The sequence below is a fragment of the Peromyscus eremicus genome, chromosome 14 (genome assembly GCF_949786415.1).
Source record: "Peromyscus eremicus chromosome 14, PerEre_H2_v1, whole genome shotgun sequence".
Lineage (NCBI taxonomy): Eukaryota > Metazoa > Chordata > Mammalia > Rodentia > Cricetidae > Peromyscus > Peromyscus eremicus.
The window spans coordinates 63,259,770-63,403,526 of NC_081430.1; the positions used below are offsets into that span (position 1 = coordinate 63,259,770).

Here is a 143,757-nt window from a genome sequence, read left to right on the forward strand (position 1 = left end):
TGGACACCAGAGTTTGTGGAAACAACAAGGTCTCTCTACACCAGCACAAAGGGGAGCACTGAGCCCCTAATCTGGACTGAGACGAAACAAAAAGCATTTGAGGCTTTAAAAACATCTCTGACTTCTGCTCCAGCCCTAGAACTTCCAAATCTTTTAGAACCTTTTCATATGTTTGTCCATGAAACAAAATACAAAAGGGGTATTAACCCAAACTTTGGAGTCATGGCAATGCCCTGTGACATATCTGTCCAAACAATTGGTTCCTGGGGCCACAGGGTGGCCCACCTATCTAAGAGCTGTGGTGGCCACTGCTAGTTTAGTGAGAGAGAGCAAGCAAGTTAACTCTGGGTCAAGATCTTATACTCACAGCACCCCACAATGTGCTTGAGGCCCTCCCCTGAGGAGCACCAGAACTCTGGCTACCTAATGATTGTGTGACCTAGCCCCAGCCTCTTCTCCTGGCTCACCCTGTTTGAGAAACCCACCTCCATCAATCCTGCTACTCTTCTGCCCGATGATGCAGGTTTTCACCCATGACTGTCAAAAGATGAAGATGAAACCAGGTAGGTGGGAGGTGCAGTGGTGCCTTTAACCAAAACAATCTGGGCCCAAGGCAGGTACCTCAGACCAGAAAGCAGAACTGATTGATCTGACCCAGGCTCTCAGATGTGGAAAAGGAAAGTCCACCACCATTTACACAGACCATCAGTCAGTATGCTTTCACTACCTGGCATATCCATGGTATGATCTATAGAGAAAGAGGGCTTCTCGATGCTGGGGAAAAGGACATTAATAAATCGTGGCCCAGGTTCTGCTGACTCACCATGGGAGACCTTGCCTTGGAGGAGGTAGGAATGGGAGGTGGGTTGGTGGGGGAGGCTGGGGGGTGGGAGGAGGGAAGAGAGGGGGATCTGTGGTTGGTATGTAAAAATGAATAGAAAATTTCTTAATAATAAAAAAATCATAGCTGAAGGTACTTTAAAAGAATAAAACATCACCTTGATCCCACCCCACCTAAAAAAAATTTGGCCGGGCGGTGGTGGCCACGCCTTTAATCCCAGCACTCGGGAGGCAGAGGCAGGTGGATCTTTGTGAGTTGGAGGCCAGCCTGGTCTACAGAGTGAGATGCAGGAAAAGGCACAAAGCTACACAGAGAAACCCTGTCTCCAAAAAAAAAAAAAAATTTGGCCCTCCTAGAGAGTGTTTGGCTTCCCCTGCAAATTGCTGTCTTCCACTGCTAGGCTGCTGACCTGACTGCCCACAGAAAATGGCCTATTCATATTCTAATGATGTGCCATGCCCTAGTACTACCTGAGACTCTATGGTAAGGAGAAACGCACAGTTGAAACCCACTGGTTGATGGAGGATACCAGAGGAAAGATCATTCTCCCAGAAAGAGCTAGCAGAACTCTGGTAACCAACTTTCACCAGGATGCTCATCTGGGGTCCACATAACTTTCTGAGTTGCTCAGACCAAGGCATATTATACCTAGAATAGACAGCCTAGCACGGGATATCTCAGCCAAATGCCAGGTTTGTGCTCAAGTGAATCCAAAACAAGAGAGCCCTTACCAAATGAGAGACCAACACACCAGCAAACTCTGGGAAAACTGACTTCGCCCAGATCTGGCCTGGTGCGGGAGGACGAAAGTAGTTGCTAGTTTTTATAGATACCTTTCCCTGGTGGGCAGAAGGGTTCCCGTCCAGACGGGAACTGCTCAGATAGTTGCTAAAAAGCTCCTCCAGGAACTGGTCCCCCGATTTGGCTTCCTCCCTAGCAATGCAGTCTGACAATGGCCTGGCTTTCACAGCCAAAACCTCTCAATTAAAAGCTAAAGCTTTAGATATAGATTGCAAACTTCATTGTGCATATAAACTTCAGAGTTCTGACCAGGTAAAAAGAATAAACACGGTATCAAAAGAAACTCTAACAATACCCTGACCACAGCCCAGCAAAAGATGGATGGGTTTCCTTTGCTTTGCTTCAGCCTACTGCACCTCACATAGGGAGGGATTTGCTCATACGAGATTAAGTTTGAAAGACCTCCCGACTGCTTCCCAGGCTCAGAGACCAGCAGTTGTCAGAACTCCCTAACCATTCCTTTCTCAAGACAGGACAGGCCCTCCAGTTCCCCATACAGGCTCTTCACTATCTGAGAGAGCCAGCTGACCTCTGAGTCCACCACCAGTTTTCCCTTGTTTGAGTCCAGTGACATTGTCTGGGTCAAATGAGTAGCCACAGAGGCACTGGAACTAACCTGGAAAGGACCCTGTAAGGCGGTTCTCTTCACTCCTAAGGCAGTGGTGGTAGCTGGCATTACATCATGGATCCACCACATTCAGGTCAAGAAAGTGAAAGCCACAGATATTGCTACCAAATGGACGGTCTCCGGACTATGGAGCCATTGAAGTTAAGGTTTTATTGGGCTCCAGGCACTTCTACTCCCCGCCCTTCTATCTCCTCCCGAGTCTTGTGTTTTGCACTATGGGTGTGAATACAAGGTCCAACCCCCACCGCCCTCAGATCTGGATTGGATTCAATTTGACTCATTCACATGGGGAATGTGACAGGCCGCAGACCATGGCACAGCTGACTCCATGATGAAAGTATCATTCAGGCAGTAGAACTCAGCACGTAGACAGTACTACCTGCCAAAACTAAAACAAAAACAAATCCATTGAAGTCCACAGATCTCGGAAATTCTCTAAATGTACTGACCTTGCAATTTGGCTTCTGTACTTCTGCATCTGACTATCGGTTCTTGTTCACTGAAGTATGTCAACCCAGGCATAGTTTTTGTTTAAAAGCTCACTCAGAGAAAGGCTTGGGGCTATACTGGGATCCTGAACACCCAGTGTAGTCACTGGGGTGGGCTAATAAAGGCTTTCTATTGGCTTACACCCATGTCAGAGCAGTCTTCTCTGGTGGATAACCCACAACATAAGTAGATAATATGATTATTTTTTATTTTTTTGAGAAAGGATCTCATTTATCTCAGGCAGGTCTTGAACTGTGTAGCCAATATTGATCTCACTTTCTGTTCCTCCTGCTTCCATCCCTACAGTATTGCGATTACAGGTGTGTTGCATCTGTTTATGCAGTGCTAATAGTTGAACCCAGGGCACTGTATAAGTTTGGAAAGCACTCTGCCAACTGAGCTACATCAAGAGCCCTGTTCTCAGTTTTGTTTTGTTTTGTTTTGAATACATGGCAAACCAAGGAAGACAGAATTGTTATTCACCTGTCTGTGTCACTAGCTTTGAATATTCAGAACTCACTGCTAAACTCATCATCCATTTCTTAACAGAAGTGTACCAGTCAGGAATTTGAAAGTGGGTGAGGAAGGGGAGAAAGGCAGTGGGAACTGGGATTTCTTTTGGACAGGAGTCAAACCTGAATGGGAATGAGCAGGATGCTCAGAACAGTGATGGCAAATCTGAATGTGCGAGTCTGGCCTCAGGTGGGCTGCTCAAACTTTGTAGACGAAACTGCGAGAGTGGAAAAGTGGAGTATCCAAATTCAAGGGACTGTAGGGATCGAGGAATTGTGGAGAGAGAGGTGGCCAGAAATTAAGGGGCCCCTGTATAATGAAGCAGGTGAGAGGTACAGACAATGGCTTGCTGTGGGGGGTCAACCCCGTCTCTGGCTCTGCTTACTATCTCAGATTTCCTAACTAACCAGTTCCCTCTCCTCACTATCATTTTATACCGCTGAGACTACACTTTGGCTATATCAAGTTAAATACAAATTATTTTGGCCTTCTCAGTCAATAGACATCTGGTCCTATGCTGGGTAGGCAGGCTGCCTCTGGGTAACACCTAAGTCCTTTAAGTTCAATCCAAGCAACAGAAACTCACTCTGGACATTTTGAGCAAGAAAAAAAATGCAGGAAATATTTCTGAAAAGATTTTCCAGGAACTGATAACAGTGACCTCATTTGGAGCACAGCTGGATTGGGAAGGGGGATTGGCTGAGGGAGAGAGGGCTCTGCAGGGTGGGGAGAGGGTAGACTGGAGTCAAGTAGTATGTGGGTTGGAGGACTGGCTTTGGTTTCCAGGTGCAGGAAACCACGGAGGACAGGGCATGAACAGATGCAGGCTTAGGACCAGTCTTCTGCCAGGCTGTGGAGTGCTGCCCAGTCCCGGCCATGAGCCTGAGCACCATTTGCTGCTGTTGAATCCCGGGAAAGTGCAGGCTTGGGCTCCCATCTCCCTCAGCGGGCTCCTCCCCACGTCCTTATCTGTGTCATGCTGTAAAAAGCTCCTGAGATGGCCAACTCGCAAGAAAACACACATTACTTCTTTCCATTTCTGAAGCCTCTCCCTGGGGGTGCCCTGACATCCCACCCCTTCTTCCTCCTTGGTCGGCAGCCTCCCGTTTTACTGTCTCTTCCTCCTCTCCACAGTCCTCCCTCTGCCTCTTTGGCTCCTCTCCCCTCCTCCAGCCTCCCCGATTTCTCCCCAGCGCCCCCTTCTCTCTCTCCTGGTACTACTCTCCTTCCTTCCTCTCCCCCTGTTTTCCGGCGCTGTTCCTCGTCTCCCCTTCTTCCTGTCTCTCTCTCTCTCTCCTCCGTCTGCTCCACGATCTTTCACCGGCAAGCGGGCCAGAAACGCAGAAGTAACGTCAGCACTCCCACGGAGGGCGGTGGCGGCTGCGCTGGCGGCGCCGGCGGCGGGGCCAGCACAGCCCTGCGCGTGCGCGTGCGCGTGCGGTGGGCGCGCCCAAGAGGCCGGGCGGGCGGCCGCGAGCCTGGTCCGGGAGGCGGTGCTTGGCCGGTGGGGGGCGGGGCTGACGCGCGTGGGCGTGGCCGGGCAACGTCAGTTCTCGTGAGAGCGGCGACTGGTGACGGGGTGGAGGGCGGGAGCGTCGGGACGGTGCGCGGGTGTGTTTGAATCTGGTCCGAGCGCGGGAAACCATGGGTCCCTGGTGAGGTGAGCGCTGCGCCGTGTCCCGGGTGGGCTACGAGGAGGACCGGGCGGCGGGCGGCCGCGGCGGGGCGACGCAGCCCGGCCGGGTCCCTTGTCCGCGGCCGTCACCCGTCCCGGGCGCCTGTGGAGTGAGAGAGGGGCCCCGGGAGGGCAGAGCAGGACCCGGGCGGGCTGCGGAGGACCCTAGACCAAGACGGGGGCCACCAGGGAGGAGCTCAGCCTTGAACCCCGGCTGACGCGGGAGGACCCCGGAAGAGGGCCTGGGCACGACTAGAGGGGACTCCAGAACTGGTCCCGGGCTCACCCGGGAGGACCTCAGACCAGGACCTGGACTTGGCATGACGTAGGGAGGGCCCCGAACCTTCACCTCAGACTGATCTAGGGAGACTCTTGGCCCTGAACTAATAGTGAAAGAGACAAGTCGAGAAATGGAGTAGCGTTTTGTGAGTCTAGCGGCTGTAGACGTTGCTTGGCACGACTGAGTTGCCAAAGGCATGCGCTGAAGTAAATAAGAACAGTAACCAGAATTAGGAGAGTGTTGATACGGGTCCTCTTGCCTTTCCTTTCCATTTCATTCATCAGAAAAAAGTTATGGTTCACAATTCGGCCATTTGAACTGGGGGTAAAGTGGCTGTATTTAAGATTTGCTTATGTGAGGAATTGTCAAATTGAGGTTATTTTCTACTTTTAGTCAGTTTAGAATGTATGTTTACTGTGATTCACTGTCTCCATAATTACTGCCAGTAATTTTCCATATTCCTGTATTTGTAAAGATATAGGAGGTTTTTAAGTTTTAAGGTGAGAGGCCGTGTTGCAAATATGCTGTCGCTTGCTGTCACTATCGTTAAGTTTATGTGTTTTGAGTAGGCCATCCTAGCACCAGGTGTAATGGTAAAATAGGATTTCCTGGGAGATCTCAGGCAGGAAGGAGAATGAGCAAGGTCCCTTGAGCTCTTGTTATCCTGCAGGGGTGGAGAGGAGGATGCTGAGGGGAGGCACAAATACACCCTCTAACAAGCTCCCAGGTGACCTCAGGGCTGCTGTTGTGATTTTCATTCCACATAACAGTCTCTCACTTGAAAAACAAGAGAGGATTTGTTGGGTGGGATCTTGTTGGAGGAACGGCACTTTAGAAGAGGAGCCTGAAGAATTCAGCTGTGAGGATCAGCTTGAACCAGTTGCATAAGTCAGTTCTTGCCAGCATTAAAAGAGAAAGTAAGATTCCTGAGGCAGTTCCTTAGCTGGTAGTTTCATTCATGGTTGTTAGTAAATATTTTTTTCAGATTATTACAATTTTGTGCCAGAATGTTAGAGACTGTCTTCCATAGTGGTATAAAAATGTGTCACTCTTCTTGAATGCTCATATCAAATTAAATCTTATGGGATAATTTGTGCATTTAAGTTCTGGTCTGATTGTATTTCCCACCAGGGTTGTAAAACAGGCTCCTTTAGAACAGTTTTATCTGTCATGGAAAAACGAGAGACATTTGTCCAAGCGGTTTCTAAGGAACTCGTTGAAGATTTTCTGCAGTTTGTTCAACTTGACGTAAGTTGTGTGATTTACTTTTACTATAGTTTTGACTCTGGATATAAATAATATTCTAAAATCATGTCCCCAAGTGAAATACAGTTCTCTCAGTGAGTTCTTAGGGGATGAATTTTTTTTTTTAAAAAAGATAAGTAAATTCTTTAGAATTAAATGGACCCACTTTGGGGCTGAGGTAAAAAGTAGAAGATAAACAGGAGTGAGCCAAAGAGCTCATTGAACTGAAGGGATCCCTAAGGATTGGAGAAGGCAGACTGTGTTTTAACCTGAAGAGGGCTGGCAGGGCCACGGTGCAACGATAGATGCAAGGAGGGAAAGGCAGCAAAGATGGGAAGCTGCGTCACCTTTCTGTTGCCGGCATAAACACCATGACCAGAAGTAACGTATAAAAGAGCTTATTTTTGGCATATGCTTCCAGAGGGGTAAGAGTCCATCATGGTGGGGAGGTGTGCCAGCAGCAGGAAGCTGAGCACTCACATCCTCAACTGCAAGCTTGTGCCGAGGAAACTAGAGGTGAGGTCAGAGTATATATGGAATGTCGAAGCCTGACCCTAGTGATATATTTCCTCCTTCAAGGCTCTGTCACTTGAACCTCCCCAACAATGCCACCGACTGGGAACCAAATGTTCAGATACCCGAGCCTATAGGGAGGTTCAAAGTTTATCCAGTAGGCGGAGAGTAGCCAGCATGTAGACAGGAGAGGAACCAGAGGAAGGGAAACCAGGACAGAAGACAATAAGAAGAGGGAAGAAAGATTTGTCTCTGGGAACACATGTCTGCCTGCATGTGCAGAGCAGCTTGAGGGACCAAGCCAGGTACTGGAGAGTGTAATGCTGCTTAACATTGGTACTAGATTTGCTGTGGAAGTTGGAAGCCTTCAACTGCAGAGATACTACCATCATTTGGTTGGATATAATGGTGAGCGACCAGCCTAGGTGTGGGAGAAAGATGACTGTCTGTAGGGTATGTCCAGGGTGATGGCCATGAGACAGATTGACAGCATATCTGAAGGTCAGAGAACTCTGGGTGCCATGAGCTATATAGGTGGGAGCTCTCTTCTGGGAGTGTATGGTGTAGGGTGTAGGAGCAGTGGGGGGACCAGAGTGCAGCCGTGCACTAGTACTGTGATAGCTGGGCCTTTGTGCTGGGAGCCTTGAGCCAGCCTAACCTATCCTGATTAAGGTTATGCAGTGAGCCGGCAGCGGTGGCACACTCCTTTAATCCCAGCACTCAGGAGGCACAGCCAGGCGGATCTCTGTGAGTTCGACCCAGTCTGGTCTACAGAGCGAGATCCAGGACAGGCACCAAAACTACACAGAGAAACCTGTTTCAAAAAACCAACCAACCAATCAAACAAACAAACAAAAATAAATTCATATGGTTGTTTTAGAATTGTGCCTTACTTGGTTTCATCAAATTGAGTGTTACGAAATGCCAATTTCTGTAATGGCAGTTTTCAGTAGTTTAACCTGATAGGAGCTAAGGAAAAGATGTATATCAGTTTGAGGCCTCTTGGTTGGGTCTCGCCATCTGAGTGAATCACTGTGTTCTGACATGTGCATTACTAACAACCACTACCTTGCAATATTGATGATAAAAACTAGAATGTTTGTACACTAGCAATTACAGCACCCAGAACACTGAGGCCGAAGAACCATGAATTGAGGCTTGTTGGGCTACGTAATGGGTTCAAGGTCAGGCTGGGCTACAAAGAAAGACTGTCTCAAATAACCCACAGAGCTTATTGGGGAAATAGGACTGGAGGCACACTACTAACATATTTTGCCTGTGACACATTAAAGATAGGAATCTAATAAACATAGTAACACAGGTTAAGTCACTAGGAAACACAAATGCTAAAGGAAGTATGATGCTTTCCTTTGAGAAAGATTGGGAGTTTATAGTTAGAAGTATGGCCAGCTTGCACAGGGCCTGCCATTCTTGTGTGGGAAAGGAAAAACCAAGAGAGCAGAAACGAGAAGGAAAAGACAAGCTAGCTTCAGACAGGTGGAGCATTAGTGCTTAGAGTGCAGTGTAGTGGTGATCCATGGAGGGGTGCAGCTAATGATTGTATTTTTAAGAAAGTATCTTTGTTTTAGAAAAGTGCACCCCTATAGAGTCACGTGCCTATAACTGCCTTGAATTGTTCCAAAGCAAAGAATGATTCTAGGATAAAGAATACAGCAATTGGTAACCACTAGTACATTTGGAATTTTTGTGTATGGTTGTACTTGTGTGTATGTCCATTTTACATGGGGTACACATGTGGAGACCAGTCGGCGGTCTCGGCTACGTAGGTCTCAGGTGTCCCATTAGTCTGGAACTTGGCCGTGTAAGCTCTTGTAGGTAGCCCTAGAACTTCCAGAGGTCCTCTTCTGTTGTCACTCACCTCAGAAATCAGGAAGTACAGAGTCAGGCTGCCGTGCCCAGCTTTTTAGGTGAGTTCATGGGATCCAAACTCTGGTCTTCACAGGCACTTAACCAACTGCGCCGTCTCCCCAGCACTTTCTTGAAACTTTTATTTAAACTTGCAATGATTCTGGTATTTTTCACATGAGTTTTTAGTTTTTCTCCCTACGTTTCCCTGTCCCCCTGCTCCCCCTCCATGTGCTTCCACCCTCAGCATCTTCCTTTCTGCTTGCATGTCACATGTGTACTCCTGTGGTGCTTTCTCTTGCCCCCAGCACCACTTTCTGCCCTTTCACGGTCTTTTATGTAGTTTCACAGCCTGCACCTACTTTCACACCCACTTATATACAGAATATATAGAAGTTAGAATCTGCGTATGAGAGAGAACAGGCAATTTGTGATGAGTCTGGGTCACCTTTGTTAATGCAGTACTCTGTAGATGTATCACTTTTCCTTCACACTTCATTTGTCTGTACAACTGAATACAATTCTATTGTATATAACTTGGTTAAGATCCTTAAGACATGACACTTTAACCATTACTTTCAGTATATATTTATGTTTCAACAGTTGTCACGGTAACGCCCTTTATAGTCATTTTCCTGACCCAGGATCCAGCTCGGTGTCAGACTCTCCCTGTAGCTGTCACATCTCTTAAGTGCTCTTTCATCCGGGATTCTAGGCAGAATCTTTGCCTTCCTATGCTTGCCACAGCACTGAAGGTTTGAAGGAGTTGGTGGGTCTTTTTTATTCTCTTCATATTAGCCAATCCCATCAGATCTAGTGTCTCCTCTTTGGCAGGAGCTGCTTAGCAGTGTCGGCCTCTCAGGACAGCCCTGCTATATGGGGGTCAGTGGGTGGGTGAGTAAGTGTGTGTTCACAGTCTGTAGGAGAAGCTTCCTGCTTTCCCTTTGTAACTGTAGATGACCTGCTTCTCAGCACACTTCTGTTTGTTTCAGTATCTGTGGATACTTCTTACCAGAGTCTCTTACTATGGTGGCCATAAAATTGTCATTTGTAAACTCTATATTTCTTCAATATTTATTCATTGGTGCTCTGTAGCATGTCTGTGCTATTAATGAATAAATGATTTATAATTTATTAACTTATGTATAGTCTCATTGATGCTAATTTTATTCTGTAGACTATAATCTATTATTGTTACTGTACTTGTACTTGGATTGTCCCAGAGCAGCTGCTGGAAAGGCCTCTTACTGGGTTTTGTACCTTTTGACAATGCCTGTTCTTACTGTGTCAGAGAGATATGTGCAGTCTGCCCAAGTGAGAAGAGAGTCTAGCAAGCCGGAAGTCGTGGGGGACTCACTGGCTCAGCAGAGACTGCAGTCTAGGGCTGAGGAGCAGGCGGGCGATGTGGACAGTTTGGAGCACAGAGAACTGGAAGGAAGGGAGTCGGAGCCTCTGGTTGCTGCTCCTGTTCCGTTGTTTGCCTCCAGCATCTTCTGTACCTGATGACAGGCCTGGGGAGGGTGTGGACTTTTTTATTGATTTTTAGGGACTTTAAGTGGGTGAAGTTTTAAACTTTAAAGATCAGGTTCTAAGGAAGAAGAGGTAGAGGCAAGATTTGATGCTTTCTGCTTGGTAATTCTCTTCTTTTTCCCTGTTAGAAAAGGATTTGAAAACTAACCAAATGCTTAAACATGTAACTAATTTAGTACTTAAAGTTTTCTATTAATACCATTATGAAAAGAATACAACTAATTTTTCATATTTTGTGTTTTCTAAAATTCTTTTTGCAGAAAGATTCTTCTGATCCTTTCAGCTTAAGTGAGTTACTCGATGAATTATCAAGGAAACAGAAAGAAGAATTATGGCAAAGGCTGAAGGACTTACTGACAGAAACGTTGTTAGAAAGCCCTGTGGATGGGTGGCAGACAATGGAAGACCAGGGTGAAGATGGAATGGAATCAGAGCACAGTCCAAAGATGGTATTTGACTTTCAGAAATAAAAACTTCCTCTTTATTGTGCTAAGAAAAGATCGTTTATTTGAACTTTCTTCTTGAAAGAGTCTCATTTTCAGTCCTGGCCAGCCTGAAACTCACATGTGTACCCAGCTGGCCTTGAACTCAGAGCTCACCTGCTTCAGCTCCTCAGTGCTGGAATTAAAGGCATGCGTTCATCATGCCTGGCTTGAATAATTGAACTTTTAGGTTAAGAAAATGTGCAGTGTGTCAATTCCTTTCACTGTAATTTTACCTGCTGGCCAGCCCTGCTATTGCTGTTCGGCTACTCAGTGTTAGGTTCTTTTAGGTTATTTGACTTTAATTTTAGTCTGCTTTTTACAATAAGCTAGAGGTGGCTTCATTTCAGAAATTTAGTAGCTGTTTTTTTTTTTTTTTTTTTAAGTTGAGTGTTAAGTTCCTTATTTTATCTCACTTATGTTTTAATTTTTTTTAACAGAAAAAGAGCATAGAAATAACACATGCAATTACATCTGTAATTCTTGCTTCTATATCTGTAATAAATGAACATGAGAACTACGGGGCCCTCCTGGAGTGTGCTGTTATATTAAATGGTAAGTGGCATGTTCAGTAGTGGGCACTAACATGACACCTTTGAAGAAGAAGTGACCTATTTTCACGAGCAGTGTGGCAATCTGAAACAAAACTTTAAAGGCATGTCTCCGCACTCAAGTTCTCTTCTGTCAGGGCCCCCTGAGGAATTGAGTTCGCTCGGCTGACGTGGGTTCTGAGTTGCTGACTACTGCTACTTAAAGGTTCTTCAGGACAATGCCTGGACTCACAGGACTGATGATAACACGTGCTGTTGAAGGGCATGTCTGACTGCAGATTTCTCAGTTTGTGCCATGGCCACAGAGCCCAGGAATCTGTCGTTGAATTTTTTCTTAGAGGGTGACTGTTATCTCTGGAGTCATTGTTGATTCTCATAGTCAGTTTGTGTTAACTTTTAACTGCCTATAAAGCTGTGATTATTAAACGGGTACACTAGTCTGACTTAATGAAAAACCTGGTTATAAAATATTTACACAAAGTTATTTTATAAACATAACAGCAGTTTTAAGGATTTCAAAGAACTGTCTTTGGAGTGCTTTGTTCACTTGGGTATAGTTTCCTGGAACAGATTTTCTTATCAAATTCTCAGTCTTAGTGTCATTTGGGTATCTTTATGTTTTTAGGATGCTGCTTTAGTCTGATTTCTTGAAATTAGCGTATTTTTTCATTTTTAATATTTTATATTTTAGTTCAGTGTAGTTTTGCTTTGTTTTTTCCCCGAGACAGAATTTCTCTATGCAACGGCCCTGGCTGTCCTGGAACTGGCTTTGTAGACCAGGCTGGCCTCAAACTCAACAGAGCTTGGTCTGCCTCTGCCTCCTGAGTGCTGGGATTAAAGGCTTGGGCCACCAATGCCTGGCTTTTAGTATGTTTTCAATCAAAATAGAATTACATCATTTTCCTCTCTCCAGCCCTCTCAGCTACCCTCCCTCCAACCTTCTTTCCATGTTACCATCCCAAGTTGATAGTATCTTTTTCTTTGATTATTATCTTGTTACCCCAGTCAGTTAAAGTTAGTTTTCAAGTGCTTTGTGAATTTTACTACCAGCTTACTTATAGCCTCCAGGTGCCTGGTTAGATGAATACTATTGTTGTTGCTGCCAAACTTCCAGTTACTTTAGGAGCTTTATATTTGTGTAATGATATTCAGGCATCTGTGGGTAATTATGAGTACATTATTAACAGTTTAATTACTGAGCCTTTCTGTTTCTAAAAGCGATATTTTCTCTACTGATTGTTATTTGCTTTGACTGTTTTCCACCTTTGCACCTAAACCTGAGGCCAGCACATTGAGATTGTGGTGGGTTGGTGGTCAGGACCTGTCCTGTGGTGGTGGAGTTATAGTGATATCAGGATGTATTAGTGTCTTGAGCTCGTAGACCTCCACCTGCCTCTGCCTCCCAAGTGCTGGGATTAAAGGTGTGTGCCACCACTGCCCAGCTTTTTGTACCTTTTTTTAAAATAATACTTGTTAAGTCTTTTTTTTTAAAATAAGTATTGGAATTCCATAAATGATGTTTATTTGGCAAATTAAACTAATATTTGTCTAGCAAGGCCTTGGACCAGGTCATAACACTGCACTATTGAGTCTGAATCAGTAATAATTTGCTTAATAACAGAAAATCTTTGTGCTGTGTTTTAGGTATTTTGTATGCACTACCTGAATCTGAACAAAAACTCCAGAACTCTATTCAGGATCTGTGTGTCAAATGGTGGGAAAAGGGCCTGCCTGCCAAGGAGGACATGGGAAAGACTGCATTTGTCATGCTGCTAAGGAGAAGTCTGGAGACCAAAACAGTATGTTTGCTTCCTTTAGGAAATGCTTAGTGAGGGTTGGATTAGCTAGGAAGGGGTGGATCTATAGCTTCCCAGTTTAGAGATGTTTCTTACAAAGATGTATAGAGGTCAAGAGTGATACACAATCCATGGTGAGATTTAAAGTTGGGCCTTTTCTTGCGTGTTTTCCCCAGGGGTGTGGCTGCTGTCCTCTTTGTCACATGATGGTGAAAGGGTGGTTACTCCAGCTCTGTCATGATACTGTTCTGCAATGGAAAGAAAGCAGGGGTGCAGGAAGGACCAGAGTTTCTCGGACTGAGCTGTGCAGCACGTTTTCCTGAGTTGTGGAGTGGAGGGTGGGGGTGGCCCTCTGAGAGGTAGACATATCTAAGAGCAGGCTGGGCAGGTAGTCAGGAGTGTCCTGGATAAAAGGTAGACATTAGGATTGAGGATTGTTGTGGGAATTATTTCACATTATTGTGAAGTCCTAGTTGTGGCTGGGCCAAAGAAGAACAGTTTACAAATTTGAGGCCAGCCTGGGGTAGGTGAGGCCCTATGAAAAAAAACAAACAACAGTCCAAAATGTTCTGTAGAACTACACAAAATATTTACACATCCTAAAATTTTTTTCAGTTGTCACTCTCTCCTACTTTTTTATGATCCTATAATCTTCATTATTTATGATATAAAATATGTACTTAGCTTAAAATATCACTTTACTGTTGATAAAAGAAGAAATGACTGGAAACAAGTCCTCCACTGTCCTCTCCTGTGTGGTTCTCAGGTCGCAGATGTGTGTCGGTTGTGGCGCATCCATCAGGCTTTATACTGCTTTGCTTATGATTTGGAGGAAAACAGAGACATTAAAGATATGCTGCTCGAGTGCTTCATAAATGTTAATTATATCAAGAAGGAGGAGGTAAGTGAGCAGTGTTTTTTCTTTTTTCTTTTTGGCTTGTTGATGGGCTATTAATGGATTATTTTCTCAAGTTCACGGGGTTGCTGTTTGTGTTGGGCTGTTTTGTGGAAAAGCCAGCATAGCCATTAAGAGCTATGTATGAAGCTGGGCATGGTGGTACACACCTTTAATCCCAGCACTTGGGAGACAGAGGCAGGCAGAGCTCTGAGAGATCGAGGCCAGCCTGGTCTATAGAGTGAGTTCAAGGACAGGCACAACCAGGGCTGTTACACAGAGAGAAACCCTGTCTTGAAAGCCACTCCGCACCAAAAAAAAAAAAAAAAAAAAAAAAAAAAAATTGAGCTGGGGACTTAAACCACATCAATTGGACTGGATGGCCCCGATGGATCACATGCTTCCTCTCCCTGGCTTATTTCTATCATTAAATTGGATGGGAATAGGTGGGTTGTAGAGTACTGGAGGAGCCACAATTGCATTTTAAATTAAGAGTGAGTGTTTCATACATATGTATAGTATATATATATACCTGTGCTGGGCGGTGGTGGCGCACACCTTTAATCCCAGCACTCGGGAGGCAGAGGCAGGTGGATCTCTGTGAGTTCGAGGCCAACCTGGGCTACAGAGTGAGTTCCAGGAAAGGCGCAAAGCTACACAGAGAAACCCTGTCTCGAAAAACTAATAATATGTACCTTTCATGGTGAAAAAGTGGTTACTTGTTGGAGACTGCCATGGGGCCAGACTTTCTACATAAACATATACACATATGTAAGTGTGAGAAAGCATATCCCTATGGTTGAGATCTACTCTCTTTCCTACTTCTACAGGTTATTTTTTTGTAGGAGAAGTTGTCTTAGAGTTTCTGTTGCTGTGATAAAATACCACATCCAAAAGCAACTTGAGGAGGAAAGGGTTTATTTCATCTTAAAACTCTCGAGTCACAGAACATCACTGAAGGAAGTCAGGGCAGAAGCTCAAAGCAGGAATCTAGAGGCAGGAACTAAAGCAGAGACCAGGGTGGAACACTGCTTACTGGATTGCTTCCCATGGTTTGCTCAGCCTGCATTCATTTTTGTTGTTGTTTTGTTTTTTATTTTTTGAGACAGGATTTCTAAACTATTATGTAGTCCTGGCTGTCTAGGCATTATGCATAGGTTATTGTTATTTTAATATTATTGCTTGAAATGTCTTCTTTCTTTTTTAAGTGACAGGATCTCACTAGATGGCCCTGGCTAGCCTGGAACCCTCTGTGTAGATCAACCTAGCCTCGAACTCACAGAGATCCTCCTGCTTCTGCCTCCTAAGTGCTGGAATTAAACTCATGTACCACCAAGCCCTTCTCAGCCTGCTTGCTTGCTTTCTTTTGTTTCGGTTTTTCAAGACAGGGTTTCTCTGAGAGCCCTGGCTGTCCTGGCACTCACTCTGTAGACCAGGCTGGCCTCGAACTCACGGAGATCTGCCAGCCTCTGCCTTTTCAGCCTGCTTTCTTAAACCATCCAGGACCATGTGTCTCTGAGTAGTACGACCCACAGTGGCCTGGTTCCTTGCACATCATTCATTAAGAAAATGCCCCCTGGCTTGCCTACAGGCCAGCCTTATGGAGGTATTTTTTTAACTGAGGTTCCTTCCTCTCAGATGACTCTAGCTTGTGTCAAGTTGACCAAACAGTACCCAGAATGCAGGTGGGGAGGGTGTGTGTATATTGTGAATTGAAGCCAGAGCCTTATGCACGCTAGGTAAGTGTTCTACTACTGAGCCTTCCCCTGGCTACATAATCGTGTGTAATTGGCATATACACAAAAACTGCCATCACACAGTCGTCTCTATTTCTTTTTCCACCATTTAGGAAATCTAATGAGGGGCTTCTGGCCTGTTGTTGTGCTGCCCATCGTGGGCCAATCCCATGAGTGAACTGAGCAAGTTCACTGCAAATGGCCAGTTCCAGTTGAGATGTGCTTTAAGTGTAAAGTGCACATGGACTAGAGAACTTAACATGAAAAAAAAGGAATGTGTATTAACGATTTTTTATATTTATTATACTCATTGTAAATGATATTTTATAAATACTTCTATGCATGAAATATTTTTAGAGCTGGGGCTGTAGCTAAGTGGTAGAGATCTTACTTAGCATACATGAGGTCCTAGATTCAATTTAAAAAAAAATGTAAATAAACATAATCTTATATTAACATGGTTTCTGGAGAATAGTTCTGTTATGTAAGGTCACTATGTAGTGGTTATTGAGTGTGGACTGTGTGCCCTTGCTAGGGTGCAAGGTGACCATGAATACAGTGCATTTGGGTTGCATGTGTCCTAAAGGACCAGTCTGTAGCCATTTCTCCTGAAGCAGTAGAGAAGGCTTCCAAAGAGCATTCCTCAGCGTCTGAGCCCTGAGTAGAAAGTCTGGTCCCATGGCAGTCTCAAGTCCCCAGCCTGTAGGGCATATGTGATTGGCACCAGTTTCTTTGGCTCCACCAGAACACTCTGTTTCTGACCCTGACTGTGGAGGGCAGGTGCTCTTTGAGACTTGCGGGAAGCACGTGGTGTGGCTTGAGGGAAGTGGCAGCAGCACAGTCACTGGTACAGGGCGTGTGTGGAGAGGGCTCGTTCCTAGGGTGGTTGTTACGGTAACATCATTATTGGGAAGATGACAGGCATAAGGGTTGCACCTTCATCTCCAGGATTGTGGGGAAGTTGGTGAGAATAAAGTTTAAGATGGGGTCAAACAAAGATTTCAGGCATTCTTTGGTTTTGCATTTTCTACTACCCATGATAGCCAGACTGAAAGGTTTATGGACCCATTCGAAGGTCTGTATGGCTGTCCAAGCTCTTTGAAGACAGACGCTCAGTGCAGCTGCTGTTCTACCCAAGGGAGGCATGTCTGTGGCCCACGGGTCTCTGCTGTTAGGAAGCCACTTGTAGCACTTTCCAGTTCAACCCCTGTGCAAACATGCCACGTGATAGTGACACAGGCCTCTTTTTTTATGACTAGCTAAACACTTAAATATTTGTTATTAGATGAGTTTCATTTAGTTGCACCTTTATTTATTTATTTGAGATGATGTCTGTGTTGCCAGGCTGTCCTTGATCTTGTCATACTCTGTCTCAGCCTCCCACGTGCCCAGCTTATTCTCATTTTTTTTCATTTACAGGGAAGAAGATTTCTTAGTTTTCTCTTCAGTTGGAATATAGACTTTATTAAAATGATCCATGAGACCATTAAAAATCAGTTGTCTGGATTACAAAAGTAAGTACTACATGTTTTACTCTGACTTTGAAAGGTTCTCTTGGCTTATTTTAAAAGTTTCGTGTGCGTGTGCGTGTGCGTGTGCGTGTGTGTGTGTGTGTGCATGCATGTGTGTGTGTTGTGACTTCTTATTGCCTCAGCTTCCTTGTTGCAGCTGTGCACCACCACCCTGTTTATATTAAAATATTAGGTAGTTGTTTTCCTCTAATAAGTCATTTTTCCAGTAGTGATATTGAAATTGATATTTTAACTTGTAGTTTTTAGTTCTTCTCTTTCCTTCCCTCAAGATGGTGTGTTTGCTGCCCAGGTTGGTCTCCAGTCTCTGGAGTAGCTGGAGCAGAAAGCAGTGGTGGTTCTTTTGTCAGGTGTTTGACAGTTAGAGCTTTGTCTCATTCACAACCAAGTCCATGTCATTAGTATTCAGGGGACATTTGAGTATAGAGTGCACCATCTAATTGAGTATAGGCTGAGCTGTGTGGTTGTGAGGAGCTGTGTAAGTAGGAAAAGCCAGAGGTATGACGTTCCTCTTCTGCATTTTAAAAAAGGCATTTCTTACATCTGAGGTAGGATACAGTTTCTAAATTCCTTAGTGTCAGGTAGCTGTATAAGCACTGAGTTGGGATTTGATTCTAATCTGAGTGCCGATCTCTTGCTGTATTCTAGATTGCTTTCTCATAATTCCTTTTTTGTAAAATACTTTTGCTGAACTAATTTCTAAACTTAGGTGATTCTAAAGCTGAATCCTATTGCAACTTTTCCTGTATGTATAGAATTAGTGTTTTTAACGATTTATTTGGGTATGGGTGTGACTGTGCCATACCACACATGTGGAGGTGAGAGTTACTTTTCTCTTCCTACCACTTGGCTTCTATGTATTGACAGGTCACTGGGTTTGGCAGCAAGTGCCGTTACCTGTAGCTTGAGTTTTCTCTCCGGGTCCTGCCAAACCCCTGCAGTCCGACAGCCCACTTATAAAATAAATACACAGACGCTCATATTGCTTTCAAACTGTATGGCCGTAGCAGGCTTCTTGCTAACTGTTCTTATATCTTAAATTAACCCATTTCTATTAATCTATAAGTTGCCACGTGGCTCGTGGCTTACCTGTACCTTACATCTCACTTGTCATGGCGGCGGCTGGCAGGTCTCTCCTTCCCTGCCTTCCTGTTCCCTCAATTCTCCTCTCTGTTAGTCCCGCCTATACTTCCTGCCTGGCTACTGGCCAGTGTTTTATTTGTTAACCAATCAGAGCAACACAGTTGCCATACAGAACATCCCACAGCACTGAACATCCCACAGCAGTTACCAGCTAAGCTCTCTCCCCAGCCCACATCTGAAGTGTTTGACTTTAGAGTTAGTTCTGAGCCTGTGTTGTCACTGCGTCCCAGGAAGTGGTAGTGTTCGTACTGAGGCCTTGACTGAGGAGTCTTCTTCAGCCTCCTTTCCCCAATCATGTCATCCTCCTCTTTCCATCTCAGGCAGGTAACATTGCAGATGATTTGTGAACCATGTCCTATGTCAGTTTCCTCTTCCTAGGGCAGGAGAGTGACTGAAGGGTGGTATATGGTAAAGGTATAATGTTTAAATATGTATTAACATCTTTTTTTTTTTTTTTTAGGTCTTTGATGGTGCACATTGCAGAAATTTATTTCAGAGCTTGGAAAAAGGCTTCAGGGAAAGTGTTGGAGGTATTTTCATTTTATTTATTATCTGTTGTAGTTTAGTTACTTAAGTATCCAAGGGTGGGCTATTTAAAACTTGTGCCTAGTCTATCTGAAAATAAAGCTGATTAGTGATGCTGATAGAAATGACAGGCTGACTCTTGTTGTTGCCCACATGTTGAGGCATCGCTCCAGCTATCACCTTACTGGGATGTGTAGTTTCAGTGAAGTCCAAGGGCTTGTGTTCCGTATTCTGTTATGTCTGGGTCTAGACTGTCCAGTTACCACTGGTTATTGGGCTGTTGGAGTGTTGCTAGTCAAAGGGAGATGTGTTGCAAGTCGGGTGTACTGGGCTAAATAAAATGTCCTATTAAAATAATTTGACCTGTTTCTTTTTTCTGTGTTTGTTCTGGCTACTTGAAAGTGTAAAGCTGCATTTGTGTTTGGACTGTGTTTCTGTGGATGAGGCTGTTGAGGACCCTCAGGTGCCTCTTTCTGTTATGTTAAGAAGTTGGTGCCATTTGCTTTGATTATAGTTAGCCCATTGTAGCTGTACTGTCTGTGGTAGGAAGATGTAGCTTTGCCATTCTCAGCCTCAATCGTCTGTCACCCCATTGTCTGTTTTCTCATTCTATGTTCCTGACTCTTCTCTGTGGAGAGCTGGCAGCGACGGTGGAGGTGGGAAGGCTTCCACAGGGCAGTGGAGTGCACTTGCTGATGATCATGCAGTTTCTGTCCACACTGCCTTTCTGCCTGCTTACACTTTATAGCTAATATTTGCCACTTTCTTCTACATCTAGAGATCAAAAGTTACTACATTCTCCTGCAGACACTTTATAAACTAGTTTAAAAGTGTGTAGTCTTTATGGCAGGAGGGCAGAACCAGGGTATCATTCTGCATTATTTTAGTTCGCTTATTTTTTGTTTTTAAATCTTTATAACTCATTTTGTTATTTTAATTATGTATCTCTGCGAGGGTCTATGCATGGGTTTATGCACATTGAGTTTCAGGTCTGTGGAGGCCAGAGGCATTGAATCCCCTGGAGCTAGAGTTACAGAAGTTGTGAGCCACCTGACACATGTCTGAGAATCGAACTTGAGTCCTCTGGAAAAGCAGTTCTTAGTCTCAGCTACTGAGCCATTGCTCCAGTTCTTCCCACTTCCTTTTGTTTTTTGAGTTTGGGCTGGTCTTGAATTCATGGTCCTCCTCCCTTGGCCTTCTAAATGCTGGAATTACAGGTTTGTTTCTTCATTTTAATTCATATAGAAAGATAGGTACATATATACATACGTGTGTGCATGTGCATATATATATATATATTTGGTTTCTCTGTGTAGCTCCAGCTGTTTTGGAACTTACTCCGTAGACCAGGCTGACCTTGAACTCCCAGATATCCACCTTCCTCAGGCTTTCTGAGTGCTGAGATTAAAGGTGTGTGCCACTACTGCTGGCCATTTTTATTTTTAATTTTTTTTGTATATATTCTTTTTTTTAACATTATTTATGTTTTGTACTTGTGTATGCATGAGTGTGGGTGCATGTGTGCTGTGGCATGTGTGGAGGTCTGAGGACAGTTTTCAGGAGTCAGTTCTGCCACCATGTGGGTCTTAGATATTAGACTCAGATTGTCTGGCCTGGAAGCAAGTGCCTTTTATCAGGATCTGGAAAGGTACTCTCATGGCTTTGCTTGTTGCTTTCCTCTCTATGTTTGTGCCATTGATGTGTCGGAGGTGCCTGTAGAAGGGAATGCCATATTCTGATTGTTCCAGTCTGTCTTTATGGCACATGTAACTTGTAGGACAGGTGGCATAGCTCCTGTCTCATTATTTGTCAGATAGCATGTTATCCCACGTTCAGAGATGTATCACTGACGTCAGGGAAGGTCAAGATGTCCTTCTCTAAAGCCACCGAGTCCCTGGCCCTGGAGTGCAGGGCAACACATAGTCTACTGGGCCTGGTTTTCTGTTGTCTTACCCTGCCTCTCTTTAGCATTGTGGGTTGTCAAGGAGCTTCTCATACACTTTTCCCCCAGCACTTGTCCCAAAATCTCATTTTGGTCTCTGGAGTTCTGAGCTCCATGGTAGAGGCAGCTCCACTGCATTTCTGGAGAGGTTCTTGAAACAGGTTCAAGCTGGTGATGTTCATCCAGGTCAGTGTGACTGTTTTGAGGTCTCTCTCTGTCTATGTATACTCCTTTTTCCCAGCCTCTACTTCATCTGCTGAGAGCTGGCTTCTGATGATCGTGGAGCTTACCTTGCTACATTGCTCAAACTCACCATCAGATAAAATAGAAGCAAACTAAGTGTGTTCTTTGAATTGAAACTGAAGGAACAGTGAGAGGTGTGGACATATAGTAACAGCTCTGACAGAACAGCCTAGGCTTTCTCTCCTAAAGGAGGGGATCCCATTCTTGCGTGCCAGTGCACACTGCCTGTGGGATGTCTGCTTGTCATTGCTCTTATTATTTCAGACCATTGAAAACGACTGCATCCAGGACTTCATGTTCCATGGCATCCACCTTCCAAGGAGGTCTCCAGTGCATTCCAAAGTACGAGAGGTGAGTGAGGCACCTCTAATCCACCAACTGTGAGCAAATTTGTTGAGATTCTATTTCAGCTTTATAGGTCCATGTATAGGTAGTTGGTGAAAAGAAATTACTTGAAATACACTGTAATAGTAGTAAAGTAACCCCTGTACCTAGTACTCTGTAGTTTCTACTACAGACTCATTTCATAACTATAACTCCCACCATGTACTGGATTTAGACCACAAGTTGATATTGAGCTGCATCCCTGAGTTCTGGGCTGCTTCCACACCCGGGCACTCTCCATGCTGCCTTTTCAACTGTGAATTCTGTTTGAAGCTTGTCTAATGGAGTTAATGTTCTGCTGGGAGGTCTTGGGAATGAGGATGGTAGTAGGAATTACAGATTTAACCCAGGCCTTTGGCTCCTTCATCCAGTGAGGTCTCTCCTGAGCTGGGCCATGTTCATCCTAAGCCAAGAGGTTCCTGAGTTGGATACATCAGATCACCTACAGGGCATTGGAGCAACACTGGGCTTTGCCTTTTAAGTTTCTGATTCAGTGGTACAACCAGTCTAGGCCCAATCCAAAGTGGTGCTTCTTGGCTGGCCGAGGATTCTGTAGGACTTGAGGGCCTTGTCTCTGCCCTAAACAATTTTGGAGGCAGGCAAGAAGACTTATCTCCATAGGTAGTTCTATCTACTATAATGTTAGAACTTTTCTCTGAAGAAAAACCTCATTCTAAAGAGTTGGGAGTGCTTGAACTTGATTGGTTTTGTCGACCTAGAGATGAACTCAGGACCTGTCTATGCTAGGCAAGTGCTCTTCCACTGAGCTACATACCAAGCCAGGGAATGCTTGAACTTGGAGCAGATATTGGGTTCTTCCCTTTAGTGAATCTTAGCACAGATTGTGATATGGAACCTGCCCATAGTGACCAGGAGGTTTGTCAGGGGACAGCTTTGGGACCAGGGTGACATTGGTGAGAAGGGTTGAGGTTCATCTTAAAATAATTTTATTATTGTTATTTTGTTTTGTTTTGTTTTTGAAACAGGGTTTCTCTGTATAGTCCTGGCTGTCCCTTTGTAGACCAGGATACCCTCAAACTCACAGAGATCCACCTGCCTCTGCCTCCCAAAGTACTGGTATTAAAGGCTTCCTTCCTTCCTTGAAAAAACAACAAAATAGTATAGTGTATTAAAAAAAAAAAAAAAAAAAAAAAGGCTGACCACTTCAACTGCCTTTTCACTATACTTATCAAATTAAAAAGATTTAAAAGGCCAACTGGTCAACCTCCATCTAAATCTAAAGGAAAAAAACAAACAACAAAAACCCACATAGCTAACTGGTTGACCTCGTCCCTTCAAGATTAAAAAAAAAAAGCGACCATACAGTATTGTTGTATGTATTTAAAAAAGACAAACAACAGCAACAAAAAGTATAGTATATTAAAAAAAAAAAAAGGGCCAACCACTTGATTGCCTTTTCACTACATTTATTAAATTAATAAAATTTAAATTTAAAAAGCCGACTGGTCAACCTCCATCTAAGTCTAAAGATTGGCGGGGGGGCACACAGCCAATTGGTTGACCTGCATTTATTTATATATATTTTGTTTGTTTTGGCTAAATTTAAAAATTCATAATTTCACCCCACCAGTCAAAGGAGTTTCTCAGAATTCTGATATTTGGTATCTTGGCAGTTTGTTTCTGCTACCAGCTCTGTGATGAAGAAAGAAAGGGTACACTATCATTAAGCCAGCTGGGCCTGTGTGCTTTAAGAGTAACTTTATGGCAAGTGAGTTGTGTTTCTCTTCTAAACTGCTTAAAGTCTTTCTGTGAAGTGAGAATACCATCCATATCAAAACATGATAGCATTGTACTCAAAAAGAAAACTCCACTAACAATGAGACTCATAAAAACAAATGAGTGTGGTAGTGTCTGTTGTAGTTCCATTGATCTGGAGGCTGAAACAGGATCATGAGTTGGAAGCTAGCCTGAGATGGGTAGTATGAGACATTTTCAAAAATTTAAAAAGAGAATGAAACCCTTCATTACAGAAACATGCTCATGCTGTAGTTCACTGAGGGTTTTCACTAATATATTTTCTGGAGGAGTGGATTCCAGTGATAAAGCAAAATTGATTTTTTTTTTTTTTTTTTTTTTTTTAAATCTTGAAGGGACAAGATCGACCAGTTGGCTAGGTTCAAGGGTCTGTACAGAATTGTGGGGCAATTCTGACTGTCAGAGAAAAAGATGGTCTGTTTCTGATTAATCATAAGTTTTGGGAGGAAGCTAGTATCTCACTTAAGCTTGTGCTAAAAGGAGTATTCTTTTAGAATATTTGTAGAAGCCTGTTCATATGCAGTCTTAAGGTAGCTGGTGCCTATCTCTGGTGGGTATTGGAGCCAATAGTTGGTTAATGAGCATTTGAGTCCAGAAGAATCAGGCAAAGTCCTGTTCATGCTCCCCTCTTCCATTTTGCTCATCAAGTCAGAGATCTGTGGCAGTTATGTGGCCATTGATAGGCTAGTAAGTTTAATTTTTAGCCAGACAGTGGTGGCACATACCTTTAATCCCAGTACTTGGGAGGCAGAGGCAGGTGGATCTCTGAGTTTGAGGCTAACCTTGTCTACAAAGTGAGTTCCAGGACAGCCAAGGCTATACAGAGAAACCCTGTCTTGAAAAACTGAAGAAAAAAAAAAGGAATTTAATTTTTATATTTATTTGTTTTTTGAGATGGGATCTTGCTGAGTTGTCCTAGATGGCCTGTTGCTCCTGGGCTCAGCTTTCTTCTGTCTCAGCCTCTCAATCAGTGGGACAACTGCCATGGATCACTGGGTGGTAGACATTAGAACCCAGATGATACTAGAATTCAGGGCTGTGGATCAATACTTTGGCCAAGACTCCTTGTGATTTGTCTTGTATCCGTTGTAGGTCTTGCCAGAGAATGTTGCAAGTGTCACACTGGTGGCATGGAGCAGAATAAACCTTTCCTCTGGTTTCTTGAGTTTTTTGTTTGTTTGTTTTGAGATAGATTTTTATAGCCCAGGCTGACTTCAAGCTCACCATCCTTCTCCCTCAGCCTCCTGAGGGGTACACCACTACCTCAGCGTCCTGGGGGGTACACCACTGCATCAGCCTCCTGAGGGGTACACCACTGCATCAGCCTTCTGAGGGGTACACCACTACATCTGACTGAAATGTTTACAAATAACTCCATAGCCTTTGTTTCCTTTCTCTTTCTTTGGCCTTTAGGTGCTGAGTTACTTTCACCAACAGAAAGTCCGTCAGGGAGTGGAAGAGATGCTGTATAGATTATATAAGCCCATCCTCTGGAGAGGACTGAAGGTAACGTTTAGTGTTTCCTGTGCAGCATGTGTTTCAAATTGAGCCTGTGCTAATTCAGAAGCCTACTAAGGCAGTGGAAATGAGAAGGGATAGGGTGCTTTATGACTTTTCAGAGCAAAATTTCTTATGTTTTTGCACTGTGTTGCCCATCCTAGCCACCTGGGCTCAAGTGATCCTCCTGCCTCAGCCTCGTGTAGGTATGCACCACCATTCCTGGCTCTCAGTTTTTATCTTTTATGAAGACCATTTCTTCGACCCACTTAACTACAAAGGTGGATCAGTTCTCTACTGAGTAAACAGTTACTGTGACAGACAGTCCAGAGAGGCACTGGAGGTGTGTACAAACATCATTGAGGCTGGGTGGAGTAACAGCTGTGCCACCTGCCTTTTCTTACACTCTCATGCCTGAGACAAGGGCAGAGGGCAGACACTCTGAGTGTTTTGTTAACACCTTGTTTTATACAGACAGAATCTGGTGTGACTGGAAGGCAGTAACCATCTCTTAATGATACAGAAGCTCTTTTTTTTTTTTTAAGGCTGAAATTGCAAAGTTTAATTAAATGCAGCTTTAAAGTGAGGAAGTTGGTCTTTAATATCTGTTGACATTGAACTGAGAGTTTGGCTTAATTTAAGGATGACTTTACAAAGTTTGGCTATTTACTTACTTTTGTGATGCCAAGAGTAGAGCCCAGGGCCCCACACATACTGTGTATTTTTCCACTAAGCTACACCCACAGCCTAGTTTTGCCAATTTAAAGGTTAAAATTATCTTTTTATGTTTTGTTAAATTGTATTTATTTATGGGTGTAGGGAACATATGTGGAGGCTAGAGTACAACCTGCAGGAGTCAGTTCTCTCCACTGTGTGTAGTCCTAGGATTGTCGGGTGCAGGAGCACATGCCCTTGCTCTCTGAGCCATCTTGCCAGCCCCCAAAATTATCTCTGATTTGGAAATGAATTTCTGCTGAAACTGTGGAAGCATTAATTTGGGAACACTGGACTCTGTGGATTTCTGAAACTACTCCTGTTTTTATAGGCTAGGAATTCTGAAGTTCGGTCAAATGCTGCGTTGTTGTTTGTCGAAGCATTTCCTGTTAGAGACCCAAACTTCATCGCCGCTGAAATGGACAGTGAAATCCAGAAGCAGTTTGAAGAGCTCTATGTATGTTTTGCTGTGCTGTGTGTTCATTGCTGACCTGTATGCCTTGTAGCTAGCTGCAGGGCCAGTGCTTGCCAGCAGGGCCGTCCTGCAGAGGAGTACCCGCTTTGCCCATGTCCTCTTTAGTCACTCCTGAAACATTCCATTATGTGTCCTTATGAGTTTACCAGGATTATGGGTTTGCATGCCCTGTCTCCAGTAGTCAAGTGTTGTCACTTTGACTTCTTTTCAGTTTATCTCTACCGCTCCCATGTAATAGCTTTGTGACTTTGGGCAGGTCCTTGACCTTTTCAGTGTCTTCATCTGTGACACCATATGGAACATGTGCAGATTCTATTTCATGCCTTTGGTCTGTAAACAATATAGTAGACTAGCTACTCATGTAACCCTTATATGGGAAGCATGGATTGATGCTGTGTTGCTTTATATGAGGGACTGAACATTCTGCAGATTTGGCATTCTGGATGTAGTACCCTTGAGGGTGCCTAGGGACATGGACTGAATGGCCAGTATTTCTGCAACCTTAAATGTCTGTTACTAAGTTTTAAATTCCCAAAGTGCTAATATGTAACACTGTAGCTAGAGTTTTCCTGCCTGGCCCACAGTCAGGACAAATCTCTGTCACCCGCCAGTCCCACAGCTGCTCAGACCCAACCAAGTAAACACAGACTTATATTGCTTACAGACTGTATGGCCGTGGCAGGCTTCTTGCTAACTGTTCTTATATCTTAAATTAATCCATTTCCATAAATCTATCTCTTGCCACGTGGCTCGTGGCTTACCGGCATCTTCACATGCTGTTTGTCATCATGGCGGCTGGCAGTGTCTCCCTCACTCAGCTTCCTGTTTTCTCTTTTCTCCTCTCTGTTAGTCCTGCCTATACTTCCTGCCTAGCCACTGGCCAATCAGTGTTTTATTTATAGACCAATCAGAGCAACACATTTGCCATACAGAACATCCCACAGCATAACACAAACAATAATTTAAGAATTATAACTTTCCCCCCCTCTCCTACTTCTAGAGCCTTTTAGAAGATCCTTATCCGAGGGTCCGTTCCACAGGCATCCTTGGTGTTTGTAAAATAACGTGTAAATACTGGGAAATGATGCCCCCAACCATTCTTGTTGACCTCTTGAAGAAAGTCACAGGGGAGCTGGCGTTTGATACAAGTTCAGCTGATGTTCGTTGTTCTGTTTTTAAGGTACGGTTTTTAAAGGTATAAAGGTAACATTTTATTGTAGAATAGTTTTGTAGAACTACAGTGATTTTTAGGAAATAGAGAAAAGGGGAGAAATGTTAGAAAATCACATATTGTCCTACTCAGTAGGGAAATATTACTGACACTGTAGTTTTTCTTTTTCTTTTTTTCTTTATTTTCCCCCCTTTTTGGTTTTTTGAGACAGAGTTTCTCGGTGTTACAGTTCTGGCTGTCCTGCAACTCACTTTGTAGACCAGGCTGGCCCTGAACTAGCAGAGATCCGCCTGCCTGTGCCTCCCAAGTACTGGGATTAAAGGTGTGCACCAATACCACCTGGCTGTGGTTGTATTTCTAGACCAAAACTTTAGCTTTTTTTTTGGGTAAAATTTTATTTATTTTTAAAATTAAAAAAATATTTTATGTGTATGGTTGTTTTGGGTGTATGCTATGTGTGTACCGGGTGCCCATGGATGCCAGACTAGAGTATTAGATTCCATGGAACTACAGTTACAGATGGTTGTTAGCTTTCATGTAGGTGCTGGGAATTGAACTTAGGTCCTCTACTAGAGTAACCAGAGGCATTGGATCCTCCTGGAGCCGGTCTTTTTTTTTTTTTTTCCAAATTTAACTTTTTATTGATGCTTTGTGGATTTCACATCATGCATCTTGATCCCACTCATCTCCCTGTTTTTTCCCATCGGCCTTCTACCCTTGTAAATCACCCCTCCTCCAGGATAAAACAAGATAAAATTTGCCGGGCGGTGGTGGCGCACGCCTTTAATCCCAGCACTCGGGAGGCAGAGGCAGGCGGATCTCTGTGAGTTCGAGGCCAGCCTGGTCTCCAAAGCGAGTTCCAGGAAAGGTGCAAAGCTACACAGAGAAACCCTGTCTCAAAAAAACAAAACAAAAAAAAAAAAACAAGATAAAATTTAAAAGAAAAATCTCGTGGAAGCTGTAGTGTGACACAGGGAGTCACGTAGTCCTTTAGTCCATATGTTGTTACTTGCAAGTGTTCATTGCATTGAGTCGTTGGTCTGGTTTGAGGTCTCTGGTTTTTGCTACATCATCAATGCTGGGCCCTCACTGGGACTCACTCCTCTTGGATATCCTGTTGTTCTGTGTCATGGAGATTCTGTAATATTGGGTCTGCAGGACCAACCCCTTCACATGTTCCCACAGATCATAGATGGGGTAGATGATGGGATGGACCAACTTATAGCTCTAGTTCCGGGTCTGGGTGGTTGCTGGGTTGCTCATCCCGCCAGCTCTCCTTCATCTTCAACACCAGAGTGAGCTCCTCAGTACTGCCCCTCCTAACTCACCCTATGTAGTAAGGAACAAGGGGCGGGGCTGATTTTCCTGCTCTCCTGTTGCGTTGCCCACACCTACACCACCAAGGTCAGCTCTACTGTGTTGCCTAGTTGAGATGTAAGGGCCACTCTGCCTAGTGCTGCAGCTGGTGAGAGGCAGGGCCAACTCTCTTGCTCTAGTGATCTCAGGGGCAGCTCTCTCACCTACCACAGGCCTCAAGGGACATGGAGGGGGGGCGCTTTTCTCCCTTGCCCACACCACCATGTGGTAGATAAGGGGTGGATCTCGTTCTCTTACAATCACGTTCTCAGGGCCAGCTCACCCACGCCCTGGAGCTGGTCTTAACTGTGGGTGTGAGCCACCTACCATGGGTGCTGGAAACTGAACTTGAATCCTTTGCAGTTGCAGCATATGATTTTAATTGCTGAGCCATCTCTTCAAGTCTCCAAATTAAGCTTTTAAAATTCAAATTTAAAGTATTTTCTAGCCAGGTGTATAGTCAAGACTTTTTATAATAGCAGAAATACTCAGGAGGGTAAGGCAAGAGGATTCTGAGTTTGGAGTCTACCTGAGTTGCCCAGAGACCCTGTTTCAAAGAAGAAACATGTTTTCTATATAAAATGTCTACTTTCCATAGTACTAGTTTTTGAGTTGGGTGTAGTTTACTTTGATGTGGAACTTGGATGAAGGTGGTGCTTTCTGGCAGGAATAGGACTCAACATCAATTAGATGTTTCCTGCCTAAATGTTTTATTGGTGTATTCTGATTTGAAATGCTTTTCTCTTTCTCTCTGTAGTGCTTACCCATTATTTTGGATAACAAACTGAGCCACCCATTATTAGAACAACTTTTGCCACCACTCAGGTACAGTCTCCACGATAATTCAGAGAAAGTGAGGGTGGCTTTTGTGGACTTGTTGCTGAAAATCAAAGCTGTGAGAGCTGCAAAGGTAAGGAGGATGTTCTTGGAGAAGACTGAAATGCACAAAGCACATTTGTGATCACCCAACAGAAAGACTAATTTTAATTCTGAGAACCTTTACAGTTACATTTTAATCAGTTTGATAACCAATGTATTGCTAGATTGTCATAAAACTTTGTTTTGTGTTTCTCGTGGAAAGTTCTAGAAATACCAACGCATGTTTCTTTTTGGAAAGACACTAACATAAGCAATCACCTTTACATATTTTTAAGACATTATTTCTTGTGTGGTGGGGCATGTGTGCACAGTATACTTGGAGGTCAGAGTCAGGTCAGTTGTGGGAATTGGTACTTTTCTTCCACCATGTGGTTCCCAGGGATTGAGCTCAGATTTGTCAGACTTGGTGACAAGCACCTTTATCTGCTGAACCATCTTGCAGGTCCTCCCCTTATATTTTTTATTACATGTTAAACATTGAAATATTTGATGTATCTATACATATTTAGCACTTGGTAAGAACTTAAATATTACTTATTACTTGCAAAGGTTAGCTGAAGTCTCTTCTGTTTTTATAGACCAAGGAATTGCTTGTAACATGGTAAGTGTGCACCGCTCATGGGCCAGTTTATTGGCATAATAAAGAAGATAGGAGTTGTCCTCTTGCCAGCTCCAATTCAGTTTTATTTCCTTGATACTGGGCATTGAACTCAGGGCCTCATGAATGCTAGACAGGTGCTCTACCACTGAGACAAGAGAATTTCAAGTTCAAAAGGAGTTCAAAGCTAGCCTGGGCAAATGATAACACTCAGTGCCTGCTTATCCTTGGAAATGTCCATTGCCAAGAGCATTGCCACCCACATGTCTGCTAGTATGCTGTTCAGAGTGACAACTTGTGCCTTGTATTCACGTATAACTTATCTGGACTTGACCCTTGGCCAAGAATTTTGTGTGTGTGTGTGTGTGTGTGTGTGTGTGTGTGTGTGTGTGTATGTTGGTAAGGACAGAAATGGACTCTGTGGACGAGCTGCCCAGGTGCCAGAAGCCTGTGCTAGAGTTGACGGTGTAGCTTAGTTGGTAGAACACCTGTGTAGCATACACAAAGATGGTATATGCCTGTAATTCTAGCACTCAGGAGGTGGAGACAGGAAGATCAGGCATTTAAGGTAATCAGTCTTTAGTCAGGTACAAGGTGTGTTTGGGGCTGGCCAGGATACTTGAGATCCTGATTGAAAACACAAAAAACAAACCACCACCAACAAACAGAGCTAATTCTGTCTTTTGTGGAGTATGTCATTGTGGGAGCTCCAGAGCTGGACAAGGAGACTGCTCACGGTAGAAAGAGCAGGCCAGCAGTCCTAGTGTGTTGAGGAAGGATGCTCTGAGCCTCTTAAGAGAGATGAGTAGGGTGTTTATTTCAAAACTATTAATAGGTTAAAAAAAATTATTGTTACTAGATCAGTTAATGGATTAGGGATCTACAAATGTAGAAATGATCAGCTTGATTAATCAGAGCTATCATTTGTGCATTAATCATGCTGCTAAGGAATCAGAGTTGACCTTTCCACAGCCTCATTCTATACCTTGCATGCTACATTTCTTTAAAACGAAGACTTGTTACTTTGGCTCACAGAAAAACCAGATTCTGATACAGCTACTTGAAATGATTTTTCTTGAATGTAAAAATTAGTTCTTTGTTATATTCTGGAAACTTGAGCAGTTTTCAAGATTGTAGGAACCATTGATTATTTCCTTTTGCATGTTTCCACTTTTATTCTCTAGTTTTGGAAAATATGCCCCATGGAGGACATTTTGGTTCGCCTCGAAATGGACTCTCGGCCTGTGTCTCGGCGCCTGGTGAGCCTCATCTTCAATTCTTTTCTGCCCGTGAACCAGCCAGAGGAGGTGTGGTGTGAGCGATGTGTCACACTAATCCAGATGAACCGTGCAGCTGCCAGGAAGTTCTACCAGTATGCCCACGAGCACACCGCCAGCACCAACATAGGTCTGAATCTCTGCTTCCCCCTGTCCTGCTGCCTCTCCCTCAGCATACTGCATGGTACAGATGCTCAGTATTTGTCACTCGAGTAAGCTTCGCGTTCTTTTGCATCTCTTAGTGATTTGCCTGAAAGTAATACTCTTTACTGTTTGAGATCCTAGTTTCCTAATTAGAGAGTTAATTTTATAGAAGATTCATGTATTTGTTGATTATCTTAACCACTTTAGCAAAGCTCATCCACGTCATCCGCCACTGCTTGAATGCCTGTATCCAGAGGACTCTGCGAGAGTGCCCAGAGGCCCATAAGGAGTGCGAGAAGGAGAACGCCAGTGTGAGTGCCTCTCTTACTTCTCATTAAAGACAATCAGACTTCGTCTCGGTATCATTTCTGTACCAATGTATAGGATGTTTTTATTTCCCACTTGTTCCAGTAAAGATGCTTAAGTACGGTTTTTGAAAAGTCATAAACTACATTTTTTTAAAGAATTGTAGTGTATCTTTTGTACTTTTAGATCCTGGAGGGATATTTTAAAAAAAGAATATTCTTACTCTTGGCAACCTTATCCCATATTTCTCTGCTCTGAGCATCTCTGCCTTTGATTCCTTGGGTGTAATACTGTTGAGCTAGATTCTGGACATGGAGCTGGTGTCTGTCAGAGTTACTGATAGGAGGTTCTTCTAGAAACATTTTTAGGGATGAACTTCTGGATGCAAGCTTTTTGTAGAATTGTCTTAAATTAGCTGCTCTGTCTTTAAAACTTAATGTGACCAATAATAGCCAGTTAAGACTTAAATACACTTACTGCTTGCAAGCACAAGCAGTATCTTTTGTTTTGTTTTGTTTTGTTTTGTTTCTCTGTGTAGTTTTGGTGCCTGTTCTGGATCTCAATCTGTAGACCAGGCTGGCCTTGGACTCACAGAGATCCGCCTGGCTCTGCCTCCCGAGTGCTGGGATTAAAGGCATGCACCACCACCGCCTGGCCTGCAAGCAGTATCTTAAGCTTATATATGGGCACTTAGGATTTCTATATCTAAAGTCAAATTTGAAATTTTTTTTTTTTTTTGTAGTAACCAAATAGATTAGAAATCAGTTCTATAGAAGAAAATCACAAAACCAATTTTTCCTTTGCTAAAGTTCTGTGCTAGTATTCTTACTACGCGGCCAGGCCTTGGGGCTGGCTACCCTGTGACCCATCTAGAAAGGGTAGGCAATTATGTTCAGACGGCCTCTTCCATGGGGTGACTTCTCTGCCAGTGTCATGGTTATCTCAGTGTTTCTCCCATTGTGTCTTGACAGGAACTAGCCCACCCCTGAGGAGATGGCCTTTCCCCTTTGTCCCTTATTTTGCTAGTTTGGTCTGAAATTGGTCACTAGAAACTGCTGAAGAAATACAGGAAAGATGTGCAGTAGAGGGAGAGGAGTACATAGAACATTGTGATTTCACATTCGTACCTTGGCTGACCAGTGCCTTTTCATGTACTTAGAGCTATCTGATTGGTAGAGTTCGAGCCCTTTCTACCCTTCCTTCCCTTCCTATATTGTACATAGGATGTGTGAAGCGTTTCAGGAGACTTAGCTGGGCCCCATGTCGATTTTGTGCTTCAATCAGTAGGTGATCTACTGATCTACAGATCAGCCTGGCACATGAGGTAGTTGGCATTGACAGATGTGGGTAAACATCCTGCTGTAGACCACTGTAGCCTTATGACTGGGATTGAAAATGACTTTTCAAATGTGAACATGAGTTTGGTAATGTACTAGTTGAGAATTTCTTTACCTTGTGGCTAGATACTACTAAGAAAGCTTGCTATATCTTTTATGTGAGGTTCTGTATCATTAGAAAAGACAATGATTTCCATTTTACCCTGTGCACAAAATACCTAATTTGTTATATAAATTCTCATTCTAGGTTGATGGGTTCAGTGTACATACCTTTGTAACATTGTAACCTATGTTAGGAAAAATATATAACTTGTCATATAGTTATCCTAAGAATACATATGTAGTTATAATGTTTTGGTTTGTTTTGTTTTTGAGATAGTCTCTCTATGTAGCCCTGGCTGTCCTGGAAGTTCCAGGGTGGCTTTGAACTGGTGATAATCCTCCTTCCTATGCCCCCTGAGTTCAGGTTTATAAGCACACACTACCATGCCCAAGTTTTTGAAGAACTCTTAAAATTTTCTCATGGTGCAAGGCATACACCTTTAATCCCAACACTTGGGTGGCAGAGCCAGACGGATCTCTGAGTTCAAGGCCAGCTTGGTCTACATAATGAGTTCCAGGAGAGCCTGGGCTATGTAGAGAGACCCTGTCTCAAACAAACAAACAAACAAACAAACACACAAACAACTTTCTCATGGCCATCTAGTAACATCCAAAGATATTCTGTACTAAAATAAAATTCTGGAACTATTACTTAGGAGTCTAGTATTGCTAAAGTATTTTAGCCTAGCCTGCTAAAATAAAATAAAGAACCATTACTTAAGAGCCTAGTACATTATTCAAGTGTTATTCTCGAAGAGGAAATGTGGGTTTCATAAATTTTAATAAGGCTGTTGTGCTAAAATATTGAGCTGCTGTGGTTTATTTTAAAATAAACTTCTATTTCTGAGGCTGGTAGTATCTAGTGGTTACATGCTGTAATGCTCAGTGTAAATGTAAATGTGCTCCAATGAATTCCTTTTCTGTTCACAGAGTTAGAGCATAGAAAAGGTTAAACCCAGGGTGAAAACTTGGCTCAGTTTGTCACATTGTTCTTCTGGTAGCATCCAAACTACTAACAGGGTGCTCTATCAATCTGATTGCCTTATCACATTTCAAAGCATTTAGTGCATCCTGACATAGCTAACTATGGAGAAACTATGTTTGCTTCTTCATATTCTTATTAATCAAAATCAGTTTTGTACTCACATTTAAATGGTTAAAACTAAGCTGAGTCACCTTCTCATCTCAGCGTTAGGAAGCTACTTCATCCATCGTGTGTCTGTATCTCCATGGTCGTCACTGTTGTACAAGTCACAAGCCAGGTCTGATCACCAGCTCTCGAGAGAGCGATTTTGTACGCATGTCTGGTTTGCACTGAGCATTCTGGTATGGTGTTGTTTCATATTACCAGCACAATAGGAAACTATGAACAGGTTTGTTTTTCAGTAAGCTATAGAAACCTATGATTTTAAGGGTTGTTGACATCTATGAGTTGTATCCTGCTAGCCTCAGAAAAAAGTGTTCAGCAGCAGTGCCTGAGGGGCAGGCATGTTGTACAGCCGTGCTCAGCAATTGCCTTGTAGTGTAGTGTAATCCCATTTGCTTGGGGGTTGTGGTAAAGAGTGCTAGTTTCTGATTTTAGGAACATTTTAATTCATACAGACTGTTTCACTATAGAATATTGAGTTAATTTAGATTTTATTTCTTGGGTGGAATTTGGAAACACATCTACCTTCCTGATACAGATAGGTTCTAAAGTAGTTTTACTGTGCCACGGAAGCTGACGTTACAGTTTTACATTGTTTTGTGTCTGCAATTCTGAGATGTGGTTTTGAAGATAGTACATTTGTCTCTTAATACTTGTCATTGAATTCTTTTATTCATGTCTTAGGTACTAGACAAAACATTGTCAGTGAATGACACTGCGTCCATGGCGGGTCTGCTAGAAATCATTGTGATCCTCTGGAAGACCATCCAGAGAAGTCTGGAAAATAATAAAGAGGCCAAAGTTTATACCATTAACAAGTTTGCATCTGTGCTTCCAGAGTATCTGAAGGTGTTCAAGGTAAGTCTGGGCCATTCTTATGAGTAAAGTGCTTTGTGATGACATTGGTTTCTTCTTTAGTGGAAGTTCTGTCTTGTATGCACGGCAGGAAGGGTGTGGTGGCCCTCACCTTGTCATGAGGTTAGCATATCTCCCTCCCTGGGTATCCTTGGTACCCAGGGTACTGTCTCAGGTGAGCCCTTAGCTTTTCTTTCTGATGTTGGAGATCTAATCTGCTTGCAGTTTTAGGAAGAAGATTCTGTCTTATGAACAGAATGTCCCATCTTGTAGGCACTTCCTAAGGTGTTTGAGTGTACACAGGAAACAGATCTCTCTGTGGTATGAATTGTGTCTATGTTATCAAGGCAGACAGATTAGATCAATTTAATTAAAAGATATTTTTAGGTGCTGGGGAGATAGCTCATTTGGTAAGGTGCCTCCTGCACCGTCATGAATACCTGAGTTTGATCCATAGCACCCATATAAAAGTGGGGCATAGAAGCATGTGTCTATAATTCCAGTGCTGGGGAGACTGAGACAGGAGGACCCAGGGCTTACTGGCCAGTCTTAATTAAATTGGTCAATTTTAGGTTCAGTGAGAGATTCTATCTCAATAAAAAGGTGAAGAGTGATTGAAGAAGATGCCTACCAAAAACATGTACACATACAATAAAGCTTTGTATATGTATGTATATATATGCATATATATATATAAAAATATATTAAATATATAAATACATTAAAACATATTTTTAAAGGAATTCTTTGATAATTTTATATACTTGCTTTATTTTGATGCTATTCACTGCTCCCATTCTCCTCTCTTATTCCCCTCTCACTCTCTCTGAGCCCTTTCTTCCCAACATGCCCTCTTTAAGCCTTTTTAAAATTTTTTATCTCCTGAGTTGTCATTGAATTCTTAATTAAGTTGCTTGCTTCCATATACATGGGTATGGGCTTATTTACTAGATCATGGACAAGAAAGATGGCTTTTCACCCAGCTGCCGTTAACTGCCAATATCTCCTCAGCTAGGAGTGGGGTCTCGTGAGCTCATTCCGTGCTAGAATGTTGATGGGACCCATTTTGTATAGGTCTTGTCCAGCTAACCATAGCCTCTCTTGAGTTTATGGTGCTACGGTCATGTCACATCCAGAAAACAGCAATTTTCTCCAACCTTTGATTCTTGCACTTTCTTCTGCTCCCTCTTCTGTGGTGTTTCCTGGGCCTTGGTGGGGAAGGAATTGATAGAGGTGTCCCATTTAGAGCTGAGCACTCAGCAGTCATTCTCAGTACTTTGACCTGCTATGTATGGTCTCTGCATTAATTGATGCCTACCTCAAAAACAGCCTTCTCTGACCAAGGCTGAAACCAGCCTCAATCTATGGGTATAAACCTACAGATTTAGAAAGCAGTTTGATAGCATACCTGTGATTGGAATTTTCTTTGGGCTACTAAACAGCTCCCAAATAAAGACATGGAGACTTACTATTAATTTTGAATGCTCAGCCTTGGCTTAGGCTGGTCCCACTAGCTCTTTTAACTTAATTTTAGCCTGTTTCTGTTCATCTATGTTTTGCTTTGGGGCTTTTTACCTTTTGTTGCACGAATCCTAATTGGTCTTATAATAAAAACCCAGAGTCAGATATCAGGGTGAGATTAGAGAAGCAGAGCAGCCAGCCACTATCTCTTACCTCACCAACTCCTCAGCCTGAAAGAGAGCGAGTTCCTGTCTCTTCCTGCCTTATATTTCTTTCTCTGCCCAGCCATATCACTTTCTGTCTCAACCTTCCTAGTGCTGGGATTAAAGGTGTTAATTCCACTGCCTGACTTCTGTATTTAATCTAGTGGCTTGTTCTGTCCTTTGATCTTCAGGCAAATTTTATTTGTTCAAAATATCACCACAACCTTTCTTTCATTCTGTATGTCCTGCTTCTTCCATGTCTGTCTGGCTGGCCCCTGGCAACCCCCTGCCATCTTTTTCTTTCTTCTTTGAGCCTAAATTACCCTACTTACTCTCCCTGCCTGGAAGTCCCACCTATACCTCCTCCCAGGATATTGACCATTCAGCTTTTTATTAGACCATTCAGGTGCCTTAGGCAGGCAAGGTAAAATAGCAACACATCTTTACATAATTAAACAAATGTAACACATCTTTACATAGTTAGATATGCTTCAACATAAACAAATGCAACACATCTCTACATAGTTAAACAAATGGAACACATCTTTACATAGTTAGATATGCTTCAACATAAACAAATGCAACACATCTCTACATAGTTAAACAAATGGAACACATCTTTACATAGTTAAACAAATATTCCATAATACATACCCACTTAGCAAAGCAAAAGCAGTTGCTTTCCTCCTAGGACTTAGACCTTAACCATGGCTTTTAACCAATTTCATAGTACCAAGAATGACATCAATCCTGTGGAGTAGGCCTTAACCCAATTTTTTAAACAAAGTGGTTGGTTATCTCCTCAACAGTTGTGCCACTATTATACCATTGGGGACATCTTGCCTGGCACATCAGTATTGTTTCTTTCAGGGTCCGCTGCAGGGAAAGACCATCAATGACTTTTGTAGCAGCTTGCATATCAAGCCAGCCTGATGGAGGAAGTTTTTTGTCCAGTTCCAACTTGATTTCTGTTTGTCCTGCAATCATAGTGTGTAGTACCTTCAGCAATTAGGTTTTACCATCTATTTCTGGTAGTCATCCAAGAACAATGGCAATAGCCTGTGTTATTTTAGTTTCCTTTGTGACCTCCCTTATCAACTGAGAGAAATCCCATGCCTGGCACTAGGATTTTCATTTAATAACTCATGTTTTCTAGGAGTAGCATTAGCTACTCATGCAGAGTACCACTATTCAATCACTGTTAATAAGAAGCCTATTTTTAATTAGCTTACGAAGTAGTGGCTTTCTATAAGGCTTTTTAATACCTTCCTGGTTTTAGTTAACCCACCCCGTATTTTCTTCTCTCCCTCCTCCCCCTACTCCCATTCATACTAATCTTCTCCACCCTTGATATTCTCCATTTGCTTTTGTAAAACATGCACAAAGATATTTTTAGTTGGCAGATGAAAAAATTTTATACTTTGGACTAGACCCTCTGCATATGGAGAGAGATGTGTAGCTGGGTCTGTCTGAGGGGCCCCAGGCAGTGTGATCAGATTCTATCCCCAGTGCATGAGCTGGCTTTCTGGATTTTATAACCTATGGTTGGATGCTTTGCTCACCCTTGATGCAATGGGGAGGGGCTTGGTCCTGCCTCAACTGAATGTACCAGGCTTAGTTGTCCTCCCATGGGAGAACTTACGTTTTTGTAGGAGTGGATGAGGGGTGGGTTGTGGGGGGGGGAAGGCGGTGGGGAGGAAGCAGGAGGAGGGATGAGAGGGAATCTGGTTGGTATGTAAAATGAATAAATAGATTTCTCCAATGGGGGGAAAATTTTTTTATACTTTTTTAGTGTGATGTTTTAGAGTGTGTGTAACTTGTGGGATGGTTAAATTGAACTACTAAATGCATTACCCACATATTTATCATGTATTATACTCTGTTCAGGATTTCCAAGAATATTTCGTTGCTATTTACTCTTGCCATCATGTTTAATTAGATACTGAGAGTTAGGGGTCAAGGTGGCCACAATAATTGAATGTAGGTGAATAATATATCTTACTTTAATTTCGTTCCTCTTTCTATGTTCATGCTTCTTTTCGGGAACTCATCAATATGGCTGGTTTAGCTAGCCTGCTTGCCCTGGGGACCCCTTGTCTCTACCTTCTGAGCACTGCAATTACAGATAGGCTGCCACACCCACCCAGAACGTGTGTGGGTTCTGGGAATCCTTGCTCCAGTCTCCAGACTTGAATGGCAAGGACTTTAACCACTGAGCCGTCTCCCCATCCATTATGTAGTGTTCTTGATGGACTCTGAGTAATTAAAATCTGCTCAGCTTACATTGTTGTTGCAATAATAGGACTAATTAAGCTGCAGTTTATTGCACTTGGTACACTTTATGTTTTACCTTGCCCATTTTCTTGTGATTTGGTTCATTCAGTCTTTAATAGCATTCTGCATTTTAGGAGGAGGAAGCTGACGGAATTCAGGCACTTTCTTCTGTGTTTTCCCAGCTTTTTGGTGTAGGATCTGATTAGACTGAGATTCATTTTGTAGCTCCAAAGCATGTGCATTCCCTCTAATAACATAGTCTGGTTCGTCTTGTATAATATTATCTGAATAGCTGTGTCCTCTTAAAAGTTATGTTCAGGATAAGTTATTAGTCAGCTTTCCCATTCATCCTGATTGTTTTGAAAGTAAATATAGTTCCATGACTATACTTGGTGCAGTTAGTGTTTGCTGCCTAGTGAAGGTGGTGTAGAAATGTCAGGATGCTTGATTCAAGTAGTCTCATCCTCAAACCTGAGGGCCACCTGCAGATTTGATTTTCTCTAGGTATTGGAATAATTATTGGAGTATTGAGCAGCTGTGGACATACCCTGTTGTTGATCCTGTGTTAGCTTCATGTTTCTTTTTGTGTTTCTAGGACGAGCGCTGCAAGATCCCGTTGTTTATGCTAATGTCCTTCTTGCCAGCCTCTGCTGTCCCTGTGTTCAGGTATGCTGCCTCAAAGCAGGAATCTGTCCTCTGGGGTTTTCTGTCTGTCACTTGCTCTGTGCTTCTCCTTCCTGCCTTGCCCTCTGTGTAGAGTGATTGTCAGGACTCGATTTCAGTGGACTCTGAAGTTGTCACAGAGAGACCATGAGGAACTGGGCATGCCCGTGATGTCTGGGCTTTTAGTCTAATACCCAGAGGGACAAGCTCTAGAGCCTGTGGTCACTGCTGACCACACGTGGCTCCAAGTACTTAGACTGTGCTGTGAGTACATGTTAAAGTGGTGTTTTCAAGAGGAGGAGTAAATGAGCTGCTGAAATCCATTTCTCTAATTCTCTTTACACTTTATGTAGTTAGCACACCACCTTTTTTATGTGGCTGGTGAACAAATGGAGGTCCTTTGGTCACTGAACTTCTATTAATGTACTATTTCAAAAAGTGCATGCGTGTGTGTGTGTGTGTGTGTGTGTGTGTGTGTGTGTGTACCCGAGTGTATGTACACCATGTGTATGCAGGAGCCTGTGGAGGTCAGAAGATGTTGGATCCCCTGGAATTGGAGTTACAAGTGATTGTGAGCCACCATGTGGGTGCTTGGAACCAAACGAGTCCCATACAAGAGCAGCAAATGCTTTTAAACACTGAGCCATCTCTCCAGGCCTTGCATGTTATTTTTTTATTGGGCAGTGTAGTTCTGGAGTTTGCTGCTTAAGAGTAAAACTTACTTGGTTTTATTTACACTCGAAAGAAAAGTTTTTAAAATTTATTTTTACATGTATTTTGTTGGTATGTGTGTTTATGCACACACATACACACCACAGAGTGTGTGGAGGCCAGAGGGCAGCGTTTGAGAGTTAGTTCTCTTTGTGGGTTCTGGGAATCAAGCTCAGGTTATCCAGCTTCTAAAATGAGCGTTTTGTGGCATTACAAATTTAATGTTCTATTTTTGTCTTTTGCTTGGATATTTGGGTTTCTAATTTTGTGGGTTTTTTTTAAATTTGTGTGTGTTTCTTTTGTTTGTTTTTTGTTTGCTTTTTAGAGAAAGTAAACAGGTGAAGTTGGGTGGGTAGGGAAGTGGGGAGGCTCTGGGAGATGTTGGGGGAGGGGAGAGTGTGATAGATTATATATTATATGAAATATATATATATATTTATATTATGATATGAAAAGAAAAAAAAATAATGTCCTAAATTAGGACCACCTCTGGAATCTGACAGCTGGCACTAAGAAACAGAAGGCAGTTGAGGTGTGGGACATGTCCTTTTGCAGCTACAGTCTGTTTCGTGGGGGAGCAAGTATCAGTGTAACTATGAGCTTTGTGTACCCTCGATGCAGTCAATTGTATCTTGCTTTTCCTCACCTTGTGGGACAGTGGGGGCTTTCTGTAGAGGTAATAACTGATTTTCTGTACTTGACTTTCAGCTGTGGTGTGATTTCTGTCCTGAGGAATCAGGAGGAGAGTGTTACAGGCAGGAGCTACTGTACCTTGCTGGATTGTCTCTGTTCCTGGGGACAAGTGTCGCATGTCCTGGAGCTCATTGTTGACTGGCTGCCTACAAGGCCACCTCAGACCAAGGTGTGTATACAGCCATGCCTCTCTGGAATGTGGAGAACAAGGGCATCTGGAAATTGTACAATGTTATGGGAACATACGCTCTAATTGCCTCTTTGTTCCACTGCTCTCCTTCAGAGTAATTTGGCCTCTAAACGTAAAGTGCAAATCAATGACACATGCCCAGTGAAACCTGAGTTAGCATTGTTGTACATGGAGTATTTGCTGACCCATCCAAAGAATCGAGAGTGTCTGCTCTCTGCACCCCAGAAGAAACTTAACCAGCTTTTAAAGGCACTTGAGGGATCCAAGGTAACTACTTGTCCTGGAGGTTCAAGTGACTTCAAATAGTAGTAACAGTGGTGCAATAGGATGCATAGTTTTCGTGCTTTGGTGCTATAATGTTTGCAAGCTAGAAAGGAATTGAGAATGAGCGTCCAGAAAGACTCTGAGGTGGACAGGTGAGCCCGGGAGCAGTGCCATTTCCAGGACCTGTGTCCTCACAAGCAGTGTTTAGAGCTTACATTTCTCCACGGTTTCTGGCATGTCAGGACTCCAGCTTGTCTCCCCCATCTCAAAATAAAGTATCCAGAACCAGGCAACAGTGAGGAAGTGCTAGCAGTCTTCAGAATCTTCAGCTGTATTTTCTAGGAATCTTGGAAAGTATGTGACATGAATTCATTGTGCCCCAACTGCCCTTTGGAGTCCTGTTTTTCCTCTGTTGCACTGGCCCTGACCCCCTCCTGTAGGATTCTCTACAGAACAGTCCTCATTGCTGCCATCCAGGATGGTAGTTCCAACAGAGCCTTCCCTGAGGAAATGAACCGTGGTCCCTGTGGACAGTGATCCTGGGGCCTTGTGCACCTCTTAACTATGCTCTGTGCTTCTAAAGCCCACTCAGCAGATAGTGTTCAGATGCAAGGGTGGCAGAGAGAGCTGCCACTGCCGTTATCCTGCTTTGATGTGGTCACATGCCATTCACAATGTGGGTCCTGGGTTGTGATTTTACAGGCAGATCTGGAATCACTTCTTCAGTCTCCAAGTGGGAATGCCCTCAACTTCAACAAAGCAACTGCCCTGCATGCCTTTGGTCTCTACTGTAGGCTGAGTGTCCATCTTCAGTACAAGGTAGGCTGTCTGGTTCTGGTGCTCTGAGCATCATGTATCAGAGCTGCTTTTGTTACTTACTTGCTTCTTTGTTGTGTTGGACAGTTCTGCTCAGAAGAGAAAATACATCTGTCCATCTTGAATGAAACTGGATCTTGGTTAGAAAACAAAGTTTTACCTCTTCTTCAAGACCAAGAAGAAGAGTATCTGAAGCTTCGGAGCGACGTCTATCAGCAGGTTATCCAGGTCAGCAGCTGGGGCACAGCTGGTGCTGTATTTTTAAGACTGTTTATATTGTTGTAAAGTGATTTAGACCCTGGTGCTGCTTTACAATACCAAGAATGGCATTTCTTTTTACAAAAGCACATACTGCATAATTTCAATGTAGTTTAACATGTGGTATTTAGTTAGGTTTGTGGAACTGCATAAAATGTCTAAAGAGTTCCTATAGAAACAATGAAAACTATGTATTTATGGAAATTCTTTGAGAAATACAGTTTATAATATTAGTACATCACAGGAGAGGCTTTGTTAGGCTTGACTGCCTTCCTTTTTAAATGGCTATTGTCGTTGTTGAACCCATGTGTGTCTTACAGACTTACCTGGCTGTGTGTAAAGATGTTGTCATGGTGGGCCTTGGAGACCCTAAATTTCAGATACAACTTTTACAGAGGAGTCTCGTAATAATGAAAACAGGTACTACAGCATCATTTATCTATTAAAGGAATGTTTGAAAGCAATATGTACTTATAGCTGGTCCATCCTTCCATCCCTTGCTCTCTCCTTCTGAAGATCAGTCTGGCTTCTAAGCATTTAATGAAGCCGTCCCTCATTAAATGCAGTTTAGCATGTTTAGTTGGTCGAGATTAGCCATTGTGGTCAGTGATGTGAGTGATGTAGCTGGATGCTTTCCAGGCAGGCCTGAGTGGAGTCCTACCCTCCCTGTGCTGCTGGCCCTAGTTGACAACTTCAAGTATAGCATGATATTATACTGGTTCACAAATTCTAAAGTTTGTTTATCATTGTCTATAGTTAAAAACTATATTCTCTAAGCTTAATTATTGAAATAATCAAAATGATTTGTTTTTCCACACTTTATTCATCACTTAGGAATTCTTTTGCTGTAGAGCTGAATCTACTTTTAATTATTTATAAAGTTTGGAATTGTAGAACTAATCAGAATTTGCTGTCTAGTTAGTCTGTTTCATTACATGGTGGTGTCCAGTCCCTTTAGATCAGGTCCAGAGCTGGACTTGTGTCCAGGCTGGAATGAACTTTGTGTTCACATGTCCAGTGACTGGGACTCTAGGACTCATCACCGCACCACAGTGCAGCTGTTCTTCTGTTGTGGTTGCAAGGTGAGACCTAGAGTCTACCCTTGTAAACTTCTTTGCTCTACTTGAAAGAGACTCATTGAAGAAGCCATTTTCAGAAGCTAGTTATGTGTCTTATTTACTTTTCTATTGCTTTGATAAGATACCATGACGAAGGCAACTTACAGAGAAAAAGAGTTTATTAGGAAGGTGAGTCACTGACTTTCATGGCAGCAAGTAGGCAAGCATGGAGCAGAGTTGCAGCTGAGAGCTCATATCTTGAGACACAGCCACCAAGCAGAGAAAGGGGCAGCTCACTGGAAATGACATGGGTTTTGAAACCTCAAAGCCCGCTCCCAGTGACACATCTCCTCCAACAAAGTGGTACCTTTTAATACTCCAAATATTCAATTGTAAAAGCCTGTGGGGAGCTGGGCGGTGGTGGCGCACTCCTTTAATCCCAGTACTTGGGAGGCAGAGGCAGGCGGATCTCTGTGAGTTTGAGGCCAACCTGGGCTACAGAGTGAGTTCCAGGAAAGGTGCAAAGCTACACAGAGAAACCTTGCCTCGAAAAACAAAACAAAAACAAAACAAACAAACAAAAAAACCCTGTGGGGGCCATTCTCATTCAGACCACCAAATTATGTTAATATTAATTATACCCAGGTAGGATATTCTTTATAAACCCAAGTGCATATTCTGTTTTTTTTGTTTTGTTTTGTTTTTGTTGTTGTTTTTTCTCGAGACAGGGTTTCTCTGTATAGTTTTGGTACCTGTCATGGATCTCGCTCTGTAGATCAGGCTGGCCTCGAACTCACAGAGATCCTCCTGGCTCTGCCTCTCGAATGCTGGGATTAAAGGTGCAAGTCACTGCCGCCCAGCCCAAGTGCATATTCTAAAGAAGCCATTCCTGGGACACAGTTGGGTTGCCAAGTGCAAAAGCCAAATAAATTAGGGGTATAAGCTCACAAACTTCTGGTATTCCCACTGTAATACAGTAACATAGATTGTGGAAAATCAGGCACTAAACAACAGGGCTATGAGAGAAGATTTCTTACTGAAAAATAACAGCCCAATGAAAAAGTAATGTTGAATTTTTAAAAGTAAAAACTATAGGGAATCTGTGGCTGTGTTTGAAAGAAAAATGAAAGAAAATAGGAAAAACTATAGGAAATGGAAGGCTTTGAAAGAAAAAGGCCATTGATAAAGAGTGATGTAAGACAACTTGGACTCCAGCATCTCGGAGACCAAGGCTGTCTTTGCTGTCCTTGCCACAGTAGCGAGCTTTTGTTTGTTGGCAGGTACTTGGCAACCTAAAGATGAGCACACTGGGAAGAGCCATGGAGCCAGCACTACTCAGTTTCACATTGATGGCTTGTTTTCTGGCTTTGAGCTGTGCCCTGGGGAGCACTGACTATAGATCATCACCGTTTTTGGCTGTAGCTATGAATCCTGGCCTGTTGTTAGCAGTTTGTTGCTAGCTAGCTAACTAGCATGTTGCATATTTGGTTTGTAAAATACACACACCTGAATACAGTGAAATAACTTCTGGTTAAACTTCCTAGCTTTCTAGGTTTCTTTCTATGTTACTGAGAGTACTCACTCTGAGGAGGAATGTAAGGAGGCAGCTCCTTTGTCTGCGTATTAGTCAGGGTTCTGTAGAGGAGCAGAACTTAGAGAATGAATCTGTATCTATAAAGGGGACTTATTAGAATGGCTTTCAGGCTCTGGTCCAGCTAATCCAACATTGGCTGTCTGCCAACAGAAGGTCCAAGAATCCAGAAGTTGTTCAGTCCACGAGGCTTGATATCTCCGCTGGCTTCAGTATATGCTGAAATCCCGAAGAAGTAGGTTCTAATGCCAGTGAAGGAATGGACCTGCTAGCAAGGCGAGACCAAGCTGGCAGAGAGAGAGAGCTTTATCCTTTATATAGGCTGCCAGCCAAAGGTGTGACCCAGATTAACGGTGGATCTTCCCACCTCAAAACATCTATGAGGTCTTATTCGGTAGTTTCCAAGTTTAAAGAGCTCATCACCTGTTTCATCAGTGGACATTCCACGTGGCAAATGTATATGAGGAATGAGTTCTTCCACCCTCCTCTGAATGAGAGAGTAGTAGCTCCTTGAAAGTTCATGCTGTGGTTTTAGCGATTTTGCAAAGCTTCTTATTGATTCTGGCAGAGTCTTAGACCTAAGGAGAATTCATAGAGAGCCTCTGGGATGGGAAGTCTGTCTTCGCTTAGGTTTGGGGTGTAGTTGGCTATGGTCTCTGGCAGAGCTTGCTGGATCTTTAGTCCATTTTGTAGCTGGATGGCTTTATTCTTTATATCCAGGCCTATTCTCTAGGCAAGTCCTTGTAGTCACCTGGACAATAGGCTGTCTGTGAGGAGCATCATTTCTGTGCTTTATTTCATGCTTGTTTTATTTTAAAGTGCCTTGTACCATGGATTCTGCCAGGCGGCTTACTGTCTGGTACCCAGAAGTTAAGGGCTAATCAGCACCTGAGCCATGTGTTAGAGTGGGGCAGGGTGACATAGGGTGCCCTGAAGCTCACTGGGGCAGGCCACTGTCTCTGCTTTTGTAGCTTTCACTGGAAAGATGGATTGGAAATAAAAATGGAGGAACAGTGCTTTTAGGCTTATATACAGAACAAAATTTACCAGATTATGTATCCAGTCAGGGAGGTAATTGAAATACACACACACACGCACACGCACACACCAAAGGAAACCAATAGGCTACAACCAGAAAATCTATGGCGTTATCAAATGATATTGAGAGATGAGAGGTTGGACTTGTCCTTGCTGGGTTTTTACATAGTATTAATATAAGAGAAAGTCTGTGTTTTTTAACTCAGGTGTTACAGGAGTCACATTGCTAGTTGTTGTCCTCATGCAGCGAACAAGTTCTCAGTTTACTGAGTCAGCTGTGCTGTTGCTGCTGGGGAAGAAGTCAGTTTTATAGTTGTGTGGAGAAAACATTTTGAGTTTGGTTCTAGTTTGGATCAGTCTGATCAAGATGTTTCCTGCTGACTCAGTTGTAACAGGTTCTTCCATTACCATCATGTACATGTGTTACACAATTTCAGCTGAATATGTGCGTAGGTAATTGATGGTTCTCCTTTTCTTTCTAGTGAAGGGATTTTTTTACATTTCATTACTTCTTGGCATTCTGAAGGAGATAACTGGAAACTCCATGATTCAGAAAACAGATTCAGATGAAGAAGTCACAATGCTGTTTGACTCAGTCCAGGAAGTATTTCAGAAGATGTTGGAATGTGTTGCCTGGACCTTCAGGAAGCAGCCAGAAGAAAGTCTGCCGGTATTATGCTTGAACTGGTCAGGTCCCACTGTGCTATCTGCTTTGGGTGTTAAGCAGTGATTGGATGCCAGCCCTAAAGCTAAGCATGCCTTCATTCTTTGGTGGCATGTAGACCTGTAGTCTTGAGCTCAGGGGTTGAGGTCCCATGAATGTCAGGCCTGTAAGCAGGACTGATCTGTGCAGCCGTGATTCCAGAGCTTCCCAGAAAGAATGTGTTTGTGAAGATGCTCTTTTCAGAGGGACAGTCACTGCCGGGAGAGTGCTAACTCCCTTCTGTTAATGTCCCCATTTAGAGGCACCTTGAAGGGATCATGGTTTTCTGTTGATGGTGGAAAGCTCATAGGCTGAGATGATTGAGGAACCGGGTCATAAAAATCAAAGGGACTAGACCTGCTCCTAAAAACTGTAAAGCCTGTTCCTGAATAAGTTATACTGTTAGCAAAGAGGGCCATCTTTTTTTTCTATCAATGGGCTATTATTGTTTTAATTTAAAAAAAATGTTTAAATGGAAGGCTGTTTATGAAATATCAAAGATTCTCAATTTTCTTCTAGACTTAGCTTGTGGAAATACTTGAGCATTGTTGACATAGTTTTTCCTAGCCCAGTTCATAGTTGTTTCAAGTGTTTGTGATCTGTAGTTTATGCCCAGTCTTTGACCCTCTGTCATGTCTTCCACCATCCATTGAGTAGTATCATTCAGAAGCACTGCCTGAGCTGATGATTTTATTTTAATGTCATTCTTTCCTTCTTCCAGCCTTCCTTACTATTGATACTTACATTCTTTTTATTTTATTGGTTTTTGTTGTTGCTGTTTTTGAGACAGCTTCTTTTTGTTATAGAGCTCTGATTGTCCTGGAACTTGCTGTATAGACCAGGCTGGCCTTGTACCCACAGAAACCCGCCTGCCTCTGCCTCCCAAGATGTGTGCCTCTATGCCTAGCAGCCATTTTATTATTATTTTTGAGGCAAGCTCTCACTCTGTAGCTTAAGCTGGTTTGGAACTCACCAATGTAGCCCAGGCTGGCCTCAAATTCACCTCATTCCTCCTTACTTAGCCTGGTGCATTCTTAGATACAGATGTGAGCCACCACATCTGGTACCTGTTTTTTGAAAACTGATTTTTAGCTGTACTGACAGTGACTAATGTGATTTTTTTTGTAGCTCTTTCATTCTGTCCAGACCCCTCTTCATGAATTTATCAGCACTATCCAGTCCTGGTACAAGGACACTGCAGTCCACCATGGTGTTCTTTCTACATTGATTGCTGCGCCTGTGGTTGAAATAAGTCATCAGCTGCGGAAGGTGAGGTATATTGACTCTGAAATTGCTAGTTGCTGTGTTCTGCTCACAGTACAGGATTAGGGTTTTCTAGTGCAAGCTTTTGGTGAGGACTGTTTGTCGGTTTCAGTCCTTTGCCATTCAGCAGGTTGGATGTCTAGAGCCATGTGGCAGCTGTGGAGCATATGCTAAGGGTGTTGCCACCCCTAACTGAGATGGAACTAGGTCCCAGGATGTGGATATGTCTGTTGGCTCTGAGAGTTTTGAGTGAGTTGATAGTTTCTCAAGATTCTTCTTTGCTGGAGAAGAAATCAGGATAATTGGGCAAACAGTGCAGGACTGTTCTGTTTTGGTGTACAGTGCCTTTTTCTTTTTTTTTTTTTTTCTCATTTCTTAACTATAGAAAGCTTGAATTTTTAAAGATTTATTTATTATGTATGTGAGTGTTTTACATGTGTGTATGTGTACCGCATGCATGCTTGGCACCCACAGAGGCCAGAAGAGGGTATTGGGTCCTCTACAACTGTATTTACAGGCTGTTGTCAGTTGCTTTGTGGGTTCTGGAGACTGAACCTGGGTCCTCTATAAGAGCAGAAGCTCTCTTAGCAGCTGAGCCATCCCTCTAGATCCAGAAACGTGAAGTTTGGGTATTTTATTTTTCTATCATGTCTAAAGGGGAATGAAAGACTTACTAACACAGATTTAATCTGTTTGGTTAAAAATTGATCTGATCAGTGTGATCATTTGAGCTAACACAGAAAGTGACACTATACCATAGAGAGCATGCAGGTGCTATTTTTCCTCTTCAGCTCTTTGATGTCCCATGTGGACATAGGTAGTAATGTAAAGGAAAGAAGTAGCAGTGGGTTTACTCAGAATAAAAAGATGGACTTTCGCTGAATTACATATACTTCTAGAAATGTCTGTACTGCTTAACCATGGGCACTCTGAGAAATGAACATGCAGATTCTCACTGTGCCACACCCTGAGTATGCTTATATAGATGCCAGCATACTTAGTATAATGTTTTGGGACATTGTCAGATATACCGTCCCTTTCTGCCAAAATGTCAGCATGCAGCTGTGCAGCTCATGATCAAGTGTATATTACTTTATTTTTATGTGTATGAGTGTTTGCCTGCATGTACGTGTGTGTGTGCCCCAGTGTGCATGCCTGGGGCATGTGGAGGCCAAAAGAGGGCATCAGATTCCCTGGAACTGGAATTAACAGATGATTTTGAACCACCAAGTGGATGCTGGGAGCTGAACCTAGGTCCTCCGCAAAAGAAACAAGTGCTCTTAACCATTTCTCCAGTCTGAGAAATTATTTTAATTATACAAATTTTGTAATATAAAATGACAAATGAAAATGTTTATTAAATTGTAAAGTATTAATTAGAATTTATGGCTGTCCTTCAAAGTGTAAAGAGAGATTGTTTGGTTTAAGAAAGTAATTCTTAACTTGCTAGGTGACATAAAGCATAAACCTAAGATTACTAAGGACCTAATTTCAGAAAGCTGTATGGCTGAAGTTATAAAGCATTAGTGGCCTTTGGACAAACCCAGACCCTGTTCCTGCCTGTCACAGCACAGTCATGGATTCTGTACTGCCCTGTGCCTCACAGTAAGCCAAGTAGTGGGACTGAGCTGAGGATGAGTCTTTTTTCACTTTTCCTATCAGTTTTCCTTTTGTTGAGTTGCATACACGTTTAAAATTACTGTCTCCTTTTGACATCTTATTTCTGACTGTCCTATTAGGAAACATCTGTTTTCCATAATGCTTCACCAAGTCTACGTAGTTAGCTCTGAGGCCAGCCTGGTTCCCCTTAAGTTTCATATGTGCACAGGGTCCCTGTTTTCAGCCTTTACTGCTGACCTGTCTTTACAGTTAAGATGTTGTAAGTGTGCCACAGGGATAGTTCTATGAAACAGCTTAACAGTGTCTTTCCTTCATGGGGAGTGCTTACAGTTCATCTGATGTTAAAGCTACGGATGTGCTTGGTCTTTAGCATTTAAGACAGGGACTCACACTTTAGCTCATCCTGGCTTGGAACTCATGATAATCCCCTACCTCAGCCTCCACAGTGCTGAGATCACAAGCATGAGCTACCATGCCTAGCTTTTACTATTCCATTTTATCTTTTCTGTGGACTGGATCTTACTTGGTTTCTCTAGAGCAGCCATTCTCAACCTTCCTAATGCAGCAATTCTTTAATACAATTCCTCATGTTGTGGTGACCCCCAACCATAAAATTATTTTCATTGCTACTTCATAACTGCAGTTTTGCTGCTGTTATGAATTACAATGTAACTATCTGTGTTTTCCAAGGGTTGTTTGAATCCCCAAAGAGATCATGGTCCACATGTTGAGAACTGCTGCTTTAGACCGAAACACCAGCATTTTAAGACTGAGATTCTAATCTGGGCTGAGAAGAACTGGTTAAATTGACTTGACATAAAAGTATATTGTGTATAGATGATATCAAATTAAATAAAGGCCATTTGACAAAAGGCCTGCTAAGTGACATGTCCTTTATTTCCGTTTCACAGACTAAAATGTTCTTGTGCAAAACAACACTGCATTCGTAATTAACTGTAGTGAATAAAGCTTGTTCCTTTGAGTTTCTGGAATGCTTTGGTCAAATAGAAGAGAGTCTAAGTCAATGTGAACCAAACTGTCAGTCCAGGCTATTTATAATGTACTGATCTGAAACTTTCCTAGGTCTCTAATATAGAAGAACTGACCACACCACAGTGTCTTGCTGACCTTCCTCCATTTTCAAGGTGTTTAGTGGGAGTAATAATGAGGTCTTCGGATGTGGTCAGGTAATTGTCCTCTCTCTCTGATCTTGGTACAACTCTATTTGTATTTTTTCTCAGTGCCTTGTAATCTGTTACTTTTTATTCTCAGGTTTTCAAAGGTATTTTTACCCCCTGAGAAAAACATTCCATAGACTTTTTCTTCATTTTGTGAGTGATAGAAAATGCTTATGTTAAATTTTCATAAAGAGCCATTACTTTTTATAAACTGTTATATACATTTAAATAGTTTTTAGCTATATTTAACACAACTAAATTCTGTTAGACAAGAAAAAAATGTGTGTACAAAAATACTTATTACTGTATGTTCTAGTTTTCTTCTCTGTTGCTTTGATAAAACACTAACCAAAATCAACTTGAGGAGGAAAGGATTTACTTGGTTTTCAGGTTGTAGTCCATCATGGAGAAAAGCCAAGTCAGGGACTGAAAGCAGAGACCAAGTAGAAACAATGCTTACTGATTTGCTCTCCATGACTTGCTCATTTTGCTTTCTTATACAGCTCAGGACCATCTGCCCCAGGGTGGTGCCACCCACATTGGCATGGCCCTCCAACATCAATATTAATCAAGAAAATGTACCATAGTCATGCCCACAGGTCAATCTGATGGAGGTGTTTTCTCAATTAAGGTCCTGTCTTTCCAGATGATTCCAGTGTGTTGACAAAAACTTGATAGCAAAATTGACTCATTGTCAGCTTGACATACACACACACACACACACATCACTGTTAAACCATAACCTTTTCTTTCTTGTTTATCCCCAAGATTACATGTTAATATCACAATGTAAAACATGTTATAACTTTAAAAGTCCCAGTGTAACATCAAAAGTCCCATGGTACTTAAAAATTTCAACACTTTGAAAGTTCAATTTATTTGTTTAAAAAAAGTAATATTTTTTTAAACTGTGGGCTCCTGAAAAACAAAACAAAAAAAAAGCAAGTTATATGCTTTTGTTATTACAAGAAGGAAGAGGCAAGGCATAAAAGCAATAACACTTCAGCAAAACCAAAATCTGTCAGTGTAGCTCCAAATCTAGATTTACGGGCTCCAAAGAGCTTAGGCAACCCCACATACAGCTTGTCCACCCCTCCCCCAACTAGACCCTCAACTTCTGTGTGCTGATTCTATGGAAGTACTTTCTTGATTTCACCTCAGTGATGCTTGTCTCTTATTAATCATAGCAGATTCTTCAGCTCCAGCTAACCAGCATCATTTGTTCCAGTAACACAAAAGTTTTCATTTCTACAGATTCTGAATTCAAATTATTTCACATAAACAACTCTTAATTCCACCGTCCATTTATCACTACTGGGATTCTAGGGTTTGTAGTAATGCACAGGGGACTGAGGATACAAAGGGATTTGCTTCTCAGACTTTGAACACGTATGGCACTCTTTAGTGTGGATATGTCTCATGAATGCTTAATTGCATCATTCTGAGAGCTGTGGATTGCCTTTCAGCAGCCTATTAAATATCTCTTATGTGCATTGTACTGTAGAACGTAGCCACAATGTTTTTCAAAGGCCACAATATTCCTGATCTCTTTCTATGCATACCATCTGGTTTTAACATTTTACCTGCAACAACTGATATATATATATATATATATATATATATATATATATATATATATAAATTTATATATATAAAATACATGTAGGGAGGGCCTCAGGCAATTTCTCATGTTACCTGAAAAGTGGTGTTTATGATTGTGGGTAAACCTTGCCTTTGTTTATTTTTCTATAAGGTATTGGGATGTGGAATAATTTCAGATGTTTGCTGATTTCATAGGTCATTTTTGGATGAACTAAAGGCATGTGTAACCTCTGGTGATATTGAAGGCATTGTGTGCCTCACAGCTGTTCTGCATATTATTTTGATTATTAACAAAGGTTGGTTACATTTTCTCTCCATCTGGTGTTACTGATCGTGTCCTTGTTTGTTGCTCATGTTAGAGATGTTTGGGAATTTGGCCTGTTTCATCCTCTCCTCTGCTAGGACAGAAAAGGTTTCCCACAGCCTTTTCACCCTTGTTCCCTGGTGTTCTCTGAGTACAGTGCCATCCACTGGCCCTGTCTTTGCATGAGCTTACCTGTTCTGCATCGTAGCTCCATCTACCTTTCACTTTCACTGTTGGGCACATGTAAATACACTGTACTTCAGAATTGGATCCCTTCCTTCTTCCCTTTTCCTCTTTTTCCCTTCTTCCTTCCTTCCTTCCTTCTTTCCCCTTTCCTCTCCCTCTTGCCTTGTGCAGCATAGATAAGTGATCTATCACCGAACTGTATCACCAGCTCCCTTTTTAATTTTGAGACAGGGTCTGACTAACTTACCTAGGCTAGCCTTGAACTCATTCTGCAACCCAGTTGGATCTTGGGGTTTTCCTGCCTTAGCCTTGCTAGTTGCTGGGGTTACAGGTCTGGGCCACTAGGCCCACCTCAGAATTGAATTTCTATTGCTTTGCCCTGTGTTACTTATTGTTTAAAAATCTGGGTGAGCCCTGTAGCACAGGCCTGTAGGCCCAGCTACTCAGGAAGCTGAAGCAAGAGTAGTGCTCAAACTGAGGACTTTGGTCAACATTATCGAAATCCAGTACCAAAATTATTCCAAAGTTTATTTTTTAAACAGTATACATGTTGGCATTATGCCTCTTGAATACTTAACCTTTGAAAGTAGTGCTGAAAAATAATTGGCAGTACCTGTAAGATGCTCAGTGTGAAGTACAGTGGCATCCTTTCAGGCTGGGTATATTCACGTTTCCATATTTTCTGTTAAGTTCTACTGATGGTAAAATGTCTTTCAACTTTAGTACTTTGCAGGTAAAGATCGCTCCTATCCCATGAGCTAGGATGCCCACCACATCTGTGAAGATTTACAAAGCTTGAGTACCTTTCACTCACATGTTTAGGACAAGAATTCTTTCAGATTTGGGAGTTCATAGGTTTTGCACTATTTACATGAAACATACTGATTGAGAATCCCTAAATTTAAAATCTGAAATACTTTAAAATCTGAAACACGTAAGTGGGACAAAAAAGTTTTGAATTTTAGAATGTTGCAGATTACAGATTTTGGTGTTAGGGTGCTCAGTCAGTGATGCTTTTTAAAAGTTTTTAGGCCCCGTGTGGGCTCCATAAAAGGCTTGTCTGAGTGACTTCCCCTGATTTAGAGGCACAGAGCACATGTGTTCTGCAGAGCAAAGGACATGCCTCATTGAGGCGATGTAAGCATGGATGTGGGGTGCTGAGTACCTGCCAGTATGTAAGCAGTGGAAGAATCTGATTTGTGCTGGTTGTCACTCCTTCACACATAGCAGATCACTCTCACAGCATCTCTGTGGAAGGGATAATTGTCCTGCACTCAGCCAGGGTTAGCTCGGGAAAAACAAAACAACAAAGAACTGACCCCATGTACACAGCAGAGTATGTAGTGATGTTGAGAGCTTTTCTTTTTCCCTGCAATCTTCTTACAGGTAAACATAGAAGTGCAAAGCTGAAGGAGGCTGTAGAGACTGTGAACAGAAAGCTGAAGACATTTATGGAGATCACTTTGGAAGAGGATAGCCTTGAAAGGTAAATGTGAGACTTACTCCAGCTGAGTGCTGGGTATGTTTGGGATTGCTCTTTTATTCAGTTCGTTAGAGCCAGGTGATTAGAAGCCTACGGTGTAAGGATGGAGATTATGGTCATTTGAATGAGAGTGGCCCACATAGTTCATGTGTTTGAAAGCCTGGTCCCCAGTTGGTAGAACTGTTTTGGAAGGATTAGAAGGTGTGGCCTTGTTGGAGGAGGTGTGTCACTAGGGATGGGCTTTGGGGTTCCAAACCATTTCCAGTTAGCTCCCTCTTTGCCTGTGCTTGTGGATCATATGTAAGCTCCAGCTTCTGCTCCAGTGCTATGCCTGCTGCCATGGTCCCTACCATCGTGGACTCTAATCCTCTGGAACTGTGACCTCCAAATTAAATGCTTTGTTTTGTAAGTTGCCTTGGTAATGATGTTTTGTTGTGTCAGTAGAACAGTGACTAAAACAGCTGTTTCTGTTTGAGGTACAAATGCTTTTCAGAAACAAAAGAAAACCATCATTTGTGAAACTTTATTATAGAAAAGAAAGAACATTTACCCAAATTCACAATTTTCAAATGAGACATTGTTTTGGATAATTTGCTTCATTTGAAAGCCACAGGTATTTCCCAGGTATGAATGAAAGTCTGTCTTGTAGTGTTAAGGTTCATTCCTAGCCCTTAGTGTTATTATGGGGTGCCTACCAGAGAAGACCACTCAGACTCAGTCTATAGCCAATTGAAAGTCTTTATTCCAGCCGGCTGTTAATACACTCAGTTGTTTGGGACTCAAGTGTAGCACCAAGCATATAGAATAAGGTTTTTTTTTAAGGCAAAACCCACATCCTGGTATCTTCCTCCACAGCTTCAGGAGGAGGTTTTGTACAAGCAAGCAGTTTAACAGATGCTAAGATAAGCTGGTAGCTGGAAGAGGAGGTCCTGTACAAACAAGCAGTTTAACAGACCCTGAGATAAGTTAACTGAGGCATCTTGACCTTGGGTTCCTAGAATAGAGTTGTATAATTTTCCTCCTGGCTTCTTATCAAGGAGATCAAATTCTAGTTAAACCTAAAATGGCCTCAGCGAGAATACAAGATAGAGGAACCTCTGCACTGCCTTGCCTTGTCACAGTGAGATGCATTTTCTTTCTTCCTGGGAAATTTTTGGTTACTCAGACTGCTGTTGACAAGCGTGTTCCTAAGTTGTTTTCCTCTCTAGGACATCTTGGTAACCTGTGCTGTTTTTGCATGAAGTAAAGAGATCAATTGTTATAGGCACTTCACTAGGCAGTCTTAGTGTGAAGCAAATTATGCTGTATAGCTACATTCTCCTTTGCAGAGAGCCTTTCAAAATCTTGAATTGCTAATTTATGTATACACTTCTAGAGTGTTGCTTTTTTGTGGACTTGTTACATAGGCTTAAATACCAAATGCTTACTTGACTAGGATTTAGGTTTATAAATGATTTTGAGAATTGAGATATTATAGTAAATGAAAGGATTACTGAATACGTTTCTAACCCATTACTCTAATTTTTATTATTGTTAGTAAAATGGGTCTGTGTTAATATAATTGGTAACTATACATAAAAATGATAAAACAAAATTTAATTTTTTGAAATTGATTTCAGATTATCATTTTTATTTTGATGGTGCTAGGAATTGAACCCAGTGCTTCCCACATGATATATAGACTCTGCCACTGAGTTAAGTCTCCAGCTCATATTTAAAAATTTTAAAACATTTGTTTTATTTTCCCCAGTCGTCAGTTTTAGACACTGTATATGTGCTGTAACAGTTTGAACATGTATCACAAGCCAACACTTAGAGTGTGTAGCTAGAGTTTTCCTGCCTGGCCCACAGTCAGGACAAATCTCTCTCACCTGCCAGTCCCACAGCCGCTCAGACCCAACCAAGTAAACACAGAGACTTATATTGCTTACAAACTGTATGGCTGTGGCAGGCTTTTTGCTAACTGTTCTTATATCTTAAATTAATCCGTTTCTATAAATCTATACCTTGCCATGTGGCTCGTGGCTTACCGGCATCTTCACATGCTGCTTGTCATGGTGGCGGCTGGCAGTGTCTCTCCAGCCTTCCGCTTCCCAGAATTCTCCTCTCTCCTTGTCCCGCCTATACTTCCTGCCTGGCCACTGGCCGATCAGTGTTTTATTTATACAGAACGATATCCACAGCAAGAGTGCACTGGGGTAGAAGTGACACTACTTGGTATATCAGTCAAGTGAAGCAAGCCAAGCTGCCTTTGTATCTGGAACAGTGACTTTGAGCTGTGCTCACAGCTATACACTCTTAGCTGTGCAGCCTTGTTTTTGGATCTGTCCTTTCCAAGCACTTCTTCATTCATTTCTTTCTTTTTACATACTAAAATCATTTCTTCCTCAACAGAAGAATCCTCTGTGTTGAATACACACAGAACTAACTGTACCTGTGTGCAAGGCAGGATAGGCGTGCAGGACAGGTAGACTGAGTTCATTTGTAAAAAGCAGTGTGTGGAAAGCTGTTTCAGAGTTTTAGAAATGTGCCAAGCAGCTCTGTGTGTATGAGATGGCATTTCAGTGATGGGGATTACAGTTTAGGAAGTCCTTACTGCTCCTTGTACCATATGGCTTATTGCTTTTGTAAATTACAAATAACTGATAACTGTAAGGAATTTTTAAATATGAAAAACATTTCAAGAGTAATAGGATGGGGAAATTAAACATGAAAGTGATAGAATACATGTGACTTGAAAGCGGAAGAGAGGCTGAAGGAGAACGGCAGGAGAGAAGCAGGGGAAGAGGTGAGGAGGGAATTGGAGGAAGATCAACGTGAAAGTGCTGTAAATCGATGGTTAAATTCTTTATATAAGTGGTATAATAGAACTTGCATGTAACTTATGCATACCTCTTGTGAACTTTAAAAATCACCTTTAGGTTACTGATAATACAGTGAATTGGTGTTGTCTTTGCTAAGCACTACAGTATAACAACAAAAAGTCTGCATATGTTCAGTACAGACTGGGCTTTTTTTAAAAGGAATGTTTTAAGTCTGTTTTGTTCAGTTTATGGATGTGGATGGATAGATGCATGCATGCAGAGAGATGGTAGTATGAGATCTTTTAATGTTGAACAATTCCTGTAATGTTAGAATAATTTAGTGGGCTTAGTTTTTAAAACACTTAATTCTTAGGAAAACTGACATGAAGGTAGAGAGAGTTTCCGTATGTCCCCTGTCCCAGTATGTGCGTACAGTCTCTCACTGTTTATATCCTAAACCATAGCAGCACACTCGTTAACAGTGGATTACCATGCATTGACATATCATTATCACACAGAGCCCCTAGCTTATATTTGGTTTCACATTTGCTTTTGTATCTTTGGAGGGTGGTGTAAGATCTAGAGTCAGGAAGCCTGAGAACGTAGGGTTTGATACAGAAGGGATGAAGAATTGCCCTAGCTCCAGAAGAGAGTCAAGTGTACACCATATAGTGTGAGGACTTAACCTCTTTAGTTCACTGTTTAAGTGCTGATCTGTTCTAAATATAACCTCTTAGACACATGCAGAAATAGTGCTATGCCAGCTGTCTGAGCATCCCTTAACTCAATCAAATTGAAAAACAAAAAATTAACCTTTACCTCTGCTAAGGAATATCTCACCCATTTCCAAGTTTGAGGAGTTATGAATAAAGCTGCTGTTAATATGGTGCTGGCTAGGTTCTTGTAAATTTGCACAAGCTAGAATCATCTGAGAAAAGAGAACCTCAATTGAAAATGCCTCTGTAAGACTGCCCTGGCCTGTGGGGCATTTTCTTGATTGATAATTGATACAGGTAGTGCTACCCCTGGACAAGTGGTCCTGGGTATATAAGAAAACAAACTGAGCAAACTATGAGGAGCAAGCAGATAAGCAGCACTCCTCCATGGCCCCTCATCAGCTCCTACCTCCGGGTTCTTGCCTTGAGTTCCTTCTCTGACTTCCCTGGATGATAGACTATAAATTGTAAGGTGAAATAAACCTTTCTTCCCCAAGTTATTTCGGTCATGACGTTTGATCAAATATTCATGCCATTTTTTTTGTGTGCATGTAAATTTTTAACTTGAGTAAAGCCAAGAAGCAAGGTTATTGGATCTATGGTAAGGGTATATTTTGTAAGAAAACATCTGCCTGTCCTCCAGAGTGACTATATAGTTTTGCATCTCCACCACAGGGAATGGCAGTTCAGCCATTCCTCATCTTCACATGGTTTGGTTAGTTGTGTTCTGGGTTTTGGGCCATTTTATTAGGTGTATAGTGGCATCTTGTTGCTTTACTGTGCTTTCCTGAGTACTTTTTCATAAACTTATTGTTGTCTCTCTTCTTTACTAAATGTCTGTTAGATCTTTCCTTTCTTTTTAAAAATAATATTTTTATTAATTCTTTGAGAATTTTATTACAATCAAAATTTTGATCATATTCAAGCCCCTCACTGCCATCTTCCAGATCTACCCTCACCTTTTTACCCCTCCCCCCGACTTTGATCAGTGCCCCTTCTTCACCTTCATCCTTCTTCCTCTTCTCCTTTTTTATTAAAACCGTGGAGGCCAATTTGTGTTGCCCATCTATCTGCTCTGGGGAGTGGGGCCTGCCCTGGAGTGTGGCTCAGCATGGATTATTCCATTAAAGAATATTGACTCTCTCTCTCTTTTTTTCTTTAAGATTTATTTATTTATTATGTATACAGAAGAGGTGCCAGATCTCATTACAGATGGTTGTGAGCCACCATGTGGGTGCTGGGAATTGAACTCAGGCCCTCTGGAAGAGCAGTCGGTGCTGTTAACCTCTGAACCATCTCTCCAGCCCGAATATTGACTCTCTTTAGCACCTACCAAATGTCAATAGCTCCTCAGCTACTGGAGGGATTTCTTGCCTGCTTCCTGCCTGCTCCATTTTGGGATTTTTGTCTGGTTTGAGCTTGCACTTGTTTGTGCATGCTGTCACAATTACTGTGAGTTTTATGGATAACTGCTTTGTTGTGTCTGGAAAATACTGTTTCCTTGAAGTTATCCACCATCTCCACTTCTTACAGTCTTTCTTCCCCTTCTTCTCTGATGCTCCCTGAGCCTGAGGGAGAAGGGCTGTAATAGGTATTTTCCATTTAGTGCTAAACACTCCACAGTCTCTTATTGTCTGCTTACTCACCAGTTGAAGGTCTGTTAATTGCCATCCACTGGAAGAAGAAGCTTCTCTGATGTGGGTTGACAGATGTACTGATCTATGGGTGTTGCAATAAATCATTAGAAATTGTTATATCACTGTGTTCTTTTAGCAGAATAATAGAAGTATTAGTTTTTTCCATAGGGCCTGTGACCTGTCTAGCCACAGGTTCTCAGACCCATTGACAATACCAAGTATTGGTTCCATCTTAGGATGTGGTCCTTAGATCCAAACAAACAAACAAACAAACAAAAAAAGACTGTTACTCCCAACATCCATGCCGCCATTGCACCAGTGGGGATACTTGTCAGGCCAGTCCTTATTGTGGCTCTTGGATAAGCTGGATAAGATTGATGTTACTTTTTCCTTTACTGGCATGCATAGCACCTTCTAGCACTATGAAAGCTAGTCAGCAGGAATGAAGTTTCCATGTGAGTACCAGTTTGGTTTCTCCATGTTGTATGACTCAAGTATATGGTATTTTCATAAAGAGAGTCTTAAGGTCAAGTTGTGGAGGCTAATCAAACCACCTGCCTGTTATCTTTGGGAATTATGGGGCCCCACCAGCTGAAAAAGAGGTAACCCATTCTTAGTACTGAGATTGTTATTTACTAGCCTCTTGTGTCTTGTTAGGGTAATGACCCCCCATTATAAGGTAATTCCTTTTAAAATATATGCATCTGTATGTATTTTAGGAAGATTCCCTAGTAGGCTTCCATGTGACTTTTTCAAAAAGCCTTTAGTGTTACTTATACCCTACCCACATTCACTCTTACTGGGCCTTCCCATTCCCCAACTCATTTAATCTTTCCTGTTTCTTTATTCCCTTATCCCACTTTATGTAACTGTATATCTCACTTGAAAGATGTCCTCCTTCCTCATTTCCTAACCTCAGTAGGCATTCCAAATGAAACACACACACATCAAACCTAACATCCACAAATGAACATCTCTTTGGGTCTGAGTTACCTCACTAGGATGATCAATTCCAGTTTCATCCATTTACCTATTAATTTCATTTTTTAAGAGCTGAATAATAATTCTATTGTGGAAATGTACCACATTTTTATTGCCCATTTATCAGTTGATTGACATCTAGACTATTTCCATCTCTTGGCTATGTGCATTGAGCAGCAGTGAACATGGAAGAGCAAATATCTCTGTAGTATGATATAAAGTCCTTTGGGTATATGCCCAAGAGTTGTATAGCTTGATTATGTGATAAATTTATTTCCAGCTTTTTAAGGACCCCCCCCCCACACTGGTTTCCATAGTGATTATACCAGTTTACAATCCCACCACCAGCAGAAAGTGTTCCTAGTTCCCTACAGCCATGCCAGTGTCTGCTGTCTTTTTTTACTTTTTTATTTTTTATATTTCTTCACTTGGCCATTCTGATTGGGATAAGATAAAATCCCAAAATATTTTTAATATGCATTTCCCTGTTGAATGTTAGAAATTAAAAGAAAAAAAAACATTTCTCAGCTGTCTGTATTTCATCTCTGTTTAGTTCCATGTTCCATTTTTAAATTGTATTTATTTTCTTAATTTTTTTTTATTTCTTCATGTATTCCAAAGACTAACCCTCTGTCAGATGTATAGCTAGTAAATATTTTTTCCCATTCTGTAGGCTACCTCTTCAGTTGAATATTGGTGTCCTTGGCTGTATAGAAGCTTTTCAGTTTCATGCGGTCCCATTTATCAGTTGTTGATCTTAGTGCCTGAGCTACTGGGGTCCTGTCCAGAAAACTGCTTTCCAATAGTATAAGTTCAAGTGTGTATTCTCTGTTTTCCCCTCTCTCACAGTCAGGCTATCAGGTTTTATGCTGAGGTCCTTAATCCATTTGGAGTTGAGCTTTGTGCAGGGTGAGAGATGAGGATGTCGTTTCATTCTTCTGTACACAGCTATCCAGTTTGGACACCACCATTTGTTGAAGACATTGTCTTTTCTCCAGCGTGTATTTTTGGCCTCTTTGTCAAAATTTAGGTGCCTGTAGGTTTGTGGATTCATATCTGGATCCTCCGTTTTATTTTGTTGATCAGTATATCTGTTTTTATGCCGGTATCATAATGTTTTTATTATTGTAGCTCTGCAGTATAATTTAAAATCAGGGATGTTGATAGCTCCAGTAACTCTTTTGTTGTTTAACTTGTTTTGGCTATCCTGTGTCTTTTGTGTTTACATGTGAAATTTAAGATTTTTTCCTCCAATTTTCACAACATTGGTCATATCAGTTCATGAACATAGGAGGTATTTTTGTCTTCTGTGTTTTCTTCAGTGGCTTCAGTGTCTTGGAATTTTTATTACACAAGTCTTTCATGTCCTTAGATTTATTCCACAGTATTTTTGAGGCTATTGTGAAGAGATTTGTTTTCGTTTTCTTTCTTGGTGTGTTTGCTGTTGGTATATAGGAAGGCTAATGATTTTGTGTGTCAATTTTGTACCCACTACTAAGCTGAATGTATTTATCAGCTGTGGGAGTCTTATGATGTGCTTTTTAGTGTCTTTTATATATGGGACCATATTTGCAAAAAACAATATTTTGACTTCTTCCTTTCCTATTTGTATCCCCTCTATCTCCATCACTTGTCTCATGGTTCTAGCTAAGATTTCAAGCACTGTACTAAACAAGAATGGAGAGTGAACATCCTTGTCTTGTTCCTGATTTTAGTGGAAATGTTTCGGATTTCTCTCCATTTAGTGTAATGTTGGCTGTGAGCTTTTTTTTTAAATGGCCTTTATTTAATTTAGATTACCTCCCCCCCCCCCATCCCTAGATCCTTCAGAACTTATGAATGAATCTTGGATTTTTTCAAAGATCTTTCCTACATCCAGTAAGATGGTCATATGATTGCAATTACTGATTTGTGTATGTTGAACCATTCCTGCATCTCCAGAATGAAGCTGACTTGATCATGATGAGTAATCTTTTTGATGTGTTCTTGAATTCAATTTGCAAGTATTTTATTGAGAATTTTTGCATCCATATTCATCAGAGTAAATGACCTATAGTTTTTTCTTTTTTGTTGGATCTTTGTCTGGTTTTGATATCAGGGCAATACTGGCTTAGTAAAAAGACTTTACTTTATCTTGATTTAGTTAGGTAGGTCATATATATGTAGGAGTTCATCAGTTTCTTTTTTAAGTTAGATTTCATTATATAGTGCTGGTTGGTCTAGGACTCACTGTGTAGACCAGGTTGTGAGATCTACCTGACTCTGCCTCTCTGAGTGCTGCACCACTTTGCCTGGCCCTGACTTTTCATACTATCTTTGACTGTTGTTTTTCCAAGGCCTTCAGGTGCTGTTGATTTATTAGTATGTGATCGATCTCCCTCTCCCTCTCTCTCACCTCTCTCAGCTGTAGGTACTTAGTATGATTTTCCTCTTTCCTGCTTTCATTGTGTTCTTTAGATTTGGTGTGTTGTATGTTCATTTTCACTCAATTCTAGGAATTTAAAATTTTTTTCTTGGTTTCTCCCTTGATCTAATTTTCATTCATTAATGTATTGTTTAGCTCCCACAAGTTTGTGTACTCTCTAGTTTTTATTGCTGTTGATACCCAGCTTGTTCCTTTGTGATCAAAGAATATAGGATGTTCTTTCAGTTTCCCTAAATTTGTTGAGACTTGCTTTGTGTCCTAATATGTGGTCAGTTTTAGAGAAAATTTCATGGGCTGCTGAGAAAAAAGTGTATTTTTTTTTTAGCATTTAGGTAGAAAATCCTGTAAATGACTGTTAGATCCATTTGATTTAAGATGTCAACTGAGTGTGATGGTGTATGCCTTTAATCCCAGCACTCAGGATGCAGGAACAATGAATTTCTAAGTTTGAGAGTAAGCTGGTTTATATAGTGAGGTCTAGGACATCCAGGGCTACATAGAGAGATTATGTCTCCAAAAAAAAAAAAAAAAATCAAGAGTTTTCTCCAGATTTATTTTAGCCAAATTAATTCGTTAGTTCATTTTGAAGTATGTTTTGTGTTGGGTGTTAGAATAGCTCCTTCAGCTTGTTTCCTTGTTCTGTGTGCTTTGAACACCTTTTTCTATCCTTTTAATCCTAAAGTGGTGTCTGCTATTGATGGTGAGGTGTTTTTCTTACAGGCAGCAAGAAGATGGAGTGTGTTCTCTAGTCGGTTAATCTGTGTCTATTTATTTAGTAATTAGTTCTGCTGATATTTATTAATCCCCGTTATTTTGTGATTCATAAACCTCTCTAGATTAATTGTTGTGAGATTATGTAGTCCTTGTGCCCTCCTGGGTGTGTTTCATTTTCTCCTCAGACTGAAATATTTCCCAGTATCCTCTGTAAAACTGGCTTAGTGGACATGCAGTCCTTAAATTTTACTTTATCAAGGTAGAATTTTCTTTCCCTTTGATTACAGTTGATAGTTTTGCTGGGTATAGTGGTTCGGGGTTGGCATCTGTGGTTTTATAGAGCATCATTCCAGCCCTTCTGTCCTTTAAAGTTCCATTGAAAAGCCAGGTGTTCTTCAGATGGGCCGGCCTTTGTGTGTGAGTTGGTCTTTCTCTCTCGCAGCTTTCAGTGTCCTTTCTTTGTTCTGTACTTAGTGTTTGGATAATTATATAATGTGGGGAGATTCTTTTCTGATCCTTTTTGGTGTTCTATATGTCTCCTGTACCTTAATAGGCATCTCTTTCCTTATGTTTGGTAAATTTTCTCTGATGATTTTGTTGAAAATGTTTTCTGTGCCTTTGACTTGGGTCTCTTCTTCTATATGTATGTTTTACAGGTTTAGATTTTAATAGTATCCCAGAAGTCCTGTATGTTCTGTTCCTGAGATTTTTTTTGTTTGATTATTGTTATAGATTAAGCATTTTTGTTTGTTTGTTTGTACTTTTAGTCTTTGGAGATAAGATTTCTCAGTATTCCTGGCTTTTCTGGAACTCGCTCTATAGACCAAGGTGGCCTTGAATTCAGAGTTGTGCCTGTCTCTGCCTTCTGAGTACTGGGATTTAAAGAGCACTTCATGCATGTTATACACAGATGTACATGCAGCTAAAACACTCATATACATAAGATTAAAAATGAAGGGGATAAAAGATCTTTAGCCTAATTTTTAATCAGGTTGGTTGTTTTCTTTAGTTGAGTTTTAAGAGATCTTTGTGTATTTTGGGTAATACCCCTGTGGGAGCCCATTCTCGGGTTCCTCGTGGCTTTACCCAGCAGGTCCTCATAGAGGATGATTAGACCACGGGCCTGAGTGCAGGTGTCTGAGATGGTCTGCACTTGGCTGTGCTGGGGGAGGAGGTCTTTTGCTCCACCCCTTGGCATCTCTATAAATACCCTGGGGCAGAGACAGTCGGGGCCCGTTGGAATAGGTTCCAGGCCCTCTCGAGGCTATCCTTTATTTTCTATCTGTCTATCTCCGCGATATTCTCCGCAATAAATCCTTCTATCTAATATTTCCTGCTGCTCGCACTCAAGAAAACTCTGGGGAACTGTGGGGGTGGTTGGGTAAACGCCCCACAGAATGGCGCCTGAACAGGGACTAAAGAAAAAAGAAAAAGGGACTAAAGAAGAAAAAGGGGGGACTAAAAACAAATGAACAGGGACTAAAGACAAAGTAATAGGGACTAAAGATACAGGAAAATAATAGTTTTATTACGGAGTTTTTGGCGAAAGTGCTGAGTTCAGCCCTGCCAGTGGATAAGGCATGCCGGTGTTATGGAAAATATATATTTTTTATATATATTGAGAGGCAGGGGTTTTATCCTCGAGAGAAAAAGAAAGCGGACTGGAAGGATGTCCGATGCTGCAGCGAAATTCTCTTCTGTCAAAATTTTCTATCTTCTATCCCTTAATTTTTATCTGTGAAAAATAAGTATAAGGCATAGGGTAGTAATATAGTGTAGGAAAAACTTAGAAGTGTAAGATTGTGTAGAAAAAAATAAGGCAACTAGACAGGAAAACTCTACAATTTTCTAACTTTGGGGGATATAAACGCAAACTGGGAAAAAAATCTTTCTTTGGGCTTTTTGGGTAGTAAAGCTCTTCTCTGAGCTTTTGGGGAAGAAAAAGTTTCCTATGGAAGCTTTTGACCTGGGGACAGCTGAAATGCAAAGTCCAAGCTGCGGGAGAAAGTGATTTCTCCCTGAGGCAAAAATGGGGGTGTAAGAAGTCAGTTTAAAGTTGGGAAGTTTGGGGAAAAGTTGGTCTTTCTCTTGGGGAAAAAAATCCTAAACTATAAAGCTTTTCTTGGAAAATTTGGGGGGAAAAATCTCTCTAAAAAGCCTTAATCTTAAACTTAAAAACTAAAGCCTTTAACTTTCTCTCAAAAGGGCAAAAATTAGAATCACCTGAAGATATTAGTATGGTGACCACCTGTGATTAGCTCTAAGGGAAAACAACAAACCTCTGAAGACAGCAAAACCTAAGTTCTTTCAAGCTTTAAAAATCCTCCCTGCAATGCAGGAGGCAGGGACAAGTTCCTAAAAACCTCTTCTAAGCTCTCTCCTCAAGCTAGTAAAAGACAGTGGGTCAGAGTACCCTGAGGGAAACGCTTGGGAGAGTGTGGGTAAAGAGCTACAGAGAGCCCAAAAAGGGCGGGAAACTTTACCTGAGAAAAGCAAAAAAGCCAAGCTTTTCAGTTACAGTAGAGCTGAGGCATCAAGGGTTTTGTTTCTGAGTGAGCGTTTCAGAATGAAAAGGTGCTCCTAATGGTCCTAATGCAAAGATCCTCTGAAGCAATGCAAACTGTTAGCTTTGTATCCTCGCTTCTGACCAGAAACCCAGAGGCCACTGGCCCGCGTCTCTGAATTGGAGTGCATTTCGGGGATACTAGGGTTCCTGCAGTGGTAAACTTCCTGGGGCACAGAGCTGAGGCAGGAAGGTGCAGGACCCAGGGGAAGATTGCTAATGAACAAACAAAGCTAAAGCCAGTGGGAACGGCACAGTTTCCTACATGTCCCGGGTTTATAGGTCCACAGCTGCAAAAAGAAATGAGAAAAAGCTTTCCTATCAGAGATAGGACCTTTCTGGGAAAACGGTAAAGCTGAACTGTGTCTGAAGCAGTTGTGCTGCCCAGCCAGGGCAGAACAGAACTATCCAGGAGTAAAGCTTTTTTTCTGTCAAAGAAAGCATCTCTTTGAGAAAAGCTTTGTTTCAACTGACTCCCTGAGATGAGGGGGAGTGTAGCCCTGAGGGGTGATTGTCTCTGGCTTAAGCTCTGTCCTTGAGCACCCAGACAAGCAAACGCAACCCACTGGGGGACTGGGTCAGGTGAAGGCCTGATGAAGTAAAACGCCTGTCCTAATGGGAGTTTAGAAATGGCAAAAACCTCCCTTGTTAGACTTTCGGTCTGTACGCAAACCACACAGACCCTTAAAACAGAAACAGACAAAAAACTCCTACCTTCAGTAGCAGGGAAAGCCGCCACTGTAGTGTCGGAAACTGTTTCTGGGGTAGAGGGGATAAACTGAGACCAAACTGGGAACTGTCTGGGAGAAAGACTCTGAAGAAACAGAGAAGGGACATAATCCTCCCCAGAAAATGTGACCTGAAAAAGCTGCTAGAATTTGAGGCAGATTGGGGGGGGGGGGGAGAGAAAAAAAGCCCCTACTTCCAAGGGCAGCTAGCAGAGGTACAGAGCTGCAGATAGATACCTGAAACTCTGCATCTGGGGGGAAAGGAACAAGCAAAATGAGATAGATCAGTGGGAGAAAATCTCTCTGAAGGAGCTATGGAAAAGCTGTTGTACGTGATCTTGTTTTTCACTGACTGGCTAAAACACAAGCCCCTAGGAAAGTTGCTATCAGAAATGCCAGCCTCAATGCTGGCTAACGAGGCAGGTGTGGTTCTGATTTGGGGCCAGTGTCGGATGAAGGAGAAACACCTGTTAAAGCCAGTTGAGGCGAGAATAGAAATCTCCCAACGTGCCATAACTGAAAATGTAAAATGCTTGTTCAAATCTCCCATTGCAAAAGCAAAAAACTTTGTTCGAACCTCCCGGGCAAGAATTTGTAAGCAAGTCTGGTAAAAGAGAACCAGTTGACTCTCAGACCCGAAAAGAACTATGGGAAATGACTGATGGGAAAATATATAAGGGACTGATATGGGACTGATATTATTATTGACTGATATAAGGGAAATGCATTCTGGGAAAGGTAGTTTTTCCACTAAAGATGGCGACATTGCCCTGAAACACGTTTGTCAGCTCAAAAATACGTTCATGGTAAACTTAAAATACAGCTTTTAAAAGAATAAGGAAAATCATCTAAGAGTTTAGGTGTCAGTTCCAATGAAACATTGAAAGGATATGGAACTAGGCACTTCGCAGTTTGGGGCTCCGTTGGTAAAATGCCTTATTTACCCTAATAGCTGTGCAAAGTTTTTACGGTAGTTGAATGACAGAAAGCTACCTTTAAGAGCAAACAAGCCACTTTAAAATCCTTAAAACAAGAGACAGCAGTTTATACACTGAACGTTGTCTTAGATATGAAAAAACTTATGTGAAATTAAAAGTTATTTACCTCTTGAACAAAGAACCTGCAATGAGTGATTCCTTTGCAAATCTAATTAAGGGGATAAGAAACAGGCATTCAAAAAAATGACTGCTTTATAGATGGGAAACAAACTTCAGAAAAGCTGTCTTGCAAGAGTTGCTTCACCTGAAAGTTCCTTATAAGAAATCAATGCTAAATATCACAGCTGCTAATAACATCAGGAGTTAAAGCTAATGAAATGAAAATACTAAATCCTGGAAATGCTTTTTCTCAAAGTAAGCTAATGAAGGATATGTTTCATGAAAGAACATTTATGTTCTTGACTCCTTTGAATAGTAACAGTTTTGGTTAAAATACTGGAACTAACAACAATCCAGTCAAAATGTTTCAACAATTCCAAGATGCTATTCCACAAAAGCAAGCTGCCATGCTTTGTGGGCCATATTAGAGCTCACGCCAATCTTCCTGGTCCTTTAGCTGAGGGTAATGAGAAATAGAAAGAACCCTGCTTGGGATTATGGAAGGGTACTAATCCTGTGTTAATATGGGGTCTAGGACATGTTTGTGTTTTTTCACAAGAGGAGAATGAAGCTCGGTGTTTACCGGAGCGTCTGGTAAGAAGCGTGGAACTAAGGAAGGGTCAGCTCCAATGACGTTCCTATAAAGGAACCAGAATGAAAGTGGCTCGATTAGTGTTTCTGAGGTTTTGTCACTGGTTGATGCAAACAGTGAGGAAATAGAGTTCGGAGCTGTGCCACTTTTGGCTTTACTAGCTCCTTTGGAAAAATACTTTATATCACCTAATAGCTGTGCGGTATTTGGCAAAGACCTTACAGCAGCTAAATATGGTAATTTCACCCTCAGTATGAAATGAAGTTTTTTCGGTAGAGCAAACCAAGAGTACTGCTATAATAGAAATATTTGTCTGAATTGAAGTACTTAGGGGAACTATTATGAATTTGGGTGAAGGGACAGCCTCTAGTTAAAAACCGTCTACCGCTGACAGTGCATCTCTGCCGGTCCGGAACGGCTGAGAGAACTGGCAACTTTGGAGTGTGGCGTCATCCTGGGAAGGTTACAGTCCCCTAGCAACAACTATCACAATTCTATAATAACAACACTCACTAAATCCCAGTGTTTTATAACAAAGCTGACTATAAACTCTAAACGTTAGCAATGATGTACGTACTTCCTGTCTAGTTAAGAATCTTTCTAATAGAGATAGTGATAATAATTAAGAGTAAAAAATAGAAAAAGATGAAAATAAGATATGTAAGTTTATAAAAATTCTCTTGTTAGATCTGTGTTAAAAATCTTTAGATGTTTGCTAAGTTAAATATATGCTAATGGTAGCCCTGTATAAGTTTGTAAAATAGATCTATAGAGTTCCTTTAAGAAAATAAGCTTGCAAGAAATATCTAAGGTAGTCTTAAGACGTGTAGTAATAAGCTTGTAAGAAGTAAAGATACTAATTGTTAATTAAGTTTAAATAAGAAATATGATAAGTATATAAGAAGAAATATATTTGCTAAAGTAGTTCTATAGTTTCCTTAAGGAGTATAAATAAGTAGATGTTAATGTGTTATATGTGAGTTTGTAAAAACACGTAAATGTTGAATGTGAATCTAAATGCAAAAAATGTTATATGTGAGTTTGTAAAGTGTAAATGTTAAGTGTGAGTCTATTCTTAATGTATATGGTGAAAGAACCTGAGACACAGAAGGTAGTGTCCTAGTAGACTGCAAAGCAGGCAGTCTGAGCGGTTTTTCAAAAGCTCCAAAAGCCGCTAAGAAGCTAAGAATGGCGGACGCCAGAACTAGCACAAGGCATCCGCAGCTGAGATTCATGGAAAATCAACGCAACACAGAAAAACCTGAGCTAACATCAAAAACGGTGCGGTTTAGAATACTACTGTACCTAAAAAGGTCGGTCTGTGAGAACAAAAGTTGCAGAGACGCTTGTTTGAAGTAAAATTGTTAACGGCAAAAAGTTTTGGTTGAAAACCATCTCTTCATATTTGGAAGTGAAAGCCTGATACCAGAATTTATTTCTTGTTTGAACTTTTTGAACTTAAAATGAGATAAAATTACAAAAAGACTTTGGTTATGGATTTCTTCATATTTGGAAGGCTCGTACCAGAATTTATCATTTGAATTTTGGGACTTAAGAAATGAAATGAACAATAGAGATTTCATTGCAATGGGACAATTTTGAGTTTATTCATAAAAAAAAATGGAACTGTTTAAATGAAGAAATTTATTATTTCTACCTAGAATCAAGATGCAGTTTTGTGTATGCATATATGCTTTATTAATTGGTGATTCATGAATTGTTTTGTGGAACTGTTTATGTAAAAATGAAATTACTTACAGAACTGGTTTTGTGTTACAAATGGAACTGTTTAAATTGAAAAGTTTGGGTTTTCTAACTAGGCTTGAGATTTTGCTTAAATTATAAAGAAAGGGGGAAGAGTTAATATTCCTTAGTCTAATTTCAAAAGTTGTTTGAGGGATTAATGTCATGTTTTTGTTAGTAAGAAATGCAAATGGGGTATATTAAGAGACTACTTTTAAAGTATAAAGAGTTTTATTAAGAAACTGCTTTTGGATGTTTTGCTAAGTTTTCAAAGTGTTAATGGTTAGATTGAGAAGACTGCTTTTCAATATGGGTTTGTAGGAATTGTATGAGTTTCTTCTAACTAGGTTTGAGATTTTCTTTAAAAAATTATAAAGAAAAGGAGGAGCTATGAGATTGAATTATGTTTGCAGAACCCTATTGATATTAATGCACCCTGGTTTTGTGGAGTTAAGGAAATATTTAAGTTTGATGTGAATACATCGAAGTTTTTCCTATGTTCTGTTAACAAGAAAATTCAAATGATTGAGTTAAAGTTGTAAGACGGAGAAAATTGTTAACTATATATAGCACCATATATGCTAATTCAAATGGTTCTGTTAAGAGTTTGCTTTGAGTTGTAAGACAGAGAATTGTGGCTATGTATAGCAATGTTTGTTAACCTGTTAATGGTAATGATGAAGCTAAGGGATTCTTTAAGTTTGTAGTTGCCTTAAGAGTTTTTGGCTTAGAAAGGGCTTGAGGCAGCTAAGACTGTTGTAGTCACCTTGGACCTAATTCAAAAGAGAAATGCCATCTATATCATCCTCTACTCCCATACTGGGAGGTGTAACAGCTATGGAGATTGCTGTAAGCCATTATTAGTTATTTTTTTATATATTAAGAAAGGGGGACCTGTGGGAGCCCGTTCTCGGGTTCCTCGTGGCTTTACCCAGCAGGTCCTCATAGAGGATGATTAGACCACGGGCCTGAGTGCAGGTGTCTGAGATGGTCTGCACTTGGCTGTGCTGGGGGAGGAGGTCTTTTGCTCCACCCCTTGGCGTCTCTATAAAAACCCTGGGGCAGAGACAGTCGGGGCCCGTTGGAATAGGTTCCAGGCCCTCTTGAGGTTATCCTTTATTTTCTATCTGTTTATCTCCGCGATATTCTCCGCAATAAATCCTTCTATCTAATATTTCCTGCTGCTCGCACTCAAGAAAACTCTGGGGAACTGTGGGGGTGGTTGGGTAAACGCCCCACATACCCCCTTACTATATATGTTTTACAAATATTTTCATCTAGTTGGTGGTTTGTCTCTTTATTCTCTTAATTGACATTGAGCCCCCCCACTCCCCAGTTGACCCTAGTTTCTTATTGGAAGAACAGAAAAGTTTAACTGACTTGTGTTTTAGTTAATTCTAGATGTAGTTGACAGTCGAATAGCCATCACATGTCTAGATTTGAATTTTGTTTGTGGCCATCTAGTTGTTTTAACATTTTTGTGCTAAAAAGACTGTCATTGCATTTTTGTCAAAATCAGCTGCCTGTATTCATGCTGATCTTTCTCTGGGTCTTTTGTCAGAACCACGGTGTTTTACTTTAGTTTTATAACAACTCTTTAAGTTGTATTATATTCATTCTCTACCCAATATCTCTGACATTTAGTTTACTGTTCTGAATCTTTGTTTCTACATATAAGCTTTAGTCACTTTGTCCGTTTCACATAATCCACTGTGGTTTTCACCAGATTGAACTAAGCTGACAAAGGTGGGAAAGACTGCAGTTTTGACACTATTGAGTCTTCCTGTCCATGAACATAGGCTAGTTCTTCATTTGAGTGAAAATCTCATAAAATTGTGATTCCGTAATAAATGTTTATTTAGGACTGCTTTGTGTCAGATCACCACAGCTGCTGCTTTACTGTGCTGTTCTGTGTTTATCTTGTTTAAAAGGATGAAACCATGTGCAAGTTGGTCCAGAAGGCTCAAAGTTAAGATTTTTGTTGTTGTTGTTGTTTGCTTGTTTGTTTTTAGATGCAGTGTTTCTCTGTGTAACAGCCCTGGCTGTCCTGGAACTCACTTTGTAGACCAGGCTGGCCTCGAACTTCACAGAGATCTGCCTGCATCTGCCTGCCCTGTGCTGAGATTAAAGGTGTACACTACTACCGCCCAACTAGAGTTAAGATTTTTTTTTTTTTTTTTTTTCGAGACAGGGTTTCTCTGTGTAGCTTTGCACCTTTCCTGGAACTCACTTGGCAGTCCAGGCTGGCCTCAAACTCTCAGAGATCCGCCTGGCTCTGCCTCCCGAGCGCTGGGATTAAAGGTGTGCGCCACCACTGCCCGGCAAAGTTAAGAATTTTTTTTTTATATGGAATTGGAATAGAGGATTATTCACCAGTTAGAAAGGACTCTTAAAAATTAGAGATGAAAACTGAACAGAGCAACCCAACTCTAGGGGCAGTGGAGCCCCTGGCTGGGATCTGGAGGGCCATTTATGCTGGACAAACACTCACATGATACTCAGTTGGAGCCAGTGGGCCTATCTGTGACTCAAGTAGAGGAATGGACAGAGTATCCTGGATAAAAGTTCCTTCCCCTGAAAATCTAACCCCCAATAAGACCACACTGGAGCATGTGGGTCAGTTTGAAGGCTATGAAGGAAATGTTTTACTTTTAAACTGTTGACTATTTACTAAGGTGGTTAATGCAGTTAGACTTTGCTATTGTATACTTTAAGAAGAAAGTCAACTCAGTTCTGTGAACTTCTGTGGCCTAATAACCTGCTGCAGAGATGACAGAATAACAGTTGCATTTCGGAGACACCTGAGTGAGAACGTCTCTGCCAGATGTACTGGTGACCGAAGGGTATCAGGACTACAAGCTAGGAATATTATTTTCATGGAATGGAGCAACAGTCTCAGCATATGTCAGCATGTTTTTGCTAGAATCTTGTTTGTGAGGATAACATTTTAGATGTTGAGTGGTGCAGCCCATTCTGAAGATGAAAGGGAAGCCCTTCTGGTTAGTGCCCTTTACTTCTACTCACACACCATCGAAGGACCTGAACAGGTTTAAACACAGATGTATTGCGTTCATCTCTGCCATCAGCTGTCCTTTCTATTGAACCGCCTGCCAGTGGAGAGAATTCTTTTTAAGGAGAAAACTCTCATGCTTGGTGGGGCTCAGTTTTCTCTCTAGTAGGGCAGGTATTTTTTGGCTGGTCTGTTGGGTTCAGAATAAAGTTGTTCCTATTGTACTTTAATTGCTTCCCTTGCTATAGAATATGCTGAGTTGGGCATGTTTTCTTAGGAAACACTAACATTTGCCCACACACTGTTGCACTGAAATACCAAGCGTGTTGTATACACTTTCATAATCAGCTTGAAGGTAGAATGTATTTGTAATTCAAGGTTATGGAAGTATGTTAAGGTTTATGTTGCATCATGGTTGCTTACTAGTGAGTTGATGGACTGTAATCCCATGGCATACAAGTACTTGCCAATATTGAGTACACCTGTATGTGGGCTACCAGTGCCCTTGCTGTGAGAGTCTAGGAGGATATCTGAGCAGTATCAATAAGTGGGCATTAATTCATTTGTTCCTTTCTGTGGAATTTTAGTAGTCCTTTTAAAGGATGATTCTGTGGCAGGATGCTTTTATAACTTGCTTAGAAGTGTTCCTGTTGCCAGTTCTGAGTGGACTTGTGTGGATAATTAAAAGCAATTCACTCACAAGTACTCCTCCTCCTTTATAATCCTGACATTGTTGTTCTGTCTTCCTGTTCCTTGTTGCTGGCATGTGGTATTGCAGGGACAGAAAGGCCATATGTCCTCCCTGCTCATGGTCAGAGCTGAGGTGTCACATACTCTCTGGGCCACTTGTCTAATTACACATACATACAGACCCATGACTCACAAGTCTTTTTGCCACTGCCCTTCTCTTGTTGAAACCCTGTGCCCTCTCTGCTTTGTCCCTTTAACTGCCCTTACTTGATGGCTAGTGTATTCATGCTTTGCTCAGGTGACACAGTGAACTAGTTGTAGGTCCAATGGTCTTTGTGGCATTGGAGCAGTTGTGCCAGGGTTATCTGTGAGGCAGGTTGCTCTGTGCAGGCCCTGCCTGGCGTCTGAGCTGTTGAAAGTGATAGAGAAGAGGGTGGCATTGCTGTGAGCATAACCTAACTCTTCTACCTCCCACTCAGCAGACAGTGATTCTCTTTTGAGATGGAGGTGGTAACATGTGCCACTTTCCCTCTGTCTCAGCTCTAGCTCCTGAGCTGGCATTGTATCTCCCCTAGGGGCCTGGAGTGGGGCAGGGGACTCTGAGTCAGTAATGCTAGACCAGTGAGGTAAGCTGCAGGAGGGTCCCAGTTATCCGAACTCCTAAAGAGCTAGTCTGGGTTGACACCTTTTTCACCTTTGAAGTTGAGAGAGCTTGGGCTTCTGGTATTCACAAGGCAGGGCAGGTACCCACTGCTCCCATGTGATATCCTTGAACCCTCTGCTCTGTCTGTACCCATGAGGTGTTTGCTCTATGTGGGCCGAATACATGTGGGTGCCCTCTCAGGGGACAGCAAGAGCTTTGAACTCAGGAACATGGTGAGTAATCAGGTAGATGGTAATGTGAGTCTTGGAAAAAAGTCTTCTTGGTTGGGCAGGGCGATGCAGGCAGATGTTCCCCAGTCACTGGAGAGGTGTCCAACACACGCAGTGTTAGGAACTGAAGAAATCTAAGCCAAAGAAAGAGATGATTCCAAAGACTTCCTGACGGGGTTCTTCAGGAGGTTGACTTAAAATACACAGGTGGCTAGATAAAATTTCTGAGCCCATGGGCAAGGGAGAAAATATTGTCTTTTCTAGGTTTTTGCTGCTATTACAGAGGCTGCTGAGCATATGAGAGGTGATGGGTAGCCAGTGCCAGAGTGTATGTTAAATTAGTGACTCTCAGTGACTGCTGATATGAGCTAGATACATTTCATTAAAGAGATATTTTGAAGAGGCTCTTGCCTATTTCTGTCTGTTAATGTTACTGTCTGAAATCTAAAATGTCAATCTTCCCTTGACTCTAGACATGTGGTCAGTACGCCAGGCCAGGGACACTGGCCATCAGTCTTCTCACTTTCAGTGCTGGCCGCAGAGGACAATCACATGGCTTCTTCAGGCCCAGAATGCTAATTTGTCTGTGGAGCTTTGGGTGTCTGGGAGTAGTTTGAGGATCATCTTGGGAGAGGGTACTCAGGGGCAGACCCTGACCAAACAACATGTGGCAGTGCCAAGGAGGAGTGTTAGTTGAAAGGGAGAAAAGGGAATGCAACAGAACCTTGTGCTTTGTAACTGATGTGCTTAAATCTGCAGTGTCACACTGCAGTGATTTATACAGGAGCTGTCCAGCCATGGTTCTTGAGTAGACACCCTGAAAGGAAGGGAGAGACTGCCTCCATCAGTGTTCTATCAGTGGGCCTGGGTATTCAGGCAGGCAGGCCTCAGGCAGCTGGAGGTAGAAGGAATGGCCATAGTAGCAGAGTACAGTGGTGTAGGTAGATGGTTTTCATTTTCCTTGTTTTCTCATATGCAGTAAAGAGTCAGGACTGAATGCTGGGTAAGACAAGCCACATTGTGCTCTGTGTACTGGATCTAATGAGGGAGTAGAATTCAGAAGAGTAGTACTAAGAAAAGTATTCTCCAGCTGGATGCTGCCAGGTGAGCAGGTGTTACTGAGTCTATTACCAGGGCCCCAGGCTATGGGCTCTGCAGTAGATGCTGAGCCTTGGCTGGGACTGTGTTCAGCTCTGTGTAGGTCAGAGGCTTCTAGATCACAGGCTGTTTTCATGTGTGAATGCTTACATAGCATTTCTAAACTCTGCTCATTTGGGGGAACTGAATCTGTGTCTTTCTTTTGTTTTTCAGGTTCCTGTATGAATCATCAATGAGAACTTTGGGAGAATTTCTGAATTCATGACAAAACCACCATCTTTGGGTGTGTAGAAATAGAGACTCATAGGGTGAAATGTGTGCATATCTTTCTTGCTTTCTCTTCTTTTGTCAGACTAAGCCTGGAGGCCTGAGTCTGTAGCTACCCAAAGATGAAGGCCAGTACAGCACTGGTGCTCTACCATACACACTGTGCCTTTAACCAGCTGGCAGAGATGGAGAGTGGTAAAGATAAGTGGGAGAAAGACTGGCAAGCAGCTTGCACTCTTCCCCAGAAGCCCTGGCAATTCGTATGGGAACTGTGGCCTTGGCCAGCTCTTGAGCTCGTTGGCCTATGACTTATCCACTATTTATTATTTGTTGTGAAATTTTCTCTGGAACAGATTTTTCTTGGGTCTTTCAGCAGGGCTGCCATTAGCCCACACAGGACCTCTGTTCAGATGATGAAAAGAATCACTTCGCCAAGACATTCTACTGCCATCTGTTGTACAGTTGTAATAAATACACCAATGCACAGCACTGATACAAAGTGTCTGCTTACTCCATTGCACTTGTGCTGTGCTCAACTTTTACATCTGAACCCAGCAGCCCTGCTCCAGAGGCAGTGCCCTCCTTCCATTGAAGGTCATTATAGGATCAGAGAAGACTTCTTGTTTGAGTGTTGCTGTGTACCATACACAGTTAGGAACAGAGCAAAAATCAAGCTCAAAAATGCCTGCCAAAGGAAGTGAATTGAGGAAGGCCTATGCTAGGAGTGAGTTGCTACGTAGAAACGATTGTCATATCTTAAGGCCATGGTAGAGTGTTGCTCAGTGGACGCATATGCCCAATTGGCCCTGTTTTTCCTCTGCAGGTCTATGGCAGAGGCACAGGCCTTTTCCTATATTGATGATTATAGAAGAGTAAGCAGAGAACTCAAGAGTTAAAGGTTTGTCCAGGGCCCGTATAAATAATGGATTAATATCTGTGCAGTGGTGGCACACTCTTTTAATCCAAGCACTTGGGTAGCAGAGGCAGGATGGTTTCTATGAGTTTGAGGCCAGCCTGATCTACAGAGTGAGTTCCAGGACAGCCAAGGCTACACAGAGAAACCTTGTCTCAAAAAACAGAAAAAACAACAAGTAATGGATTAATGATGTAAAAGGAAAAAAGGATCTGGTTTTAAAGTGACATTTGTATAATATGGCAACCATGAATAGGCAGTGACAACAAGTTTGTGTCCTTCATTTAAAAATGCTGGCAAGTGGTCACCTGTGCATGTTTGGAGAAGCGATGGCACCAGCAACGTGGTAGAAGAATCCTGCCTCTGGGCAATCCTAGCTTCTATAGCCTCCCCCCGCCAGCACCCCTCCCTCAGCAAGACTCTGGCAAGTAGGATTGAGTGGCCTGAACTCAGGGTGGAGAGCTCAGAGATCAGTGCATTGGTGATGGTGGATGGCCTCAGCAGGTGGTGAATATGAAAGATAGCCAGATCAAGCTAAGAATTGTGATACCACACAGTATTAGACTGTTACGATAAGTTCAACAAGAATATGCAGAAGTTGGCAAACTATCAAAACTTGCCTATTTTAGTGAAATAGTGTAGGTGTGGTGTGCTGCTGGGAGACCATTTGCAGAATAAGAAGACTTTACATCATGACATAGCATGTCTTGCAACTTACTAAAGACCAGGAGTAGGAACTAAAATGTTACACCCTGTCGTAAACATCTGTGAGAAATGTGGCACTTTTGATAGGAATAGATCATCAGTGAGGGAGAGATTGTCCAGGAAGTTGGCTTTGAGATTATTGAGACAAGAACAACTACCACAAGAAGACAGAGCCTTTGGTGCTCGTGTGCTTAGAAAATTGAAAGTCTCTTCTGGATGGGATGAAGATTCATGAAAGACCTCAGACAACTGAACAAATTACATTTTTTTTCCCCTTGCTAGTGGCCAAATAAATGAGAAGCTGTTGATTATCCGCACTGCAGTTCTTTTCCTCTCCTGGTTTTTTTTGTTCTGCTTCTGTTCCTCTTAAGGTTTTGCACTGCAGCTCTTTTCCTCTCCTGGTTTTGTTTGTTCTACTTCTGTTCCTCTTAAGGTTTTGATACTTTCAGGGACTTTTTAAATAATAAAAGTCATGGTTTTTAACTGACCTGAAGAAGTTGATTACTAGTGTCTTTTTTTTTTCAGTACATCAAATATAATATAACCTTAAAAATGGAGTTATATCCTTATAGATTAATATATCCCTAAATAAACCTGATGCAGGTGTTTCTCTTGGGCAAGTGAGAAAATACATTTAAAAAAAGTAGATGGACTTGTGGCACAATACTTGTGTTTAATGTCAACTATTACAAGTTGTTAACCATGTGGCCACGCATTTGATAATATATGAAATCTCTAGACACTAAGTTGTGTTGGTATTGCTTATCTGTTGGAGAATATCCCAGATTTGATTACATTCTGAACCTATAATACTTCGATTAAAGATTTGGAATAAATGAAATTATTCAATATTCCCTCTATTCTTGGAAAGGTGGAAGTATAGGTGTTAATATAAATATCACTATGACTTCCTACTTACAGGTCTGGTTTATGCCAGATCATTTTCAGGCTCTTAGGGGATAGCTCTGACAGGTTGATAACTTCGTAATGTAAGAGACATGTGAAATGCTCATGTTTTCCTTATATTGTTTCATTGCTAATACTTGAATATTTTTAGATTGTCAGAAGTCATCAGTAGCTCATGAAATGTTTGCATTAGATTTTAAAGCAGTATAGAGGGTATATATTTTTTTCTCTCATTGGACTTTTTAAGGGAAATTTGATTGATCCTTTTATATAAAATTGTATAAAAGTCTTGTTGGAAAATAGATTAAATGATAAAAGTTTTGTGAATACTTTATAATATTAATCTTTTCTTTGAAAACATGAAAGAACAAAATAAAGTGGACTTCAACAGTTTTAACTGAGTGCCAAGAATATTTAAAAGCAACATTGTTGATGAATGTATTTATAGAATTTAATAAATGAGGAAGTGAAAACATAGAAAGAACAGGCTGGTATTTTAGATATTAGTTTCTTAGTCCAAATCTGAGCTTAAAAGAAAAGTTTGGTATTAAGCACCTTTACTTGCTAGGAGAAGAGGGCTTAAGTGACCAAGAACATAATTAGTTTGTATGAGTCAGTCATTTTGTGAACTTGTAGATAAGAAAACAGATTTTTGATATATTACTGAGTTTTCTGCCATGGCACTACTTCTAGTTCTATAATCATTTTGTTTAGCCTGAGCAGACTTAGGAGTGTGCCTAAGTGTGAATACCGAATAGCTGCCTTACAACATGCTATTTAAAGAGGAGGAAAACTACAATTTGAATCAAGTGTGTAGGCTTTTTGTCATTATGGTCCTTTTCCCACACCAGTCAGTGATACAGTGTGGTACAGGGTCAATTGTTCTGTATCACATTTGGTAAAACAATTCTATCCATGTTGATGAAAGGAAGATGTAGAGGGGGTAGAAGCTGGGTATTTTATGGCCTCTGTATACCTAGGAGTCAGTAAAGACTAAAAGATTGTCCTAGTTGGAGTTTGTTTCATATGTGAAAAAACAAAACAAAACAAAAACCCTTTGAGGTAAAACAGTAATTCTGTTACCAGAGGATATCCAGCTGTATCTATCACTTTTCAGGACAGGTTTGCTATGGGCTAGAGAGATGGAAATTGTTTGTAGGTTGAAATTATTATGTTACTTATATTTAGAGTCTAAGAAAAGAATCTGTAGAGGAATCTGCAATGTATAGGTTGTCAAGGTCAGATTTCATTTGGGGAAAGGGGTTCTAAGTATCTTTAGAGTGTTTACTCATTCATTGAAAGTTCTCCAAAAAGAGAAAGAACTATTGCAAAAAGATGATGTGTCAGGTGGAAAGAAAAACTCAGTTCTTGGAGGGAATAACTACAAATGCTTAAATCGCTGTTTACTTGGTATGGTTTCTTAACTTACTCTTTTTTTTCTTTTTATTATTTTTAATTAATTTTTTTTCACACACTATATTGTTCATATTTTCCCTCTTCCCCAACTCCTTCCAGATCCTCTCCATATCCCTACCCACTCAACTTGTTCCCTCTCTTGCACATTCTCTTCTCTCTCCATAAAGCAAGCAGACAAACAAAAAAAACAAGAAACATCTTATCACACAAAAAGCAAACAAGCAAAAGACCAGCAATGCCAAAAAATGTCAAAATAAAGCAAAATGAAACAAAAATACAATTGAGTTTATTTTGTGTTGGTCAACTACTACTGGGCATTGGGCCTGCCTAGGAGTGTGGTTGATACACCCAATGACATTCCATTGGAGACAAATGATTTTCCCCTGGCCAACAGATAATAATTGCAGATAGCTTCTTGGTAAGGGGTGGGACCCTGTTTCACTTTCATCTCTCAGTGCTGGGGCCCCATCTGGCTTGAAACTGTTCAGGTCTTACTTGTTCTGAACTCTCTTCTGAGTTTATATGTGCATTAGTCCTGTTATGTATGGAGGACAGTTTCCTTGGAGTCATTCACCACCACCTTTGGCTCTTACGATGTTTCTGCCTCCTTTTTAGCATAGATCCCTGAACCTTGGGGATCCCATTTAGGATTCAGTGCTCCAGTCTCTCATTCTGCACATTGTCTGATTGTGGGTCTGTTAACAGCCATTGACCAAAAGAAGCTTCTCTGGTGAGTACTGAGTGAAGCACTGACTCGTGGGTATAGCGGTATGTCTTTAGGAGTAATTTTTTTTTTTTTTCTGTATTCCTGTAGCAGAATATAGTAGATTTTCTCCTTGGTCCATGACCTATCAAGTCTCAGGTCCTTGGTCACTTTAGCAGCGTCAGGTATGGGCTGCATCTCCTGGAGTGGGCCTTAAATCCAGCCAAAACAGTTACTCCCATAGCATTTGCCCACTATTGCACCAGTACATCTTGTAGGCAGGTCACTGTTGGAGGCCACAGGGTTTGTAGCTGTGTGATGTTGATGATTATATTTCTCCTCTGATAGCGTTCATAGTACCTTCCAGAACCATGAGTATTAGTCAATTGGGGTGAACCTTCTAGTTGGGCACCAGCTCAACTTCTCTGTGTTCAATGATTTAAGTGTTGTTTTCATCAATAGGGCCTTCTTACCATAAGGTTGTGAAGAGCAATTAGCTGCCTTGGCAATAGCCTCTGATGTTTGTGTCATGGGACCTCTTTGACCAAGTACTCAACAAGCTGTAACCCATTCCCCAACACTGGAGGTTTTACTTGATACCGTAAGATTTCTAGTTGGGTCATTGTCTCCCCATTACATAGTTAACTCCGTTTAATTTCCTTTTGTGTATGTATTTAGGAAACTTTTGCAGTAGTAGATTTACATATGATTTTTCAAAACGTCCTTAGTGTTGACTTTCCCTCCCTGTATCCCCTCTTTTACTCTTTTCTCCTCCCCCTCCATGTAATCCTCCTCCTCTAGTTTCCCCTTTTATTTCTCCATAACACTATATTCAATTTTCCTTCCTTGGGAGATCTCCTCACCACAGTCCTTTTGGATAAAGCTGCAAACAGCCTGCAGAATGGGAAAAAAAAGTCTACTAATTATATACTTGACGGAATGTTAGTATCTAGAGTATATAAAGAACTAAGAAAACAACCAAGTTAAAAATGGCGTACAGAACTAAGCAGAGAGTTCTCAAAAGGTGAAACGTGACTAGTTGACAGTTAAAGAAATTAGCCCTCAGAAATTCAAATTAAAACTGCCTTGAGATTTTCTCTTATACCTGTCAGAATGGCCATGATTAATAAAACAGCTCATGCTGGATGTGGATAGAGTAAGGGGAATACTCATCCATTGCTGTGGGAGTGCAAACTTCTACAACCACGTTGGAAATAAATATGGCAGTTCCTCAGAAAGCTAGAAATAGATCTCACAAGATCCACCTATATCACTCTTGAGATATACCCAAAGGATTCTACATCCTACTGTAGATAGACTTGCTCATCCATGTTCATTGCTGCTCCATTCATAATTCCCAGAAACTGGAAACAGCCTAGATATCCATCATCTGATGATCAAAATTCCATTACACAATGGAATATTATTCACCTGTTAAGAAAAATGAAATTTGCAAGGAAATGGACAGAGCTAGAAAAAAATCATTCCAAGTAAGGTAATTCAGAACTGGAAAGACAAACGTGCGTTTTTGTTATGTGGATACTAGCTTTTCACCTTTCAATATATGTGCTGTAGTCACTTACTCTTACTAAATGGCTCAGCAGTTAAGAGTACTTGTTCTTAGCCGGGCGGTGGTGGCGCACGCCTTTAATCCCAGCACTCGGGAGGCAGAGCCAGGTGGATCTCTGTGAGTTCGAGGCCAGCCTGGGCTACCAAGTGAGTTCCAGGAAAGGCACAAAGCTACACAGAGAAACCCTGTCTCGAAAAACCAAAAAAAAAAAAAGAGTACTTGTTCTTTCAGAAGGCCTGAGTTTGCTTCCCTGAACCCACATTAGGCATCTCTTAGCCACATGTAACTCCAGTTCTAGGGGGATTCTGGACACAGACACAGAAAACGTGTGTGTGTGTGTGTGTGTGTGTGTGTGTGTGTGTAAGTGTAAGTGTAAAAAGATATTTCTATTTTAGTATTGCTGTTACCTCTGAAGCAGTTTCTCTCTAGAAGCAAGGTTAATGGAGACCTGGACACACGCTTCCCATTGTGACCAAAGGTGAAAATCCAGTCATCCATGTAGGCCCAGGCATTGTGCCACCTGCCCCTCAGCTGCAGCATGGTGAGGAATGTAGAATCCAGAAGGCCTGGACACCATGTCCCCAAGACTGCTTTCACACCGAGTGCAAAATTTTGTATTACTCTCAGCTACTTCACATCTTCCACATAACATTGCCATGGTTATGTTGGTGTATGCATGTGGCTGGATATGGGGGGTGACCCCTGTGGCTTTGGTTTACACTTTCCAGTGCATCCTGCTGACTGGGTGGTTGCTCCAAGCCTTTGGTGTATATTGACTGCATCCTGCTGGGTGTGGAGCAGTGACTCACTTGGCTTTGGTTTACACTGCCCAATACATGCTGCTGGGTACGGGCTGGCTACTTTGCAGATTTGGCTTACACTGCCTGATACACCCTTCAGGGTATGGGTGGTGACTCCAGTACCTTGACTTTACACTGCCTGATGTTTGCTGTTGCATACCTCACCATCCTCAGATCTTTACTGGGGAAATGGCTGCTCTGACCTCTGATCTGTTTTTCTTACACATTGGCACTTTATGTTTTGCTAAGTTGTCTGACTTCTTCACAGGCAGGGTTAGGTCTATCTCAATATTGCTCGTGTTCCTTGGTCGCCTCTTGTGTATCTTTGCTCTAAGAGTTTCTGAAATTGTTAGTCTCTGACTCCTTTCCACTCTGGAGTCCAATCTTGCTGCTCCCAGCCTCCCACCTCCCAGAACTACATGACTCTGGTCTCTGTCTCATGTTAGTGACTCCATGTGAGTATCTGCCCATCTTTACTAAGTTGTAAGAACAGACACTGAAAGACAGATTGGTACTGAACATGTCCAGACAGACAAACAGGTGGGTGGATGGCAATTCAAATAGGCTTCATCAGCAGTGAGGACTGAACCAAGTCCCTGAGACAGTCAGGTAGTCTCTGTTGGTCCCTAGTGTACACATTAGGTAATCATATGATAGGTTGGTAGGTGGTTGCCATCCATCACAGTGCTGTGTTCTCTTTGCGTGGTCCATGTGAGGATGTTACACTCTTTCATTTGGTGTGTTCAATAAATTCTCGGGCTTAGTTTTCCTGGTATGTCTTTGGTACACTCATGTGCTCATATGCTCCCTTTCTTCTTTGTTAAATGGTATCTGTAATAGTTTGGATGGGAATTGCCCCTATAGGCTCCTGTGTTTGAATACTTTTTCCTGAGTTAAGGAAACTGTTTGGAGGGGGTGTTTCACTGGGGGCAGGCTTTGAGGTTTTAAAAGCTCAAGCCATTCCCTGCCATTCATCTCTGCCTCCTAGTTGTAGATCAAGATGTGAGCTCCCTGCTGTTTTTGCTAACATGACTTTGCTGTGACATACAGATTCTAACCTTCTGAAATTGTAAGCCCAATTAAACACTTTCTTTTATAAGTTTCCTTGGTCATTGTATTTTGTCAGAGCAATAGAAAAATAGCTAAAACAGGCAAGGCAAATGATCAGTATGGTTTTTATGGGTGGGTGATGCCAGGTAGAAGGTGTTTATGTGCACATCCTGTGTCTGCCTCCATTCTCAAGTTGGAGTCAAATGCTGTGTGTAAAACGAAACCATGAAGGGCAGGGTAATCTGAAAAAACACTGTTTCATACAACATGGAATAACCTGGAGCAGGGCACACAGCCTGATCTCAACAGTGTCCTTCCAGTCCTGTCAGAGGTCTGAGCTCTCATGGTTGCTTGTTTGGCCCAGCTAGCTTTACACTCCCACTTGTCCTGCAGTGATGTGTCCATTCCACACCAGCCACTGACGGGATCACAACTTAGGCTCCACTGTAGCTCTGACCTCAGAACATGTCCCAGTCTTATTTCTATTTTTATTATTTTGCTTCTGGCACATAGGCATTGTTCCTTAACTACCAATTTGTGGGCATTGTTTTAAATTCTGTTTCTTCCTATAATTATGTTTACTTGGTGTCTAAATTAGATTTTCAAAACCAGTATATTTTAAGAATATACTCTAAGCATGTCACTTATTCTATTGAAAAAATAAGCAAATCTAGATTGTTTTGGTGTGCCCTGCCTCAGATAAATGGAACATACCAGACACACTTCTTGCTTGCTTCAGCTTTGGCTTCCTGTGTCTGGTAAGTGCTTTGCAGCAGAGTGGAGTCCATGTGTGTATACCTGAGTGGCCACTTCCTGTGCCATAGAGACTGTTTGTCAAGTGTCCTAGCACAAGGACTGTAGTAGGCAATGTCCTTCACATTCCTCTCTGCTTTTCTGGACTATAGTTGGGTGGATTTCTTAAAGAGGTTGTCAGATAGGAAGACAGACTCCTTTCTTCCTCCCTCCTGTTTTCTTTTCCCTCTCCACTCCATCCCTTCTCTTTCTTCCTTGCCTTCTTCCTGGTCAGGTCTCTCACTATGTAGTTCAGGCTGGCCTTAAACTTACAATCCTGCCTCATTTTCCTGAGTGCTGGGGTTCCAGGTAGGCAGTCTGGCAAATGGATTTCTGGTGGTGTTTACTTGCTTGTTGTTCCCCCTCCCCCACCCTTACCTCACTCCCCCCCACCCCGTTCCCAGCATGGTGTGCAGTTCTGTCCAGCCTTCAGCAACATGTGAGAATGTCTTCTCTCTCAACCTTGCCAACCCTATGGTGTATTATCAACATTTTGGAGATGGGTGAGAAATAGTGCATTACCTAGTTTTAATTTCTATTTTATGAGCCAGTTGTTCCATAGATGTCTTTCCTCGATTTCACTGCCAATTTCTGAGTAGATTATGCCACCGCCTGTCCTGGACTGGGAAGAAGCCAGGAGTTTCTTCATTGCCCTCTGCCAGTTTCCAGTGTGACTTTCCTTGGGATGTTGAGATGTACCATTACATTTTCTGATTTCCATCTTTTAAAATAGGTACTTTCTTCAATTGAACTTATGCCTTTAAAAACATGGCTTCATCCTTGTTTGCCTGGGCTTTGAGCAGCAGAGATAGGTCCCTCATACTACCTTGCCCTTTAGTCATTATTTGTGAGAAGCTGTCAGACTGAGGACCCATTCAGAGGGAGAAGCAACTCTGTGAAGGGCACACAATCTCCTCTGCCATTATCAGTCAGGTTCACTCAGTCGCTGTGCCCCTAATCATTACCAGTCAGTTCCAGAGTTCAAGTCAGGGAGACTAGTGGGACTCCCTACTGATGGTTCTCTCACTTGGGAGTCAGATGAGAAAGCCTAGTCGAATCTTAGTTGGGGTGCTTCATGCTGAGAGAAGCCACATTCATGATGCTCTGGAGAGGATTTATACAGCCCCTTTCATTACCAGGAATGGTTCTCTACTGTCTTACTTCTATGTGTTCTGTCAGGAACTTTCCATGAGGCTCACAGAAGCACTGGCATGCCCTAGTGTAGTGGGAAGTTTTCCTGTGTCCTGCCGGGTCCCGCAGCTGCTCAGACCCGAGTAAACACACAGAGGCTTATATTACTACAAACTGTATGGCCTAATGGCTCAGGCTTCTTGCTGTCTAGCTCTTACAACTCTTACAACTTAACTCAGCCCATTTCTATTAATCTATGCATTGCCACGTGGCTTCATGGCTTACCAGTACTTTCACATCTTGCTTCTCCTGGTCGCGACTCATCTGCATCTGACCCATTCTCCTTTCTTCTTCTCTCTCTCCAGTTCGAATGTACTGCCTAACCTTATTCTGCCTCACCATTGGCCAAACAGCTTTATCAACCAATCAGAGCAACACATATTCACAGCATACAGAAAGACATCCCACAGCACCTTAGGAGTCAAAATCAAAAGTGACTTGAAAGGACCTTCTATTCATTTCCCCCTGGGTTTTCACCTTGAGTTGTGAGTGTTGCAGGGAGAGGTTGCCTTAACCATAATGTAAGGAGGAATTGAACATGAGCTCACTGACTTGACATTGCCTGTCAGGATAACGTAGAGGTGTTCTTGTGCTCCTCATCTGGTGTCACACATGTACGTTTGCTTTTGGGATCCTGTGACATACTTCACACAAGGTGTCTTCCGAGAGGTGGCTTTTCTGTGTGGAAAGTAGTTTTGTAATGGGTTTAACTAACTCATTCCACAAGTGTCCCACATGATGAGGATAGGTAAATGGTGAGTATACTCTGTGTCTTGGGAATTACTTTGAAAAGGAAAATATCCTCAGATTCTGATTTTAAGCGACCCATGTCTGGAGAGTGCCACAAAAGTCAGACTCTGAAATTGAGTTGTGACTATAATTGCATGACTGACCGTGGGGTCACAACATTTTTGGCAATAGTAAATATCTAAAAGCACAGTGAGGGAAATGTAAAAGTGAACCCCACACTGAGTCCAGGGTGTTCCTGCCGTGGTTCTGAACTTTCAGTAGATACACTTTCTACAGTGCATGCTGTCGTGCTACAAATACAAGCCAACAAACGCTGCTTGAAATACCCCGGCACAAGACTTTTATGCTATGAATTGCATATACCAAGGTGGGTTTTTTTCCTTTTTAGAGAAATATAATGGGTTAATTTAGGGAAACAGATAATATTTTCCTACCATCAGTCCTCAGTGTATATTAGTATATTGAGTTATAGTGTGTTAGAATTCTTGATTCTAAAAATAGGTATTTAAGTTGTGTATTCCCTATAGGAACAATACCAATAGAATGAATATACATCAAAAAGGGATTCATGATATGAATTCATGACATGATGTGGTCCAAGTAATCTAATAAGGGCTGTCTTCATACTGGAAACCTGGTAAGTGTTCAACTCTGGATGCCTCAACAGCCCCAATTGGTTGCTGGAGGATTCTTGGAGAGCTACTGGTCTAAAGAAGCTAGAGAGTCTAGGTTCTGATATCCGTGAAGTGGGACAGATGAACTCACAAGCAGGACAGGCACACAAGCAGACAACAGCACAGAAGTTTCTCCCTTGGACTCACTTACATCTGGGCTACTGTTGGAAGGTGCTACTCACATTAGCATGGGGCTCCCCGTGTTAACTGACTGAAGAAAATCCCTCACAGCCTTGTGTAGAGGTAAATCTAATCTTGTAAATTCCTGTGGTGGGAAGTGTGGGTCAGTAGAGACTGCATGGAATGGCAGAATGAAAGTGGGTGGTGGGTTTCTTGTGCTGTAGGCTTGAGAGCTCAATATTCTTGTAGTCACATCATGTCTCTACATGCAGATACGTGGGTGGCAATTGCTGCCTACCCCCAGCAGTGAAAAGATGTCATTATCATGTTTAGTACTGGCCCACATTTCTCAAGACATTGCTAGATGGTGGTAGCTGTAGTATGTTACTGGGACCTATACATGAAAAGAAGCTGCAAGAATGCCTTTTTGGGGTGGACCTGGAATTGGTTTTCTTGAGGCCTGACTTCGGGCAAGACTGCTTGCCACCATCTTTCTGAAAACCAGCCATTATTTGCATCTCAGAGCAAGCAGAACACATTCACGTGCATGTGTATGTGTTTATGTGGGGTGGGGTGGGGTGGGGCCTATTGGTGTGTAGTGTATACAGGGCCATGGAAGAGGGAATAGCCAGGTTGAGGGGGCAGCAGAGTGGACATGCTGGTGTGCAGGTAGCAGCAGGGGTCGTCTGTAGTGAGTTGGAGGCATCTGTGGGCAGGTGGACTAGCAAGGAGGGAGCAGGAGAGGGACAGTGTGAAGAGTCTAAACAATGCACCAACCTATGATTTGGAGGCTTTATAAAGCTGGGGACTGCTGCAAGAGCCATGTGTCAGGAGCAGAATAATGAGGAATATGTAAGTCTAGACTAATATGATTTCGCTTATATGAAGTTGAAAGCATGCAAAACTGACAATATTGATATAGATTGAAGGTGTCTCCCCAAAGTTCATGGGTTAGAAACATCCCCAAATTCTTCCAGTGATGGTATTTGGAGGTGGGACCTGGTGGTAGGCAATACTAGGTTGGGGGGTGGGGCGTTGTAATGATGAAGTTACAAAAAGCAAAGAGGCTCCTTGGGCATGATTGCCTGCACTATGTGACAGTATAGCCAGAAACCCTCCCCAGGGAAGATGCCTCCACAGCTCTGAGTCAAGTGAACCTCAATGCCTACCCATCCAGACTGCAGAAAGGAAAATGGGCTGAGGACACACTGCATGCACATGTGATAATTCTGTGTCAGCAAACAAAAGGCAAACAAAATTTAGCACACTTGTCACGGAAGGAAGATGGGAGAGAATGTGGATCTCTTCCAAGGTAAACACGAAACCTTTATCTTAAAATGAAAATAGACCTCTAGGTGTTCATTTTATTTTCTAAATGTTTTGTGTTCAATATCTAAACAAAATATAGACTTAGGTGTTAAGAACAGTCAGGATAAAATTTGAGGGTTTTTTTTGTGTGTTTTATTTTTTAAAAAAATTTTTATTCATTTTACATACCAACCACAGATCTCCCTCTCATCTCTCATCCCTCCTCTTGCTCTTCCCCAGCCTTCCCCCCACCCATCCCCCACCCCCTCCTCCAAAAGAGTAAGGCCTCTCATGGGGGGGGTCAGCAAAACCTGGTACATTGGTTGAGGCAGGACCAACTCCCCCCACCCCCCCACCCCCCGCTGCGTCAAGGGTGAGCAAGGTGTCCGACCATAGGTAATGGGTTCCAGAAAGCCAGCTTATGCACCAGGGATAGATCCTGATGCAGAGGGTCTAGTCTGGTCCCATGCAGGTTCCAGTGTGTGTGTGTGTGTGTGTGTGTGTGTGTGTGTGTGTGTGTGTGTGTGTTTATTGTTTGCAACAGGATCTCTGTATTCCAAGTTGGTCTTGAACTTGGTCACGGTAATCCTCCTGTCTCAGGCTTTCAGTTGCTGGGATTACAGATATGATCTATCATACTAGCTTGGAAAGATTGTTTCTAAGGACACATTTGTCTCCCCCAAGGCTTTTGAATACCATGTACAATGCCCTGTCTAGAGCTCCAGGAGATGGCTGAACACTCTACCCAGCCTGCTGCTGACAAGATTACATGCCACAGCAAGAAATTCTGCTTTTTGATGGGTCTCCACCAAGTGGTCAGGCCCAGGTCACCTGCGGAAGGAGCTCTTAGAAGTTTAGCACTGTGATTTGCAGGACCTTGAAACTATAGGACCAGCTGGTGGTGAGCACCAGCTTGATGTAGTGATCTGATGATGCACAGGGTGGAGGGGCAGCTAACAGGCCCTGCCCACAGGCATACACAATGGGGGCCTGCTTAGCAAACCCATAAAAGAAAGTCAAGAATAGATAGTCAGAGGGGCTTAGAAGTTGCTCCTAAAGATATTATAGTCTTCCCCACAGATGCCGCAGCATATTAGTGACCAAGAGGCCAGATTCTCTCTAGAAAGAAAATGTACATACATCATCCATAAGCCATCCCCACAATACAGATCGAGAATCTGGATGTCCCCATGTTCCATCTGTGGAAGGTTTGGTTCCCTGGTGGAACCTCTGGGAGGAATCTTTAACAGGTAGGACCTAATGGAGGGGGTGGGGCTTTGGGGACATGCCCTTGAAGGAGGCTGTGGAACCCAACCCCTTCCTCCTCTTTTTGCTCCCAGACTTGGGAAGAGCTGAGTGGTTTGCTCTGCCGTAGACCATGATGTGCTGCACCTCCAAATCTGGGACCCCAAATAAACCTCTCCTTATAAGTTGATTATCTCGTGTATTCGTTATAGCGACAGAAAGCAACACGAAGAACATTCTACTCCCCTCCTGAAGTCCTCAAGCTCCTGCCTCCCACCTGTCTGTTATCAGACCAGTGGCCTGGTTTTTGTCACGGTGGATCAGTTCAGGTGTTCTAAACTTCGATTTATGGGCTGGCCATGTGGCATATCCTCTTGGGGGCAGTGCCACTGTCATGTGAGCATGTCACTAGTTCACAACTTCCCTTTAGGACATGCCCCCAGCCATTGCTGTCAGCGGAGACCTGTACCTGGTGCCATGTCCTTAAGTAGTGAAGCCTGTGGACAAGAAAAGATTCTCGGGGACCTAGGCATATTGCTTGGCTCCAGTCCTGCCTCCGCTTTATTTTTGATGTTCCGACTTCAAAGGTAAATCCGATTTCATGTTTGATCAATGGTGCTGGCAGTCATACTTGTCAGCTTATTTTATTGCTTTTTCCCCTTAGTCATCAATATTAGGTTAATCCATGTGGATCTCCTTTAGATCAGAATCGGCATATAGTAGGCGTTGCACAGGGATCGATCTAGTAAGTATGATTGTGATAGAGACTGCCAGCTGTCTTTGGCATTGTGAAAGTTAATCTTGATTGTCAACCTGACAGGGCCTAGAATTGCCTTAGAGACAAATCTCTGGGCATGCCTATGAGACATTCTCTAGATCAGGTTAATGGAGGTAGGGAGACTCACTCTGCATTTGGAGAAAGGGAGCTGAACACTTAGCGTGTATTGTTCTCTGCTTTCTCACCATAGACACATGTACCTCCTGTGCTGTAGTGAGTTTTTATCCCCTGATAAATTCCTTGCCTTTTAAACGGTCTCCGTGGATTTCCCACTACAGGCTCTATCATCCTGCTTCTACTACCATATCTTCCCCACCATCTTGGATAGAATTTCCTTTTGGCCACAAGCTCACAAATAATGACACAGAGACTTCTTATTAATTATGAAAGCTTGGCTTTAGCTTAGGCTTGTCCTGCTAGCTCTTATAACTTAAATTAACCCATTTATATTAATCTATGTTCTGCCATGTGTACTATACTGCCTATCCTGCTCCTTCCAAGTCTGGCTGGCTACTCCACCATTCTTCTTCCCTGAGATGTCTCTGCCCGGAAGTCCTGCCTATACCTCCTGCCTAGCTATTGGCCATCCAGCTTTTTATTACAGCAATCACAGAAATTCATCTTCACACAGTGTACAAATATCCCACAACACTTGGATGACTCCTTGAACTGTCAGTCCAAATAAACCCTTCCTTACATTGCTTAGGTCAAGTGTTTCATCTAAGCAGTAAGACAAGTAATACAGGTGTGGTCACATGTGTATCTTAAAAGCCCTGCAGTTTCCAACCTCCCTTTACTGAGACTACAGCATCCATCTGAACTAGCTAGGCCCGTGAGATCTGAGGAAATGCAATGTGTGAGAATACTCTTTGCATGCACCCTGGGGTGGCACCTTCCCAGGCTTTACTTGTTCCCTTCTGCATACAGGAGTGTCACATTGGAGATCAAAGCTGCAGGCACAGAAGGATGGAGGTAGCTTAGTCCTGGCTATGCAGGGCAGCAACCAGCCTCAGGGCACCAGTGCGAGATTTCTGTTGTACAAGAAAATCAAGAAAATAAATCCCTAGTTTGTTTAAACTGCTTCATCTGGGGATAGGGAGCATTGTATGAACTCTAAATCAGAAGTGTTTGACAGGTTGAACTACCCTTGCACTCCTAGGAAAAGAGGCCTTTACTCAGTGCTTTTATATGAAACAGCTTTCATTTTCCAATGTGGGGGAAATGCAGAGATTGCTTCCTTTTTGTCGTTTTTGTCACCGTCAGATTTTACAGCAAACTTCAGGCTTTGCCCAATTTGTCTAACAAATTCTCCAAGTGTGTTTCTAGTCATTAAACTGGTTTAAATAAGATAAAACAATCACTCCACTTAAAAAAATTTCCCTAGCATGGTGTTACAAACTTGTAATCTGGGTACATGGCGGGGTGGGGTAGGAAGATCACTAACCAGCCTGGGCTTATTTAAAAAAACTTGTTTCCAGGCAGCAAGATGTCTCAGCAGTCAAAGTTCTTGCCACAGAGCAGTGACAAACTACATCTGGTAGTGGAGCAGCTCCCCACATTTTCTTCTGGTCTCCACACACGCACTATCACATGCACGCCAGACACACAACATCAACAAAACCCTTGAAATTAATCAGTTAAAATTCTAAAACATGTGACATAAAGCTGCTTAAAAACCCTTTTTATACCAGATGTAATTATGCTGATGATATTACTAAACTTGTTAGATGATGTGCTTTATTGTCATCTAATTCTGTTTATTCAAGCTTTTCTGTCTGAAAATGCATTTTCACAGTGGTTTGCTTGAATCTGGTTTCAAACTAATTAATTCATATGTTCTTTAACACTTTCAATATGTAACAAGTTCTTTTCTCTCTCCCACATGAATCTTTTGAAGAGATTGGGTGATTTGAGGCATTTTGTACATTCGCCATGCATTTTAATTCATGTTTGTCTATCTCATCTCTCCTGTGGGTGAATAGAGGCTGGTAAAGACTCAAGTTCTATTTTCCTCAGGAACACTGAGCACTTCCTGCTGTGTTGTGGACATTGCAGGTGCTTTAACTTTTTCTGTGAGTGATCAACAGTCTTAATGATTATTATCTGCATTGTTTTAATAATGTTTTTATTAATTCCTTGAGAGTTTTATGCAGTGTTTTCTGATCAGACTCACACCCTCCCAACTCCTCCCAGATCCTCTCCCCCCCTCCCTACCCACCCAGCTTCCCGTTTGTTCTCTTTCTCTCTCCTCCTTTTAGAAAGTGCAGTTTGTATGGGCTGACTATGCCTGGGTATGAGGCCTGCCTGAAGTGTGGTTGATATACCAGGCACAGCAAACTAATTTCTTTCAGCAGCAGTCAGATGCCAGCAGCTCCTCAGCTAGGGGTGGACTTGGTGCCCAGACCCTTCTCCTGGCTGGGATTTGTCTGTCGTGAGCTTGGGCAGGTCTTGTGTGTCGTGTCTTAGTGGCTATGTGTTCCTGTGCATCTGCCCTGTTGTTTCTAGAAAACAGGGTTTTCTTGATGTCATACACTACCTCAGGCTCTTACAACCTTCCTGGTTCCACTTCTGCGTAGACTCCTCATCCTTGGGGGAATGGGTATGACATAAACATCCCATTTAGAGCTAGGCACTCTAAAATCTCATATTCTCTGCATAATGACCAGTTATGGGTCTTTGTGTTAATTGCTATCTACTGCAAAAAGAAGCTGTGTTAATGAGGTTAATTTGAGCAATGTGCTGGTCTAACAATATGGAACTTTGCAAGGATTTGCATGTCATCCTTGCTCAGGGGCCATGCTAATCTTCTCTATATTGTTCTGGTTTTAGTGGATGTGCTGCCAAAGCAAGCACATCTGCATTATTTTTATACTATGAGATAAGAAATGGCGATTTTCTAGATCCTTAGTTCTTTTGTGTTGACATGTAGACTTCTATTGTAAAGAAAAAATTTCCTTCAAAAATCATGCAATGACCCAAATATCTGATGTAGCAAGGTCAAGATGAATACTTTGATTTCTCCACTAATCAGCTCTTAAAAGGATGACTTGGTGCCAGAATCCTTTAAAGGATCAGAGATTTTTTTTTAAAGTATCATTATGATAAATGTGTATTTGTATTTCTTTCATATATATATATATGATAGGGTTTCTCTGTGTATCTCTGGGTGGCCTCAGACTTGATCTATGGACCAGGCTTCTTCTGTCTCCCAAGTGCTGGGATTAAAGGTGTGCGTCATCACCACTCGGCCTTCCTTTGTATTTCTGATGCATTTTATTACAGTGTGGTCATTATTCTTTTTGATGCTCAAGTTTCTCCATCTTTGACTTGTAGGAGCTTCTTCAAGTTTTTTGTATTTTTTTTTTTTTTTTGAGAAAGTCTCACTTTTGATCCTCCTGCCTCTGCCAGCGAGTGTTGAGGTTACAAGTGTGTATCACCATGCCTGGGTAATCCACAGTTTGCTCCTGTGGCCCTTTACAGGACCTTTCCCCACATCTCCTGACAATGTTTCCATGCCTGGGTTCTGTGCAATGGCTATTGAGAAGTCCTTCAGTACGGAAAACCAAACCTAAACCCATACCCTTGTTTAATCTTTTATTAGTGGTAAAAGTTGTAGACTTCCAGAGACTTACTTCTCATCGCTCAAACTAGAGTTGCTGCTACCAATCTCACACTGGCAAAGATCACATGGGAAGTGTTGAAAGGTAGCCACAAGGGTGCATACTGATAATGTAGAGATTAGCTGTGTGCCTGGGTGCTGGAATGGCACATGGGGAGGTTAATGTTTTCAAGTAGGGACAGCATAGATGATACTCAGACTGGGGATTTCTGTTCTTCCTCAGATGTCCCACAGTGGAGACCTACAGTCCTATGTCTTTGATGATTTGCATTCTTTGAAGCATGGTTAAGGACATAGGCTTGCTTCCCTGTTGCCAGGCTCTGCTCCATTGTCAAAGATGCAAGTCTCTCCAAAGAGCTCAGTAGTTCAATTAATTAAGGCTTTCTGGGTCCTTTATAATCCTCAGGCCAAAAGGTGAATTGTAAATGAGGCCTTCCCAAATTGCAAATGAAAACAGAAAGCCTCCCTGTAGGAACGCCAGTGAATTGAACACAGTCCAAGAAGGTGGATGCTGGCATACCTGGGCACATGCAGATCGCAGGCTGATAGTTCTCAACCTGCAAAACATAACCAGAGCCTGGAGGAGAACATGTTGCCAGGCAGGCCAGACTCCTGACTCGGTGTGTCAGGGGTGCAGGAGGCGGCATCCTGGCTGGGCAGTCAGCTGGTGATAGAAGGATGTTCAGGATGTGGTCATTCCCAGGTATTAGTTCTTTATTGCTTCATCAGACCATCAGCAAAGAGCTTATAGAAACTGTTTCATACCATTTGTTGGGAGAGTGTGGTGAGCTAGATTGGTGGCCATTCCCTTCAGGTCTTTGTGAGCCTTCTCTTTTGGAAGCTGTGAGCATATGAACCCCTTGTGACACCAGGCGTTTCTGCATCCACCCCTGGAGGGTCAGTCAGTCAGTATCCTGTCGGCTGGCTGCCCCTTGCTCTGATGAAGGTTGAGTACTTTCGGAGGAGCTAGCTTTAGGAGGATTTTTGGTGTTAAGAGACAGGGTCTCTTTGTATTTCCCAGCCTGGTCTTGAACTGCTGGGCTCAAGAGATCCTTCTGCCTCAGCAGGTGTCTGGGCAGATTCTACCATTTCCTGGCTAAGGGACCTGGAAATATGGTTGAGGACTCAGGTCTGAAGACCACATGCACCCCAGCTCAGCCTGGATGTGTAAAACTGTAAACTTAAAATGGTGTAAGATTTTCTTAGAAAATTTCTTAACTTTTAAAACCCGATTAGTGCTTCAGAAGGTCCAGATGTTTCTTATTATGAATCATAGATAGACTGTTGTTTAATAGTTAAAATTTTGTGACAACACTCCTACTCCTTACAGGGGCCGCCAGGTTTCTCAGTCAAGTGACTGAAAGGCGGCCAGCAACTGCAGACCTTATTAGAAGGCAACTGGTCCATAGAGTCCAGGAAAAGATGCAAACAGGGGCACCACCTGAGCCATGAACACAAAGGGCTGGGTCTTAGTGCTATATCTACACAACCACCCCAGCCACATCCTGCACGACTCTGCCACGAACCCTCACATTCCAGGGAGATGGCCCGTTTGAGTTGCTTTGGGGTGCAAGCCTTGCTCATGACCACTTGATGGACAGGAGTTCAGGGGAGAAGCCCTAAGGGAAAATCAAAGTTCACTCGGCCATGCAATGAGGAAGGTCTATGTAGACAACACCATCATCAACACTTTTATCTCTAAATTGTCATCACCACCCCATCATTACCACGGCCATCGCCGCCATCACCATCATCACTTCCACCATTACCACCTCTGTTATCTTCACTATTTAACCACTGTCGTGACCAGCCCCATTGCCACCACCACGTCTGTCTCCACCAGCATCACTATCTCCATCATCACTATAGCCTTCATCATTGCAACCGTCACTCTGAACACCACTGCTGTTATTACCACACCACCTTCACCACCATTACTTATACCCTAACCATGCCGATAATATCTACACCTCACCACCGTTCCTATCAGCTCAGCATTGCTACCCCTGTCTTCACCACCATTATCAACACACCTCCACCAGCACCCGCCTCTATCTCTTCCATCACTTTTGCTACAACCACCAACACCATTACAATTACCGCCAACATATCAAACATTAGTATCACTACCAAAACCAGTCCTAACCATCATGACACCATGATATTCCCCACCAACATCACACCACCAAAGGAAACAATCCAGACCTCGTGATTTTGTTTCTTATTGTCTCCTAACTAGCAAAATGCTATTAACACAGTATACAGCATACCAAGCCCAATTCATCAGAGGTTCAGGGTCCTGGAGCAATATTGGGAGTGTGTGTACCTTCCCTCTCTTACTCTGGAATTGCACTCTGGAGTCAGTGGCATTTGTTGTTGAAGATCAGGGGCTCTTGGGGCACGGAAACTTCCTGTAGTGGGGATGTGAGGCAAAGTCTCCTGTGGAACAGTATCTCACGGAGTGGGGTGGCATTTACATAGCGATGCTAAGCTTCAGCAAGGGTCAGAATGACTGGCTGCTATTCCTATAGAGTTTTCAGTAGACTTCACAGCCTGATCCTGACTGTCCTCTCCAGGGGCTGACAGCCATATTTGCTGTTCAGCTAGCAGTGTGGGCTGTTCAAATGATGAAGAAAGCAATTAAAAGTAGGAATCAGGCAGTTTGGACTCTTTTAATTAGTAACTCAAATTCTATCATTTTTGAACAGAAGTACTGTGTCATTTAGTAAGAACTAAAAAATTTGTCTAAGAGAACAGGATTGAGCCTATTTCCTCCTATTCCCTCCAGGTGCTTTTCTTCACAAACAGGGAGCATGCAGAAGCTAAATGACCTCTTTCTCTAAAAGCTTACTGTCTTAGTTAGGATTTCTATGGCTGTGAAGAGACACCATGACCATGCCAACTCTTATAAAGGGAAATATTTAATTGAGGTGGCAGCTTACAATTCAGAGGTTCAGTCCATTATCATTATGGAGGGGAGCATGGCGTTGTGCAGACAGACATGGTGCAGGCTACATCTTGATCAGAAGGCAACAGGAAATGGTCTGTGACCCTGGGCGGGTATCTTGAGTTTAGGAAACCTCAAAGCCCCTCCCCACAGTGACACTCTTCTTCCAACAAGGTCATACCTATGCCCACAAAGCAACACCTCCTAACAGTGCCACTCCATGTGAGATTACGGTGGCCATTTACATTAAACTACCACTCTTTGTCCTTTGTAGAGCTGTTTCAACAGCCATTGGTGCTTGAAAACACGAAACCCCTGGCCTTCCCGCTGGAGAAGGAAATCATGGCATAGGATTACCATGGTGCTGTCTGACAAGTGTAAGCCCTGAGATTCACAGCTGGGTCACATGCTGTGGTGGAGCTCTTCTACATGAGGGCCTACAGACATCTCATCATCCCTCTGTAGTTGGAACACAGGCCTTGCACCTGTAGGCTTGATGCCATAGCCTGAATCAGGCCCCACTCCTGGAACAGAGAGTTAAGGATTCCGTTCTGTGACTTGACAGAGCTGTTGATTGGTCCCTGGTTTCTCTCTTCTCTTTGTTATGTATGATATGGTGATGTAAATCATGCCATTCGAAGCCTCCCACTACCCCTAAAAGGTTATAAAAGTTAGGTCCTTCTTTTGTCCTGGGGTTTGGACTGAGAGTCACCAGGGAAACTGATCATGAATTTAGTTAGGAATTGAAGGCTTCTGAGGGCTCCTCAGGAAGCTCCTCTCTCTCTCCCATTCCCACTCATAATGACAGTTGGTTCTCTCCAGGATTTAAAGGATAGCTCTCCTTTCCTATAAGGCCCTGTTATGTTTGGATTCTCCATATGGTGTATTGTTTCTGTCTAGTGTTCTCCCTCCCTCCTTGAAGCCCAGTCGTGGTTTTGAGTTCTTTTCTTTATTAAAAAAAAAAAGCATTCTTGAACAGAATTTATATATCAGCTTTCTTTTGTAGACTGACCACTATGGCCTTCTTTTGCTTCTTTGTAACACAACACAATATGTGCATGTGCACGTGTGTGTGCTGCCCATGGAGAACAGGAGCACCCGATCCATGTGGAGCTGGAATTATAGGCGATGTGAGCCTCCATGGGAACTGAATTCCGAAAGAGTAGTGTGCACTTTCAACCACTGAGCCATCTCTTCATCCTTGTGACTTTTTTAAAACAGAAAATCAGAAGCATAGCCATCCCATTTTGAATGATTTCTAGCCCTTGTTAAACATCACCACAATTCTGGTGCACTCTGATGTAATTGAGCACTGATGAATGCAGTGAAATCATCAGAGTGAACAAGAGTTTGCAGAACAGGGATGTGAGCTCTGTGGCCTTGAGTCCCACTGTGGGACTCCTCAGGCAGATGGGACTTGTGAAGTAGCCATGTGGACTGGGGCCTGAACCCTCGATTTAGGATTAGGATTGTAGATGAAATGAATGCTTTCTCATCATGGGAAAACAAAGACCTTGCTGAAACCAGAACTGCAGAGAGAGAGAGAGAGAGAGAGAGAGAGAGAGAGAGAGAGAGAGAGAGAGAGAGAGAGAGAGAGAGAGAGACAGAGAGAGAGAGAGAGAGAGAGAGAGAGAGACAGACACAGAGACACAGAGAGACAGAGACAGAGACAGAGAACAGAAACCAGCTCTTTTTTCTATCTGTCCTGGTCAGAGTGCAGAGCCCAGACCAGGAGGAACAGATGGTGCTGGCCATGAACTCTCTGTTCTATCTATAAGGCTTTAGGCTTCTTCCTTAGCTTTTATTATTTCTCCTGTAGTGTTGGTATGCATATTATCTGAGTGTGTACCTGATATGTGTTTGTGTGCAGTATACCATGGCATGGAGGTCAGAGGACATCCTATGTTATCAGTCTTTGACTCATACCTTAGGACATGTTCTTCCTCTTATTGTTTGCTACAGCATATACCAGGCCAACTGGTCCATAAAGCTTGTTTCCAGGTTCTTGGCCTCTTATTGAAAGGGTTGAAATAAAGGATCACACAGATTTGCAAAAGTAGCAAGGTATTTTTATTCACAGTGAAGCAACAGTACAGATTAGAGAGGGATCTACTGTCATGATTCAGAGCTGGGCTCCAATTATTGTTTGGGACTTCCTTTCATGGAGTTCAAGAAGAGGAGAGGCTTGGTTATTAAGGGTCATAGTGAGGGTGTTTCTCTGTTTTGATGAATAGATAAGGTTATATAATCATTTTTCCTATTGCTTGTGATCCTCCCCATAATTTATCTGATTGTAATTATATGCATACCCAATTATGCATAGACGTAAGGTAGTAAATAGATTCTTAAGTTCACTTGAAGACACAGTTTTCATAGTTTTGCCCTGTTGCACGTGAACCCCAAAGCAGTTCAGGCTGCCCCTCTAGAATGTACTGGGAATGCATTCGAGTACGAACTGTCAGAGGAGAGCAGGTTGGGGTCCAAGGTTGCTATTGTATTGTTCTCAGAGAGAGATGTGTGTGCATAGTGCAAGTAAATAAAGGAGCCAGGCTGCTAAGTGCACTGTTAGAAGCAGGGATGTGTGCATGACCTAAACCAAGTACAGTTCCAGGTTAGTAAATTATTCCCTAAGCTTGCCTGCCTCACTTCTGGGGATTCTCCCATTTCTGCCCCTCATCTTCCTGTAGGAGCAGGGTTACAGACTGGTGCCACTGTGCCTCACTTTGCACGGGTCCCACACCTGCTTGGGAAATGCTTTATCTACTGAGCCTCCTCCCCAGCCCTGTGCTGTCTTTGTGGTTAATTTTTGCAGCCCCTCCTGTGCCCGTGTGTTTTCACTTTTCCTTCTGGGCGTTTTCTTCTACTTTTATGTAGACGCAGAGCTCTGAAGTTTGAGGCCCTAGGAGTGAGATAGGACCTTGCTCAGGAAATGGTTAAGTCACATAACGAAAGGGCAAATAATCCCAACCTGGAACTTGTTTAAGAACAAACAAGGTTAGATGAGGAGAGACACACCACAGCCCAAAATAAACAGTGCTCCCGGATGTAGGCACAGGCTGCTCTGGTAAGCTCCTCTGGGTCTTCCTGGTGCTCTACTTAGCTGCCTATGGTTGTGACAGATGGTGTAGGCTCCCTGGGTCACTGTAGGTGTTATCAGGTCTTGCTTTTTGGGGAGTTGACCCTTCTACGTGGAGTTGAGTGCTGTGTCACTCGGCTGTTCCTCTGTACTGGAGAAACTGCAAACTGCATCAGGACAAGCTGACAAAACCTTCTCCCGAGAAGTCACTGATCAGCGGCATGTTCCTGCCCTCAGTGTCTGAATACTGCTGTCATGAAGGTCCCACCCAGCCTTCTGTCCTTTCTTTTCCTGCTGTTCTTGTCCCCAGATTCATGAGATGACTATTAGGATCTCCGAGGACACATCTGCCCACCCAGTCTGTCAGGTGATACTCTATCAACCTTCATCCTCTCTTGCCCCTAGTCAGGCTGAGGCATGGCATGGGCAGCAGTTCTTAGAGTCTGTGAGAGAATCAGTCTCACTGGTGTCTGCTCAAGGGTCTTGCACCATTTGGGGGTAGAGTGCCAGGTTCTAACTGCTAATAAACAGTCCAGGCTACTGAAAATGGCAAGCAGGGCCAAAGTGTTTCTTAGGCTCCTTGCCCGTTTTAAGCAGACAGATTTTTTGCAGGACCACATGCCACAGCTGGTCTGGCTTTGGAGAGGACAGTGTCACTGTGGAGTACTGGCGTCTTCTGGAGTGGATGCTTCTTCTCCCAGGGAGTCCCCAAGGCCTTTGGGGATAAAGGTGACTTCTCACTTCCCCAATTGGGGGCACATGGTCTGAAGGAGAGGCTGAGACAGAAGGGAGCTGGGAGTGAGAGACAAAAGGCTTGAAAGGTGAGTCAGGATGGGGCCCAACAGGTGTCAGAAATAGTGATCTCAGAATTGCCAGGCCCAACAGCTACTTTGGTTAGTTGTAGATAGGCTGGACTGAAATATAACTCCCTCACTGCCACCCCAAGTCCCAGTCAGACCAAATAGAGGCCATCTTTGTCCAAGGGACATTGAAGGGAGGGATGGAAGTGGGAAGGCCGGTCAGAGGGGAGCACACAGGTGTGGGTGGCCAGGGCTCCTAGCAGTGCCACAAGGACATGGACTGGGAAGAGATCGGCTCTCTGGGAGAAGCGAGGGAGGAAGTGGCCTGTCCCCTCACATGCAAGCATACTTTGAGACTGTCACACTCAAAACAAACCCGCTCATATACACGCCCTTCCAGTGTTCTGATGCCGGGGGCACTGCCTCATTCCATCCCGTCGTCCTCTTTGTCTTGGGTCTTTTGGAAAGTGGCCTGAGAATCTGCACTGGGCCCCTCAGCGCTGGCAGTGATGGCCAAGATTCCCCTGGCCATTCCAGCGATGGACTAGACTGCGAGCATGGAAGGACCCCAGGCAAACATGTCTGCAATCCTGACCTGACCACAGCACGGGGTACGAGCCACGGTCATCCTGGCTCCTCTCGAGCTGTCTGAGGACCCCCGCCTAGACCTTCCATCAGCCTTCCCTTCAGGCTTCCTCTCTGTGTGAGTTTAGTTTCCTGTTGCCAAGGCCAAACTCTGCCTACCTTCAGACGCAGCTCCCAGGGGGACCTACCCCTGCGGACCCCACAGCGGCCGCCACCTACTAACTAAACACAACGGAATGAGGAGGAATGCGGTGTTTCGGTAGCACAGCCACACTTCCAAGTGTCCTCTCCACGTCCTCGTCTCGGCACCGCAGGGTGACCCTCGAAGGCCCCAGGCCGGAGGGACCTCAGCTTGTCTGGCTAGGACCCGCTTTTCGGGAGCGCGCCTCCGGCCCATCCCCGCGAGGTGGGCGTGTCCGAGCGTGCATGGCCGACAGAGGGCGTGGTCATGGGCGGGGCCGGCGGCGGGGGGTGGGGCCGGCGGCGCTGTCCGGTGCTGAAGCTCGGCCGGCGCCGCCGCAGGAGCGCTGAGAGCGCCGCCGGAGGAGCTGGCGCCGCCCGGCTAAGTACCCCGTCGGTCCTCGCTCCCGCGCGGCCATGGACTGAGCGCCACCCGGCTGCGGGGATGGGGCCGCCGCTCCCGCTTTTGCTGCTGTTGCTGCTCCCGCCGCCACTGCCTCGCGCTCTGCCCGCCCCCGCGTCTGCCCGCGGCCGGCAGCCCCCGGGGCGCCTGGGTGAGTGAGGGGCGCCGGGATGGGAGCAGGAGCTGGGTCCTGTGTGCCCGTGCGCAGCCGCAGGTCCCGCGGGGCCCGCCGTGCGTCTGCCCGTCCTCGCCCGCTACGTGGGGCGGGTTTCGCTGCCCCCCCTCCCCCCGCCTCAGTTTCCCTCCCCAGTGGCCGACCCCACCCCCTTTGGCCACGGACTCAGGGACTCAGGGGCCCCGGGACAGCTCGACCACACGGTTGCCCACGCCCCGCATGTTTGTGCACCCCCGAGTGTCCGCCGCTTTGCGCGTGCCCCAAGTGTCTATGAGCCCTGCGTGCTCTCGTGTTCCCTGTGTCCGTGTGCTCCGCGTGCTGCCTGAAGGGCCAGGAGGCGGCTGGGTGAGTGGCTGGGCCCTTCCCTGGAGCCTGGCCTCTCCTGCTACCCTGCGCTGCACCTGCCGTTCCCTGCTCACGAGGCAAATCCTCGGTCTGCCGGGGGAGACTGAACCGACATTTTCCTTTCCTGACACGCGGAAGGAAAAGGAAAGGCGACAGGGAGGGAGGGCGGAATTGGTGGCCTTTCTGACATGGCACCTCCCTCCTGCTAATCTTGTCTGTTAAGGAGATTTACCATAAAACCAATGTTTGTAAGAGGCTTTGGGGCCAGAATTACCACACATAATGGACTAGAACAATCAGCGTTAGAGGAGAGAGTGTGCGCCTGTGGATGGTAGGTGGAGAGGGGTGAGCCTCAGCCCTGGCCTGAGCTCCCCTCAGGCTCCACACCTCCTTCCTCCTGCTTCTGGTCTTCAGGGGTGTTTCCACCATGCAAAACTCAAAGGAAGGGACTGCAGGGAAGGAGCTGGGTTTGCTCTCTCAGCCCTTGGGCTGGTGAAGGGCTTGTTTCCCCGCCTGTCCTGGCTTCCTAATCTCTTCACACCGAGGGTCTAGTTAAGTCTGCAGCTGGAGAAAATATTTAGGATGGAAAGGAGCCCCCTGCCTACCACCTGAGACTCCGTGAACAGGTCTTTTTCCAGTCTGTTTGCCCCAGGACCAGTTCACAGGCCCCCTATTCCTTCCTGGGTGGCCAAATGTGTCCTGTTTTCAGTAGATGTGTGTGTGTTCTGTGGAGATGATGCTTTTGCATTGTACTTCACCCCAGATGAGCCCAGAAGGCTAAGACACCCATCAGTTTTCTCTCCTGCATTCCTTTCTTACTGGTTAGAAATTGGCCGGTCACTTCATGAGAGGTCTGCTTGCCCAGATGGCCAGATGCTACCGTTTACATGCGCAAGGTTGGGCACAGGTCAGGGAGAATCAGGACAGCAGCAGACAGACCTACCTTATGGCATTGCATGGGAGGAACTGCTTGCCTATGTAATAGCTCATAGCATTTTGCCAAAAGCACAAAGAACAGGGAAGATGGCTGGGGGTAAGAGGGGTGGCAAAGGAGACCCCAAGGCGGAAGTGTTTGGAAAGTAGTCATTGAGCCACCCTGGACACCTGCCTAACACAGTAGTGTTGTCTTGACAACAAGCAAAGTTGAGCCATGCCATCAAAAAGGTGTGGCCTGAGTTGCTGTTCCACCTTGTACACGGCAGAAGTATATTGTCTGACGGCTCAGCCCAAAGGGTCAGGTCAGTGACTGTTCCCCTGTCCGTCTCGGGGTGGGCATCCTGTCACTGACTGTGATACCATGGTTCATAAGGCAGTCTCAGGAATGTTTGTTTTGTGGGGCAGCAGTACAGACCCCAGACTTCATCAGGAATGCTCTGAAGCCTCTAGGCAACTGTTAAAGCCCCTCTGTTCCCCAGGTACTTGGATCTGGCTTCCGCAGTATGCACTGACCCCAGCATTCCCTCCCCTTGGGCTGGCTGCATAGCTCTCTGAGTGGGGCTGCCCATTCTTAGGATGTCAGAAACTGCATAGGGCCAATCTATGAAAGCTGCTGCTGCTTGTGTTCTCTGTGGTCTCGTAACAGCCATGCCAAGAGCCTTGACTCAAATAATCGTACATAATTGAAGACACAAAAGGAGGAATCTGGCAAAGCTGAGGCATCTGTTCTCAATTTCCCTTTTTATTTTTTTATTTTTTCAGTGCTGGGTATTGAACCCATGGCTTTGTGCATGCTAAGCAAGTACTCTATGACAGAGCTATACCCCAAATCATAACATCTATTTCTTTATTTAGCTGTTTATACTTAACCTTGGGTTGAGGCCTACAGAACAGATGGTTGAAGGAGAGCCACATTTTTGTTTTGTTTTGTTTTTTTGTTGCTTGTTTGTTTTGTTTCTGGTCCTCCATTGCATTAAATAGCCTTGTGGGTTAGACCTAGGGCTGGATGTTACCAGGATGGAAGGGCTGATTCTTCCAGTGTGGGACACCTTAGTGAGCAGGGTGCTCTTCCCATTTAAATGGTGCCAAAGCTCTCAGTGTGACCCAAGGCCGTAAGTGGGATACCTGGGGTTGTCCTCAACACTTTGAGCCATGCTCCATGAGGCTGGATATATCCTCCATCTTGCCTGGCTTCACACTACTCTTGTACCACTTTAGCTCCTGCACTGGGACCTCTCCTTCTGTTATATCTCTGGCAGGAATGGATTCCTGATGATTTTAATGATCTCTGAGACTAGTTATAGTTGAGTTGATGGGACAGTTTTGTGACAGCCCATTGAATTTCTCTTCATATTCTCCCATTTTGGGGTGTCCTTGCTCCCACTGTCCCTTGTCCTCTGCTTCTTTCTGGAATTTCAGGACCCCATGCTTTCCAGGTTCTCAAGACTTTTTCCTGAGGTCTGACATGAACATAAACACCATTTTATAATTCCATGGAGGCCTGTTTGTGAACTTGTTCAGGTAGCCCCCACACCAAAGGGGCAGATGGATAAAGGATCCTGCCAGCCCCTGGCTAAAGTGACAGGTCTGAATTTGCCAAAGCTGGGGCTCACCTTTCTCACAGAACGTTCTTCTGACCCTTTGTTCCTTCCTCCCTACTTGCTCACGCACGCTTCCATTCACCAGCGAGCCCACGCAGAGCTAAGATGCAGAGCTGGTAGAGGCAGGGGTTGACTGGCTTTGTGAACTACATGGCGTGATTGTTTATTTTTAAATCAAAGACTCTTCCTCCCACAAAAGCACAGATCCATGTTTGCCTCACGGGGCCTGGAGATTTTCATTCTGTTGGTTCTACAGAAATGAGCAGCCTACCCTATGCTGGAGCTGAAGCTGGCTCTGCTGGTGGTTGTGTGTCTCCATCAGCTTCAGGTGCTGCTCTCCAGGTCTGTGGAGAACTCTGGTCTTACAGCAGGAAGAGGTGCTAGACAATGGGGCTCCTGCGTGGAACCAGACACCCGCAGCGTGGAGCTGTGAGGTGTTTGTTTCCTCTGTCCAGAGATGACAGTTCTGTGTGTCAGCCTGTGAGGGACAGGCAGGGAATAAAAAAGATGGTCTAAATGGCTTCTTTTTTTGCTGAGCCCTGCTGTGTATTTCAACGCCTGCAGCTATTCTTTCAAAGCAGACTTGTTTTGTCAAGATTACCAATCAGAGGTCTCCTTTACCGCCCCTCCCCAGGAAGAGGACACTTCATCTGTATCTATCTGCTTTACTCCTAGGCGGCCTTGGGTTCACCTGCACACACCCCTGAGACATCTGATGTACTTCCAACAATGTAGTTTTTATTTTGGTCTCCCAGCCCCTGGGAAGACCAAGGCTGTAGCCTGGGGTCAGTGTTAGTGTTCAGTTCAAGGCCTGATGCTCTGATCAACTTTGGGGTCCTTGTAGATTCTTTTACATTGCAATTGCTGTTGTTCATTTGTTTGTTTATGCTGTTCTGTTTTTTTTTTTTTTTACAGTATTACCTGATTTGTGAATCAGTTTCTTTTTTCTTTTTTTTTTTTTTAAAGGAATGTGGGGGTAAGAAAGAAGAGAGTGGGGAGGGGATGGGTCACTTCACTCTCCCTCTCTCATGTTTTTTCTAAGTAGACTTGTTGCCAGCCACGGTGGCACACACATTTAATCCCAGTGCTCGAGGGCAGAGGCACAGTGATCTCTGAGTTCAAGGCCAGCCTGGTCTACATAGTGAGTTCAAGAATAGCCAGTGTTACACAGAGACCTTCCTCGTCTCAAAACAAAAAGAAAAAAAAGAAGTAAATAAAGAAGGAGAAGTGTTATTCTTGGAGGACATCCCTGCCCCCGCCCCAGAATCACAAATCCTGTGTGCTGGCTAGCTTTATCTCAACTTGACATAAGAGTCACTTGGCAAAAGTGAGCCTCAGCTGAGAAAACACCCTCTCCAGACTGACCTGTGGGCAAGCTTGTGGTGTATTTTCTTGATTGATGACTGGTGTGGTAGGACCCACTATGGGCTGTGCCAACCTTGAGCTGGTGGTCTTGGGTTCAATAATTAAGTGGGGCTGAGCAAGCTGATTAAGGAGCAGCCCATAAGCAGTGTTCCTTCATGGTTTCTGCTTCAGTTCCGGCCTCCAGATTCCTGCCCTGCTTGAGTTAGGATGTGGCATGACCTAAGAATCGTAAACTGAAGTAAACTTGTTTGTCCCCAAGTTGCCTTTGGTCATGGTGCTCAATCGCAACAGTAGAAAGTGAACAGAAAAGATGTTTTTAGCTAAATGCGCCCCAAACTAAATGTAACTCTGGTTTGGGGAGGCAGATATTTAAGGGATGCCTGAATGTGTGCAGGACTTGGTCACTTGGGAATCTTTTATGTGTAGAAGGCAAATGAGAGCCGCAAGAAGAGGGTCGAGTTTTCACCTGGTCATGTGCGGGACACATGTGCCTGGCTAGCCAGAAGGCTGGCTTATCAACTCTGACAAGATGTTCTGTTTCTCACAGAAAGCAAACAGCTGACCACGTGGATAAGTCTCCGTCCACTCAAAAGCACCTGGCAGCTGTTTCTACATTACTCTAAATTGACCTTGGTAAATGTAGACCCAGCTGGACTCACTGTTTCTGATTGTAGTTGATCGGAGGCCCCAAACATCTGTCTTCTCTGCTGCCTGGAGACGGTGCAGATAGTTTGTCCAAGGAAGGTCGTCCCCCCCCCCCCTTTGAATCTGTGCTGTGTCCAACAACTCTGCCAGCTGCTCTTTAAATATGTAGGGCAGGAAGTAAAGTGGGTGAGGCTCCCCTGGGAGCACCTCCCCATTGCTGGAGTTAAGGACCTTCCCTGAGATAGCCATATCCAAACCTATACCTGGCCAATGGTGACAGAAATGAACCCTGGACCCTTATCTCCAGTAGCTCTGGGCCTTGGTTAGGAGATCTGGGTAGCTAGCAGTGACTCCCAGGTGCGCTGGCTTCAGTGTCCCTCTGCTTACTGGCTGAGGCATTGTCACCTGCCTCCTCTAGGAGCCTTGTCTGATGTTGGAAGCGAAGGCTACTTCTTGTCAGCTCTAGGGAATAACCACTGGCCTGGAGAGAGAGAGAGGGTTATGCTGAGGGGAGCAAATACTCAGTTATAAAACATGCCCCTGAGCTTTGCCTTCAAAATTCAGTTTTCAAGTTACCAGGGGGGTTCAGGGGTGGAGCGTCAATACCGGTCTCGTAGAGGACATGGGTTTGGTTCTCAGCGTCTATGTTGGGTGCCTCACAACTGCCCATAATTCCAGCTCCAGAGGATCTGATGCCTCTGGTCTCCATAGGCACCTGCGTTCATGTCCATGTACTCATATACAGACACAGAATTAAAAAGAAATCTTTTTGCTTTAAAGAGAGAAAGTTACCATTCATGGGAATGAGAATGGTTTAGTGGGCGAAGTACTTGCCACACAATCATGAGCTGAGCTCAGGTCCCCACAACTCATGTCAGTACAACATGGGTATCGTGGTGCACCTATGATCCCCGTGCTTGGAAGGCAGAGATTAGGGATCCCAGCACAAGCTGGCTAGCTAGATTAGATAAACCTGTAATCCCCGGGCTTAGTATGAGATCCTGTCTCAATATGTAAGGTGTCAAGGAAGATACACAACATTAACTTCTGGCCTTCATAAACAAGCACATAAATGTTCATGTGCATCCCCCACACATATCCATATATATGAGAACATGCACATACACAGAGACATTAAACATACATATGGAAAAAATTGCCATATGGTACAGTTGGCTTTCTTTAGATCTGCAGTATTCAGGTAGTCAGGGGCTGTTGCAATGTGACCAACTGACTCAAGCTCCTGCCACTGGGACATCCTACCATGACGGATTACGTCCTTGCACTGAGAGTCCAAATAAGCCTTTTCTTAAGTTCCTTTTGTCGGGGTATTTTTTTTTTAAATCATACTTATAGGATAAGTAACTAACATAGGCAGTGAAGGAATGTGTGGGAGACAATGCTGGACCTGTAATGTCACCTACAGGGGCTTCCTCCCTTTTCCTAGTGGGTAGCCCAGAGCTGGGGAGATTGCCTGTTGTAGGACACAGGCCCTTAGAAGAACTCGGTCTTCCACAGGCAATCAGCTGACCAAAGCAGGCTGCTGCTTTTGCCCCACGACCCTTGAAGTGGGACAGGCTCATCTGTCCCATCACCCATCTGTGAAGAGCTTAGAATCCATCGACATGGGTTGGGTCTGATCCAGGGAATTGTCAAAATGCTCTTTGGTCAGGTGTGAATTTTATGTTGGGTTTAATATTAGTCATCAGATTCAAATATTTGGCTTGCTCTCAGAAAGTCTTGATATTGGAAATAGATGGCTCGCGTTTGAAACCTTCAGCCTTTCCATAGTGGCAGGAACGGGAAGGTAACCAATGGAGTGAGGTATCTATAAAGCTGGGTTTCCAGACACTTGCTTTGTTTCCATCAGAGGGTGCACAAACCTCAAGGGTGCACACGCGTTCTCATCTTTATAGAGGACAGTGAGCCACTAAAGGGAATGATCCTGAGTGTGCTTGCCACCAAGCACCAGGCTCAGTCCACCTGTTCTTACACTTCCCCCATCATTCCGAAGAGTGCAAAGACGTGTGTGTGCAGAGAAGGCAGGCACCCAGCCTGCCACACAGGCTTTTTGACCTTCAAGCCCTGAATGGTCTTCTGGATTCTGAGCCGAGTCCTGCAGGCAGCTATAGGGTATGTCTGGGCATGGCTGGAAGGACTCTAGAAGAAAGGCTGAACAGTTTTCCACGGGGAAAGGGAACCTCCTGGGCACTACAGGCCAGTCCTGGCTTAGTGCGTCAGCTTGTGTGTGACAGAGCAATGGCTTGTGCTGGCTGTGGCCTGCTGCTAATGCTGGAAGATGCTGCTGATGGCCTGTCCACTCTGGCAGGCTTGCCATGCAGCCCATGGCAGCAGCTACACTGTGGTGTGACTTGAGGCCAGGTCAGCTGCCAACATATTCTCTGAGGTAGTCAGAGCTTGGCAAACAGACCTGGTGTGTCTCATGGGGAACAGGGTCCAAGAGCCCTGGAAGTGTTCCTCTTGGCCTGAATTTAGCTGTAGTGGAACTAATCTAGCCTCTACCCTACCAGCACTGTAGAATTCTAATCAAAGATGGGGTTGAAAGTCACCATGGGATGCACAGCTCCAGCAAAGTTGGGGGAGCCCCTGTCTCTTTATACCTGAGTTCTCACACCTGCATCTTCTTCAAGCTTCAACTGACTCAGTCTGCATCTTCACCCCCATTCACCTTACACAGATGTTCTCACACCTGTATCACAGCCCTGCCTCCTCACTCCAAGATCTTCACCCTTGCCTCCTCATCCCTGTCTCCCCATACCTGACCCTTACATCTGCATCATTACTACAGCCTTCTTACACCCACATCGCCACCCCAACCTCTTTACACTTGCTTTTTTACTACACTCTCTTTATCCCAGTCTCCTTATCCTGTACTCACACCTGCTTCTTCACACCTGTATCATCATGTCTGCATCCTCACACCTGTATTTTTTTGCACATATATTCTCTGTATCATGTTCACATGTTTCATCATGGTGCCTGGTTCTTAGATCCATGAAATAGGTGATTTTAAGTTGGATAATTAAGGTTACAGAAACTGTGCTGTTTCACTGGAATGTAAAGTATATTTTAGCCGAGCATGGTAGTACACTCCTTTAATCCCAGCACTCAGGAGGCAGAGGCATGCCTGTGCCTCTGTGAGTTCGAGGTCAGCCTGGTCTTCATAGTGAGTTCCAGGACACCCAGAGCTACATAGTGATACCTGTCTCAAAAATAAAATAAAAAATAAAACGACAAAGAAAGGAAACTATATTTTAACAGTAAGACTGCAGGTAGATTTTGCAAGCATGTTGTGGTTAGCATGCAGACCTGACTCTATTGCCATGTAAGGATAATTAATGGTGGCAGTCTCACTTGAGATATATTTTGCAACATCGCTTCAAACAGCTTGAAGCTCTTTAACATAAGAAATATGGCTTCCTTGGTAGTTACACAAGTTTCTCACAATCAAGTGAAAAGCATAGCAGATGAGGATGTAAGAGGATACTATCTTTGATGTTAATGTATATGGGTGTGTATCTGTGCTCCACATGAGTGCCTAGAGCCCACAGAAACCTGAAGAGGGTATCTCTGGATACTGGAGTCACAGACGGCTGTGATCCAACATGGGGGTGCTGAGAATCAAGCATGGGTCCTCTGGAAGAGTAGCAACTACTCCTAACAGCTGAGCCATCTCTCCAGCCCCAAGTACATTATCTCTGCAGATACATTATTTCCTTTAAAATATTTTATGATTAGACATTTGATAAATGCAAAATTTGAGATAATTTTAGAAGTATATTTGACATGTCCAGATTGCACCGCTTTTGAGAGCTGTAAGGATGGCCTCTTGAACGGCCTCCACATTCTCTGCTGTGCTGTCTGTCACCCAGCATGGCTGTGCTTGCTGTGGGTCACAGGGGAAGGTGAAGGCAATTGCTGGCCAGCCCTGGGCTATAGGATGGCATGGCAAAGGAGATAGTCCAGTGCAGGCCTCCTGGGGAGTCTGCACAGCACCCCTTTGGGGTACACTGTGTGGCGCTGTGTCAGATTCCTGAGTACTGCTCTAGGTTGCTCTCTGTTGCTGCTTCCTGCCTCTTTCCTTCTGCAGCCAGGCTTTCTCCTAAAGCAGTCAAGATGAAGGTCAGTGCTCTCCTCACTCTCCTGACTCACAGGAACCCTCAGGGTTGTGGAGACTGGTGAGATGAGATGATGAGACTAAGGGTGTCTGGACGGGCTGTGCCTCTCTACCTTGTGCCAGAGCCGCTGTCCGCCCTCCCTACCAGCTCTGAAGTTCTTCTGTTGCTCCTAACCAGCTTGAGCTGTATATGGCCAATGGTCATGTCTTTGCAATTCAGAGACACAGATAAGTATATGTGCTGAGCACCGGTGGCATCCTGGGATTGGTGGTGAGCCAGGGAGGTAGGTGCTGGGGCAGGTTTAGGGCTTACTCAGGAAGAGTAAGCTCTTATTTTCAAACTCATGGCCTGGAATATGCTAAACAAGCAAACAGTATAGTAACAATATATTCTGTGGGTGTGTCTATCTGTCTGTCTTTCCATCCACATGTGCACATGCAGGTGTTCATGAAGGCTAGAGGTCAACCGTGGATGCTGTTTCTCATATGTTGCCACTTTGATTTTTAGATAGGATCTTTCCCTAGAATCTGGGGTTCACCAGTTAGGCTAGGCTTTATTGGCTATTGAGGGCCAGGAATCCACTTGTTTTTGCCTCCCCAACTCTGGGATTACAGGCAAACACCATGATGCCTGGCTTTTTCCACGGGTGCTAGGGACTGAACTCAGTCAGGTCCTCACTTTACCAACTGAGATATCTCCCCAGCCCAGGACCAGGTAATTTTTAAGTAGGAAAAAAACCCCATGTCTCTCCATGAGGACTTGATTTTTAGTGTAGTCTGGCAGTCATCATGTTCTTCTTGTTTCCCATTTTGTTAAAGTTCAAGTAATTTCCTGTTTGTAGCATGTAAAAGAGCTAAACTGATTCTGTCTGGTCGCTAGTGGAAGGCACAGCACACAGAAGTATGTGAATGGCATCACTGGAAACCCTTGTATGCAGCTCATGTGCCAAGCACATGACCAGGGAAATGCCAAAAGAAGTCTGTTCACTAGAAATATGGGAGCTGCAGGGGACAAGGCAACATCAAAAGCTAGAAAGAAGCCAGGCTGGTCATTTCTATTTAGTCTCTTTGAGAAGTAAGATATAGATCTTGAAGGATGTCTTGATTTGTTGTTATTATGGGAAAGTGAAAATGCAATTGAACTAAATTTTTGGACATTTATATAGATATTATGCCTGTTCTTATTCTTCACAGCTTTTTGAGAGAGAAATTTAGATGTAGAACCCTTTTAGGGTGTGAGTTAATGACATTATTGATACTATCAGTCAGCATTAAACGGTGAAGAGCGATACACTTGCTCTAAATTGACACTGCTAAATAATACATAACATTTGTTCAGTGATTAAATGTTTGTTGTTGGAACTCTGAAAGAACATCAGCTACATAGAATTTAAAGTCAAGTAGTATTGGGTAAAAGAATATTCTGGATTGTTTTAAGTGTAGAAAATGACACCTCTTGGAAAGAATTGTGAAAAATTAAATAGGTGCTAACTCAAGACCAAGCTTCCCCTTGGATGGCACAGGCATGCTACTGTCACACTCTACATGCTGGAGTTCTTTCAGAATACTAAAAGGTGATGCTTTTTCAAGCAAAATAAATAAGTATCCCTGAAGAAAGCATGGTGGGCCATTTCAATTTGTACCCTGGAGGGGAGGAAGATCTGATCCTGGAAACAATCACTTATTTTGAATAAACCAGTGGTGCTCAGTTGAGAGGGATAAGCATCAAGCAAGTATGGGGAGCAAAAATGTCCCTCCGTGTCCCACAATGTGCAGGATGGACTCATGGAATTGCCTGGTCAAGAAGCTAGGAAAGATATGGGTGAGCATCTTGGAAGCAGAGCGGGCACTTAGGGAATGTTGTTGGTGATGTGGGCTCCACGTGGGCAGCAGGAAATGGCTTGGTGGTGGGGAACTTGTCCAGCATGAGTGAGGTGTTGAGTTCTGTCCCCACTGTCATGTAGCAGTGTCCTCTAAGGTAAAACATTGCATCTTGGAGGGAAGCTCATTAAAACACAGGGTGTTATAGAGGGAGGTGAAGCATTCCATGCTCCTTGAGCTCATTAAGCTCAAGGAGCAAACAACTCAGTAGCTTCAGGAAGTTACCAAACTGACCAGGTTTACCAGGCCTCTTCCTCTCTGAGCATGTATATGGATGTCCTGTATGGCCTGAATTTGAAGAAGCCTTAGGAGGAGAAGGGGACAGAACCTCCTTGTTGCTGGCCATGGGTCTAGTTGGTGGAGTTTTGTTTCTGCCTGGTGTGTGTGGAGGAGCAGAGCCAGGAAGTATGGGTCACTAAGTCCCTTCTGTATGTTGGAATCACCGCCTATGATTTCCCTTCCTGGACCTGAGTTAAACTGACGGTTGACCTTGTGAGTCTTGTCACAAGCTGCAGAGAACCATGAGTTTGAACACATGTGGGTTATTCACCTGCACCAAAATAATCCACTTTGGGCTCCTGACAGCTGCAGCCTTTGCTACCATATCAAGTGTGACGTGTGTGTGTGTGTGTGTGTGTGTATGTGGTGCACACCCATGTGCACATACAGATAGATGACAAGTTGGGTATTATTGTCTTCACAGTATTAAGTGTACTCTGTTTTTTGAAAGTTTTACCCTTCCTTGGTCTGATATGTTCAGTAAATTTTTGGACCTGTTTTTTCCTGATGTTTTAAAGGTACCCATGTGTTTGCATGGTCCCAATCTACTTTGGTGATTTTCCATGGTAGCTCCTTGTGGGTGGTGCTGGAAAGGCAGTGGAGTTTATGTACACAATGAGGTGCATATTCACTATGTGTCTGTGTTTCTAAACGAGCCAAAAGCTGCTTGTAAAGTAGAATCACTCATTCAAGGCAAGGTGAAGCCTGAAAACTATGGCCTTATACCATGTAGAGGAACGTAGGGCGAGGCCCAGGCTGGCCTCATAGCTGCCTGTGCTTTTAGGAAGTTATCAGCGTCTCAGTAACTCTTGCAGAATACACAAACTGTCAAGCACAGACTTCAAGTGCTGGGGAAGGGTCCTCAGGCCAGTGCCATCAATTTGTGAGTAGCTTCTGCATCAGGGGGTCCAGATTGAGGTTTGTGAAATGACTTGCCATAAAACTGACCAAACAGGGCTCTGAAGGTCACATGATTCTGGGTTGGTGGTCAGTGGGTCTTCTGACTCTTTTTTGGTTTTTCCAGACAGGGTTTCTCTGTGTAGCTTTGCGCCTTTCCTGGAGCTCATGGTGTAGTCCAGTCTGGCCTCGAACTCACAGAGATCCACCTGCCTCTGCTTCCCGAGTGCTGGGATTAAAGGCGTGCGCCACCACCGCTCGTCTGGGTCTTCTGACTCTTAAGACTCTTAAGAGTGTGTGGGCTCTGCTGGTTTCTCTAGGTTTGGAGTTGACCTCTCTCTCTCTCTCTCTCTCTCTCTCTCTCTCTCTCTCTCTCTCTCTCTCTCTCTCTCTTTCTGTCTCTCTCTCTCCCTCCCTCCCTCCCTCCTTCCCCCCATGTGTGTACCAGTGCATATGGAGGCCACATTTGGAATAGATGTCTTCCTCAATCATTTCACTATCTGATTTTCTGAGGCAGGATCTCTCACTGAACCTGGAACTCACTGATTTGCAGACTGGCTGGCCTGCAAGCCCTGGGAATCCTCCTGTCTCTGCTTTTCTGGTGCTGGCGTCTCAGGTGTGTGCTACCATGCCCAGCTTTTTATGTGGGTGCTGGAAATCTCAACTTAGGTTCACGGGCTTGTACAAAAGCACTTTACCACCTGAGATATCTCCCCAGTCCCAGCACCTAATGTTTTAAAAGTGATATGGAAGAGTGGCAATTTCCACAATTTCCATGTTGAAACTAATCAGTTGTGTCTAGAAACTGCTATGGCCTTGTTGGCTCCCAACTTTGGTATTTCTGCATCCCATGGCAGGTCTCACTTTACTCACTTGGAGTGAGTCCAAAATGGTGAGGGTATTATGGTGTGTTGACTGTCAACAAAGCATGATGCCTGAGGACAATGGTTCCTCGAGTGTTTCTGTGCAGAGATGCATTTCTGCACCGACTCACAGGAAGTGGCTCTGCTATCCATCTCACTAACATGTTTTTTAGATTTGGATTATGATTCTCAGAATGTCTCAAAATGACTTCGCTACTCTTCATCTCAGAGAATGTCAGGGAATAAGTTAGGGAATATTTAGTTGGGATACAGTTTAAACCATTTAGAAAATATAAACTCACATTCTCAAGTTTCATGGCTCTGCTGGCAGCATCAGTGGGCCCAGTGGTCTATATTATGCCCTTATCTTTATTTATAAATCAGCAAAGTCACTTACTGCTGAAGAACAAAATGAGAAGCAATTTTAATGTTGAAGTTCCCCAACAGAGCTCTGTGACTCATAGTGGACTTTGGGATTTGGTGACCCTTTCTACAGACAGTACCAGAGGATTTCTGGATGGATGTTATAAAATTTACAGTATGTAAGTGAAGAACTGCTAAGCAAAGACCTGGGAGCAGGAGGTAGGGACAATGGGCATGTGGGGTCATGGATGCATGGACAGGGTCACTGCAGGCCATATGTCCTCAGCAGAGTTCATGCTGTGCCTCAGGCCTGAGTGGGGAAGGTACAGCGTATGTACAGGATGGCCCTCATGGAGACATTTTTGTATTGGTAGCTCTGTTTCCACAAGGATTAGGGCCAAAGGGCCTGCTGGGATCCTTAAACATCAGAGAGTGTCATGAATATGCTATGCCAATAATACAGAGCAGCACACTTGTCTTTCCACAGAGTCGGAATCTATAAGGTCAGTAGGTTTACAAGCTTCATCAGTTTTCTTGACTCAAGAACTCTGGGAGTCACTTGGAATGATTATAGATCCTTTGTTCCCTCAATCTCAACCATCAAATCACACTTGAGTTACATCCAGGTTACAGAAAGTTGGAAGAGGATAGAGTTTACCTGAGTTTTTTATTTGTTTGTTTCGTTTTTGTTTTTTAAGGAACTAAAGAGTCAATGCAAGCTTGGTTTGATTGTCTCTGTAAGTCTCCCCATCATGATTTTGATGCCCCTTGCTCATAGAATCCCTCTTCTCTCTCTTCGACTGGCCTCCTGGAGCTCAGCCTGGTGCTTGGCTGTGGTTCTCTGCATCTGCTTCCATCAGTTACTGGATGGAGGCTCTACAGGGGATGGGGGATGAGAACATGAGGGAATGGGATGGTCGAGCTGGAACAGGAACAGAGTGGGAGAGCAATGAAAGAGATACCATGATAGAAGGAGACATCAAGGGGATAGGGAGAAATGGTGCTAGGGAAGTTCCCAGGAATCCACGGGGAAGACCCCAGCTTAGACTACTAGCAATAGTGGAGAGGGTCCCTGAACTGGCTTACCCCAGTAATCAGATTGGTAAATATCCTACCTCAACCCAATGTGCCAAGCTCTGCTGACTCCCCATGGGAGGCCTTACCTTGTCAGAGGAAGGAATGGAGGTGAGTTGGGGGGGTAGGCTGGTGGGGCAGGGGAGGAGGAGGGAAGATGTAAAATGAATAAAAAATTTCTTAATAAAAAAAAGTCAATGCAAGTGGCCAGGTATTGATTTACAAACTAAACACGGAGATGCTGAGGCAGGAATTGGGTGACATTGAAGTGGCAACGTTGACAGTAGACAGGACCGTGTTGCGTCGAGTCTAAGGCAATTTCCTGCGTGGAGTCTGTGGTTGGAGCATCCACAGGAGAGTGATGGGTTGGTTGTTGCAGCCTGAAGTGCCTCTCCTTCCATGTGTCTCTGTGTGCGTGGTCTGGTCTAAAGTCAGACATCCTCCAGTGGTGGTTTGCTTTTACAGACAGGTTGTCTTGACGAACCTTTTCAGAACTGTGCTGAGTTCCCGCACTGCTCCATTTTAGCTACGCTCTGTACAGAGACGTGAGAGTGAACCTCAGGAGGACATTTGTGTCCGTAGAGATTTCATTCAGTGCCACGGTTGCTCTTGTCCACACCAGCACCAGGCATTTGCTGAGAGAAAATCAGAGCTTTGACATATTCCTCTATTCTCACCATGAACTAACAGTACCATTGTCCCATGAAAACATGTTTTCAGTAAACGGACAGATTTCCGTATGGGTTAGGACCTTCAGGCACTGTGCGTCAGACATGATGGGGCAGACCCTTCTCCCAGAATCTCCCCTGCCTCCAGATCACCAGGGCCTGTCTATTCCTGTGCTTTCTCAGTGCCTGCCTTTGTGACCATGGTTAACTCACTCGGTGCTGGAGGACGTGGTGTGACATGTGCATCGATCTTGAGAAGTCTGGTGAATGACTGTGACGTGAAAAGCCGACATTTCATCACAAGTGTTCACTTTGGGTTTTGAAAATTCTGGACAAGGAACAGAACAGCATCTCTGAGTCTGGCTCTTCTGGGACCTCTAAGGGAGATGCTTTTCATTAGGTGTGCTATCAATGAAATAGAACACATCAGAAACAAAACACCCCACATAATCACAGGAAGCCACAGGGAGTTGGTGAGAAACCGAAGCTTCCTCAGCAGAGGGGCAGGCCTGGTACGAGCACTGCCTGTGCCGTCTGGGCCGTCTGGGCCCCCTGGGCCCTGACGCTCGTGTCTGGAACTCATGTTATTAACTGGATCTTAGCCTCTTTGGACTGTTTCCTATCACCATGGGAAAGATGAAGATGAAAAACTCCTGAAATGGAAATGAGATGAGAAGGAATGATTCTGACTGGATTTGTGTGCGAGGGGGGCAGTAAGAGTATCTGTGATCCCGTCTTGCTGTGCACTTACTGGCTGCAAAGTTGGTAGATTGCCCCACAGACATGAAAAAAGAGCTCCCTAACCCCTACCCTAGACCCCACATTAGTGGGTGGAACTGAAGTGTCCCCTCTATGAGTTTCATCTGCGTCTGGAATCTCTGTATCCAGTGTTCCAGGTTCCTGCTTTTCACTCGCAGGGTTCTGCAATGCCCCAATACTTGGCTCAGCATCTGGGACTATCCAGCTCTGCCAAATTTTAATAGCAACATAAAGATTACAAAGACTTAGGAGGGGACACTTGGAATATGCCACAGTTTGCAGGTAGGAGAACCAGGACCAGAGGCCAGCTGAAGGTCACAGGTGAGGAGCTCTTGGGAAGGATCCACTGAGACTCTCTCACATTCCTTATCACATATTGGAGGAGTGAGCCAGGAGTGTGTGGACAGCTCGGCAGGCCAGGATATGTTCCTCTAGAGCAAGCCTGTAAGCTGGCCTTGCCCAGTGGTAGAGCTCTTGTCCCAGTCTGTGAGAACTCTGGGGTTCTAGCCCCAGCATCTGAACAGCTGTGTTCCTCTAGATTTCTTCAGAAAAAAATTCCACTCCAGAGGCTGGCTTTTTCTGGTTGTCCCCTCTGTGAGACACAAAGTGGGTGAAACATCAGCATTTCATGGAGAAAGCACAATCCTTGTACCTCTCCCTGTGTGCTCAGGACTGTCTGTTGTTTCTTATTCCAGGCCAGGGTTGTAGAGCTGCAGGCTGGGTTGATGGTTACATCTGTCCCTGTATTAATCAGGGTTCTTTAAAGGAACAGAACTCTGTGTGTGTGTGTGTGTGTGTGTGTGTGTGTATGCACACACATTTTAATATCTTAGTTACTTTTCTATGGGTGTGCCATGGTAAAGATAACTTACAAAAGAAAGCATTTAATTTGGTGTATGGTTTCAGAGGGTTAGATTCCATAATGGCAGAGTAAGGGCACAGCTGAGAGCTTACGTCTGGAATCACAAACCACAAGGCAAAGAGAGAGAGAATGGTGTGAGTTTTGGAACTCTAAATTCCGCTCTCAGTGACACACCTCATCCAGTGAAGCCACACCTCCTAATCCTTCCCAAACAGTTCCACCAATGGTGGAATCCAAATATATGAGCCTGTGAGGGCCATTCTCATTCAAAGCACCACAGTGTGTATAGGATTTATTAGATTGACTTACAGGATATAGTCTGGGTAGTCCAGCATGGGCTGTCTAATACATACAAAACCAAGTGTCTCAGTCACTGAGGCCAGATGTCTCAGAAGTCCCAATCTGGCACTAAAGGTCTGGAGAGCTGCTGGTCTCCAGTCTATGTTGGAGGTCTGAAGAAGCTGTTTCTGAAAACAGTAAAGGAATGACGTAGCTACAGGATAGATGGACTTGCCAGCAAGAGTGAGGGAAAGCAGGCAAACAGCAAGTTTCCCTGTTCCACATGCTGTCCCATAGGGGGAGGCTATCACACTTCAAAGAATCTGCACAAAAGGCCCTCACAGGAGTTCCCAGATATTTGCATTTTAGTTGGTTCTAGATCCAGTTAAGTTGACAACCAAGATTAGTCACCACAGTCCCACACACTTTGTGACACAGATGGACAAGGCTGGGGACTGGCACAGCTGAGCCCTTTCCACCCTCAGGGAACTCGCCCATGGTCATCTCTAATCTCTGCAGAGCCTCTCCAAAGCTCCCATCTTCACCGTCTGCTCCTTTTTTAGCACAAGGCTCCCACATATCCTGGTTAGCCTGTGTCTCCCAAGGATACACACTTCCTCCCTGCTAATTAACTTGTAGGTTCATTGGGGACCTGCTTGCCATGTTCCTTGTGTGACAGGAACCTCCATGCCTGCTAATGAGTAAGAGCTAAAGGCCTGGGCAGACCTGCCGGGCTTCAGCTTTGATATTTTACATGGCAACATTGAAAAGCTTTCCAAAAATAAATATGGCCTGTGTAATAGCTAATGGATTTTGTACGATGTGTAGAAATGTTACCACATTTAGCCTTGTCAGGCTTGTTGGTCATGGAGACAGGACGAGTTGTGGAGTACAGGAATTCTGTAGCCTAGTAGATGGTATAGATCATTTAGCCACGGGTGGATGTGGTGTCAGGTGCCCTGTAGTCCAGGAGCCATGAGGTTTCCTTTGACTTCTGATTGTGTCTTTGTGCGTGGACAGGAACTGAACATGTGGGGAGCTGAAGCAGAGGCCAGCTGTAGCTAGAGTTTTCCTGCCTGGCCCACGGTCAGGACAAATCTCTCTCACCCGCCAGTCCCACAGCTGCTCAGACCCAACCAAGTAAACACAGAGACTTATATTGCTTACAAACTGTATGGAAGTGGCAGTTGTCTAGCTAGCTGTTCTTATATCTTAAATTAACCCATTTCTATTAATCTATAAGTTGCCATGTGGCTCATGGCTTACCAGTATCTTAACATCTTCTCATGGTAGCGGCTGGCAGCGTCTCTCTGCCTCAGTCTTCCACTTCCCAGAATTCTCTTCTCTCCTTGTCCCCCCCTATACTTTCTGCCTGGCTACTGGCCAATCAGTGTTTTATTTATTAACCAATCAGAGCAACACATTTAACATACAGAACATTGTAGTGGGTAGCCATTCCAGCTTTGATCTGGAAGTTCCAACCTCCATTGAGACTTCGGCAGCTGTCACGCCTACAAGGCGGGGCCAAGGGAGGTGCCTGGAGACCTGAGATCTGGATGGGCGGCACACTCACTCGGTTCCGGGACCTTGGACGGTGAAGGTGGGCCAAGCAGAGCTCCAGAGAACACCGCTGGACTGTGATACACCTTCCCCAGACCCCGCGACCTACCTATCCCTCAACTTGTAAGTTACACCATTAAATAAATCTCCTTTTAACTACGTGGAGTGGCCTTAATAATTTCACCAATAGAACATCCCACAGCAGCCAGCAGCTGACTTCCTAGGGAAAGGGTGTTCTTACATCTGCCTCCCATCAGAGCAAACTGATGGAGATGGAAGATCCTTTCTCCTTTAGACTCCTGTGATGGAAGAAATTCAGAACCAAGACAGGGTTCTGCATTTCCCTATTGGTGAAATTATTATGGCCACTCCACATAGTAAAAGGAGATTTATTTAATGGCGTAACTTACAAGTTGAGGGATAGGTAGGTCGCGGGGTCTGGGGAAGGTGTATCACAGTCCAGCGGTGTTCTCTGGAGCTCTGCTTGGCCCACCTTCACCGTCCAAGGTCCCGGAACCGAGTGAGTGTGCCGCCCATCCAGATCTCAGGTCTCCAGGCGCCTCCCTTGGCCCCGCCTTGTAGGCGTGACAGTTGCCGAAGTCTCAATGGGGGTTGGAACTTCCAGATCAAAGCTGGAATGGCTACCCACTACATTTCCCAGTTAGGACACCTGACTTGCAGAGGTTGAAGTGCTGTGCTGGGTCCTGGAGCTGGAGGCCAGATAAGCTAGTGTCCTGCACCTTGGGGCCTGAGAAGATCCTCATCACCAAGACCTTCTCTCTGACTTTCTGTTCCTGGTCCCTTGGGGACTAACACATGATCAGAGCCTTTCCACGTCAGTGCTCCCCTTTCCAAGTTTTATTTATAATAAATGCTTCATTTTTTTTAGGAAAGGAAATGGCCAAGATTCAGGGCAATACTATGGTTAACACCTAGGCTAGAGTTGGTGACCTGGGGAGTCCTGCCCAGCAGTCCTTGTCTGGGTTTCCTCATGTGTGGTATGGTGGTAGCAATGCCTGCTCAGATAACCTCTTCCTCCTTCTCATGTGGAGAGAGCATGTCAAGGTGACAGAGGGTGCCATAGCTGTTCCTCAGTTTCCTGGGTGTGCTCTCTGTGGGTAAGGTGCTTAGATCTCAGACAGAATTTGAAGTCCCTCCCGGTCAGGGTTTGCAGCATAGAACCAAGACCTTCTCTGGGATTCTGAGGGAAGCCACTGTTCTGGTGAAGTGTCTGCCTTCATCTTGCTGTTCAGCCATGGATGTGCCAATGTCAGATGGTGCCTGTGGTCAAGAGTCCCAACTGTTTTCCTAAAAGACCCATTTCTCCTCAGACAGAGCCTGTACATAAAGCTGCTTCTCTGTTCTGTGGTGATCACATGTCTGTGTGACTGCAGATGGGCTGTGAGGATCATGGCCCAGTGATGTGTGTGTGCATGAGGTCACAGATAGACCATGCTAAGCAGACCCTGACTTCGAGGGATATAGAGTCCTGACACTCTGGTCTACGTCATGTAAGTGCAGCATTCCCTTCGAACCTCGTGGTTTTGCAGAGGAGATTCCTGGATATCCTGTTTGTTTTGTCCTTGCCTTTATCCCCACAGAACAATTCCCTTTCTTTTCTTTTCTTTCTTTCTTTTTTATTTTTTGAAATAAAGTTTCTCTGTATAACAGCTCTGGCTGTCCTGAAACTTACTCTGTAGACCAGGCTGGCCTCGAACTTACGGAGATCCCCCTACATCTGCCTCCAGAGTGCTGGGATTAAAGGTGTGTGCCACCACCAACTGGCTCCTTTTCTTTTTCAAATTATATTTTCATTTATTCGTGTGTGTGTGTGTGTGTGTGTGTGTACACGCGCGCGCGCACACGCGTGTGCGCATGGATCATAGCACATGTGTCAAAGGACAACTTGCAGGAGAATCAATTCTCCTTTTTACCATGTGGATCTTGGGAAATAAACTCAGGTTGTCAGTCTTGGCAACAAGTACCTTTACAAATGGAGTCATCTCACTGGCCCTTCCACATTACAAATTTCAAGATGGTACTAGCATTCATGGGCCCGTTCATTCCTGGGAACGTGTACCATCATTTTTTGTAGCAATGTTGTATTGTCAGAGCCATACAAGGGTCTCCCTTTGCTTCTCATGAACGCACACCCACTGAGAAGCAGACCACACCAGGGAAGACAGTCTTTGCCTGTCCCACAGGGACTTTGGGGTCTTATGCACTCTGCTCGGGTTCCATTTGTGTGGTTCCTGCTTCACCCTCAAACACAAGGCCCTGTGGGACCTTGCTGGATTTACTCACCGTGAGCAGCCTTTACCAGAAAGCTTAGCATTAGTGAGAGTCTAAAGCTCTGCATGGGGGAGGACAGAGGCATACTCAAGCCACGTGTGTCTGGAGGAGATGCCCTGGCGAGGATTTCTTGGCTGGGCATGTGGCTGTGGTGAGAGTTTTCCTGCAGCCGGTGGGTATACTTACCCTCTTCATGGACGTCTGCTGGGGAATCTGGAGGATGGCCTCTCTGGGAGACAGTCTCTCTTTGAAAGTCTGTTCTCCTGGGTGATAGTTTGATGTTCTAGCTCAATGTCACACAGATGAGAGGCTTGGTTCTCTCTCTCTCTCTCTCTCTCTCTCTCTCTCTCTCTCTCTCTCCTCTCTCTCTCTCTCACTGTGTTCTGCTACTCAGTTCTTCGTCCAATGGTCATGAAGTGTTTCCCTCACATAGATCAATTCCACACACACTTCTTCAGGCTCCCAGCAGTATAGTGGCTTTGTATAAGGATGGGAGCTGCTGCTCTTAAGTGCTAAATGGTCTATTAATAATAAGTGATGTTAACATGGCTGTTTATGCAGGAGACAAGCAGAGTCTGAATGCAGCGGGCCCGGGGGCTCACCACATTGATCTGCGTTTCCACCTGCTGCTTTCGTTGCCGTTGATCTTACGATTCTTCCCACACGGAGGACAGAGAGGGGCTGGGTGCCCCTCTCCCTCTTACAGTTGGCGTGTGTGTTCCCCTTCAAACTCACCTCTTGAGTCCTAACTCCAAGGAATGGCACCCCGGAGCAGTGCCTTCAGGAGGTGACAAGCTCCGAGGTTGGGCCTGTGATAAAAGAAGTGTCATTCAGGATTGCCGCAAGTTATAGGGAGCTGCTAGAGTCCTCAACCACAGTGGGAAGAAACCTCAGGAAGCAAGCACCTGGCCTCTGCCTCCAGCCTCCAGGGGAGTGTCTGTGTTGTTTACTAGTGCTGGGTCTGTGGGTTTGTTCTGAGCCGTGGTGTCCCCAGTGCAGAGTCCCTTGGATGCTATGGGACATATGTCTCTGTTTCTTTGTCACACATTGAAGACCCGTGGCTCTGTATCTCCCACCATCTCAGAGCTTCAGTCATCCTGTGGGGCTTCAGACAGTGCAGGCAGCTGGAGGGCTGACATGAGGTGGAGGTAGGCCTCTGGGGTCTTATCCTGGTGTTTCCTTTGGCCATCACCTTTTGCCTGCTGGAGGACTCCATGGTATGATGTGCCTAGTCACCCAAGCATCAGTGGCCACTGGTAGAGTGTAGCCAGGCACCTGGGAGGCCTGAGCTATTGGCTGGGGCCACACTAGATAGCCAGGTGTAAATCAGAATCAGTTCATGGAGGGCCAGAAAAGACTCCAGCTTGCTTTGCAAGGAGAATGAAATGCCACTCCAGCTGGTCTGTTTAGTCTTTTCTTTACGAAGTTTCTTGATTCAGTAAGAACATGTACAGCTGCCAGAGCTGCTGGCCCAGCCGAATGGTGATGACCCAAGATCCACCTGGTGTGTTTGCCATGCTCATCCTCATCTCTCATACCAGAGTCTTTTGGTTTTTCTGTGGCAACAGACACCACACATTCATAATTTTGAAGAATATCTTGAAAAGTTCATCAGACTATTATACATTCTGAAATTATTGGGATACTCTGGCTGCAAAGAGCTATAAGCAGTTACTTAATGCCATGATCTGTCTAAGCTTTCTGTATTCTGAGATTCCCTGGATGGCTAAGTTTGTAAGATTGTGGAATTAGATAAGACTGGAGCCAGGAGCTTCTGATTCCCACCCCTGACCCTGTGCACTGTGGACTTCTGCCCTCAAAGAGTTTTGTGTAAAGAGCTGCCCGAGTTCCTTCCCCATCTAAAGAGGGGCAGCTGGTGGCGCCCCAGGGGTTGTCTGAAGCCTGATCACACCAGTCCAGAAATTCTTGCTGATCACTGTGCTCTCCATTCGGTTGTGTAGCACTTGGTGTGTTCTTAAGAGTGTCAGTCTCCCCTGTCAATCACTCACGGGGTTCACAAACACAATCAGAAACTATATGAGGTAAAAATGAAAATACTCATGCATTTGGTTATATGCCCCGAAGAATTGGAAGCAGGTATAGAGATGACATGTGCCCAGCCAAGGTCACTGCAGCATTGCTCAGAGAGAGACAGGTGAAGCAGCCTTCATGCCCATCAGCACAGGAAAGCAGAAGGTGATCCAGCTATGTGGTGGGACATTACTTAGCTTTAAGAAATATTAGCCAGGTGGTGTGTGTGTGTGTGTGTGTGTGTGTGTGTGTGTGTGTGTGTGTGGTCTCTGGTGTTCAGAGGCCAGAGGATACTTTGTGGCATTGGTTCTCTCCTTCTACCTTTGTGTCAGTTCCCAGGATTGAACACTGGTCTCTGGGCTTATATGACAAGTGCTGTTCTCTCCAGCCTTACTCAGTTGAGGAAGGGAATTCTGACACAGATGAGCCTGGAGGAGGTTCTAACTGAGCCAGTCACAAATGGACAGATCCCAGAGGGGTCTCCCTACATGCTCTTAGTGTGGTCAGGGAGCAGAACACGGCATGCCAGGTTTGGGACGGGCATGGAGAGTCACCTGGGAAGGTGAGAACGTTCTAGAGCTCTGTTATCTCCCACCACACACACGGTTAGTGCAGCCACACTAACTGTACAGTGAAAAATGGCTAGCGTGAGGTTCACATCACTTTTTGTGTTAACAACAACAACAGCAACAACAGAGAACATTAGAGTGGGTATTAGTCACCCTTGGTCCTTGTGACTAAAATACCCGAAAGGCCAGCTTGAAGGAGGAAGGATGTATTTTTGGCTCACAGGCAGTTCAGAGGTTCAGCCCACATCCTGGTCACATGGTCTTGGGCAGTTGGGAGCATGTGGTGGGAGAGGTTCTCAAGCCATGGCCGACAGGAAATAGTGTGAGATAAGAAGGGCCAGGGGTGGGGGTGGGGAAGGTTCCTTGAATGACCCACTCACCTACTTCCTCCAGTCTGGCCTGAACTCCTAAAGTTCCTGCAGCCTCCTGAAATAACTCTACATGTGTATAACGCATAAGCCCACGGCAGACTTTCATATTCAGATTTCTGTGCTGTGTTAATGGTACCTGCCTCTTGGGTCCCTTGTTGTGCCCCAAGGAACCCCAGTGTCCAGATGAGGTGCCCATTGGGAACTACAGTGGGTTTTCCTTTCCACGATCTGAACCAAGTGACACAGATCTTCAAAGACCCCTCCGCTCTGCAGGAGGCCTCTGCTGCTCTCTGTACGTATGATGAGTCAGGCGTGGTTTTCCTCACAAATGGTGGCCATCTGTGAGAGAACTAAATAGTCTACATGATAGAGCTCCAGGAAAGACTTTCAGCTCAGAAGGAACACCAGGTCAGCCCATCCCAGCTTCGCCTCTGCTAGACGTCTCTGCTTCCTTAACTGCCGCCACCTTCATGCTACAAGCAAGTCTGTGGAGAACACAGGTGAAAGGCAAGCTCGGCCTTCCTGAGTCTGCCAGGGACAGCCGAGGATGGTGCCAGACACCTGTGCCATTCAGATTGGGCTTGGCTGACTTTCTGGAAAGGACGGCACTGCCCCAGGGTCAGCAACCCCTGGCACAGCACCCAGAGAAAGAGTCAGCCTTCCCCTGTCAAGGCTTTGGCTCCGACCACCCCTTCCAAGTCCAGGTCTACCTGACTCTTCAGGGTCCATTGTTTTACTTAGGATTCTGGGGAGAAGACCCAGAGACAATCAAGTCTGTTGCCGGAACTATCGGGGTCTGTGACATTCGGGAGCTTGGCCCCCAGGCTTGTTCAGACTCAGGTGGCTCTTGTTTCTGCAGAGCCTGCAGGGCCACAGAGTTACTGGCAGGGGAGGATATCATGTCCCTGGAAGCTGCTGCTTAATCACAGGCACTGTGGAAGCCTTCCCCAGGGAGGCGTTGGCATAGTTAAACATCCGTTTGGCACCAGAGGCTGTCCGTGGAGTAGAATGTGGTTGCTTTAGCTGTATCTGGAGGTGGTGTGGGCTGGGAGCATCCAGACCAGGAGTCAGTGCGGGTGGGGGGGGGTTGCCTCACCACCCCACCTGATATGATGCCACATGGTTAGAAGATGACCTGAGAGAAGAACTTGGCAAAAGTTGGGAGGGTTTACCACATTCCAGCTGAATAAAACAGAATGTTGTTTTGTGAGGTCTGTGTGTCTGTGTATGCTTGTCTCTCTGTGAGTCTCCATGTCTGTGTGTCTGTGTATCACTGTGGGTGTATCTATTTCTGTGTATCTGTCTTTGTGTATCTGAATGTCTGTGTGTCTGTGTATGTCTATGTGTGCTGGTGTGTGTGCTTATCTGTGTGTTGTCTGCATGTCTGAGTATGTCTTTGTGTGAGTTATATGTCTGTTTTTGTGTCTGTGTATATCTGTTTGTCCATATGTCTGTACGTCTGTCTGGGTATGTAGCAGGACCAAGGGTAGGTGCAGTCCTTCAGGGAGTGACCATCTCGGCAAGAGTTGACCAGCTTGTTGTCATGACGAGTGCTGATTTGGGCGACTCAGAACTCTGAAGTCAAGCCTGGGGTTGGTCCAGGCTTTTCTGCCTGTTAGGCTGGTGCTGCTGTTCTGGCCATCCTGGGCTATGCTATTAACTTCCCTCTAGGGGGACACACTACACTCTTCACTGCACTGGCTTGAGAGGTAAGTATGTGTGTCCTGGCTCTGGGAAGAGCTTAAGTTGCCTGATACAGAGGCTGTTAGTGTTGAAGAACAAGGATACTGCTGTGAGCCAAAGTATAGAGGCCAGTGTTTCCATTTTTGTTGTTATGATAAGTGCTTGAGAGAAATAATTTGAAAGAAAGAGGAGTTCTTTTGGATCATGGTTTTAAGGATGGCTGGATTCGTTGCTTTGAGCCTGAGATGAGACAGAATACCATGGTAATGGAAACACGTGGAAGGCTCCTCACCTCATGTCAGCCAGAAAGCAGAGAGAAAAAGGATGGAGGCAAGGTGTATCTTTCTAGGGCATGTCCTCACTGACCTACTTCCTCCAACTAGGTCTCACCTCTTATTTCCACCCCCCAATGATGCCAGTAAATTATGAATCCATCAAAGTATTGATCCTTTGGTGAGGTCAGAGTTCTTATGGTCCTATTACTTATCAATTTTAATTAGAACCACCTATTAAAATTGCCAGCTGGGGACTAAGCTTCCAACATATGAACCCTTAGAATGAAGAGACAGCCATGGACTGGAGGAAATACTTGCAAACCGTTTATATGATCGATGATTATTTCAGCATATAAGGACCTCAAAAAGCAAATGACAAAAAAATAAGAAGACAAGACCCAATTAATCCAGTTAAACAGTGGACAAATGGGTTAACTAGACAGTGCTTATTCTTTTAACTAGTTCTTTGAGAATTCCATACAATGTGTTTTAGTAATATCCATCCCATCCGCCAAAGTCTTGCCAGATTAACCTACTTTCCTATCCCTCTTATAAAAATAAAGAAAACCCAGGGCCAGGCAGTGGTGGTGCACGCCTTTAATCCCAGCACTCGGGAGGCAGAGGTAGGTGGATCTCTGTGAGTTCGAGGCCAGCCTGGCTTACAGAATGAGCTCAGGGCAGCCAGGGCTACACAGAGAAACCCTGTCTTGAAAAAAACAAAACAAAACAAAACAACAAACAAAAATAAAGAAAACCCAAAATATCACGTCAAGTTTGTGTTACCCACACACTTTTGGGTATGTGGCTTTCCACTGGAGCATGGTTGACCTACCAGGAGTCATACTCTTGAAAAAGAACTGGTTCTTTCTCTTCCGTTAGCTACCCATTGCCAATATCTCCTCACCTGGGGATTGGGCTTCATGACCACATTCTCTCCATGCTGAGATTTTTGTCTAGTTTGAGTTTATGTAAGTGTTGTGCATGCTGTTACAACAGCTGTGTGTTCTTATGTACAATTGCTCCTCAGGGTCTGGAAAAACACTTTTCTTGTAGTCATCTATTCCTCTTGCTTTTACAATTTTCCTGTCACCTCTCCCCCAATGATCCCTGAACCTGGGAAGGAAGGGATATGGTCCAGATTTCTTGAGGAGAATATGCACACACGATCAAGATATATATATAGCAAAATGCTCATTACTATTGACCAGGGAAATGTAAATCAAAGTGGAAAGTGGAGAGGTGCCAGAGTGCTGGCCTAACATGAATGGACTCCTGGGATTAATCCCCAGCCACAAGAACATAAAACCACATGAGACATAGTGCTGGTTAGTTTTCTGTCAACTTGACAAAAATCTAGAGTCCTCTGGGAAGATGGATACTCATTTGAGAAAATGCTTGTATCAGATTGGCCTCTAGACAAGTCTGTGGGTATTTTCTTGATTAATGATTGATGTGTGAGGGGGGGCTCAGTCCACTGGTCGGTGACCAGCCTTTTGTAGGTGGTCTTAAGTATTAAGAAGGCTAAGCAAGCCAGGCAAAGGAAACTGGTAAACAGGGCTCTTCTATGGTCTCTGCTTCAATTCCTGCCTCCAGATTCCTGCCCTGCCTGAGTTCCTTCTTTGGCTTCTCTCAATGATAGACTGTCTTTATCACAACAGTAGAAAGCAAACCAGGACAGTTGGAATGACTATTATTATAAAGATAAAAATAAACAGATAAAGGAAATATTGTACACATCCACAAAGGAGCAATTTTCAGCCATTAAGAAAAATAAAGTCATGTCACCTGCAGAAAATGGATGGAAGTGGAGACCTTGATGTTAAATAAAATAAGACATGGAATTACAAAAAGGACTATTTCGGAAGAGGAAATGGAACTGTGAGGGGGAAGGGGGACAAATGTGGATCACAGGGAATAAATGGAATATAAGTATATATAACATCGGCATAAAAATCTCAGAATGAAACCCACTGTTTTATTCAATGAATGTTTACTAATAAAGTATTTTTAAAAGATGAAAAAATTTTAGTGATTATGTAAAGAAAGGAGACCCTTCATGCTCTGTTAGTGGACAAGCATCATGGAGAATAGTGTGGATGCTCTGCCATATGACCGAGCAATCCTGGGGCTGGACGTACAGCTAAAATACTTGAAATCAATATGTAGAAAGGCATCTGAGTTACATGTTTATTTTTGAGCTATTTACAACAGCCAAGGCACATAATCTAGGTGTCTACCAATAGATGAATGAATAAAAAAATATAGAATATACACACAATGGAATGTAATTCAGCCAATATTGATTTTTTATTTTCAGCAATATTGATAGAACTGAAGTACTTTATAATGAGTGGAATAAGCCAGACACAGAAAGAATAATAGCACATATTATCATTTATATATAGAAGCTAAAATGTTGATCTCAAAGGAGTAGAGAATAGGATCGTTTGGAGACCCTAAGAAGAACATGGTGGTGGTGGGAGGGGAGCTGGAGAGAGGGTGGCTGGCAGGTACTGGGCCAGTTGGGAGACAGAGAACTGGAGTTTCTAGCTCAGAAGGAGAGAGTTGCTAGCAGGTGCAGGGGAAGTTGGGGAAGAGAACTCATGATGCTCTCTGCCTCAGTACCAGGACTATAGATGACAATGTCTGAGGTAGTGCCTCTGGTCAACCTGACCTGAGTCCTGACCACCATGCATTCTCCTCCACAAATATACATGATTACCATGGGTCTATTAAGTGTGAAAGTCTATTAAAATCATATGAAATAGTTAAGATTCTAGGGTTTGTTTGTTTTTTTTGTCACAGGAGAATGTTTTTAAAAGTGAGCAGTTCCAGAGTTGGTCCTTTCAGACCCAGTAGGAGCACAGGTATAGGATAACCTTGTACTCTGATCTTGCTGCCTTGCCCTCCCAAGCACTGGGATTGCACATGTGCCCCAGTGCCCAGTTTATGCAGACCAAATCTGGAGATCAAATCCAGAGCTTTTTGCATGCCGGGCAAGCACTCCACCAAGTGACCTAGACCCCCAGCCACTATATGTACATACCATAGCACACACAAATAAGCTGAGAGTTCAGATCTGCAGGAAGGCTGAAGGCAGAAGGAGACCATATCTTAGCTCTAAAAACAGCACAGTGAGAACTCCTCTTCCAGGTTTCTTGTTTTGTTCAGGCCTTCAACAGGCTGTGCAGCCTGACTCGGTGCAGGACAGTGCTTCACTTAGCCCTTCATCCAGGCCTTGATTTTATTCAAAGTACACTCACAGATGCACCCAGAACAGCTCTCAAATGTCTAGGTGACAAGTCTTCTTCAGTTGACACACGGTGAGCCACTGTGTCCTGATGAGGCCAAGGGAGAGCCAGATGCAGGGACTCTGCCAATGGGTAGCTTAGATCTGGAATCATCCAGAAAGTGAGGGCTGTGGTTGCTTTTTAAACATGGCAGAGCTTGTGTGACCTGGGTTTAGGAAGGTGGTCACAAGGACATCAGTGTCAATACTGTTTGTCATACTCCAAATTATGTGGAAGGACCACGGCTTTCTCAGGGTGTTCTGTTCTCTTTGTTGAGGGTGACATCTCTGACTTGGAAATGTCTGCAGGACTGGGGTAGCCAGAAGCTTTGAATGGTCTTAGGATTCAGTCACGCATATGTAGCTAGAGTTTTCCTGCCTGGCCCATAGTCAGGATAAATCTGTCACCCGCCAGTCCCACAGCCTCAGACCCAACCAAGTAAACACAGAGACTTATATTGCTTACAAACTGTAAGGCCGTGGCAGGCTTCTTGCTAACTGTCCTTATATCTTAAATTAATCCATTTCTATAAATCTATACCTTGCCATGTGGCTCGTGGCTTACCGGCATCTTCACATGCTGCTTGTCATGGCAGCGGCTGGCAGTGTCTCCCTCCTCTGCCTTCCACTTCGCAGAATTCTCCTCTCTCCTTGTCCTGCCTATACTTCCTGCCTGGCCACTGGCCAATCAGTGTTTTATTTATACAGAATGATATCCACAGCACCCATAGCTATTGTTGTGGGATGTGCTACCCTGAACAGAATGTCCTAATACATTTATCTCGTGGCTTCTGGGGCAATTCGTGCAGTCCACCTTGGTCTCTACTAAGAGTGACGGCCTACAGCTAGGGCCCCAGAAGCAGCCCAGCTCTGCTTAGGACCACCCTTTTCCAAGCTCACTGACATTCTTATTGTCAGGAATTGGAGGCGGGGGCTGCCCTCACTCCCTTGCCTCCTAGGTATCTGTAGATAGGATCACAGCATAGGATCCATTTCCCCTGTGGAGGTAGGTGGAGGTGATTAGGCCTGGTATAGTGGTGTCTGCCTCAGAAATGAGGTGATAACCCGGAAGAGGCAGCAGGGATGGTGCTTCAGGTCTGCTTCTTGTCTACAGACAATTTTGGTCTGTGCCTGTACCACAAGACTGGAAAGTCTGCCTACTGTGGCCCCTGGTCTTGCCTAGATTTCTAGCAGGTGTGTAGTTTGCCACTTTATCTCAAGTTATTTTAAAGATGTTCAGTGTAAAGAGCCCTGGCATCTGGGCTGTCTATCATATTTGTTTTGAGATCTACTAGTTACAAGAGTGGTTTCTGATTTAAACACCTGTGATTCTGTCTGAGCAGTGCTGGAAGTCACATCCAGAACGTTTGTAGTAGACAGAAAAGCTGTATGCCCTGGGTCAGTGTCGGCACACTCAGCCTTTTGTCATAAACTTTCTCTGTGGTGTGAATGCCATCCACACACCCCTCCTTTGATGGAAGCCATTAATGATGCTTTCATATATCTTTTAAAATTTGTTATAATTAACCAATTAAAATGTATTCATGGTTGATGGTTGATGGTTGAGTTGATGGTCAAGAGCACGTTCTGTTTTTGTAGAGGACCCCAGTTCAGTTCCCAGCACCCAAGTCACACTTTCCTTGAGCTCGGCCACCTCAGAACAACAATCTTAGCTGATGCTCAGAATGTGTGGTTCCTGGCCTACGGGCAGCTGAATCTTGCTTCAAGAGCTTCCTTGGGTGGCTGGGAGCAACTCACTGAGAGACCACCTTAATCAACCAGGCTTGCATCTGTAGGTATGACCCATATGGGGAAATGGTGCCAAGGACGACTTAGAGGCAGATGTTCACACAGTGAGCGCTTGTCGACACTGCCTGTCTATCTTCCTGCTCTGAGGGAGGCCCTTCAAGCTGCACGAGGAGAAGGCAAATGGAAGTGCTTTTCTTGGGTGAAGATTGGGTGGTGGGAGGCTCCAGGACTTTCTACTAGTTCCTTGGTTGAAAAAAAAAAAAAGCACCCGACAAAAGTCAGGGAGTTGGGATTCATAAAAGCCCAATGCACATGAAGCTCCATCTGCTCAGGAGCTCCAGGTGTCCATGTCCAGGTGGATCCTTCCTTGTAAAGCAGGTATGAGAGTGGGTAGGTCTGAAGCCACCAGAGGACGAAGAGGGAGGACAGAGTGGGTGTAAGGGAGAGTAAGTGTGAGCGTGTGTGTGACTGTGAGAAGCAGCAGAGGAATGCTGCTGCCCATCGTTGAGCACAGGGAGGGCAGGGTGCAGCTGTGTGTCCACTCTACTCCACAGCTGAAGCAGCTTCTTGGTCCTGGGTTAATCTGCAGAACCGCAAGTCCTGGCTGTGAGGAAGTAAAGAATTCAGCAGAGTACAGACACGTAGCCCAGGCGGGTGCACACGCCGTGCGGATTGCACACACCGTGAGGGTGCACACGCCGTGCGGATTGCACACACCGTGAGGGTGCACACGCCGTGGAAGACCACTGGGTTTATTCCTGAGTGTGATGTGTTTTTCCTGGGTCCTGGCCTCAGTTCAGGTGTCTCTAGGTGAGTTATGTGCAGTCTCAACAGCTACTGATGCTAAGTGTGTGGGCTTTTCCTAAGCGTCTCTGGGTGTGTTCAAGCCTGCTCGGGGCTGTCCTAGTTTCTAAAGCCTTGGTAAGGCACAGTGCCCAGCCAGTCCGACCTAATTCCTCAACTTGTTTCCTGGGCAAGTGTTAGGAAGTTAACTTCCCAAGCTTATGATCCTAACATACCTCAACTCAGATGGTTGCCAGTCTTTGTGTGTGTGTGTGTGTGTGTGTGTGTATGTGTGGTGTGAGTGTGCATGTGTGCATAGGAGGCCAGAGGACAACTTCAGGCTCCACTCCTCAGACTCTATCCACCTTTACATTTTTTGAGACAGGGTCTCTCACTGGCCTGCAAGTTGCCAGGTAGGCTAGGCTGGCCTGAGAGTCCCAAGGATCTGCCTCTCTCTGCCTCCCTAGTGCTGGGGCTACAAGTGTGCTCTACCTCATCTGGCTTTTTTACCTTTGTTTTTTTTTTAATTATTTAAATTTTTATTTTTGAAATTAAATTTTAATTACATGTGGTGTGTGTGTGTGTGTATTCCTAAATATATAAATACAGCCTGTTCAGTCCATATAATGTTATTTGTGTGCTATGATTTCGGGGCTGACAACTTGGATACTGGGGCTCTTCCCTGGAAGTCTGTTTCTTCTGATCTCAGCCTGCAGTTCTTTGGGGTTGAGGCCCCATGGAATTTTCCATTCTGTGTTAGCAGCCTGTCAGTGTCATCCTTGTTCAGATCTTGTTTGAGCAGCCACGTTGATGGGACTTCATGGGTGTAAGAAGTCTCTTGGGCAACCTTGAACAAATCGAAAGGCAACTTACAATGTCTGGTGTTGGGTTTTTTGGTAGATAGCCTATGGCTTTTGGGGGAAAGCATTGCTAGGCCAGATGGGAAACTTTTATTTAAACTTATATGCAAACATATGCATTATATATAATTTTAGATATTAATAGTAATATTCTTTGACTTTTCAGACATCCTTACTGCTATTTTGCTGTTCTCCTTCCTTCTGTATTAATCTTCCTCCTCTCCTCAGTTGACTCTCCATTTTTCCATTTCCCCCTTCAGATCACTTGCACCCTGACACTTGTCTCTCTAATGTTCCCCCTGATCCCATGATCCCTTCTTTTTTTGCTGGTTTCTGCAGTTACTTCAGGTTATATACTCACACCCGGCGATGCGGAGTTAGGAACTTCAGAAGACAGAACATACAGTGTTTGTCTTTCTGGGTCTGGGCTACCTCATTCAATATGAGCTTATCTAAGTCCATCCATTTACCTGCAAATTTCATGATTCCATTTTTTTTTTTTTTTTTTTTTTTTTTTTTTTTTTTTTTTTTTTTTTTTTTTACAGCTGGGTAGTATTCCATTGTGTACGTGCACCACATTCTCATTTAGGTTGTTTCCACATCCTAGTTATTGAGTCCTTGGCTTATGTCAAGGAATTGTATATTAGGGTTACGTGGTGGATTTATTTTTAGCTTTTTGAATGGCTTTCCAGAGTAGCTGGACCAGTTTGCAATCCTACCAACCAGGAATAAGGGATTCCTTTCCCCCACATCTTTTTCAGCATTTTTTTTTTTTTGATTGTTGTCATTCTGTTTGGGGTGAGATGAATTCTCAAAGTTGTTTTTATTTGCATTTCCCTAATTGCTAGGGGCAATGAACATTTTTTTTGATATTTCTTAGCCATTTTTATTTCTTCCCTTGAGAACTCTCTGTTCAGATTCCAAGCCCAATTTTTTGAATGGCTTTTTTTATTTTTAATTCCTTATAATATTTTGGATGTTAACCCTCTGTGAGATTTTTCTCACATTCTATGGGTGTCCTCTTCATTCAGTTGATTGTATTTAGCTGTGCAAACCTTTTTAGTTTGATGATCTGACAACCAGTTGTTAGTTGCTGATCTTAATTCCTTGTCAGATGGAGCCCTGTTCAGAAAGCCGTCTTCTTTACCTGTACCACATAGGTACTGCCCATGTTTTCTTCTAGCAGTTTTAGTGTTTCAGGTTTCAAGTTGAAGTCTTTGATGCATTTGGATGTGATTTTTGTGCATGGTGACAGACATGGGTCTAATTTCATCCTTCTGCACGTGGACATCCAGTTTTCCCAGCACCATTTGCTGACGGTTCTGTCTTTTCTCCGGGGTATGTTTTTGTCGTCTTCGTTGAATAATAGATGGCTGTGGTTATGTGTAATTGTTATATGCAATTGGGTCTTCAATTTTGTTCAGTTGATCTCAGGTATGTTTTTGTGCTGGTCCCTTTTTGTTTTTATTATGATGGCTCTGTAATACACCTTGAGGTCTGGAATGGTAATTCCTCTAGCATTGTTCTTTTTGGCTATTTGGAGACTTTGTCACACCTGGATTTTTTTTTTAATGTGAATTCTAGGGTTCAAACTCAGGTCCTCATGCCTGTAAGGCAAGCACATTAGCAACCAAGCTTTCTCCTCATCCCCTTTCCTTTTCTTTCTCCTCTCCCTTCTTCTTCCCCACCTCAGTCTCCTATTTTGACTTGCCTAGGCTGCCCCTGAACTTGCATGCCTCCTGCCTACCCTCCTGAGTTCTGAGATGATAGGGGTCAGTTCCTCAGCAAGGCCACTCCTCTTTTCCTTGTTCTGCCCGACACTGCACAGGGAGATGCCGGTGATATTTGATTCTGGGTTTGTCTGAGAGGAATGTCAGAGTTTAGTTCTTTGTGTATGTATGTTGGCCAGTGTTTGGCAGGGAGGGTTAAACACTAGGTGAGCACACAGTTCAAAGTCAGATCTTCATCCTTGTCACTCAGGTGGGAGTGTGTTTTCTGGCTGCAGCTGCTGGAAGGGGCACATGCTTCATGGATGAGTAAGCCTGTCTTCCTCCTTCCTGACAGCCTGGCCCTCTCTGCTTTCTCAAGTTAGCTTCACGCTGTAGACTGGTCTTGAGTCTCTGTCCTTGACCTTTTATGTTCTCACACTCCATGTCCTTGTTCTTACCTTCATTTCTCAGTTGATCCCAACCTCATCCCAGTCCGTGTTGCATGGTCTTCTCTTCTTGAACCACTGCTTGCTTGAGCTGGGTGTGGATTCCTGTGCTCTGAGATGCTTACAGTGATGTTTCTGGAAGCGTTTTCCTGGCAGTACCTGTGTGGTATGGGAAAAGCCAGCCAGGAAGCCTGTTTACCTGCCTGTGGGTGCTGTTTCATTGCAAAGGCAGGAAAATGTGGCCATGGTGGGGGCAACTATAGCATGGGCCATGGGGGGGGGCAAGTATAGTATGGGCCATGTGTAGCATGAATCTTAAAAGTTCTTATTAATAAAAACAAACCTGGAGCCATGTTCTGGGGTCAGTGCTGGAAGATCAGAGAAGCAGAACAAGCCACAGCTTCCTCACCTCACAATTCCTCAGCTGATCCTGTTTCCTCAGACTAGAAGCCTCTGTGTCCTCATCCAGAATGAATCTCAGCTGAACTGCTGCTCAAAAGCCTGAAAGCTTAACCAGCTCTAGTTCCTGGTCCTCACACCTTATATACTTTTCTGCTTTCTGCCATCACTTCCTGGGATTAAAAGCATGAATCACCATGCCTGGCTGTTTCCATTGTGGCATTGAACTCCCAGAGATCCGGATGGATCTCTGCCTCTGGAATGCTAGGATTAAAAGCGTGAGTGCCACCATTTTCTGGCCTCTATGTCTGTCTAGTGGCTGTTCTGTTCTGACCCCCAGATAAGTTTATTGGGGTGCACAATATATTAGCCACAGCCATGGGTGGGCCAAGTATAGCATGGGCCATGGGTGGGTCAACTATAGCATAGGCCATGGGTGAAAGGTTGCTGGTATTTGGGGAGCAAAACAATTACTATTTAGGCAAAAAAACAATGGCAAGATAAGTTAATTCTTAGTGGCTTTACAAAGGGCCATCATCTCCCAGAATGAAGCCACCTGGCTAACACAATCTCTGGGCCTACCAGGAATGTAAAAAGGCCAACTCTGTCATGATGGGAATGCACAAGGGTTGAGAAATGGTACCTGAGGGACACTGCACAGCTGTGCAGAGTGTGGGGACTTTGGGATTGAAGCCAGCAGCCAGAGCTGGTAAGCTTTCTCCCATCTGGAGTTCTTTCTTCAGTGTGGATATGGGGGTGAATGGGTAGCTCTGGATAAAAAGGCATGAATGAACCCTCTGCTAGCCTACTCACTCAACTCAATTCCCTCATCTGCCCTGTCTTTCCTGGAGAACCATTAGCATTGGTCTTAGGCATCACACCGATAACCCTGAAACATGCTGGAATGCAGTGGAGTGAGGTCAAGTGGTATAGAATCTGCAGGGAGTCTGGGCTTCTGTGTAGGAGATGGGTGAGAGGGAACTGCCATCTCACAGTTTGTGAACTGTAAGAGGCATCCTAGTGAGTAAGCCCTGCCCAGGACACTGGGACACCTACTGTGCTTTAGACAAGGCACAGGAAGTCAATGGATGAGTGTAAAGTCTCCTCCTAAGGTCCAGGACTGGGGGAGGTACCTACCTGAGCCCTTTCCCTTGGGGCTTACCCCCTCCATCACTCCTGGAGCCACTGGCAAGAAGAGCCCATCCTCTGTAGTGTAATCCAGCACAGCTGGAGGAGGCTCTGAGCCCAAGCAAGCCTCCCAACACTTGCTTTAAATATATTCTAACATTTAATGCACTGCAGCTGTCAGTGCATGTCCTTGGAAAATGCAGCACTTACTGTAGGTCCTGCTTGTATTTATATGTCCTATAGTGTCACTGCCATCCTTTCAAAGGTGCTTCATCTTGGCAGATGTGATTCAAACAATGCAGTCACCCTGAGTCCTGGGTTTTGATCACAGACCAGGGTGACTTTATTTACCATATGAAGGTAAAATAAAATGCAAAACACTGAGCCACGTGCAGCTTGGATGCCTGGGATTTCACAAGGTCAGCCCACTTACACATTGGAAGTGTATTGGAAGCCATGTGGCAGGTTGCTAGGGATTATGATCTGACCTTCTTCCTTCCCTTTGGTCACCAGGGTCATTAGGCAGCAGCAGTTGAGATGGGACAGCAGTTGCTAACTGTGGCCAGCACTTGCCACCTCCTTTCTTTGGGCCTCAGGGGTAATTTTGGTAGAAAGTGAATGGATTGAATAAGACCAGCTTTTTCTTTTCTTTTTATTGTTTGATAGTTTCACACTATTATATAATAAATTTTAATCCCTCCAATTCTTTCTAAATCCCTTCTTTGTTCTGCTAGAACCCTTCTCAACAAGTCTCCCTCCTATTTCCATGTCGTGTGTGTGTGTGTGTGTGTGTGTGCGTGTGTGTGTATGTCTGTCTGTCTGTCTGTGTGTGTATCCAATTGAGTTTAGAGTTTCTTGCCTGAGTGTGGGTAGGAGGTTGTTTATGGAGCAAGGGCAAGTTATATGAGTAGACAGACTACTGAAGAAAATGCCACTGCTCCATGACCCATTCTTAACTTCCAGTAGTCCCTAAAGGAGGGATCCCAATCCATGAGGAATGATGACAGCTCCGTCTCGTGCAAATAACCACACCTGCTCTGAGTTCTTGAGAGCAATAGCCATGTCATGTCCAGAAGATGGCTCTTTGCTCTCTTTCCACCCCCTAGCTCTTACACTCTCTGCCCACTTCTCCTTAATGTTCTCTGAGCTTTGGAGGGGATGATAGAGCCAAGATAAGTGGTGTTTTTAAAGTAGAAATATGTGTTGTTGTTTTCAGATGAAATTGGGTAAGGCATTCATTAGGGAAACTACACAAGGTTTTGAAATAAAGTATCCACAGCATCTCCTTATACCTTCTCCCATCCCAGCCTATGGCACCCACTGGCTCTGGAGTGGGGATGCAGAGTGCTGCCAAGGTCCCTTCACCCACCAGATCTCCTTCAGTAGAGGGCAGCACCCCTTAGAAGTTAGGAATGGGTCTAGCAGCTGTTTGACTTTACTGCAATGCCCACTGTGGTCTTGGTACCCATATGGGTCAATATTGTAACAACTCGATTTTTAGATTTTCATCCTGAGTATTTAACAAATGGAGAAAAAAATAGATTTAATTTAGAAGAATTAAAAAAGGTCTGTTGATTTGACAGAATGGAGGCATGCTGAGCACTTAGCATCATAGCCCAGAGTGAGAGCTAAGCTACATTGGCCTTGGCAGTGTCCTGGCTGACACATGGACCCAGGGTGGGATTTTGCCAATGAATAGCACACTCTGTGCCCAAGCAACACTTATAGAACTCCTTCATGTCCCCAGGCAAGAAGATTGCATCAACAAGGTATAGAACAAAACAAGGTGTATTTCTTTGAACTCATCCAGCTTTATGTCTACAAGGCTGTAACTCAATCTGGATGGACACATTTATAGTACCCTGGGGATCTGACTAGATGGGTACACAGCTTAGTGCACTGGCTGGCAGCTTCTGAGTTCCTTTCAAGGCACTGTACTTGTCTTCTCAAGCAGGCTGGACCATGTGCTTTAAGGACTGATATAGCAAGCCAGACTTAGGCCACACTTCATTACCTTTAACTAGAAGCAAATGTGATGCCAGCAGCTGTGGTACCTCCCTTGGTTTCACCAAGGCTGTGAAGCTAGCCATCTCTAGTGTCCCTGTCACTGCTGGATCATTTTGTGGGCCTTTCACTGTGGTTTGGACTCTCAGCTGTGGCAAGTGCTAGGCAAGCATTTTGCTTTTTCCTCAGTTCACTCAGCTAAGTCTTTAAAGAATTAACAAGTGATCGTAATTTTCTGGAATTATAGGCAGGTTTTGCAAAGAGCTAGTGAAATGGCAGCCAGGTGGCTGTGGAGTCTACATCCTTATTGCTGGGAGAGGAAGCAGTCTTTATGATGAGAAGATGCTTCCTGTGAGCTGTGTACCTCACTCAGGATAGAACAGGCATTCACATTAGGAATGATGGAGAGCTCATGCCAAGTGGAACAGGTATCCGAGAGCAATGGGGCTCAGTTATGTTCCCAACGCCGAATGCATTGCAGAGGGCCCCAGTGATGGTACGGATCTAAGGCACTGCTCTGCCCACTTAATGTACCACAGTGAAGGAAAGCCTGGAGGACAGTGAGTGTTTTAGTCAGGGTTTCTATGGCTGTGATGAAACATCATGCTGGGGAGGAAGGGGTTTATTTGGCTCACATGTCCATCTTGCTGTTTGTCATCGAAGGAAGTTAGGACAGGAACTCAAGCAGGGCAGGAACCTGGAGGCAGGCGCTGATGCAGAGGCCATGAAGGGGTACTGCTTACTGGCTTGCTCTACCTGCTTTCTTATAGCACCCAGGGCCACCAGCTCAGGGGTGGCACCACCCACAATGGGCTGGGCCCTCCCTCATCAATACTAATAATGCCATACAGCCAGATCTTACAGAGGCGTTTTCTCAATTGAGGTTCCCTCCTTCAGAAAACTCTAGCTTGTGTCAAGTTGACATAAAACTATCTAGCACAAAGAGTTTGAATGTTTTCAAAAGTAAAGACAGAAATCGACTCCTGATACATCTAGGACCACTGCTGAATGTTATCATTCACTTGAGGATTTTATGGAAAAGAGAAAGAACATAAGCCTTAAGATCAGCAGATCAGGTCTGGATGTGATACCCAGTACTGTTCATTACTGGCTGTGCAGCCCCAGAAGACCACTGAGCCTCAGTTTTATAATCTGTACAAAGGAGACTCCTGATTTGTAGGCCATTGTGATTATTAAATGAGTCAGTTCATACTCCCGTGGTGGGACCAGCAGGTATGGCATGTGTTGATAATAGTAAGTATTATTACTCAATAATATCAGGGCAGTTGCCCTCAGTTATCCAACAGAAAAAGCTACAATGCAGGTTATGGTATTGCAGATAGATGCTGCCCCTGAGAGCATGCCCATCATTCCAAATGGAGGGGAAATCTCATGGACTGTAATGAGTGAATAAGATCTCTGTGGTGGGTACACACTTAATGTACTGAGCACAGGGATGGCCTTGGTAGAATGTCAGTGTCTGGGTAAAGAAATGGCTGTGTCCATTGCCTTGGCTTAAATCAGGTCATTGTAGGGACTCTGCACAGACACAGGGAGGGGGCCATCATACTCCCTGATCTGTGCCACTCCTTATTCTGTACCTGCCTGCTCTTCTTAGGGTGACCTTCTGAGGTCTGAGTCAGTCCACACAGGGCCCTGGGTCAGGTATGAGCTCTGTGGCCTCACCTCTAGGTTTGCTGCTGAGACTGAGGCATGAAGCTGGTACTTATTCCTTGTGGTCACGTTTATAGGGAGGAGATGTTGGCATGCATTCAGAAGGCCCATTTTCCCACTCAACTTTAAAAGCCCAGGAGCCAGTTACAGGAGTAAATCTAATTAAACACATAACCTGTACTCCTATTTTTGTCTCAACACAATTTAAACTTGGGTATGATAAATAGCATATTCACACTAAAGCCTTTTAAGTTCACTTGAATTCATAGTCATGGTTCATGCCCAGTTGAGGCAGGTGTCACAGCATGAGGGCAGCCTTGTTCTAGACCAACCCCACCAGCCTTTCTGCTCCAGGGTGCTGCCTCCTGTTACTCAGGGCATCTGCTTGTCTTCACTTGTAAGGAGCCCTAAGGTCCACCTGTGGCTTTCCATTGTGGATCCCAGTGCATCCAAGACACCTCTATATAAATTATGCTGGGTACCTGGGAGCCAGCAGAATCATCAGACACAAGGCATTGTACTGCCCCTGGGGACTC

At 43.8% G+C, this 143,757-nt stretch overlaps 2 protein-coding genes, 1 long non-coding RNA gene and 1 other non-coding gene across 6 annotated transcripts in view; 2 read left to right on the forward strand and 2 right to left on the reverse strand.

The window, feature by feature from the left end:
* Window positions 1-4,821: 4,821 nt before the first annotated feature.
* Window positions 4,822-78,843, forward strand: Ncapg2 (non-SMC condensin II complex subunit G2). The gene is made up of 28 exons (XM_059279224.1): window positions 4,822-4,932; window positions 6,359-6,475; window positions 10,642-10,830; window positions 11,304-11,418; window positions 13,059-13,213; window positions 13,977-14,111; window positions 17,261-17,355; window positions 18,974-19,043; window positions 21,488-21,574; window positions 24,797-24,889; window positions 25,926-26,051; window positions 27,070-27,249; window positions 29,354-29,506; window positions 31,258-31,480; window positions 31,702-31,805; window positions 35,071-35,244; window positions 39,775-39,845; window positions 41,262-41,415; window positions 41,530-41,703; window positions 42,403-42,519; window positions 42,604-42,744; window positions 43,095-43,194; window positions 46,944-47,131; window positions 48,293-48,433; window positions 51,131-51,234; window positions 53,023-53,123; window positions 54,704-54,803; window positions 76,685-78,843. The coding sequence occupies exons 2-28, from the start codon at window positions 6,398-6,400 to the stop codon at window positions 76,734-76,736; spliced, it is 3,420 nt and encodes a 1,139-aa protein (XP_059135207.1). The 5' UTR covers window positions 4,822-4,932; window positions 6,359-6,397; the 3' UTR covers window positions 76,737-78,843.
* A 15,562-nt stretch (window positions 78,844-94,405) lies between these two features.
* LOC131924845 (U6 spliceosomal RNA) lies at window positions 94,406-94,512 on the reverse strand. The gene has a single exon (XR_009383099.1). It is a non-coding gene; the product is annotated as a U6 spliceosomal RNA (small nuclear RNA).
* An 8,799-nt stretch (window positions 94,513-103,311) lies between these two features.
* Ptprn2 (protein tyrosine phosphatase receptor type N2) overlaps window positions 103,312-143,757 on the forward strand; it is a 749,243-nt gene continuing 708,797 nt past the window's right edge. The window contains exon 1 of the mRNA XM_059279385.1: window positions 103,312-103,420. Coding sequence (XP_059135368.1) covers window positions 103,312-103,420 — 109 coding nt within the window. The remainder of the gene's footprint in view (window positions 103,421-143,757) is intronic.
* Window positions 118,008-121,758, reverse strand: LOC131924162 (uncharacterized). Of its 3 annotated transcripts, XR_009382805.1 has the most exons (4): window positions 121,666-121,758; window positions 120,430-120,587; window positions 118,713-118,876; window positions 118,008-118,364 (listed from the first exon to the last, which is right to left on the reverse strand). It is a non-coding gene; the product is annotated as an uncharacterized LOC131924162 (long non-coding RNA). The 3 variants fall into 3 exon arrangements; XR_009382806.1 differs by having other exon boundaries at window positions 118,008-118,827; XR_009382804.1 differs by having other exon boundaries at window positions 118,008-118,876.

Bases quoted from the DNA above. Each gene is read 5' to 3' on its own strand.
- Ncapg2 (XM_059279224.1), top strand. From the start codon at position 6,398: ATGGAAAAACGAGAGACATTTGTCCAAGCGGTTTCTAAGGAACTCGTT. The intron at 35,245-39,774 runs GTAAGTCTGGGC...TTGTGTTTCTAG, and splicing joins AGTATCTGAAGGTGTTCAAG to GACGAGCGCTGCAAGATCCC. The intron at 39,846-41,261 runs GTATGCTGCCTC...CTTGACTTTCAG, and splicing joins TCTGCTGTCCCTGTGTTCAG to CTGTGGTGTGATTTCTGTCC.